At 35.0% G+C, this 144,179-nt stretch overlaps 1 pseudogene; it reads left to right on the top strand.

Moving 5' to 3' along the window:
- Nucleotides 1-60,865: 60,865 nt before the first annotated feature.
- On the top strand, nucleotides 60,866-121,299 carry LOC112611146 (annotated as a pseudogene).
- The last annotated feature ends 22,880 nt before the right edge of the window (nucleotides 121,300-144,179 follow it).

Here is a 144,179-nt window from a genome sequence, read left to right as displayed (position 1 = left end):
CAATTTTCTTCATATGTAAATCAGCAGGCCAAGAACAGAAATTTTAGTGACTTCATATTTCTAGAGGTTGTTTGAATGTCATATTAAAGATTGTATGACTTAGTCCTTTCAAATCTGCGTCACCTAATGTGACTATATAAGTAAATAACCCCTACAACAAGAACAATGCAATAAAAAAGAACAGCAAGTAATAATTTCAGTATAATCGGACTAGGCAAGGTTAGGTACAATCTAACATATCTACTTACAATTTATGTAATTGTTTTTAGTTTAGGCAATGAGATTTTGATCTCAAAATCAGTTTGAATTTAGTGGGAATTTCCTTTTTTTTTTTTTCTGAGACGGAGTCTAGCTCTGTCACCCAGGCTGGAGTGCAGTGGCGCGATCTCGGCTCACTGCAGCCACCGCCTCCCGGGTTCATGACCTTCTCCTACCTCAGCCTCACGAGTAGCCGGGACTACAGGCACCCATCATCACACCAGGCTAATTTTTTGTATTTTTAGTAGAGACGGGGTTTCACTGTGTTAGCCAGGATGGTCTTGATTTCCTGACCTCGTGATCCGCCCGCCTTGGCCTCCCAAAGTGCTGGGATTACAGGCATGAGCCACCGTGCCCAGCGTTTTGTGGGAATTTCTTCGGGAGCACATCACTTTTATAGATAGTATAGATATTCAAATATTGTATTCTCAAGAGTATTGTTGGTATCTTAAGCTATGCTTAAGCATTTTCTAAGGTAATAACTACCTATTCACTTATTTAACATAGATTTATTGAGTATCTCTTATGAGCAGGCACTGGTCATACATACATAAGAAGGTAAGAAAAGTTGATAGATTCTACCCTTTGACAGTTCAGTCTAGGGACAGAACACAAATACCCAAGTCAATTCAGAATTAGAAAATTCAAATAATTGTGATAAAAGTCCAAAATACTATTCATAACACATGAATTTTGACATAAATATTACATAACACATGAACCTCACTAATTTAGAAGCTAATGAAGGTTTTCTGCAAAAGCATATCCTTTAAGCTGTAAAAATGAAGAATTGTTAGAAGTTAAACAGACAAAGTTTAATGTTTGAGAAAGAAGTAGAGCTCTTCAGAGAACATTTCTAGCAAGATAACAATAGACGTGAAAGCCAACAACACAGGAAAGAGCGTTGAATGTTTGAGAAACCCACACCTGTCCGGTGAAGTTGGAGAATAGACAGCTGGGGACAAAAAGTATGAGATAAAGTAAAAAGATTTTACAAGGAATAGAAAGTACTGGATTTTTAGGCCAAGTTAAATGTTTGTGTTTTTGGTCTATGAATAATAAGATGTAAAATACATTTTACAAATTCAGTGATATTACTAGATTTACATTTTAAAAGGATAAGTTTGTTTGCAGTGTAAAAACCAATCAGATTTGAGGGACAGAGTAAGCTATGTAATGTATAAAGTGCAGCTTTTCCATCACCATGCAATAATCATAACACTATTATGGAGGGATTTTTTAATATAAAAATAAAAGTAATACCCACATAGAATAAGTATTTAAAAAAAAAAAACAAAAAAACCTTTTTTTGGAATCATTGTGGAAGTTTTCTATCTGAATACATGCATGTGCCCAATATCTGAAAAGAGAGCAATAAATTAAAATTGTTATGTGATTCAAAAATAAACGAGAGAACTAGAGGATGACGGGAAAATAAGATTCTTCAGAGTTCTTCCTGCTGCCGAAATGTCAATATGAACAGCTATCTACATTCAAAAGTACCTTCACAAGAGCTAAGGAAACCAGGTGAGAGAGCACGATGCCTGACCGCACCACAATAATAAGAAAAGACACATTGAAAAGGCATTGAAGAGGGTAGGAAAGACTATTTTACACTACCCGTATCAACCCTCCCCGCAGCCCCGAGCAGCACACCATGGAGAGAGATACTCTTTGCTTCAGGGAAAGAGAGGAGGGTGAGCACAGGACTTTTCCCTGGACCTCAAAATGTGATCCCCACAGTAAAACTCAGAAGCAGGCAGGCTCCCATGGCCTTCAAAACCAGGTTAGATTCTTAAGGATAAACCTCCAAACCCACCTTGGTAGGAGTGGGGAACTTGCAGTACAAAGCTTAAGGCCTGTGAGAAAAATTTAATCGCTAGTCCACACTATGGCCTGGTTTCAGTGGTTCCAGGACCCAGACAGCCTTCAGTGGCAGACAGGCTTTAGCAGTCCTGTGTTTCTACTCTGCCCCAGAACTTCAATGGTCACAGAAGACTGACTTCAGCAGACCCAAACATTGGGCATATCCAGTGCTTTGTCAACCACAATGGTCTCCAGGTTATGAAACATGCTGGACAGCCTGCCTAGAATCTCTGAATGGGCTGACTGTTGAAGAAATTTTCAGAAAATGCTAGTCTCTAATGACTGGAATGAATACCCACTTTTTCAAATGTGCTGACAATGCATGGCCATAAGGAATAAGAAAAGAAGGGAAGTATGACATCAGTAAAGGGACAAAACAAAGTGCTAGTTATCAACCATAAACAAAGGAAGATGTATAAAGTACTTGACAAAGAATTCAAAATAACTGCTTTAAGGGGCCTCAGAGAGCTTTAAAAACAAACACAGGGGAACAATTCAAAGAAATACAAGGGAGCAGAATTTAACAGAGATAGAAATGATTAAAACAAAACTGACACAAATTATTGAGCTGAAAAATATAATGAACAAAATGAAAATTATAATGCAGAGCATCAGTTGCAAAATTAATAGAATAAAGAATCTGTGAAATTGAAGGCAGGTTATTTGAAAATATACAGAAAAAAATAAGGAATGAATAAAGCTTATGAGACTTACAGGACAGCATCATAAAGGCAAATTACTGAGTTATAGAGGATAAAGTAGGAAAAAAAAAGGTCAAGGAGTAGAATGTTTATTTAAATAAATAATAGCAGAAAACTTTCCAAATCTGGTGAAAGATATAACTATCTAAGTACAGAAATGTCAAACATCTCCAGATTCAATTCAAATAAGATGACCTCAAGACATATTATAATCAAACTGTCCAAAATCAAAGACAAAAGAGAAGATCCTAAAAGCAGCAAGAGAAAAGAAGCAAGAAACAAAAGACAGTTTCAATAAGACTAGTAGAAGGTTTCTCAGCGCAGCCCTTATAGGCCAGGAGAGACTGAGATCAGTACCTGAAGAGAAAAAAAAAAAAAAAAAAAAAACAGAAAAAAACACTTTCAATAAAGAATACTGTTCTCAGCAAAGTTATCCTTTAGAAATGACGTAAAGAATTTTCCAGATAAATAAAGGCTGAGGCAGTATGCTTCATGAGACCCATCTTATACTTTAAGTTCCATCAATGATAGACTGTATAAAGAAAATTTGGCATATATACACCATGGAATACTATGCAGCCATAAAAAAGGATGAGTTCATGTCCTTTGCAGGGACATGGATGAAACTGGAAACCATCATTCTCAGAAAAGTAACACAAGAAGAAAAAAACAATCACTGCATGTTCTCTCTCATAAGTGGGAGGTGAACAATGAGAACACATGGACACAGGGAGGGGAGCATCACACACCAGGGATGGGGGACTGGGGGAGGGACAGCATTAGGAAAAATACCTAATGTAAATGACGAGTTGATGAGTACAGCAAACCAACATGGCACATGTATACCTACGTAACAAACTTGGCCCGTTGTGCACATGAGACCCATCTTATGAGAAATGATAAAGGAAGTCCTTCAAGCTCAAAGAAAAAAAGATACTAGTAAGTAACATAAAAACATATTAAAGTATAAAACTCACTGAAAATGTAAGTACATAGTTAAATTCAGAATACTCTATTACTGTAATGGTGATGTGTAATTCACTTATATCTGTAATATAAAGGTTAAAAGACAAAACTATTAAAAATATAATTGCTGTAATAATTTGTTAAGCAATATGAAATATAAAAAGATGTAAATCATCACATAAAAATGTAAAATATTATGGAAGGGGAGTAAAAGTATAGAGGCATTTTATGTGATCAAATTTAAGTTATTATTGGCTTAAATAAGCTGTTTAATGCATAATTTTTAAAGCTTCATGGTAACTATAGCAAAGACTTTAGTAGATATACACACACACACAAAAAAAATGAAATTCAAAAAATAAAAATATACCACTGGAGAAAATTACTTAACAATAAAGGAAGAGATAAAAGCAAAAGAAGAAGAAAGGGGAAAAGGATATACAAAACAAGTAGAAAAAAAATAGCAAATTATCAGTATAAAGTCAATATATGTCAATAATCACCTTTAAAATAAATGAATCAAATTCTCGAATAAAAACACGTTGAGTTAAAGAATGGATGAAAAATAAACACAACTCAACTGTATGCTGTCTGTAAGAGACTCACTTCAACTGTAAAGACACACATAGAGCAAAAATGAAGAAACGGAAAAACATTCTGTTCAAATAAAATCAAAAGAGATTAGAATTCCTGTATTAGATAAAATATGTTTAAATCAAAAACTGTAAAAAGAGACAAAGAAGATCATTATATAACAATAAAAGAGTCAATTCAAAAAATAATGACTAAAATGTGCAAATTAGTAAACACATCACACACACAAATAAAACCACAAATAATTGATATAACATATTGTATAGGGAAAGATATCTTCAAAATTGATGGGTGTTTTGTTTGTTTGTTTGTTTTTATGGAAGCAGTAGTTTGGAACACTTTTATACCTACCGTGGAATTGTAACTTTCACAAAACTCAGAAGACACATTTCTTACAAACCCAATAGTACATATTATGTTATATTTTATTATACTATGCTATAGTAGAGTATATCATATTACAGTATATGTTACGCTGCATTATATGTTACATAACATGATGTTATAAAGGTTTGATTTCCCTCTCTATACTAATATGAATATTTTTGTACTAAAGTAGTCAAATTTAATTGTGTAAACAATTGTAAAATTTAAGTCTAATTGGTACAAGTCAATAGAGGCCTATCCTATTACTCATATATTGTTAACAAGAAAACAAACATGTAAAAAAATACAATTCTTGTCTAATTTGTCAATGGTCATATGACTTCAGTAAACATCCAAAACATGCCATTTTAAGTTATTGCCTGTTAATAACTTGAGATAATTTTATTAAATATTAATAAAATGTAATGTATGACAAACATGTCATCAGGAACTACAAAAGGACTCTCATTATAAAGAAATGTTAAATATAAGTAAATAATGACATTCAAAAACCAAATTTTCATTCTCTGATAACCATAAAAGCAAAAATAATGAAGTCTCAGGGACCATCCTAAGATTTCTGTTCACATATTCTGGAAGGCCAGGAATGACCTCCAGATGAGGTCATAATTGTCCAATTTATAATTTCTTATAAAATGATCTTTCTCACACTCGACAGTCTCCATTAATACATTAAGTTATGGCAGGTATTAATTAATGATGGGCCCCCTTTTCTTGACATAGTGAATCTTAAAAATACTTTGTGTCTCCCTAAATTAGGGACTCCGAGAGAATGCTAAAATCAAGAATAGGAAATACTTAAAGATTTCATTAACCTCAAAGGTAATGTCTGATTTGTTATGAAGCTGTAATTCACAACAGTCACGTTAGAAACAAGTTCAAATCAGGTGACTTAATAGAGTGTTTATCGAGTGCACCATCCAGCATGAACATTCAGAAAGTAAATAAACCCAAGTATAAGCTATTACAGGACTTGAAGTCATATTCCTCTACAGAACAGGCACTTACAATTTTAAATTAATAATCATTACTAGATATTCTGTATGATTATTTCTATCAATATCAAACTGAGCCATTCAGATAAGTGAATGTTGTGCTTTAAAATTTTCTAAATCAATTTACATGAATTTAAAATATTCCTGTTCTTATTCTAAAAATATAGCACATATATTTAATATGTAAAATGTGCAACAAAAAAGGAAGATAGCATATACTGGTGTTTCATGATGGTGATTAAATATTATACTGAAGTATTGTGTCTCTCTTTTAATGATGAATGTTATAAGTATATTGATGGTTTTACCATTTTAACTAATCAAAGTATCATCGTCATCTACCAAAACTGTTCTTTTTGTTTGTTTGTTTGTTTTTTCCTCCAAGTGGCTGACTAGAAGCATTTCAAGCATTCCTCCTCCACTTGGCAGAACCAAAATAGTATGTGGACAATCACACTTTGAATACATTACTCAGGAAGGAACACAGGAGTTCAACAGAAAGTTGAAGGGAAGTCTTCAAATCTGGGAGGAAAAAAGAAAATGGGCAGCCTGAGTGGCCAAGATCAGCCAAGACCTGGGTGCAAATCCTCAATATGGAAAAGGGTGAGTGAATGTGCTTCCGTGGTCCACTTTCCTACTGTGGAATTGTGCGAGTTGAGGAACAAGGGGAGTACCTGACCCTCCCAATCTCTGAATCTAGCTTGAGAAGCAGCCAGAAGACTGTGAGAAGGAATTGCTTCAGGAGTGTTGCATGCCCTTTTATAGACCTGGGATGCCATTCTTGAGCCCAGCTCCAAGCCAACTGCATGGTCCTTGAGAGTAGCAGCATTGGTCCTGGCTGGTAGGGATGCTTAGAGGCAATTATGGAAATGGGACTTTACTGCAGGATGGGTTACCACAAGTAGTTCTGAGAATTGAGTGTGGAGTGAGATCTAGCCACTGGTGGAGCTGGGCACCCTGAGGATTGCCTTGTCCTGTCCTGACAAGCATGTTGCCTGTACCTACCACTAGGAGGCCTGGGTTCAAGGTTGCCTGGTTCAGCTCTGCCAAACTTCTCCCCACTCTCTGAGACAGTGTGGGATGCATGCTCATGGGTGTTCCACAAATCAATCCACCACGTGGGACACCCAAGTACTTCCCTCAGGGAACATAGGTCAGATTTATACATCCTGCCACTACTCCCACAGCTGTATTATTATTATTATTTTTTTACCTGTCAGTGCCACCTACTGGCCTAGAGGATAGCCCATGTATTTCATTACCATTATAACAACTGCTAGCACAAAAACACTCAGGAACTACAAAAGGATCTCATGACCACTGCTACTGCCATCACCCACAACACCCCAGGTTCCAAGGATGCCAAAAGCCCACTCACCTCCTTATTGCACCACTGCTACTACTGGCATCTGAGAAAGCCACTCAGAAGCCCAGGAACCAGCCTGCCGGGAACTGCCACCTCAGGTGCCAGCATACATGACCCCAGGTCACAATGATAAACATGCTGAGCCCACCACTACTATGAATGAAACCTGAAGAGCTTTTAGGCATTCTAGTCCTCAGCACAACTTCCCCACATCCCCCACCCATGGCTGCAGCCTAACTACTGAGCAACCCACAGATACCAAGGCTAGGTATAGCCAAAGAAATCTTTTTTATTATTATTATTATTATTACTATTATTATTATTATTATACTTTAAGTTCTAGGGTACATGTGCACAACGTGCAGGTTTGTTACATATGTATACTTGTGCCATGTTGGTGTGCTGCACCCATCAACTCGTCAGCACCCATCAACTCATCATTTACATCAGGTATAACTCCCAATGCAATCCCTCCCCCCTCCCCCCTCCCCATGATAGGCCCCGGTGTGTGATGTTCCCCTTCCTGAGTCCAAGTGATCTCATTGTTCAGTTCCCACCTATGAGTGAGAACATGCGGTGTTTGGTTTTCTGTTCTTGCGATAGTTTGCTCAGAATGATGGTTTCCAGCTTCATCCATGTCCCTACAAAGGACACAAACTCATCCTTTTTTATGGCTGCATAGTATTCCATGGTGTATATGTGCCACATTTTCTTAATCCAGTCTGTCACTGATGGACATTTGGGTTGATTCCAAGTCTTTGCTATTGTGAATAGTGCCGCAATAAACATACGTGTGCATGTGTAAACTAGCCAAGGAAATCTTACAGAGTCTTCATCACTGCAAAGAACCAGAGTCAAATGCCGTACCAAGTAAGTATCACAGTAATATGTTCAAGAAAAAAATCTCCTCCCATGAAAGTAATTTTAAATTAAAAAGAAGCAACTATTGCTCCAGAGCAAAAAACAAAGTAATATGACACCTTCAGAGAAACACAATAGTTCTCCAGAAGTAGGTGTTAACAAAAAAAGTCATTGAAATGTCATATAATAAATTCAAAATATTGATTTTAATGAAGTTCAATGAGATGCAAGATAAATTTAAAAACCAATACAAAGAAAAAAAAATTCGGGATATAAATGAGAACTTTACCAGGGAGATTGATATCTGAAAAAAGAAAAACAAAAAAACTCACACACACACACACACACACACACGTACATATATACAAAAATTCTAGACCTCAAAAGCCTCAACAATGATAAGATCAAGCAAAAAAAATGTACAACTTCAGAAAAGATCTTTTGAAATATTGCAGACAAAAATAAAGAAAAGAAATTAAAAAGAATGTGCATAGGCTTCAAGACATTTGAGACGACATCAGGCAATTGAACTTAAGAATCATATTCTCCAGGGGTAAATACAAATTAAAATATTTTGAAGACCTATTTAATAAAATAGTTAATGAAAATTTCCCATCTATCAAGAGATTTAATCATCCAGGTATAATAGGACCCATAATCCCTAGGAAATTTATTGCAAAAAGAGCTTTAACACAAATTGTAATCAGTCTAAAGTCAAAGTGAAAGAAAGAATTCTAAAATTAACAAGAGAAAAGCATCTAGTCGCTTATGAAGAAAGCCCATCAGACTAACAAGCAGACATCTCAGCAGAAATCATACAGGGCAGAAGAGAATGGGAAGGCATGTCAGAACTGCTGAAATAAATAAAACTTCTAGCCCAGAACTCTATATCCAGCAAAATTAAGGTTTATAAATAAAGGAGAAATAAAATCTTTCCCAGCCACACAAATGCTGAGGGAATTCATCACCACCAGACTAGTCCTACAAAAAATAATCAAGAGTCCTAACTAGAAATGAGAGAATAACATTCACCACTGTAACAACATATGAATGTATAAAACTCACCGGTAAAGCAATCACACACAAAAAAGAGAAATAAATCAAATAAGGGGCCAGGTGCAATGGCTCATGCCTGTAATCCCAGCACTTTGGGAGGCTGAGGTGGGCAGATCACTTGAGGTCAGGAGTTCAAGCTCAGCCTGGCCAACATTGTGAAAGTCTACCTCTACTAAAAATACAAAAATTAGTCGGGGGTGGTGGCGGGCACTTGTAGTCCCAGTTACTTGGGAGACTGAGGCAGAAGAATCGCTTGAACCCAGGAAGTGGATGTTGCAGTGAGCCAAGATTGTGCCACCACACTCAGTATCAAAAAAAAGAAATCAAATAATAATATTACAGAGTTCCACTGAATCAAAGATAAGTAGACACAGAAAAAAATAAAAAAAAACAATTAAGAATATAACAGGAACAAAAGCTCACATACCAGTATTAACCATAAATGTAAATGGGTTAAATGTTCCACTTAAGAGGTATAGATTGATGTAACTGATGTAAAAAGTAATGATCTAACAATATACTGCTTACAATAAATACACCTTACCTGTAATGACACAGAAAGACTGAAAGTAAAGGTGTGGAAAAAGATATTCCACACAAACAAAACACAAAATTAAGAATAACTATGTTAATAGTAGAGAAAACAGATTTTAAATTGAAACCACTTTTTAAAAAGGTCATTATATATGATAAAGCTCTCAATTCATCAAGAGAATATAATAATTTGAAATATATATGTACCCATTCATATATGTACCAGATTCATAAAACAAATGTTACTAGACCCAAAGAAAGAGACAGACAGCAATAAAATAATAGTGAGGATTTCAACATCCCACTCAAAGCCTAGACAGATCATCAAGACATAAAATCAACAACAAAAATTAACCCACTGGATTTAAATTGCACATTAGAACAAATAGACCTAATATGCATTTACAGAATATTCTACCCAACAACCACATAATACAGATAGTTCTCATCAGCACATGGAATATTCTTTTAGATAGGCTATATATATTGTAGCAGTTTTTAAAAATCTCCCAACAAAGAAAAGCCCAGGACCAGATGAATTACAAGCTGAATTATTCTACCAACATACAAAGAAGAACTAATAGAAATCCTCCTGAAATTGTCACCAAAAACAAGATACAAAGAGAAAATTATCCCTAACTTATTCTACAAGGCCAATATCTCTTTTATACCAAAATCAGGCAAGCACACAATGAAAGAAGAAAACTGCAGACCAATATTCCTGATTAACATAGATGTAAAACCCTCATCAAAATACTATCCAATCGAATCCAACAGTGTATCATAAAGATAATAAATGACAATCAAGTGGGTTTTATACCAGAAATGCAAGGATAATTCAACATATGCAAATCAATAAATATGAACATCATATAAACAAAAATAAGTACACAACTGATATGAGCATCTCAATAGATGTAAAAAAAACATTTGATAAAATCCTGTGTGTCTTCATGCTAAACACCCTCAACAACTTAGGCATAGAAGAAACATCCTTCAAGTGATAAAGGCCAGAAGATGGCTGACTAGAAGCAGCTAGTGTGTGCCACTCCCAGAGAGAGGAGATAGCGTGGTGAGTAAACACTATTTTTTTTAACTGAATTGTCAAGAACATTTTGTGATTCATTAAAGCAGCAACGGGACCCACGGAGTACAGAGAAGTGAGATAGGACAGCCACCAACCTGGGATTGGCATGGAGCCAAGTGAGGCTCCTTACCATAGGGAAATGGTGAGTGAGCAAGAGCCCCTGGCTCTTCTCACAGACACACTTCTGCCAGAGACCTTTGCAAACCTGCGCATAGGAGATCTCCCCTGATACTCTTCCCTTCCTGGGACCTCCAGAGTGACAGAGAATGTTGCATGGAGTATGGGCAGAGCCTTCACTAAGACACACAGAGTCCCAGGGGCCTCAGACCCCTGAGCACCTTGACACCAGTGGCTGTAGCTCTACCAACAAGGGAGGCCAGGCTCTTTCACACTCCCCAGGAAAGGGGCCTCATCCATGGTGCTGAGGAGTGAATGGTCTGCAGGCTTGGCCTCTGCTACACCTCATTAGACAAAGACAATTGGCCTAGGACCTTAGCACAGCCACCCCAAGCTGCCTGAGCTCTTAAGCCAGTGGCAGTTCTGCATTTCCCTGGGACAGAACTCCCAGAGGAAAAACACAGGTCTGACATTTTTGCTGCTGCTGCTGCTGCTACCCCCAACCCGACTGCCTTCAGGCTCGGTAGGGAGCAGAGAGATGAAGGACTATTGCAGGCCTCCAGCACAACACGGCTGCCTTCCAGAAAAGTGGCCAGGCTGTGTTGTATGTGAACCCCTGATCCTGTAACTCCTCAGTGGCCAGGATCTCTCAACCTGGCCCCCTAGCGTAGCTGCCCTGCCCTGCCCCTGCCAGGGCACAGCACATCAGTTGGTGGGGGCTCTGCATTTCTCTGAGGAGTAAATATCAGAGACATTCCCCCTCCCTTCTGCCACTGCCAATGCAGCAGTAATGCCCTTAGTGCCCTCTAACTGGGGAAGAAACAAGCAGCCTGCGTGCTTTACTCATACGTCCAGAATGCTACAGTCACCACAGGGAATTGAAATGAGTCTCTCTTCTCAGTGAGTCCCCAACCCCCTGCTCTTCACCAGGCAGGGACCCCTGGCTTGGGCCTGAAATGCAGCCACCATGCCCTGGGCTCATTGTTCCCATTGGCAGATGCTCTTTGTTGCTCTAGGGTGGAGCTCCAAGAGACAAGGAAAAGGTCTTCTCCCATTATCACTACCAAAGTCCTAGTCCCTGCTTCCCCCAAGCTTGAGAGGGAAAAAAGCCTGAGCTTGCCCCATGGCTGTGGTGCACTGCCCAAGAGTGCCAAGCTAAGATCTGTAGCCAGCACTCAAGTAAGAGAGGAGCTCACACTCTCAGAGCCCTGAGAGGGAGCATGGCTACAAACAGGAGGAAATACAGAGGAGCTGCCTGGCTGAGCAAAAGCCTACCTAAAGGGCATTATGCTTAAGCGTCATCTACTGGATCACAGCCCAAACTTCAACAACAAAAATACTTAGATGATAGTACTATATCCCCCTGTGAAACCAAGAACAAGAATTCAGCCAAAAATAAAGATGCTGCACAAAGCCTTGACCCTCTGAAAACATGAAGAAATGGAGCCAACTGACTGTGTTCAAATTACACACCAAGGTAAAGGGAACATTGATCCACAGAGATGAGAAAGAACCAGTGCAAGAATTCTGGCAACTCTAGAAGCCAGAGTGTCTTCTTACCTCCAAATACCACAGTAGCTCCCCAGCAATGGTTATTAGTCAGAAGGAAATAGCTGAAGTAAAAGACATAGAATCTGGAGTCTGGATAGCAATTAAGACCCTTGAGATTCAGAAGAATGTTGAAACAAATTCCAAGGATTCTACGGAATCCGGTTGTATCAGTCAGTTCTCACATTGCTGTAAAAAATACCTGAGACTGGCTAATTTATAAAGAAAAGAGGTTTAATTGGCTCATGATTCTGCAGGCTGTACAGGAAGCATGGCAGCAACTGCTCAGCTTCTTGAGAGGCTTCAGGAAATTTACAATCATGGCAGAAGGTGAAGGGGAAGCCAGCACTTCACATGGCCAGAGCAGCAGGAAGTGAGAGAGCAGGGGAGTTGCCAGACACTTTCAAATGACCATATCTCATGAGAATTCACTCTCTATCACAAGAACAGCACCAAGGGGGAATTCTGCTTCCATGATCCAATCGCCCACCAGACCCTGCCTCCAGTGGTGGGGATTAAAATTTGACATGAGATTTGGGCAAGGGCACAGGCCAAACCATATTATTTCCTCCCTTGGCCCCTCTCAAATCTCATGTCCTTCTCACAACAGTCCCCCAAAGTCTTAACTCAGTCCAGCATTAACTCAAAAATCCCAAAGTCCAAAGTCTCATCTCAGACGAGACTAGTCCCTTCTGTGCTGAGCCTGTAAAATAAAAAATTTGTTACTTACTTCCAAGATATAATGGCGGGGGTAAGGTATTGGGTAAATATTCCCATTCTAAATGGGAAAAATCAGCCAAAAAAGGGGCTAAAGGCCCCATGCAAATCTGAAACCCAGCAGGGAAGTCACTAAACTCTAAAGCTCCAAGATAATCTCATTTGAATTCATGCTTCACATCCAGGATACATTGGTGTGAGGGGTGGGCTCCCAAGGCCTTGGGCAGCTCTGCCCCTGTGGCTTTGCAGGGGTCAGTTCCCACAGCTGCTCTCATGGGCTGCTGTTGAATACTTTCAATTTTTCCAGGCACATGGTGCAAGCCCTCAGTGGCTCTACCATTACAGGGTCTGGAGAATAGTGGCCCTTTTCTTACAGCTCCACTAGGCAGTGCCCCAGCGGGTACTCTGTGTGGAGGCTCCAACCTCACGTTTCCCCTCCTACTGTCCTAGTATGGGTTCTCCATGATTTGATGAATCCATCCCTGCAGCAGGCTTCTGCCTGGAGATTCCGGATTTTCCATACATCCTCCAAAATATAGGCAGAGGATCCCAAGCCTCAACTCTTGCAGTCTGTGAACCCACAGGCTTACCACCACATGGAAACCACAAAGGCTTATGGCTTGCACCCTCTAAAGCAGTGGCCTGAGCTGTATGTGGGTCCCTTTAGCCACGGTTGGAGCTGGAGTGGCTGGGATGCAGGCAGTAGTGTCCTGATGCTGCACAGGGCAGCAACACCATGGGCCTGGCCCATGAAACTATTCTTTACTCCTAGGCCTCTGGGCCTGTGATGGGAGGGTCTGACATGAAGGTCTCTGAAATGCCTTCAAGGCAAAACAATTTGACATCACATTTGGGTGGGAACACAGACCCAATCCGAAGAACCAGTAAAATGTTTCAATGGAAGAAAGATAAAATAGCCATTTTAATGAGGAGCCAATCTGAGCTGATCAAACTGAGAAACTCACTACAAATATTTCATAACAAAATGTAAAGTTTTGACAGCATAGTAGACCAAGCTGAGGAAGGAATATCTGAGTTTGAATGCTGGTTCTTCAAATTAACTCAGTCAGAAAAAAAATTAGAAAAAATAATTTTAAAATGAGCAAAACTCCTGAGAAATATGGTATTATCTAAGGATAACAAATCTACAAATCATTTGCATTCTTGAGGGAGAGAGAGCAAGTAACCTGGAAATTCTCTTTGAGGATACTGCCCACAAAATTCCACCCCCCAGCCCTAGAGAGATTGACTTGCAAATTCAGGAAGTTCAAAGGACCCCCACAAGATACTAAATGAAAAGACCATCCCCAAGACACACAGTTATGAGATTCTTCAAGGTCAGAACAAAAGAAAAAATATGAAAGGCAGATAGAAAGAAGGGGCAGATTACCTACAAAGGGAACCTCATCAGGCCAACAGGAGATCTCAGCAGAAACCTTACAAGACAGAAGAGATTGGGGACCTATATTCAGGATCCTTAAGGAAAAGAGATTCCAACCAAGGATTTTATATCCAACCATACTAAGCTTTATGAGTGAAGGAGAAATAAAATTATTTTCAGACAAGCAAATTCTAAGCAAATTCATTACCAACAGGCCTGTATAACGAGGTCCTTAAGGGAGCATGCAACATGGAAATGAAAGGTCATTTCCAGCCATCACAAAAGCATACTCAAGTATATAGACCATCAATATTATAAAACAGATACCCAATCAAGATGTAAAAACAGCTAACATCATGATGACAATCAAATCTGTACATATCAATATTAGACTTAAGTATAAATAGGTTAAACAACCTACCTAAAATGTACAGAGTGACAAGTTGCATAAAGAAGCAAGACCCAACTCTAGGCTATCTTCAAGAGATCCATCTCACATGGAAGGACACCCACAGACTCAAAGTAAAAGGATGGAGAAAGATCTATCAAGCAATAGGAAATTTTTTAAAAGCAGGGCTTGCTATTTTTATTTTAGACAGAATCAACTTTAAACCAACAACAATCAAAAAAGACAAAGCAGAGCATTACACAATGATAAAAGATTCAGTTCAACAAGAAGACTTAACTGTCCTAAATATATATGCACCCAACGTTGGAGCACACAGATTCATAAAACAAAATCTTAGAGATTGGCAAAGAGACTCTCATTACCACTCAATAATAGTAAGAAACTTCAACACTCCAACAAATGTATTGGGCAGATCATCAGGGAAGAATACTAACAAAGATACTTGGGATCTAAACTAGTTACTAGACTAAATGGATCTAACAGACAACTACAGTGCAATCCATCTAACAAAATCAGAATGCACATTCTTTTCATTTGTAGATGGCACATACTCTAAAATGTATCTTATACTTGCCATAAAGCAATTTTCCACAAATAAAAAAAAAAATCATACCAACACTATGGGACCACAGTGCAATAGAAACAGAAATCAGTACTAAGAAAATCTCTCAAAACCGTACAATTACATGGGAGTTAAACAATTTGCTCCTGAATTTGGGGTAAATAATAAAATTAAGGCAGAAATCAATAAATTCTTCAAAACTAATGAAAACAAAGACACCACATATCAGAATCTCTGGGACACAGCTAAAGCATTGTTAAGGGAAAGGATAATAGTGCTAAACACTTACATTAAAAAGTTAGAGTTCAAACTAACAAGCTAATATCACACCTAGCCAAACTTGAAAAGCAAAAGCAAACTAACTCCAAAGCTAGCAGAAAAATAAATTAACCACAATCAGAACTAAACTGAATGAAATGGAAACAAGAAAACTCCATAGACTGTGCCCAAAGGCTGCTAGATATAATAATAATAATAATAATAATAATAATAATAAAAACTTCAACAATGTTTCAGGTTACAAAATCATGGACAAAAATTAGTCACATTTTTATACACCAGTAATCATCCAGCTGAGAATAAAATCAAGAAGGCAATCTCATTTACAATAGCTACCAAAAATTTAATACCTAAGAATGTAATTAATCAAACCGGTGTAAGATCTGTACAAGAAAACAAAAACACTGATGACAGAAACTGTAGATGACACAAACAAATGGAAAAACATCCATGCTCATGGATTGAAAACATTGATATTTTTGAATGAACATTTTGCTTCATGCAATCTATAGATGTAATGCAGTTTCTATCACATAACAATATTATTTTTCACAGAGAGAAAAAACAATCCTGAAGTTCCTATGAACCAAAAAAGAGCCTGGAATAACCAAGGCAATTCTAGACACAAAGAGTAAATCTGGAGGCATCACATTTCCTGACTTAACATTAATATAGTAACCACAAAATCATGTTACTGGCATGAAAATTGACTTATAGTTTAATGGAACAGAATACAGAACCCAGAAATAAAGACAATATGTACAGCAAACTTATATATGCCAAAGTTGCAAGTACATACATTGGGGAAAGGACACCCTTTTCAATAAACAGTGCTGGGAAAATTGGAGAACTTTATGCAGAAGAATGAAATAGTACCCCAATCTTTCACCATATAAAAAATCCAATGCAAGATCTATCAAAGAGTAAAATGTAAGACCTGAAACTATAAACATAGTAGAATAAAACCTAGGGAAAACTCTGGTGGACATTGGTCCAGGCAACAAATTAATATCTAAGATCTCAATATCACAGTCCGCAGAAACAAAAATCAACAAATAGGAGTAAATAAAACTATACAGCTTCTGCACAGCAAAAGAAATATTCAATAGAGTTGACAGCCAACTTGTAGAATAGGATAATATATTTACCACATGTGCATCCAACAAGGTTCTAATATCCAGAATATACAAGGATCTCAACAACCACCACCATCACCAAAAAAAAAAAGTAACCTCATTTAAACGTGGGCAAGGACCTGAATAGACACTTTTCAAAAGGAGACATACAAATGTCCATCATTAGGCAGACCATCATTAATAACAATTTCCTAAAAAAGATGTTGCTGAGAATGTGTAGACAAGGGTATGCTTATGCATTGTTGGTTAGAATGTAAATTAATGCAACATCTATAGAAAGCATTATTGATGTTTCTCAAAGAGCTAAAAATACAACTACCATTCAATTCAGCAATCCCACTGCTACTTATCTACCCAAAGGAAAAGAAATCATTATTTTAAAAAAAAAATGCGCTTTTATGTTGATCACAGAATTATTCACAATAGTGAACATATGGAATCAACCTAAGTGTTCATCAAACAATGACTGGATAAATAAAATGTGGTACATATACACAATGGAATACTACTCAGTTTTAAAAATAATGAAATCATGTATTTTGTACACCATGAATGGAACTGGCAGCCATTATTTTAGTGAATCAGGCAAGACACAGAAAAACCAATATTGCTTCTGTTCAATTACAATTTGGAGCTAAATAATGGGTGCACATGGATGTAGAGTGTGAAATGATAGACAATGGTGTCTTGGAAGGGTTAGGGTGTGGGAGGCAGGTGGAGGATGAAAAAGTACTTAATGGGTACAATGTACACAGTTTGGGTGATGGATACCCTAAATGCTCTGACTTTACCACTATGCAATCTATGCATTTAACAAAATTAAACTGTACCTCTTATATTTATATAAATTTAGAAAAAGGAATCCACCAGAAAAAAAGTATATATCATTATCAAAATATGTTTTGCAAATAATATTTTATTGCACTAAAGGATTTCACCGGAACAACTATTGTAGAAGGATAGTATATTCAAAATCATTATTTAGCCTTTTTCTAAAATATTCTTGTCATTTTGTCTTACCTATTATACAGTTCTCTCACTGGAGGATCACTAAGTTTATAGATGCTCTCCCTCTTGAAGCATTACTCCAAAACTAGCAGCAAAATTATTTTCTATTTGTAAGCATTTTTAAAAGTTAATTTTATTCTTATTTCAATAGTTTTGGGGTATGGGTGGTTTAGGGTTACATGAGTAAGTTCTTTAGTCATGATTTTTGAGATTTTGGTGCATCTGTCACCAGAGCAGTGTACACTGTATCTAATATGTAGTCTTTTATCCCTCACCTTGCTCCTAACATCCCCCACTCAGAGTTCCCAAAGTTCAGTATATGATTTGTTTGCCTTTGCATTTTCCTAACTGAGCTCCCACTTACAAGTGAGAACATAGAATATCTGATTTTCCATTCCTGAATTACTTCACATAGAATAGTGTCCTCCAGCTTCATTCAAGTTGTTTCATTCCATTTTATGACTGAGTAGTATTCCATGGTGTATATGTATCACATTTTTTTAATCCACTCATTGGTTGATGGACATTTAAGGTGATTCCATACCTCTGCAATTGCAAATTGTGCTATTATAAACATGCGTGTGCATGTGTCTTTTTCATATAATGCTTTATTTTCCTTTGGGTAGATCGCTGGATCGAATGGTAGTTCTACATTTAGTTCTTTAAGGAATCCCCATACTGTTTTCCATAATGGTTGTATTAGTTTACATTTCACCAGCGGTGTTAAAGTGTTCCCTTTTCTCCACATCCATGCCAACCTCTGTTGTTTTTTGACTTTTATATCATGCCCATTCTTCAGGAGTAGGGTGGTCTCTCGTTGTGGTTTTAATTTGCATCTCCCTAACAGTGATGTGGAGCAGTTTTTCATGGGTTTGTTTGCTTTTTATATAACTGCTTTTGAGAATTGTCTATTCATGTCCTTTGCCTATTTTTTTATGGGATTATTTGTTTTCTTCTTGCTAATTAGTTTGAGTTCTTTATGGATTCTGGGTATTAGTCCTTTGTCAGATGCATAGGTTGTAAATATTTTCTCTTACTCTGTGCGTTGTCTGTTTACTCTTCCTGATAATTCATTTTGCTGAGCAGAAGCTTTTTAGTTTAATTAGGTCCCATTTACTTCTTTTTGTTGCATTTTCTTTTGGGGTCTTAGACATAAATTATTTGCCTAAGCCAATGACTAAAAGAGTTTTACAATATTATCTTCAAGAATTTGTATGGTTTCAGATATTAGATTTAAGTCTTTGATTCAACTTGAGTTGATTTTTGTATAGGTGAGAGATGGAAATCCAGTTTCGTTCTGCTACATGTGGCTTGCCAGTTTTTCCAGCACCATTTATTGAATAAGATGTCCTTTCCCCAATTTGTTTTGTATGCTTTGTTGAACAGTTGGTTACGTAATCATTTTAAAAATGTGAAAATCATCACCCTAAGGGCATATATTAACTGTGACTTTGAATATATTTCTAGAACAATAAAACCGAATGTTTATTCCAATTTACATGCACAACAGTTGAAGACATATCTTTACAAATTAAATTAAATTATACATGTTTTCAACTAAGCCTCTGAAAATTATAATGCTCCTTAAGGCTTCACTTTTATTAATAGTTTATGAGAGAGAGCATATCTGTGATTAGTAACAAAGAAGATTTATGTAATCTGTTTTATTGCTAACTTTCCTCTTTGTAGAAGTTTATAGTTTGTATGTCTGCTCAATTTGTAGCTTTAAAAACTAAAATATATCCAAACTAGTCTATAACTTGAAAAGATGTTACTAGTTGGCAAATTCTAGTAATGAGACAAAAATTCCAAGCTCTTTGACTGGAAACCAAAACAAATCTAGCTTTGTATATTCTCTCTGAGACACATAGACTATAAACCATATTGACAGGTAATATTAGTCTGAATTCTTCATATTTTGGTGGAGTGGGCTTCCACTGGAAGTTGGAAGTTACAGCATTTCACCCTATCTCTGCTAAGAATAGTTGAGCAAATCACTGAACAGACCAAATCGTGAAGTTCCTATACATGTCTGTACAATTCTTATTTAGACTAGGACTCTATAGCTCTTTACAAGGTAGTATCTTATTATTTTAAGTTCCTATACATGTCTGTACGATTCTTATTTAGACTAGGACTCTATAGCTCTTTACAAGGTAATATCTTATTATTTTAACATTAACATTCCCAGAAGTAAATATATATATGTGTGTGTGTGTGTGTGTATATATATGTATATATATATTTTACTCAGATACATATTTACTATGTATGGGTTTATTGAATAATTTATACATAGTTAACTATATTTGGGTTTACCTGCCCGAGACTATGACCATGTGTGTCAAATAAGTGACATTTATAAAGCCTTTATACGTTAAGTGAACAGAACTTCAAAGCTTGACTTAAACTCAAAATATTCTATGTGATACAAATGCAGACTTTATTATTTCAAATTTAATTGATTTAGGAATTCATGCTGTATTTTTTTTTTTTTTTTTAACTAGTATAAGTTTGTAAGTATAAAGAGGCCACCACTAGTTCAGAAAATGTAATATTCGGATTTACATATCAAAACAATTAGATCATTATTGGTATAACATTTCAAATCATTTATGTTTTGGGGTGATTTTTACACTCATTATTTACCTCATAATTGTCTTAGGCTTGAGAGGCTAAGGAAAATCTAAATCATTCCTTTGATTACCAATCAGAACAAAAGAGAAATCTAAAATAAAAGTTAAAAAGTTTTCACGCCTGTAATCCTAGCACTTTGGGAGGCTGAGGCGGGCGGATCACGAGGTCAGGAGATCGAGACCATACTGGCTAACCCGGTGAAACCCCGTCTCTACTAAAAATACAAAAAAAATTAGCCGGGCGTGGCGGCGGGCACCTGTAGTCCCAGCTACTCGGGAGGCTGAGGCAGGAGAATGGCGTGAACCCAGGAGGCGGAGCTTGCAGTGAGCTGAGATCGCGCCACCGCACTCCAGCCTGGGCGACAGAGCGAGACTCCGTCTCAAAAAAAATAATTAATGAGACAAAAGAGTACCAAATGGTAACAAAGTGATAATAAAGAGATAAAGAAGGAGAAGGAAAGGAGGAAGAGAAGGACGAGGAAAGAGGAGGAAGAGGAAAAGAAGAAACGTGTGTAAAGAGAGTAATACTGACCAGCGATTTAGAGTTAATTTAAATATCCTCTGACACGCAGGGACCATGAAACAGCAAGACCTCTCTTATTGAAATACTCAGCAACGGTGATTATTTTTATATGGCATACAAGTTTCTTTTTACCTTAACTTTAATTCTATTTCCAGCTAACTAAATATTATCTAACTTCACAAGCTGACACGTGAAAATAAACTTTCATCAGTGAAGCATTTTTGACAGGCATTCATTCGTTCAACAAGATTTTCCAAGTACTGATTTTGTGCTGTGTTTTGGGTTATTTTCTCAACATGTGAAAAAGCATGTTTAAATACTGTCTTCACAGAGCAGTTCTTAAATTATAAGTTGCATGTGAATCACTAAGAATCTTGTTAAATTGTCCATGTTTGAGGCATAGCAAAGAGAATTTATTACTTTGTTAGAAAATGAACTCCAGGAATTGAAACCTTTAACCGTGATCTGTAAACCAGAAAGTGTCTGAGACAGATCTCAATCAATGTAGAAATTTTTTTTTATCAAGGTTAAAGACATGCCTGAAAAAAAAGGATCACAAATCCACAAGAACTATCTGTGGTCCATACCTTTTTCCAATGATGATTTTGAGGACTTAAATATTTAAAGGGAAAAAAGTGGACTCGACGGGAAAAAGGAAGGGTACAGTCACATTACTGAATCCACATGTTGCAAGAGAAAAGTAGCAGTAAAGAAAGAGTCAATTAGTTCAACTAGCACTCAGTAACTCAGAATGTTCCATGAGAAATGTGAGCATAGAGTAGCTACCTGTGGTGATATTTAACCTTTTATCTGTAACTATCCTCTTAGGAACAAAAGGAAAGGAAGTTTCATACATGATTCAGCTTTTTAGCTTAATTTATACTTTTGGCCATAATTGGGTTCCTCAGATTTTATTTTTCATTTCACATTCATCTCCCACCCCTCCTTAAAAAATTTTTTTCCTTTAGAGAAAGCATATTAGATGAAAATGAGTCTCTGGTTTCAGATTTTGTCCAATCTCTCATGGCTAAGATGGTTTGTTCCTAGATGGATAGTTCCCATATTGTGAGGAAAGTTCATTGTTAGCAAGTTGTGAAGTCTCCCATTTCATTAAAGAAAATTGGGGAAGGAAGAGAGAAAGAAAACAGAAGAACAAAAAAGAGAATTAACATATAGAAAGGTAAAACAATCCTGGAAAACGGATATAGGTCATATTACTCTGAAGTTCATACATCAGTAGGAAGTAATAAATGTATATCTATATATAATATATAATATAATATACATTTTATATATAATATATATTATATAATATATAATAAAATATTATATATAGGGATTGTCCTTTTCTTCCAGTGTTTAAGTTTTCTAGCTTCAGGTTACAGAGCTTTAAGAAAAGCACTATTTTAACTTTTTGTGATTTCAAATCATTGAAAATGGAGACAAAAAGAAAAAAGGGAAAAAAGTAAAAAACATGACTTTAGAGACTGTAGCCAGGAAAATGTTAGGATTTAGTTCAAATTTTAGAAAATAATAAAAAGTGAAAATTATTGGACAAACTTAGAATCTAGTAAGAAGTATCCTATAGATTATTTTGAAAAAATAATTTATGTCTCTAATTACCCAATTTTATTAAAGGCAAAATCACAGCAGGACCAATTTGTTTGTAAAATAAATTTTAGTTTTATTGTACTTGGCATGGTTATTTGCCTAGAATTGAACAAGGATAATCATTTGCCATATAAGTGTTTAAAAAAAAAAATCGGTCTTGCTGGAACCTTTCTAAAAGTCTTGATCCCAGCCAAAGATTTTTTCCGTACCTGTAGATACTGGTATGAATTCAATGAATTTCTCCTTTTTTGAGGTACCAAGTAAGCTTGGGGTTCCTGGGTCCGTCAGAAAGTAACATTCTTTACCTACCACAGGTCAGCACTGTCTTAAAGACAAAATATGAGACCTGTTTTTCCAAGGGGCTTTTAAAACTCTGTAGGTCAGCCCTATTTTCTCAAGGCCATCTGAAAATATGTCATCCTAGTCAAAGCCTTGATCAAATAACCATTGTCTCTAATCATGTCTTGTTATAAAAGAAAACAGATTCTTAGTGAACTCATACAAATAGCTATATAACCTACAAATTAAGAATAATCAAAAAGCTTCCAAATTTTGGAAACACATTGAAAAAAAAGAATTATGTTTTAAATTTTGCTCATAAGGGTTTATTTTATTCAGTTGTTAAAAGCTTAAATGGCATAAAAGAGGAAAAAGTTTTATTGACTCTGAAATATAAAAAGAACTGGCAATGTTTTAAACAAAGGTCGTAAAAGGTTATTTTCAGTCGTCTATTAGTTCACTCCATGCAGTGAACTTCTTTTCTGCTCCATATTTGATCAGCAATCCTCATGAATATATCACATCTCCATGAAAGTCCTGGAAGATTTTCTCTTCATTCCAGTGGCACAGTCTCTAAATTTATCAGAAACCTGTATTTTAGAGAACTCCTCAGAGCTCTGTAGCTGATTATAAATAACCCTTTCAAAAGGTTAAGCTATAACAATTGTGGATGAAATAAGTCTTAGAACAACCATGATAAAAAAAAAAAAAATGACAGGAAAATTTGGTTATTTCTGTGGCTTGCAACTGTTTAACATAATCATAATTACTACTAATATTATATACTAAGACATATCAGAGTCACAGAAATCTCTCATAATTTTGAAACTCATACTAATAATACACGTATATAAATATAATCAAAATATGTTAGACATTATTTCATAGTTGACAATGCTTTCTATGGTTTTATTATACCAATATAAGCAAATATATCTGTTTTGGATTTCAGATTTTAAATCTGAAAATATCTGTTTTGGATTTTATATTATAAACCTAATATTTAAAAAATGAAATCAAAAAGAATAAATTCAGCATTTGATTTTGGAAAGTTTGTGAAATAGCAAAGGTTTATATTTAAGATATAATCAAATGGGATAACAGATTATTGTAAAACAAGTCATTAATTTAGCCTACATAACTTGTTTTTTTGTTGTTGTTGTTTTTTAAAGTAAAAGCCTTTACTCTTTATTAGAGGAGAGTTACTTTCCCAAATAATAATCCCTAATAAAGACAGCATGATGCCAGTTAAAAATCTCTCAGATCTTATAAACAAATCTATTAAACTCTAATATCTTTACCATAAGATATGTTTGCAATTCTTTTTATAACCTTTTTGCCCCCTAAAATGAGGATTAAAGGTCTAAGAAAACCTGGGGCCCCAATGCTGGTCTTGCATCACTGTGCCTTTGATGTTAATGTTTAATTTATAGAGCGACTGAACTCATTGTTTCTCTCAAAATTGACTCCTACAATCTCACATACCTACCTTTTCTACATAGTTCCTGGGCCTAGAGGGGTTGAGTAGTCTTAATTTTCATCCCTGTGTCTCAAGAACACAGTTCATTTTTATAGTCATCTTCTCCTGAGTCTGACAATGAGGTTTTAAGTATGGTCAATGTTTAAGATTTAGTAGGAGTTAGGGTCCTTTTCACACCCAAGTGTCAAAGCCCTGTAACATACCAGAGCAAGGATTTTAAAAGCCTTACAGAAAGTAACATGCATGTAATAACATTAATTAATTTTTTTAAATCTCAGTTTTTTCTAAGCAAATGCAGATTTTTAAAAAACGTAGTAACATTGACATAGGAAACTTTTCAATAAAATTAAAATGTGTTTCTTAGACTAATTACAAAAAAGCAAAAAACTGATCTTGTACAGTGTGATTGCATTTCTTTATGGGGAGTTCATTTAGATAACCTGCAATTCCAAACTAATGAAAAGGATACTAAAATTTATTAGACATAGTAAGAGTGTACCCTTGGTCATCAGTGAAAGTTTTACATTTCATAGAGCCATTTAGACATACTAGGAGAAGCCAAGAATATAAAATTATTATATCAGGAAAATACATTTATTTTAGATCTTCAAAATAAATTATTGTTAGTATCAGACCACAATGACAGTTAGAACCTGAGAAAAAAGTTACATGAGGTGATAAAAAGCTTGAAGGAGAGAGTTATTGTATCAGGCCTCTTCAAATAGAAAAGAAAGCTGAAAACTAGATGCAACAGAAGTTGAATTTGAATTTTAGGGTGAGAAATAAAAATTTATTGTAATTTTATTAAAAGTAAATCAACACTTAAAAATTTTTATCACTCTAACCAATTCTTTAGTGTTGGTTAAACTGTATTAAGTTTCACTCTTAATACAGGCTGGAGTGCAGTAGCCCAGTCGTGGCTCACTGCAGCGTCAAACTCCCTGGCTCAATTGATACTCCCACCTCATCCTCTGGAGTAGCTGGTATGACAAACACATGCCTTCAGACTCTGCTAATTTTCGTATTTTTTAGTAGAGACAGAGTTTTGCCATGTTGCCCAGGCTAGTCTCAAACTCCTGGGCTCAAGCATTCTGTTCCCATCAGCCTCCCAAAATGTTGGGATTACAGGAGTGAGCCACCATGCCCAGCCTTCCTGATAACCTCTTTCATTACCCTAAGCAATCGTAAGCAACATAGCCTTAAATTTGCATAACAAAGGAAATTCTTAGGTGAAAATCAGCAAAATTTACATTGCAAAGTACAGAGAGAGAGAGAGTTAGGGTGTGTTGCAGGAGGATTAAAATGGATGCCAAGCCAAACACGAAATTATAGAAATCTACCATAGGATTTTACAAGGAGACCAATTTTATTTACATAGGTAGTTTTAAATTTATTCTGTATCTTTTCACTGGGCCACTGAGTTCTTCCAATGCAGCCCATATTGCAGAGGTTCCCACCCGCCAGGCTGTGGACCAGCACTAGCTTGTGGCCTGTTAGGAATTGGGTCACACAGCAGGAGGTAAGTGGCAGGTAGGCAAGTGTTGACACTTGAGCTTCACCTCCTGTCAGCTCAGTGGCAGCATTAGATTCTCATAGGAGCACAAAGACATAGATAGATAGATAGATAGATAGATAGATAGATAGATAGATAGATAGATAGATAGATAGATAGATAGAGGTATAGATATCTTTGATACCAGCTTTTAATTAAGCTGACTTTTAAATATAAAGCTTTAAAAATCCTTTCAAATCTCTTACTATTATATATTAGCAGAGATAATCAGCTGATATTCAAAAGGAGCATAACTATCAAACAAGAAAGGACTTGATTTAGGAAGCAAACCTAGGTTACAACAGTAAAAGGGGCAGAATCTTAGCCACTGAACTATATAGCTAATGGTAGCTGCCATTGCTCTTCTTAGAAGAAGAACTAGAGGCAGCTTTTTTAGTAAAAGGTACCCTTGTTTTGTGGCTGAAGTCCCCCTAGTAGAAAAACATTTTTTAATCCTTTTTTCTGGCTGTTTTTGTTTGTTTGTTTTTATTTTTGTTTTGTTTTTCCGTTTTGCAGCTGTAGGGGATTTCAGCCAATTCAGAGGACTTGGTCTGCATAAGTGGGAATTCTCATTCAGATTTGACCAAACCAGGTGGAGTTGGTGAAATCCAATGGAAACAGGAGTGAAAGGCCAAAACAAGAACAAGAAGAACAAGCAATACGATTACTGAGCACTCTAATGGTAAGGAGAAATCAAGGCCAGCTGCTTGTCAATCTTAAGTTTTAGTCATAACAAACCTGCATATTGTTCATATGTACCCTAGAACTTACAGTATAATCATAATTTAAAAAATTAAAAAAAAAAAAAAAAGGAAAGTGACAGACTGGGAATGGTGGTGCATGCCTGTAATGCCAGCTACTCAGGAGGCTGAGGCAGGAGAATCACTTGAACCCAGGTGGCAGAAGTTGAGGTGAGCCAAGATTGCACCATTGCACTCCAGCCCGGGCAAAAAGAGCAAAACTTGGTCTCAAAATAAATAAATAAATAAATAAATAAATAAATAAATAAATAAATAAATACAATAAAATAAAAATAGAAAGAAAAGAAAATGACTTAAGACATTTATTTCAAGGCAAAACCCCAGTTCAGCTACCTACCTAGGAATGCGGCCAAGGCTGAAAGCCGATCTCTACCATCTTAGAAGCAGGAAAAAGCTCAAACTTGCCTTACCTGTTGTGAGTGAGTAAAACCTCAGAAAAGGAGTCATACAGCTAAATCAACCTTAGATCTCAACCAAATTAGGGGAGATCAATATTCTCTGGAGGGTAAATAAAACCTTCAGTACCTCTGCAAATTGTCCTATTGGTTTGAGCAATAAAATCTTGGTACCAGCCTGGGTACCAAGGTTTGAGGTTTGGTACCCAGGCTGGTACCAAGCACCAACAGAAGATTTGTCAAAAGTTGGGGCCACCTCTGCTCAGAGTCCACTTTGTCACCAATTTGTAAACCAAAAAATATCTGAAGCAGGAGTCAATCACTTTAGAAGTTTATTGTGCCAAGGTTAAGGACTTGCTTGAAAAGAAAAATCACAAATCCACAGGAACAATCTGTGGTCCATACTTTCTCCAGAGATGATTTTGAAACCTTCAGTATTTAAAGGGAAAATGCGGGCTGGAGGGGAAAGAGAGACAGTATTGTGACATTGCTGAATCCACATCTTGTAATAGAAAAGGAGCAGGTAGGGGAATAGTCCATTAAGTTTTCAACTAACTCTCAGTAAATCGGTACTTTATATAACATAAGGTGAACAGAGTAGCTATCTATGGAGATACATAACCTTTATCTGTAGCTCTCTGCTTAGGAACAAAATGAAAGCAGGTTCTTGCATGACTCATCTTTCCGCTTCATTTTTTCTTTTTGGGATAGTGAATTGGGGTCCTGAGATTTTACTTTTTTTTCACAGACCCCAGGGAGTTATAGTTCCCCTAAATAAAAACAAAGGTTCAGAGTAAGAGAATATGTTAATTAACTACATAATAATATATAATAAGATTAACTGTTTTGTGCAAGCAAAATACATTATAGTATATGTGGACAACTGGAAAAATATAATTAAGACTGTGATGAGCATTGAGTGGCACTATGAGACCTGAAAGATGTATACTACTTAACCAGATGCAAATGTTAGGAGATGGGAGAGATGTCCAGAAAGAGGAAACAAACAAGGGTCGAGATCCCAATAACTAAACTACAGTTTACCATGGTTGTGTGCTAGGGAAGTATTTGTATGATTGAACACATAATGGAATGTCTGAAAAAAGGGCAATAAAGCCTCTTTACCCTGAGCCCCTCATGTACTCCCAGCCCTGCCTAGAAAACCTCCAGCCACCCAAGATCTGTCAACTAAGAGATAAGTGTCTGGCAGAGCAAAGGTCCTCCAGGTGGCATCTCATCTGGCAATTACATGCCTGTGTTTTACCAGTCTATAAATATTTTCAATATAATCACTGTATATGAGTAGAAAACTGGAAGGTTAATTGGGAAGTAATAATGAAGAACTTTGTGAACAATATTTCAGATTTTTGCCTGCATCCTAAGAGTAATTCTAAACCAAAGATGAAGTTTAAACAAATGAATTCCATGATTAGAAATATACCAGTATCAAAGCAGTGGTGATCAAGCGAGTGAAAAGACAGAGGTAGAATTATTCTTACCTTTCCTTCAGAGCAGAACAGAGGGAATGTAAGGAGGGCTATTACACCATGAATGTTGGATATTAATTCTCAGAAAATAAGAATCAAATTTAGAGTTCTCATCTGGTCCAAAAATATTGAAATACTGTCTAGACTTGCTGATTGGCATCTGAATGTCTGTTTCTCATTAAAGTGTAATGCTCTAGCTAAACAGTAGAGAGGAGAGTAGTTGAGTCTTCAAATGAGATTTTCTATTCAGAGTCAGTATAATTTGGTTCTCTTCTCACTGAAGTCTATTATCACTTCGTCAAATTATACTACTGTATAACATAAAATCTAGTTATAGAGACTTGAAATCTAGATTTGGCAGCATTTAACACATTTTTATCTTTCTCTAAAAATATCTTTTACCACTATAACTCAAGCTTTTCACCCTAGCACATCTAGGCAGGCAGTTGAATACACAATTACTGCATAGTTCAGGTAATAAACTTTGCACTATTTTTCACGGAGGCAATATGTATTATGATCATTCTCTCAATTATTTTCCTTTTGAAATGTTGTTCTCACTTCTGATTATAATATTAAAGTTTTTAGTCTTGCCATAAAAATCTGTAATGTGATTGTTTGCTTATATACTCTGCCCAATGAATAATGAAGTCTCCAAAATATTAAAATGTTCTTATAATTAGTAGTGTCTGCTGTATCCATTTAATGTTGGGTATGCTCCATTTTTTTAAATGCTTCTGGTAATTTACTCAAACAAACTATACTGTAAATGAAGTCAGTCATTATGTGTTGTATACTATAAACTAATGTATATCATTTAAAAGATGTGTTTAACTTCAGTGATTTAAGTTTTGTGTTATTCACTGAAAATCAGAAGTGGTATCTAAAATTACTACTGAATTGATCAACTTAATTTGATAATACAGTTCATCAATGTGACAAAGCATTAAAGCAGTTACTTTCTCTCTCTTTCTTTTTTTTTTTTGGTTTTATATTATCCTTTTAAATGTCTTCATTGTTGACCTGATTTCCAGAAAATTAATTCTTCACAGATTTTATTTGTTCTATCAGCATAGCAGAAACAAAAACATCCTGCCATAAATTGTGCTTGCAGTTAGAGCTTAATGATAAATACATTCTTGTTCTCTGCTACTTCAAATGATGAAGTGCTATTAGCACTGAATTCTCGCTTTACTACTCTAGACCCAGTGAATAACATTAATTGTTTTATAACCCTACACCAACTCATTTTCTCTGATTCATAAAACAGTTATGCACCATTAAGAAGTATTTCTCAGTAGGGTCCATTTTTCCCCTTAAAAAAGAGTTTGAATTCATTCATCTCCCATTCTTATTCTGAAAATGCAGCATGAACTTTGAATTATACACTAGATTTTATGCAATTCTCAGTCTCTAAATTAGCTGAGAAAGGGAAAATATCTTAAACTACGTTAGAATGCAGATTTAGCACAATAGAGTTGCAAGGAAAATATGCCAATTATTTTGAACAAATATGTGTGCTATTTGAAGTCTTAATGTATTTGCAAGAATGGTATTTGCTTTTTAAACTTCAGAGAACAAAAGCATTGCAAATGGACACCAAAACATCAAATACTATTCAGTCTGGTATTCAGAAATATGAGGGAATCATATACATCCTATATGTATATATTTATTAGAAGAATGGAAATAGCTGAATTTAATTATTGGCAAAAGCTCTGAATTCTCTAAATTATGTAACCCAGTAATCCAGAAAGGTAAACAAAGCAGGAAGTGAAATTAAATCAGCAATTAAAATTTTTTAATAAACTTCTATTCTCTAGAGAATATCCTAAAAAATATTATGTCACTATAGAAATACAGATAATTAAAGTTGAATATGTTTCAGTTTAGAATATACTCCTCTAAGTCAATGAAGTAGATTTTAATTTGTATGAACAATTCAGACCAAGAGGCAAAAGTTTTGATTTGTCTCATAAGTTTACCTTTGTTTTCCTCTGCAGAACAGAAAAAGCAAACCAATGATAATTTTTATTATAAAAATAAATCCTTATATCCCTGCTTTTAGCACATACTAAAACTTAAAAACCTAATGGAAAATAAGCCATCGAGAGAAATGAACCGGTATAAAACTATTCAAATTTCCAATGAGCAGGAATGGGACAAACTCTCTAACAGCACCATGTTTATTTACAGGGCCAAGCTACTGAAGTATAGTGCGGGCAGCTTGGTTTTTGGTTTTGTTTTTGTTTTCACTCAGATGACACCATTAGGAAAATCATAGCCTCTTTTTTGTTCCTGCATTATATAAATACAAAATATTGGGGCCAATTTCAATAATAGTGGTCCAAAATGAGTCGCTATATCACATTTGTTGTAAATAATGTGCTAGATATGAGAGAAATCGGTTTTTCCCTGACCTCTGAAACAGGGTACATTGCTTTCTTTCTTTCTTTCTTTTTCTGTTTTTTTTTTTGGTCTTTTTTTTTTTTTTTTTTTGCATAGCATCTATTTTTTTTTATTGTTTGGCATATTTGGTGAGGTTTTGAGAGGCAGCGCTGAAAGCATCAATGTTAGAAATACAAGTCAGTTGAGCTCTTGAATGAGAAATGATAGTCACTACATATGAATGAATTTGTCTAAAAGGAGTGCAATTCATACTTTGGAGATACCCCCTTTATTTAGCTACAATTAGCAGTTTGCTCATCATTCTGTGTTTTCTTCTTATAATATGTGTTTGGTATATTTTGACTTAATAGTTGATTTTAAAATATAATTTTCTTTGAAAATAACTTTTTCAGTAACCAAATCAATTTCCAATGAAAAGGAAACTGCATTTGCTACAATTGAAATGTTATGTGTACCCTAAATTTATTTCTTAAATTATTTTACTACAGTATGAACACTTAACATGAGATCTACCCTTCAATAAAATTTTAAGTGTCCAATACAATGTTGTTGACTGTAGGCCTAATGTTGTGCACCAGAGCTCCAGAACTGATTCATCTTACTGAATAAAAACTGTGTGCCCATTGATAGGTAACTGTCCATATCCCCCTCCTACCATAGTTGCCTTGACAACTACCATTCCAGTTTTTGATTCTATGAATTTATTTTAGATACCTCATATAAAAGGAATTATGCAGTATTTGTCTTTCTGTGACTGGGTTATTTCACCAAACATAATGTTATCCAGGCCCACTCGTATTATCTCATATTAAAGAACTTTGATTTTTAAGGGTGAATATTGTATTGTATGTATATACCACATTTTCTTTGTGCATTCATTCATTACTGGACATTTAGGTTGCTTCTACATCTTGGCTGATGTGAATAGTGCTGCAATAAACATTGGGAGTGTAGATACCTCTTTAAGATTTTGATTTCAATTATTTTGGTTATATATCCAGAAGTATGCTTACTGGCCCAAATGATAGTTTTCTTTTTATTTATTTATATTTTGAGGAACTTCCATACTGTTTTCCAAATACTATGAATTAACTGAACTGTACTGCATTTCCACTAAGAGTTTGCAAGTTTCCTAATTTCTCTGCATCCTCACCAACACTTGTCTTTTTTTTTTTTTTTTTTAATTGTTCACCTGTCAGAATGGCTATTATTAACAAAGGGCACATTGCTTTTTTGGGTGGTGACTGCTAAGAGTGCTCGAAGCAATGAGACCATGGTAGAGGATTGAAATAGACAGTCTTTAATTTTAGCCATATATTTAGCAGCCACGTAAAAGCTATGTACTTCTAGAATTATCTGAATTTATGAAAAGTGAAGAGTATTTTTAAATAGATTCTAAAGATTTTTATCTTTACCATTTGATAAGAAATTTTTTTTTATTTGGATTAAGCATATGCAGTGACAAAACTTGAAATCACTAAGATATCATCAGTCTTGATCTTCCATCAGGAATCTAAAGAGCAAGTTTATAAGGCAAAATAGCTGTCATAGTTGTAGATACCTAAATAGCTGATATAAAGGCAGATAAACACTGTATTTTAAAATAGATGTAAGCTCCTTATTGACTGATTGTTACAGATTCACAGAAACACACGCTAGCACATACACACACACACACACACACACTATATATATATATATAGATGTCTTCTGCAAAGTAGCTCATCTCTTCATTTAATTCTAAGTGAAGGAAAAAAAACTAGATAATTATGACTTCAACAATGATTAAAACCAGTGAGAGGTGCACATGTCTATAAAAACATAGAAGTGAAGTTCCTTGAAGTATGTGCATGTTTTTGCCTAGTAAAGTAATGAAGAAATGGCATAGAAAAAATGAGCACAGTTGCAAAGCATTATATTAAATTCTGTGTATTCTTCATGAATAACTCCACAGTGAAGATGTTGTTTGAATAAGAAAGAGTTTTCATCAAATTTTGCGGTATTATATTTGGCTTTAAATTATATTTCTGAATTGAAGGCAGGTAATTTAGTTGGTATTAGTTTCATGAACTAATAGTTGTATAAATTACGGTATGAGAAAATCAGAAAGTTGGCTTGGCTAGAAATGGCTTATGATGATTACAATAAAGTCAAATTATATTAATAAATAATGCAAAGCAATTCAAAGATTTTAATGGTGAATCTCAAATACTTTATAATAGGCTGAAAATTTCATCCCTTAGGAGGCATTTTTTTTCCATTTCCTGAAATACATGAGTTTATAATGCAATGCAAATTTCAACTCTCTTAAAATAACTTAATTCTAAATAATAAATTATCTATAAATGTCAAACTTACGTATATGCAGTTCTATATTTTCATTTCCTTGCATATTTAAGTAAAATATTTTCTTCTTGTCAGAATTATAAAAATTCAATAATAATAATGGCTACCATAATTGAGTGCTCATGATATACTAAACACTGTGCTAAATGCTTTGCAGGCATACCATCTTTAGAGTTCACAGAAAATGTATTTGATGAAGTGTTAGCATTTCTTATAGAGAAGAAAACTAATAGCATAGACAGGGGAAGATTATGCTTATAAGTTACATAAAACCAAAACATAAATTGAACTAAAATTTGTCTGATTATAAATTCATGCCTCAAATGCCCATGAAATCCTCATTCTCATAAGTGTTTTAATGTTGAAATCCTTAAAAGTTTAAAGCACTCTTTGGCCTTTTCTGCAGGCAATATTGTCTACTGGTTCCACCTCTGGCCTACCAGAGCAAGGACTTCTTTAATGGGGCAGAGATAAAATTTGGTAATATAAAAATGGAAGAGCACAGAGGAAAATAAAACTTTGTTTCTCTTTCCTTGAATACTAGAATATTTTAAATATTTTTATACTATTTTAAAACACAAACAGAAAGCTAATATAGTTTGGTGTTGAACTACGGCAATTACTCTATTTTTTCCTATACAAAAGAAATAATTATAACCTTGTAAGAAATGAGTGAAATGATTATCATTTTCTGCCATTTACTCCATCTGGAACCATTTGTAGTTTCATTGCAGTGTAATAATTCTGTAAGCAGAGTTTCAGTAATATATTGCAACTTTTGGCCTTTACAATTTGCATCAAGTTCCAGATACTGTGGCTCACCAGTAAAGGCTGTTCACTTCCTACTCTGACCTCAAGTTTAGAAGTGCCACAAACATGAGATGGGTGTGAATGATTCCAATACTAACCAAAGAAACTACAAGGAAAAACACAGAGTTCTAGAAATGAGTCAGGGAACTCTACGTTCTTAAATAATGGCAGCCTATGAAAGGAGAATGCCAAAACCAATTTATACGAAGTAAGCTGTCCACACTGTACTGGGCAGTTAGTGAGTAACTCAGTCAGCAGAGTGTAAAAGCTACAGTGCCTCATCTATACAGGTCAGAATATCAAAGAAGGCTGTAAAGCTGGGAAACCTATAATAGTGTGTGGGTAGATGCTGGCCTACTCTTTGCTTTAAGTCATGCACTGGGAAATTACAGAAAGCTCAGTGTGACAAACATGGTGGTATTGGGAAGTTCTGTGACAGTCAAGGTTACCTGAAAATATGGTGGCAGGGTAAGTGAGGAGTGGTTAACTCTTTGTCCTCTAAAGTCTTCTACCTGAGTTCAACATAGAATCCAACCCCAACAGGTTATGTGCCAAGGTAGTTGACAGATGTTCTGCAACATGAGCTAACATGGGGAAAGTAAAGAGACATTTAATGTGTGCAGGAATTTCATTCATTAGTTAATTCGTTATATAAAAGCTTACATTGCATTTAGTAGTTGGTAGCACTGTTCTAGACCATGCAGTTCTAGTGAGAAACAAAATAACAAAAATCCCAGTCTCCTCATAAGTCATTTTACATCTTACATCCTACAGCCTTATTGTAGGAGGTTGCCTATAATAAGTAAACTATATAAATTATACAGATTATACATTATATGATGACAAGTACTGATAAAAACATATGGCAGGGAAAGTTTGAATTATGGAGGGGATGGATAGAATGTCTATACCTAGAAAGTAAAGTTGAGTAAAGATTTGAAAGAATCTAGGGAGTAAAGTGGTGAGGAAGAATATTCCAAGTACGTATATATTATCCGTTCTTTACATTGGAATGGGGGAAGTGCCTGGTACTTCAGCCTAGTGGTGAAGAAGAAAAGACAGTGGGACCTGAGATTATCACAGGGACTTGGGAAGTAAGCTTATAAACTGTGGCTGTAATTCAGAGTATAACAGGAAGCCATGAGTATTTTAAGCAGAGAGTGATTTATATTTTAATAGGATCATTTGGAGTTCTGTGTTAAAAATAGCCTATAAGTGGCAAAGACAGAAACTAGGTGATGGATGAGGGAGCTGTGACAATTATTCAGGTAAGAAATAATGTTTGCATAAACTGATAGTTCCTAAGGTATTAAGAAGTGGCTTGTTTCTGGATTTATTTTGAAAACTGACTTAGCCATATTAGCTACAGTGGTAGCTGAGAAAAAGGAATTAAAGATGACACTAAATATTTTGGTTTGAACCAGTCTAAAAACAGATTTTTTTTCATGTGATAGGATGGGAGATACTGCAAGAAAAGCAAGAGATACAGAACAGAATGTCAGCAGCTAAGTTTTGTAATTGATAATTTTTAGGTGTTTATAAGATATTTGAGTAGAGGTGAAGAGTAGGCAGCTAAATATGAATGTGCCAAATTGGAAAGACTTGAAATTGATGGTATAAGTTTATTTAATTAGAACCATAGATAATTCCAATATAGCTGCTAGGGAGGAAAAGGAAGAAAGAAAATGAGAGGGAGAAGAGAGAGAAAAGAAAATGAGAGGGAGAAGAGAAACAGAGGGGAGAAAGAGGAAGAGAGAGGGAAAGCGGAACTGAGTGGGTAAACTGAGTGGGTAAACTGAGTGGGTAAGGGAGCAAGGGAGAGGGAAGGGGAGGAGGTAAGAAGAAAGAAGAGAAAGAGGGAAGGAAAGAAAAGGGAAGGAAGACAATGAAAGAAGAAAGCAAAAGAGACCAATAACTAGATCAAGCTCACTATGATATATTGAGCTAGAGATGTGAGGACCTTCACAGGAGACTGAGAAAAGCTGTCAGTGAGAACAAAGGAAAACCAAGAAAATGAGGTAAACTGTCAACCTAGCAAAGAAAATACTTCAGAGAGGGGGACTTATCACTTTTGCTTATAGGTCCAGTAAGGTAAGGTTAAAAACTGGCCATTAGATTTAGCAAAATTGAGGTAATTTTAGATCAGATAATTATCTCTCAAACTGACCATGTAATAGGCTACAAGGGAAATCTTAAGAAGCTTTCCTGCAAATGCACATGAAATTTTCCAACAATAACCCAAATATTAAAATATATTACAGAAATGTAAATTTAAAAAATATAGCTGAAGATCACATGATACACTACTATATAATCCTTGGTTTACAAGAAAATCATATGTAACATAGAACACACTGCATTATCAGTTAAGCCAAATATGTATTTAGAGAAATTTTATATATATGAACACTGCTTTTAAGAAAAATACTTAAGAAAATGTATCATTAAGAAAACACAACATTAACAAAAATACATCATTAAAAGATTGCTAAGGTACTAAATATACAAGTGTAAACTTAAGTTTTAATTTCTTTATTAAATTTAACTTAATTAAATTTCATTTTAATTCAGCTTACTAAGTTGAATTAAAATAAAAAATAAAAAGTATGATGAAATTATTGCAAAAATAATTTTTTCAAAGGGTGGCAAAGAGAAAGTGAAATAAATGTATAAAGTAATAAAATCGGTTGCAGAGCTTTTAAAGACCATAATAGATTCTACAAACTTTAAATGGCAAAATATAAATATTCTAACTGAAATTGCGACATTTTCTAGAATTTATAATAAGCAAACTTGGTTATAAAAACTACTTTGAATGCTACAATAAACATCTGATAGCATGCAATGGAAACCAATCACCCATCTCCCACCCTGTACACCCTGACAAAAGCCTCAGAACCAAGCAATTTATAGGCAAATTCCAACAAATTATTTAGAAGCAGATAATTTCTACCTCTCACAAATATATCTAGGAAGTAGAAAGTGTGAAAAATTTTGTTCAACTCAATTTATAAATTCAATCTACTTTTATGATAAAATGCTTCAAAGCATTACAGGAGAAAAATTATGAGCAAAATACCCTTAAGAACAGAGTTTGATAATCTTGGTATAATTAGCCAGTTTGTTATATAGTGTATTAAACATTACTGATTTTGCTTCAGTAGGTTTCATCCCTTCCGTGCGAGCTAATGGCATTGAAAATTTCTGTAAATAATTAATGGAGAAAATGATTGTCATAGAAAATCTTGATAAATATTATGAAGAAAATGCTAATATATTGAAAAAGATAATTTTTCAAAGTTCAAAAATTAAAAATGTAAATAAACTCTTAGGAAATAAGAAACAGGTAAGAGATTCTTATTTTGACATAGAATATAAACACACCCTGAGAAGGAATAAGGCGGAAGAAGGTGGGCATCAAAGTCAACGAAAAACCTTAAAAACATCTTCTTATTAAACATTAAAAGGACAAGAATGCCTGCTTTTACCACTAATGTTTAAAACTATTTTTAAGTAACTGAAAAGTTCAGTACATAAACTAAATAGGAAGCCTAAAGACTGTGTGGGAAAATTTTTTTATAGTAATTGTAGACTGCATGTGTAATGATTAATTTTGTGTGTCAATTTGGCAGGCTATGGTGCTCGGTTGTTTGGCCAAACACTAGTCTAGATATTGCTATAAAAGTGTTTTGTATGAGTGATTAACATCTAAAATCAGTTCACTTTAAGTAAAGCACATTATCATGGATGATGAGGGTGGACCTCATTCAATTAGTTGAAGGCCTTAACAGAAAAAACAAATTTCCCAGGAAAGAATAAATTCTGTCTCAAGACTTTAGCATAAAATTCCTTCCTGAAGTTCCAGCCTGCCCTATGGATTTCAGACTTCCCAGCATCCAATTATCTGAACTAATTCCTATATATAATACATATACACAGACAGACACATACATGTATACATATATAATACACAAATATTCACATATATGCATATACATACATACATGAAATAGGAAGATGTTTATAACACTATTAATCATCTATGTAATATAGTCTATCAAATTGTAATATGTTAATATAAAATATATATTTACATATAGCCATTTATCTATTTATAGAATCTATCTTTCCTATTGCCTCTGTTTCTCTGGAGAGGACTGACTGATACATCATGATCACCAACATGATAAATCAAAAATAATTTATAGATACATTTCAAGGAACTGTAAAGTGCTTTCAGCAATTTCGTGTGGTCAACATGGAAAATTCAATAGCTTTTCTATATATCAGGAATTACCAACTAGAAAATACAATAAAAATTAATATGCCTTTACACTAGCAACAAAAATATTCATAGGGAGATTTTTGAATTAATGTATCCCTAGATTTTCCGTTGAGGAAGACAATTTTTCAATTTACGTATGTCCTTAGATCTTCATAGGGAAATATGTGAATTAATGTATGTCAGTTCCCGTGTTAATACATACAAAGCTCATCAAATGGCAACAAGTTTATATTGGAAGCTGATTCTGAAAGTAAGTAACAATAAAAATGCAGGGAGAGCCAAGAAAATTTTGAAAGAGAAGAACACACAGGGAAGGCACTTCATGTAGATATAAGTAGATATAAGGATATAATTCAAAGTAGCAGTTATATAAACGGTACAAAATATGCGTGCAGAAGGAAAATATATCAGTAAAGCACAATAGAAATCTTATTCATACCTGGAGGCTGACATTATTATAGAGATGGCTTTAGGGTAGAGATTACTGCAGGATGGATGTATTATTTAAAAGCTAGTACTATAATTTTTTCTTTTTAATCTGGAAAAAATGTTGGTTGTTTTATATTGTGTCTTATGTGAAATGTATCTGATTCAAAAGATTAAGAGCTAAATAAGGGTGACCTAAAATATCAAGTCCATGGGAGAAAATTTTAAAAATATATATATAAATATTTTATATATCTATATCACTATGATATATACATATATAAATAAAAAATATATATACACACACACAAATCTGAATCTTTTCTATCCATCCAATCATAATCCTACCTTCCCCTTTTCCATAGTTTACATGGTCTATATTCACATATTTCTATCCCTGTCCCAATACATGTATTTTCAACATCTGGGCATCCAGATACTAAAATACTAAAACTACGAAAAAAAAAATTAACCAGGCGTGGTGGCATGCGCCTGTAGTCCCAGCTACTCCGGTGGCTGAGGCAGGAGAATCACTTGAACCCGGAGGGCAGAGGTTGCAGTGAGCTGAGATCGCGCCACTGCACTCCAGCCTGGGCGACAGAGCGAGACTCCTTCTCAAAAACAAACAAAAAAAAGAAGCAATGATTACTAATATATCAGACTCCATTATAATTCTAGATTTTCTTAAATTTTGTATCACCACTTTTACTTAAATATTTGTTCAATTTATACTGATATAGTTGATAGATATTCTATAACAGGTAAGCATGTATTAAGATGATGATATATCCCATTTATCATATTAATAAATGTACATGTGAGCAGTCCGTATTTGCATTATGATACAAAAATTTTGAAAAGTCTATGCAATTTAAAACACAACAGTGTGTTTTTAATACATCTTGTGATACAAACAATTAAGCAGTCTTCTGGAGGAACTCAGTAGTGTTTTGTCTGCTCTCTTAATCAGAAATACTGTTCTGCCTTTGCTTCCTAATATGTATAGGCTAAATTAGTCTGCTGGTCACAAATGAATGTTTGGGGATATTTTTAATCTATAGATTATTGTAAACAAAAGAGACATGAGTACAAAGTTATTGTAAATGTGTTTTGTTACTAGAGTGGAACAGCCAAAATGCCCTTTCTTTGATCAGTAAATCAGAAAAAATACTATTAATATAATTAATAAAATATATGAATGTATTACCTAAATGTATTAGTAATTCTTTAATTGTAAGAGTAAAATATTACATATGAGGATAAATTTTTCTCAGGCAGTCAAACCTCCCTCCAGATATACCCATTTTTTTTCCTCTATTTAAACCACTAAAAGTATTTTTGTCCCTTAGTTTCTGAGAAACAATTTGGTAATTTCAGCGGCTTGCACATACAACTTTTACTGTCAGCAAAGTTTCTTCTGGTTTTCCGAACACTCCGATTTGCCCCTGCTGTCGACATTCACTCACCATTGTGATTTGAAATGAACAGTCTTAGATGAACAGATTGTGTTATATCCAGAGTGAAATACTATTTTGCAATATATTTAAAACATGTATTTCCACATTCCGTTAATATGACATTCTAGAACAGGCAAAAATAAGGTATGGCAGTAGACATCGGAGCAGTGGTTTCATAAGATATTACGGAAAGAGCATAGGCTGGAAAGATATGAAAGGAAATTGTACGATTGGCCAGAATGTTCTATAACATGGTCAGATTGGTAGTTACTTATTGAACTGTTTACCTAATCATACTGTAGACAAATTATGACTCAGTAAGACAAGAAAATAAGCTTGCAAAACAATACAGGTCAATAAGGCAATAAGGGCTGGGCAGGGTGGCTCACTCCTGTAATCTCAGCACTTTTGGGGAAGCCAAAGCAGGCAAATTACTTGAGACTAGGAGTTCAAGATCAGTCTGTAATAGCAAGACTCCATCTCTACAATAAATAATAATAATAATAAAAAGATGGTGTGGTGGCCTACACCTGCAATCCTAGCTACTCGCAAGGCTGAGGCTGGAGTATCCCTTTACTTCTGTAAAGGCTTTAGTTTTCGTTTTATCACTTTAGTTTTAGCACGCTGCAGTGAGCTGTGATCACACCACTGTGCTCCAGCCTGGGCTACAGAGTGGTATAAGGAAACAAACATGTCGTTTCCCTGCTTTACCCCTGGTGATCTCAAGGTTGAAGTGTTACTCTTCCTCTTTGCATAATGTGTGGTGTACAGTGAGTACTTGGAAGATACCTAGTAACTTTACTTGAAGGAGTGCTCTTCTTCTCTAAGAGGTATTATTACATGAAATTTAAAACATTTTGTCATGATTTCTGGAAGGTGAGGGTGATGTAAATTTCAATTTTTCAAATGGTTGACCCTCAAAATAGATTGTCTATAAGAAAAAAATGAAACAAAAATAAAAATAAAAAGACTAGTCTCATGATGATTTGAACCTACTTTATTACAATACAGTCTCTTAAGAGCTGTCTGTATGTGCAATGTTCTTCCTATGAAAAGTCCTTACTAGCTTAATAATAAATAAAATCACATAAAAATATCATATAGCCAATTTTTCTTTTTAAGTCATAGCCATAACAACACTTCGTGTTTTGTCTAATATTTATCTAATATGAAAAGAACATGATACATTTTTTTCCTTTTCTTTCTAGACAAGTCTGTTTAAAAATGTATACTGTTACCAAAAAAAGGCCATCTAGTATTCCAGTACAGTATAATAAAAGATGAATAACATAATTTTCTTATACATAAATATAAGTAAAAAGTGAATCTTGTTATTGCTATAAGTTTCAATAACTACCCTAAATCACCTGTAGAAATAAATCATCTATTTCATTCACATTTGAATAATTCAAAAGATGATATACGTAGTTATTCTTTATAGAAATGCATTCTTTAGAAGATTTTGCTGCTTTGGACTAAATCCATGGATATTTGTAATAAGGTGAATTCATGCAGCCTGAGAATAGTATATTATATACAGCGATTTCATTGAAGTCATAATCTAAGTTTCAGTACAATTGAATGGCAAACATGCGATTAACTTATTAATAAGCAAATTAGTAAAAATCACGTATACAATTTTTTTCTGTAAAAAAAGCAACTTGAGCCCTTTCCCCCATGTTTATTCAGTCATTTAATAGGTATAATTAAAATGAATCAGAAACTGATACAAATCAGTTACTTTTCTCTCTCAAGGCTCCTAAGACAGAAGCAACTGTATATTTCTTCAATAAACCTTTAAATAATGTCCTGACCTGATTTTTAAAATGTATACATGTAACAAATGAAATACTTGTTCATATTCATACTTCTGCATTTTTCTTTACAGTAATAGGCAAGTCGTTGTGAATGGTCAAATTGCTTATGCTCTGGCATTCTGTTCATTTACAGAACCCCAAAAAGTTCCAGTTATATGTTTGTTGTCAGCATTATATACAAAGGGAAAACAAACTACAGTCATACATCACTTAAAGATGAGGATATGTTCTAAAAAATGCATAATTAGGCGATTTTGTCACGTGAGCATCATTAAGCATACGTACACAAACCTGTATCTATAGCCTACTACACACCTAGACTATATGGCATAGCATATTACTCCTAAGCTATAAACCTGTAAAACATGTTACTGTACTGATCACTGTAGACTATCCTAACACAATAATATTTGTATATCTAAACATAGAAAAGACACAGTAAAAATACAATATTAAAATCTATGTGACCACTGACATATATGCAGTCTATTAACCAAAACATCATTATGTATTGTATTGTATTGTTATTGATAGTATTGTTATTGATAGCTAACAATTTATGCCAACTACAAATTAAATAATGTACTTCAATGCTTTAAACTTTGATACATAGCACTTACTGTGTTCTAGCTATTTTGAAATATTATTTCAAGCCCTAATTCAGCAAAAGATATTCTAAATAATTATGTTAATTTGGTTAATTTATTGTTTAAATATGGGTGAATGTTAACAGTATTCAGTTGAATATGGCTTTTTTGTTTTTGATGTAATGTAACTTTATAGATGATGTAATTTGTAGAATAGATACTCTCTAAACCCTGCTACTATTCCTCTTAGTCATCAAAATATCATGTTAATCACTTTGAATTTTGCAAAATTTCAGCCTAGCAATATAATTCAGGCTATAATTAATTACAATTGCTTCACAAGTACATCTACTTTTTAAAGTGAATGCAAATTTGCTAGAAAATGGAATACCAGAAAGAATTAATTTCCCTCCCTTTGCTTGGCTACTGCTTACTGGGGACATGACTGAAGCTAAGCACTGTGAAAAACAGTACCCAATAAATATTAAATCAATCAATCTATTGATGAATCAGAAATGACAAGGGACATTGGCCTGTATTCATCTTCCTGGAAATTGGATTACAAAACTGATTTTAGAGCCAAAGCACAGTGTGTCACAACAGCCCTAGCAACCAATATTCTGAGAAAAGACCGTGACACTGACTCAACACAAATGTGTTAGCACCTATCAATGTAGGGTAAATCACATTATTAATTTTCCAAGTGCTACAAATATCTGGCATGATAAGGTTGATGACAATGTTCAAGGTCATACTAAAGACATCTGAGTATCAGAGATAAAGAAAATGTTTACCCATTGTTCTGCTTCAGACAGCACCCAGCTTGTTTAACTGCAAAATATATCAGAAGATTATATTAGAGGGAAATAATACCAGCAGAGTTAAAGGAGTGTTACTTTTTTGATCAATGTTTGATAATACTCCTTCAATATTGGACTGTATATCTCTAAAGAAATATAATGTTTGGTTCAGATAATACATGATGTATAACTCATAACATTTTACATATTTTGAACTAGAAGAGAGTTGACTTTTCTCTCCATAACTTGACTTCAGTTTAATCTAAAAGAAGAAAAAGGGGTTCTGGAAAGTTTGGTGTAATCTCAGCTAATTACCCAGATGTGGTAGCATAAAATATATCTATAATATCATCTACCAAAAAGTAGAATATTTAAAAATGCTAAAGAGATAGTATTGTAGTAATATTTAAGTAAGTCAGGTTTGCATGGTAGAGGCAACTTTGTATACATTCAGTTCTATTTGGAGGAGGAAAAAAAGTGTTGAGCCTGTGTGTTTGTATACATATAAACCAAAAGGGAAATAGACGTGCATATTTTTACAGTTGTGTGACACAAGTACTGAAGTGCACAGTTTCCGACTCAAATACACAGGCATGCCTAAAAAATGTTTATTTTCTTGCATCTGTTTTCTACATACTTGTGTAGCTTTCAGCGGCAATTCTTCCTTCTCCCCTGTAGGAACACATTTCTGATGTTGTTGTTGCTGTTTTTGAATTCCTCTCACACAATCTCTAAGAGTTTGATATGTTCATTGGTTTATTGCTTGAATTTTTAATCCTGTTTTTAGTATTTCTGGAACTGGCAAGTAGGCTCTGAAATCTTGGGTGTTGCATGGGCCTAAATGTTACATGAATTCATGTTATGATAAGTTGAATAAAAATTGTTTCTTTTCTATTGGCTTGAGAAAGAGCTAGAAGGGGCAAACTTACCCTATCATAACAGCACCAATCCCACCAGGAAAAGTAGAGCTGTCCTGTCCTAATAACCTCTTAAAAGTCTCACCTATTAATACTGTTACAGTGGCAATGAAATTTCAACATGAGTTCTGGATGGGAAAAAACATTCAAATCATAGCACTGTGATCTGGATGCCTCTCCATTCATCTCAAATGTGTCTGAATTGTTTCCTCTTTCTTTTTCCACCTAAGTACTTTAACACTCACTCCCTTGCAAAGCATAGATTAAGCTGCCAGGTGTACTTTCTCTGAATAACATACTTAAGAGAGAGAGAGATATATATATTTATATATATATTTATATGTATATCTGCTCTAAAATATATATAGAAATATATATATATTTCTGCTCTAAAATATTTGGAAATAATAAATTAATCATAATAATAATTGATCCTCACTTTTGGAATCCCTTTTTTTTTCCATAGATAATGTTTCTGTTAAGAATTCTTGCATAGTTATTTTATTCTTCAAGAAGTTAAATAAACAAAATTCAGTTTTATCATAAATAGCTCTCATATGACTTTTAAAATATATGTTTGAAGTCAAATTTTGTTGATATTCAGGTAGAATTTTTAATGCACTGTATATATTCTTAAAGATATTATATGTCTAAAAATTATATTAAGCCACAATGTACAAATATCAAAGATTTCTTTTATTAATTAAATAATGATAATACATTATATATATTCATGTCATAATGTAATTAGCATTTATCATATTCAACTACCCAGCACAGCAAAAAAATATACTAATGTCCAAGTAAAAAAAGTATTAGCTCATAAACCAATCTTATCTATTATAAAACAATGAATAGGACAATACACATGCCAAGTGAACACTTCTAATCCTCAATTTCTTAAGATACATTCAATAGCGTCTAAATGAAAAACAGCCAGAAAGCTTTGAGGCAGGATGAAAATCAGGACAAATGTAGAATGAAATGTAGTAGAAATTTGTAAAATTGATATATCTACTTTATGTAATAAAATCAAGAAAAATATATTAAACATGCTTAGAAAAGGTATTAACTATGTAAATATTAAACAATTGTGCAGAAGCACTTGAACACTTGAGTATATTAAATTTCTCTATGTAAGTAGTAGGAGGAGATACCCTTTATTCCTTTGTTATGCAAAGTAGAAGAAATAAGTTAAAAAGATGTACATCACTGATATACCATCAAGAGTTTAGTCATTGATTCTGTGGTCTCTCCAACTCAATCAAATGTAAGCAAATGCTTCCTTAAAAAAAGTTATATTTACAATTAAGTCTTTTAATCAGAGTTGAAATAAAAAGAATTAATGTTCATCTTGCCCAACGTAGTCATTTTGCAGATGATTAGTCTAAGACTATCGCAGTAGAGTGCCTTAAAAAAACAAAAAAGAAAAGAAAAAGAAAAAAGATTACCAAACAATGAGAAGATTTGAATTTACCCTATGTCTTCTGATTCCAAGGTCAATGTACTGTATAAATTGTCAGAATGTTTATTAATCATTGATTAAATGTTGGACACTATGGTAATTTTTGAGAAATAGCTGTGAAGCTGATGGCTTCTCACAGTGTTTTATTGAATTTACCTTATAATAGAAGTAAGCATGATCTTGGGATACTCTACAGTAAATTACAGAATTAATTAGAAAATAAAAACAACATGTTTTCAATTTAATTAAGAGTGACATCTGTTCTGGTCTCAAAGGTAGGAATGTGGAGTGTTTTAGGGAAGATTGATTGGACAAGATGAAATAAAGTGGAACTTCCAGGTTTGGAGTTAGCCAGGCAAAGCAAAGAGAACATACAGTTTTCACTTGTGGAATATCCTGGGGGTAAGAGAGATGACACAAAGTTTCAGGAATTGAAAGGAATTCTGTTTGATAACTCTTCTTTCCACACGTTTATTTTTAAGACAGGCTTTATAAACTCAAAGTTTGGATGGAATGTGAAGAGAGGAAGGGGGATAAGAGGCAAGAAAAGTAGCAGAAAATGTGTCACCTGACTGATGTAATAAACTTAGCAGCAGCCTCTGACTGGCAGATGCCCACATACTCTGATTCTTACGTGTGCATGTTGTGGGGGGCGGGGTGGGGACATTGTTCTTCCAAATACTTTAACATTCAGACTTCTGGAATAGACGAATGTTCCTAGTTGGCTGCTCACACTTCTCTCTCAGAACTTGACTTCTGCTAGGTTCCATCCCCTTGATTTGCCAATCTTCACCTATTTTGTGTGCGAGAGGTACCTAATCCTGAGCATACCACGTTAAAAGACATTTACCAAGATTTCCATGAGTTTTTCCAGACGACATTCTCGCTTGGAGAAAGAAAACTTTCTTGTTTGCAGCAGGAGTAAAAAATGCACCAAAGAAATTCTCGCTATTGACTTTTCCATCATAATGAATTTTATTTATACACTCTCATACATGTTCAAATTCAATAATAAGAAATGCTTTTAAAAATTAGTTTTTGGCAGTTTGGCAGTTCCTCAAAATGTTAAACATAAAATTGTTCGATAGATTAGAAATGCAATTCGTATTGATATACCCAGTAGGTATGAAAACATGTCTATCTGTAAAACCTATGTACATGGATGTTCACAGAAGCATACTTGATCATAGTCAAAAGGTGGAAACAACCGAAATGTCCATCAGTGATGAACAGATAAATTGTGGTATGTCCATAAATGGGAAAGTATTCAGCAATAAAAAAGAAAGAATTGCTGATACATGCTACAACATAGATAAACCTTGAAAACATCATGCTAATTGAAAAAGCCAGGTTCACAATTATATATATATTGGTTGATTCATGAATTCATATGAAATGTCAAAAATGGATAAATTTATAGAGACAAAGAGATTATTTGTTTAACCTGGAAGGCAGTAGATAGGGACTCGTTGCAAATGGGATTGGTGTGTCTTTTTGGGTGATGCAAATTTTTCTAAAATTAGATTCTAGTGCTATTTAGACAACATTATAAACATAATAAAACCATTTTATCATATACTTTGAGGAGGAACGTTGTGGTAGGTACCTTATATTTTAGTAATTTTTTAAAAATATTGTTTGACCACACTCCTTGTAAGACCCCCACAGATCATTTTGTACCTTGTTTTAGATCAGCAAGTGGGATTACTTTGCCCCTATTGTTTTCACCGTTGAAACTCCAACTATAAGATAAAATTACTTCTATTTACGTATATATTTCTTTATATATGTTACTACTTTATATATGTGTGTGTGTATATTTGTGTGTATATATGTGTGTGTTTGGGTATGTATATATCATTTTATCTTGGATCTATTGACAACTAGAGATGCTTTATAAGAAAACCTACAATGCAAAATGAATACAATAAGTTTTTGCTAGAAAATGACCTAATAAAAAATTTGAAAAGCAGTGGATCAGAAAAAAGAATAATTTTCAAGAATGCAAGCCATAGACTAAAGTTTTTATAAATATGTCAAAATGAAAGAGTGTTCTAAGCATCGTAGCTACCAAAACAAATATGACTATTTGAAAAATTCTTAAATTTCTAAAGACTGAAAAATCCAGAATTCGAGATTTACAGGTTTGTTGTTTTTTTCCAAAAGAGCAAACCAATAAATTCAAAGGACCTGATAAGAGTATTCTGCAAGCTACAGACTAATGCAGACTCAATGTCATCAAAATAATAAACATAATTTTAAAACTCTAAATTGTTTTTGTTTTATCATAATAGCCCCTAAGGCTGAATTAAGGTGTAACTCTGGGGTCTGTTACAAGAAATAAACCCGGTAAAGGAATTAAAACATCCTAGTTTCAGTATTTTGTTCTCTGATGATGTGGTTTAGTCTATAGCTTGAGGTTTAAACTGTTTGAAGTATAAATAGAAGCAGCACATCCAGGTTCATTAAATTCATGTGCTATTTTATTTATCTTAACTGGGCTTTTTATTGTAGAGCTAAAAAAAATACAAATTGGGTGTTCAAAAAAAAGAAGTATTTTGTGCTTTCATAGACCCCTTGAATTGGTTATTAACAAACTACAGTAAGATAATATCTTCTTATACATGTAAGAAACCCTAAATATATAATTCAGTGTCCCAACAGAAGACCAATTACAGACTCACTTTGGGAAATTTTTGAAAGTTTAATAAAGAACCATTTATAAAGTCATGGGATTAGAGGGAAACCATGGGATTAATTCAATATTCAGGGAGCTAGAAAGTGTAGGGTTTTTACCAACCCCAATTCTGAGGAGACAAAGATAGGTATGAGAACTCAGACTGAGAAACTATGAAAAGGGTTGCTTTGCAAAAGCTGTCACCTTGGCCAAGGGAAACCACCACTTTAGACAACCCCAGAATGAGATTGTCAAGGGAGTAACAACCCTGACCTTATTCTTCCCTCTTGCATAGATCTTCTGATCTATTGATTGTAACTAATCAGAAGCTAGAAGACAAGAAACCCCATTGATATATCAGAGTTCCTACAGATCAACCTTCAGGGTCTCAGATCAGGACGCAAAATGATTGCCAATGGATTAGGTGGGGTGACACTAGCCTAAGTATGCATCTAAATGGATGGCCAACTAACTCACAATAGAAAGGTGACCCCTGTTATCAGCTTAAAACTTGGGCTCATTTTTATTAATCTATTTTTGTGACTTACTGGTTTGCATTCTTCGTGGTATTGAGAAATTATTTTGTATTGAGAAAATATTCAGTTTTTTGTACCAAAGGATAGTCCTTGAGTAATCATTGTTAGTATAGATATTTGCTAGTAGATTAGAAGTTTCAAAATCTAAGGTGATCATTGTCAACAATTGGGCAACATTGTTGCCAGAAAATGCAGTGGGTAGGCTCTAAGAGAAAAACATGATGGAATGAGATTCTTAAATGGCAACAGTAATTGTAAAGTCACTTCAGCATTGTACCACAAATAATCTCATACCTGCCTCCCTAATCTCCTGTTTTAAGGATATTACCCTGGGTAAGATACGGGGAGTCAGATGCAGATCAGGAGAACCTGAAGTTATACAATTTTGTTACTCAGGATTTCCTTGGGACAACACAATACTTTACCTAGAGCCACTGAGGGAAGCACTGGGGTCAGTCACAAGGCAGAGGGAAAGAGTGGAAGTCCAGGCAAGTGCCTTTACTGTAGTTTCCTAGGGAAGTAATGGGCCAGGGAGCTAAATAGGTTTATGACTGGCTAGTTAGCATAACTTCAGTGGGCTTTGAGGTATAATGGCTGCCCCACATTGTCTGGTACCTGGCCTTGGAGAAATTACAGGGCTGTTTGGATAGAAGAGCCCAATAAGGGAGGAGATAGGGAAAGTCGACTTAATCTTCTGCTCAAGAAGGAAAATTGAACTGCCTTCTTGCCAAGACTTTAAAACTGAGTCAAACAGGATGCCTGAGGCTGAAACGTCATAAAAGGATACATGGACATTCACTGCTTAACTTTGTAAAGGCTTTTAAAAAATTCTTTGGTTCAAGGCTGTAGCAAAACTGTTCTTCAGTGGGTCAGGATTTTCACTATACTCCCATGCATGCATATATATATATATATACACACACACACAATTTTGCATCCTGATCTGAGACCCTGAAGGTTGATATATATATATATGTGTGTGTGTGTGTGTGTATATATATGTATATATCTGTGTGTGTGTGTGTCTTCTGTTGGGACCCTATATATATATGTGTGTGTGTGTGTCTTCTGTTGGGACCCTGAATGATATATGTAGGGTTTCTTACATGTATAAGAAGGTATTCTCTTACTGTAGTTTGTTAATAACCAATTCAAGGGGTCCATGAAAGCATAAAATACTTCTTTTTTCAGAACACACAAATTGTATTTTTTTAGCACGCTCTTTCTCTATATGTCTACCACTTAAATATAATTAAAAGTAATAAACATATTTAAAAGTAATAATAGCAACAATAAGGAGGAAGAGAAGAAAATTTATAGCTTCTACAGTAAGACAATCATATTATAATGTTTTTCTACAATATAAACACATTCACAGATTTTATTATAATCAGTTTTTACATTTCACAGAATGTATTATTCGATCACCAAAATAGGTCGCTTTTATTGGCACACAAAATTATCTCTCCAATCTCTTGTTCCTCATATTATCCTACTTTCAGAATGGAGCCAATGATTTCAATAAGATATGATATTATTATTATTATTATTATTATTATTATTTTGAATCAGGGTCCCAGGCTGGAGAGCTGTGCTTTCTTATCTTACTTCTTATATCAAAAACATTTGAGATGGGTATGATAATCTCCATTTTATAGATTAGAAATCTAGGACATTAAATATTATGCTTCACAAAGTCATTTAATTATTAGGAGAAGTGAAACTTGTATTAGATCCTTTGCCTTCAGTATGCATGCACATAACTTCTATTAATATTATGAGAGTATACTTCTTTATAATCCCTAGTTACACATATATTTGCCTGTTTTTGAGCTTAATATGATTACAGGAAACAATGAGGATGCAGTTATTACATTAGTTATGACTAATTATGTAGATTTTTAGAAGGCATTTTATGGATATGTTGAATCAAAAGAACATTGCAAGAAACAATGGTTACTTCTATTAGAAAATAATCTGCTTCCTGGCTGGGCACCGTGGCTCACACCTGTAATCCCAGCAATTTGGGAGGCCAAGGCAGGTGGATCACCTGAGGTCGGGTTCAAGACCAGTCTGGCCAACATGGTGAAACCTCTTGTCTACTAAAAATACAAAAAATTAGCTGGACGTGGAGCTGTGTGCCTGTAATCCCAGCTACTTGGGAGGCAGAGGTAGGAAAATCACTTGTACCTCAGAGGCGGAAGTTGCAGGCAGCTGAGATTGCACCATTGCACTCCAGCCTGGGGAACAGAGTAACACTCCATCTCAAAAGAAAGAGAGAGAGAGAGAGAGAGAGAGAAAATGATCTGCTTCCTAATTAGTTCGTGAAGGCTTAAGCAAAACAGAGACCACTCTCAAGAACTTTGAAGCATTCTAACATTTTAGTTAAATAATAATATACCATTCATATTTTTATATCGCATGTGACTTTTTAAGGAAATAATGGCAATTAAAATACCAAAAGGAAAAAAAATATAAATACACACACACACACACACATATATGCTCTTCTCTAAAATGACAGTTTAGTGAAGTTGAACAATACGTAAGAAGATTTATGTAAAAGTAGTTCCCTATCAGTCTCCATATTTTCCATTATTTCTATTTTTTATTGATCTTTCCACTCTATTGTAATAAATATTTTTATAATGGATATGGAATTTTTTAAGCATTATGTATTTGCATGTTCCTTGGGAAGATCAAACTCATTATTTTATTCTTTGTTCATGACTCCATGCAGTAAATCTTACCTTGTGGAACTAAAATTTTTTTAAAGCATCTATAAGTATGTAATTTACAACCCAGGGCTTGCACAAAAATTGCACAAATATAGTACAATAAGTCTGGCATCGATTGGGCTTTGGAATACAATGGATGCTCCTGCAAATGCTACAGTAGATGCTAAGATAATTTTTAGGAAGTGAGTCATGACAAATCATACTTTCCTACCATCTCTTGTTTCTCTGGTGCTATTATCTAATGTGATGTAGAGATGCATTCAGCTTCTGTCCTGCTTCTAACTGTTCCCTATTCTGATTAATGGCACATTTGGAAAAGCTACTGACACAGGAACGTGGGAGGAAATGCCACTACGTATAAACTATGTAATCCTTTTTGCACAAGTAAGAACATTTTACTATCCTCACCATGGGTTTTAAGAATATGAATACTGAAGACATTTTCATAATATATGTGTTTCTGAAAAGCATCTATCTCCAGACATAGTGAAAAATTTTTCTTCACTGACTGGAGGAGATTAGTTTATGAGTGATGTGAATGATTTTTTGCACAAACCCAAGAAAGACTGTGATGAGGTGACTAGCAGCTGGTAAAAGAAAGTGAAGCAGCTAGGAGGGGAAATTAGTGATGCATGTGAGGATGATAACGTTCCTCATCTTTTGACAAATATATCAAAGCGTTGCTGTCTGCATTCTATATTAGTGCCTGTCTAATAGGATTTAAAATATTTAACAATTTCATAACTATTTTACATTAATTTATAAGGCATTTCTGCTTAATTTATCACAATTGATCCTTTTAACTATCCTGGGAACTCCTATATTTTTAAAAATAAAGTCAAGTCTCTGGGTGAATGCCCACAAAATATGTCCCATCATTCATACACTGGAATGAATGTTTCCCATCCTGCCCTATCCTCACTTTAAAACACTCAGTGGAATAAACTATAAGTAGATATGAATCATAGTAGCAAGTCTTGAATATCATAACCTTTCAAAAATATCTCTTCCATTTGTGACATATCAGAATTAATGAGCGTGAAAACAAAATGCCTGAGGCTCAGACCTCATAAGAGGATACATGGCCCTTCGCTGCCTGACTTTGTAAAGACTTTTTTATTCTTTGGTTCAGTACTATAGCAGAACTGTTCTTCAGTGGGTCAGTGAAGTTTGTGTGTGTGGAGGCGGTAGGTGAAGTTAAAAATTACACACTCTATTTGTTCGAGAACTCAGTCCGTGTTTTAACGTTTGTGTGGTATTCTCTAGCAGAGAAACTGGCTTCTTTGCAAAGGATAAAGGCACATTTGCTGAATGGTACTGTTGGAAGTAAATAATGATTTCTCTGAGTGCAGACATATGGTAAAAAGAAAACTAATTCTGGGCTTTGATATTTTTAAGAAATTTTTGAAACATAATTCCAGATTTCTAATTGCTGTCTCTATTTAGATATTTACCATTAAATTTGTATTTCATTATTTATTTAATGCTTTTAAAAGAAATTTTCAGTTTTTCTTCTAAAGTTTGGGAGAATGTTCTATATTTTTATTGTATTCCTAGAACATTCTCATGTTCCATATCTCTAATTACATGAGATACACCATGTAGTATATAGCGCATCTTTCATAATTTATAATATACACATTCAGAATTTATAATATATACTTATCTCTAGACTTCTTTCGAGTCTTTTAAATTTCTTTTTTTTCTTATTATTACACTTTAAGTTCTAGGGTACATGTGCACAACGTGCAGGTTTGTTACATACGTATACATGTGCCATGTTGGTGTGTTGCACTCATTGACTCGTCATTTACATTAGGTATATCTCCTAATGCTGTCCCTCCCCACTGCCCCCACCCCACGACAGGACCCAGTGTGTGATGTTCCCCTTCCTGTGTCCAAGTGTTATCATTGTTCAATTTCCACCTATGAGTGAGAACATGTGGTATTTGGTTGTTTTTTCCTTGTGATAGTTTGCTGAGAATGATGGTTTCCAGCTTAAACCATGTCCCTACAAAGGATGTAAACTCATCCTTTTTATGGTTGCATAGTATTCCATGGTGTATATGTGCCATGTTTTCTTAATCCAGTCTATCATTGATGGACATTTGGGTTGGTTCCAAGTCTTTGCTATTGTGAATAGTGCCACAATAAACATACATGTGCATGCGTCTTTATAGCAGCATGATTTATAATCCTTTGGGTATATACTCAGTAATGCGATGGCTGGGTCGAATGGTATTTCTAGTTCTAGATCCTTCAGGAATCGCCACACTGTCTTCCACAATGGTTGAACTAGTTTACAGTCCCACCAACAGTGTAAAAGTGTTCCTAATTCTCCAAATACTCTCCAGCACCTGTTGTTTCCTGACTTTTTAATGATCGCCATTCTAACTGGTGTGAGATGGTATCTCATTGTCGTTTTGATTTGCATTTCTTTGATGGCCAGTGATGATGAGCATTTTTTCATGTCTGTTGGCAGCATAAATGTCTTCTTTTGAGAAGTGTCTGTTCATATCCTTTGCCCACTTTTTGATGGGGTTGTTTGTTTTTTTCTTGTAAGTTTATTTGAGTTCCTTGTAGATTCTGGATATTAGCCCTTTGTCAGATGAGTAGATGGCAAAAATTTTCTCCCATTCTGTAGGTTGCCTGTTCACTCTGATGGTAGTTTCTTTTGCTGTGCAGAAACTCTTTAGTTTAATTAGATCCCATTTGTCCATTTTGGCTTTTGTGGCCATTGTTTTTGGTGTTTTAGATATAAAGTCATTGCCCATGCCTATATCCTGAATGATATTGCCTAGATTTTCTTCTAGGGTTTTTATGTTTTCAGGTCTAATATGTAAGTCTTTAATCCATCTTGAATTAATTTTTGTATAAGGTGAAAGGAAGGGATCCAGTTTCAGCTTTCTACATATAGCTAGCCAGTTTTCCCAGCACCATGTGTTAAATAGGGAATCCTTTCCACATTTCTTGTTTTTGTCATGTTTGTCAAAGATCAAATGGTTGTAGATGTGTGGTATTAGTTTTGAGGGCTCTGTTCTGTTTCATTGGTCTATATCTCTATTTTGATAACAGTACCATGCTGTTTTGGTTACTGAAGCCTTGTAGTATAGTTTGAAGTCAGGTAGCATGATGCCTCCAGCTTTGTTCTTTTGGCTTAGGATTGATTTTGCAATGAGGGCTCTTTTTTTGGTTCCATATGAACTTTAAAGTAGTTTTTTCCAATTCTGTGAAGAAAGTTATTGGTAGCTGGATAGGGATGGCATGGAATCTATAAATTACCTTGGGCAATATGGCCATTTTCACAATATTGATTCTTCCTATCCATGAGCATGGAATGTTCTTCCATTTGTTTGTATCCTCTTTTATTTCATTGAGCAGTGGTTTGTAGTTCTCCTTCAAGAGATCCTTCACATGCCTTGTAAGTTGGATTCCTAGGTATTTTATTCTCTTTGAAGCAATTGTGAATGGGAGTTCACTCATGATTTGGCTCTCTGTTTGTCTATCATTTGTGTATAAGAATACTTGTGATTTTTGCACATTGATTTTGTATCCTGAGACTTTGCTGAAGTTGCTTATCAGCTTAAGGAGATTTTGAGCTGAGATGATGGGGTGTTCTAAATATACAATCATGTCATCTGCAAACAGGGACAATTTGACTTCCTCTTTTCCTAATTGAATACCCTGTATTTCTTTCTCCTGCCTGATTGCCCTGGCCAGAATTTCCAGCACTATGTTGAATAGGAGTGGGGGGAGAGTGCATCTGTCTTGTGCCAGTATTCAAAGGGAATGCTTCCAGTTTTTGCCCATTCAGTATGATATTGGCTGTAGGTTTGTCATAAATAGCTCTTATTATTTTGAGATACGTCCCATCAATACCTAATTTATTGAGAGTTTTTATCATGAAGGGCTGTTGAATTTTGTCAAAGGCCTTTTCTGCATCTATTGAGATAGTCATGTGGTTTTTGTCTTTGATTCGTTTATATGCTGAATTACGTTTATTGATTTGTGTATTTTGAACCAGCCTTTCTTCCCAGGGATGAAGCCCACTTGATCATGGTGGATAATCTTTTCGATGTGCCGCTGGATTCGGTTTACCAGTATTTTATTGAGGATTTTTGCATCGATGTTCATCCAGGATATTGGTCTAAAATTGTCTTTTTTTCTTTGGTCGTGTCTCTGCCAAGCTTCAGTATCAGGATAATGCTGGCCTCATAAAATGAGTTAGGGAGGATTCCTTCTTTTTCTATTCATTGCAATAGTTTCAGAAGGAATGGTACCAGATCCTCCTTGTACCTCTGGTAGAATTCAGCTGTGAATCCATCTGGTCCTGGACTTTGTTTGCTTGGTAGACTCTTAATCATTGCCTCAATTTCAGAGCCTGTTATTGGTCTATTGATAGATGCAACTTCTTCCTCGTTTAATCTTGGAAAGGTGTTAGGTCTCCAGGAATTCATCCATTTCTTCTAGATTTTCTAATTTATTTCTATAGATGTGTTTATAGTATTCCCTGATGGTAGTGTGTATTTCTGTGGGATCTGTGGTGATATCCCCTTTATCATTTTTTTATTGCGTCTATTTGATTCTTACCTCTTTTCTTCTTTATTAGTCTTGCTAGTGTTCTATCAATTTTGTTGATCTTTTCAAAAAACCAGCTCTGGGATTCATTGAGTTTTTGAAGGGGTTTTGGGTCTCTATCTCCTTCAGTTCTGCTCTGATCTTGGTTATTTCTTGCCTGCTGCTAGCTTTCGAATGTGTTTGCTCTTGCTTCTCTAGTTCTTTTAATTGTGATGTTAGGATGTTAATTTTAGATCTTTCCTGCTTTCCCTTGTGGGCATTTAGGACTATACATTTCCCTGTACACACTGCTTTAAATGTGTCCCAGAAATTCTGGTATGTTGTGTCTTTGTTCTCATTGGTTTCAAAGAACATCTTTATTTCTGCCTTCATTTCGTTATGTGCCCAGTTGTCCTTCAGGAGCAGGTTGTTCAGTTTCCATGTAGTTGAGTGGTTTTGAGTGAGTTTCTTAATCCTGAGTTCTAGTTTGATTGCACTGTAGTCTGAGAGACAGTGTGTTATAATTTCTGTTCTTTTACATTTGTTGAGGAGGGCTTTACTTCCAACTATGTGGTCAATTTTGGAATAAGTGTGGTGTGGTGCTGAGAAGAATGTATTTTATATTGATTTGGGGTGGAGAGTTCTGTAGACGTTTATTAGGTCCACTTGGTACAGAGCTGAGTTCAATTCCAGGATACGCTTTTTAACTTTCTGTCTCGTTGATCTATCTAATTTTGACAGTGGAGTGTTAAAGTCTCCTATTATTATTGTATGGGAGTCTAAGTCTCTTTGTAGGTCTCTAAGGACTTGGTTTATGAATCTGGGTGCTCCTGTATTGGGTGCATATATATTTAGGATAGTTAGCTCTTCTTGTTGAATTGATACCTTTACCATTATGTAATGGCTTCCTTTGTCTCTTTTGATCTTTGTTGGTTTAAAGTCTGTTTTATCGCAGACTGGGATTGCAACCCCTTCCTTTTTTTGCTTTCCATTTCCTTGGTAGATCTTCCTCCATCCCTTTATTTTGAGCCTATGTGTGTCTCTACATGTGAGATGGATCTCCTGAATACAGCACACTGAGGTGTCTTGACTCTTTATCCAATTTGCCAGTCTGTGTATTTTAATTGGAGCATTTTGCCCATTTACATTTAAGGCTAATATTGTGATGTGTGAATTTGATCCTGTCATTATGATGTTAGGTGGTTATTTTGCTCGTTAGTTGATGCAGTTTCTTCCTAGCGTCGATGGTCTTTACAATTTGGCATGTTTTTGCAGTGGCTGGTACCATTTGTTCCTTTTCATGTTTAGTGCTTCCTTCAGGAGCTCTTGTAGGGAAGGCCTGTTGGTGACAAAATCTTACATTTTGTAAGAGATTTGTAAGCATTTGCTTGTCTGTAAAGGATTTTATTTCTCCTTCACTTATGAAGCTTAGTTTGGCTGGATATGAAATTCTGGGTTGAAATTCTTTTCTTTAAGAATGTTGAATATTGGCCCCCACTCTCTTCTGACTTGTAGAGTTTCTGCTGCGAGATCCTCTGTTAGTTTGATGGATTTCCCTTTGTGGGTAGCAAGATCTTTGTCTCTGGCTGCCCTTAACTTTTTTTCCTTCATTTCAGCTGTGGTGTTTCTGACAATTATGTGTCTTGGAGTTGCTCTTCTCAAGGAGTATCTTTGTGGCATTCTCTGTATTTCCTGAATTTGAATGTTGGCCTGCCTTGCTAGGTTGGGAAGTTCTCCTGAATAATATCCTGCAGAGTGTTTTCCAACTTGGTTCCATTCTCCCCGTCACTTTCAGGTACACCAATCAGACATAGATTTGGTCTTTTCACATAGTCCCATATTTCTTGGAGGCTTTGTTCCTTTCTTATTACTCTTTTTCTCTAAACTTCTCTTGTTACTTCATTTCATTCATTTGATGTTCAGTCACTGATACCCTTTCTTCCAGTTAATCCAACTGGCTACTGAAGCCTGTGCATTCATTGCTTAGTTGTTGTGCCATGGTTTTCCGCTCCATCAGGTCATTTAAGGTCTTCTCTACACTGTTTATTGTCATTAGCAATTCATCTAATCTTTTTTCAAGGTTTTTAGCTTCTTTGCAATGGGTTCAAACTTCCTCCTTTAGCTTGTTGAAATTTGATCGTCTGAAGCCTTCTTCTCTCAACTTGTCAAAGTAATTCTCCATCCAGCTTTGTTCCATTGCTGGTGAGGAGCTGCATTCCTTTGGAGGGGGAGAGGCGCTCTGATTTTTAGAATTTTCAGCTTTTCTGCTGTGTTTTTTCCCCATCTTTGTGGTTTTATCTACCTTTGGTGTTTGATGATGGTGACGTACAGATGGGGTTTTGGTGTGGATGTCCTTTCTGTTTGTTAGTTTTCCTTTTAACAGTCAGGACCCTCAGCTGCAGGTCTGCTGGAGTTTGCTGGAGGTCCACTCGAGACCCTGTTTACCTGGGTATCAGCAGCAGAGGCTGCAGAACAGTGGATATTGCTGAACAGCAAATGTTGCTGCCTGATCGTTCCTCTGGAAGCTTCGTCTCAGAGGGGTACTGAGCAGTGTGGGTTGTCAGTCTGCCCCTACTGGAGGGTGCCTCCCAGTGAGACTACTCAGGGGTCAGGGACCCACTTGAGGAGGCAGTCGGTGTGCTGGCATAACCACTACTCCTTTAAAAGTTGTCAGACAGGGACATTTAAGTCTGCAGAGGTTTCTGCTGCCTTTTGTTCAGCTATGCCCTTCCCCCAGAGGTGGAATCTACACAGGTAGTCACGCTTCCTTGAGCTGCAGTGGGCTCCACCCAGTTCAAGCTTCCCGGCCACTTTGTTTACCTACTCAAGTCTCAGCAATGGCAGGCACACTTTCCCCAGCCTCACTGCTGCCTTGCAGTTGGATCTCAGACTGCAGCACTAGCAATGAGTGAGGCTCCATGGGCGTAGGACCCTCTGAGCCAGGCGCAGGATATAATCTCCTGGTGTGCCCTTTGCTGAGACCGTTGGCAGTATTAGGGCGGGAGTGACCCAATTTTCCAGGTGCCATCTGTCACGGCTTCCCTTGGCTAGGAAAGGGAATTCCCTGACCCCTTGCACTTTCCGGGTGAGGTGATGCCTCACCCTGCTTTGTTTCACACTCAGTGGGCTGCACCCACTGTCCTGCACCCACTGTCCAACAAGCCCCAGTGAGATGATCCCAGTACCTCAATTGGAAATGCAGAAATCACCTATCTTCTGTGTCACTCACGCTGCGAGCTGTAGACTGTAGCTGTTCCTATTCAGCCATCTTCTTAAATTTCTTAAATGTCATCAATGAATTGTGTCAATCTCTTGACAAAAATGACATATTCAAATGAGTAAGTAACTAAGTGCACAGACACATACACACAGACTGATAGCCAAATAGATAGATAAATTTATCTAGATTTTTGAAATCAACATTTTATAAAATTTATATTCTCCCTTATGTTAACTATTACCTCATGAATAGAATTTTCACTTCATTTATTTATTAAAGTTTAAGGATCTAACCTCATGCATTTGTTTTGTTTTAATAAACACTAAACTTTTTTGCATAAAACATTATCTAGTTTTATTTCTTCCTTTTAGATCAAAACCCACAGTATTTCTGAGTCAAGTGATAAAAAAATGTGACATATTTGATCCATCTAGTCTCCAAATACATTGACATGTTTGGGCAAATATATATGAATTCATTCTTCTCTATAAACATCAGACTGACTTTGAATTTAACTTAACCCCTTGGTAGTACTAAGCAGCATCATCTTAAAGGTTATTCCAATTTGATAATCAACATACGTATTTAAATTTTAATTTCATTCTTATTTCACAATTTGCTGGTGAAGTTGAACATTGCACAATATTTTAAAATAGTCCTGTAGGAAGTCTCACATAAATCGAAATGTTCAACAAATGTACTTTTTAAGTATTTATTTAATTTATAGCATTTTTAAGGTAAGTCATAAATTTAAAGTAAGTCATATTCAATTATGCTAAAGAGAAAAATTCAATGAATTCACAATATTTATATTTGTTTTATATGAGTCTATGCTAGACATAAAATATATTCATTTTACTCACACAGTTTTTTAATACATATCGTTATTCCAAGCAAGAAACTAATTACAGTTACCTAGCATCTTAAATAATTTACAGTGATTTCCAACACTTTTCTAATGGAAAGTGTCAGTGATAGAGACACTCTTAATTTATCTGAGATGATACTTTTAAAATGAGAATGACTGCCAGTAATAAATTTTTGCATCTTATGTTTTACAAATAGTTTCAATACCAATATTTTATCTGTCCTACTCATTTTGTGAATTACCATAGGTTTTCAAAAATTATTTATAGACCCTTTTGTAATAATCTACTTGCTACATGACTTGGAAGCTTGAAAGAAACACTGCTGTGACCACTCAATCTCCTTCACAAGTTTTTTAGGACCAGCAGTCCCGTAGATTCTCAATGTTTGGTGAGAGACATGCTTAGATTGTGCTGTTCCTACAATGCGAAGCCAGATAACACTTTGACCAACTTCAGAAAAACTGGTAAGTACATTGAGAAACATATGTATATTAGTTTTTATGTGTTTGGTACACAAAACATTTCTCTGAAAATGTAGTAACTCTTTAGTCTTCAATATTTATAAATGTTAAGGATGTATTTTATAATATTGTCCTAGGTTGCCTCTTTAACTTAGATTTTAATGGTTCTAGCAAGTAAAGAAGCAAAAATAATAAATCATAATATTTTAGAAATCATATTGGAATTCTATAGCATATAAGACATAATCATTTAAGTTCCCCTAAAGAAAAGACATTAAATATTGTCATATGACAGTAACATTAATAATAGTCATAGTGTGAAATTCATATTTTGAGGATGTTTTTTGTTCAAAAATACCTATACCTATTATGTTATGCTTTTTAAAATGTGTTTTATGTTATGTATGTGTACGTTTTTAAAAACTTGTCATTAAGGTAAGTGGATCTCTAATCACACAGTGTGAGATCTTTGTAAATAGCTGCCTTTTAAAGACAATCAAGAAACTTGTGTGGTATCATAAGTGTTAATCAGTAATCAACTTTTGACACAGAGCACTGATTATTTGTTTTATAAAAGAAATAGACACATAATTAATAATTTTAATAATTAAGATAATAATTAGCTGTGGAACGCTTGCTGATACAATGATAATCTGAATTATGTGTTCTCAAATTCTGATATTCCTAACTAAATAGGTTATAGGCCAGGTGTGGTAGCTCACGCCTGTAAGCCCAACACTTTGGTTGGCCAAGGAGAAAGGATCACTTGAGCCTAGGAGTTCGAAACCAGCCTGGGCAACATAGTGAGACCCCATCTCTACAATAAATAAAAAATTTAGCCAGGCATTGTGATATGTTTCTGTAGTCCCAGCCACTTGGGAGGCTGAAGTGGGAAGACTGCTTGAGCCCGAGATGTCAAGGCTGTAGTGAGCCTTGATTGCTCTACTGTACTTTAGTTTGGGTAGAGAAAAACACTTTCAAAGCAAACAAAACAAACAAACAAAAACAATAGAATTATAGAGGTTTTATATAATTTTATTTTTCATAGAATTGGAAATATTTGATCTTTGATCAATAATGAGGTATTTAAGTTGCCCATTGCAGCAGACTCTTATTTCTAGAGAACATCACTATATCTTTCTTCTTACATGTTCTGCAACGTGAACTTGTCTCTTTCCTATCAAGAGATAGAGTCTATTTCTTGACTTACTTTAATGTGAACCAATAAAGTATTTGAGAAGAGAAGCTGGACCAGTATCACTTTAAATGGCCTGGAGGCCGTATTTGCTAGGAGCCCTACGGTAAGTATAATTACCCTGAGACAAACAGACCATAGAAAAAAGCCCAAGTCTCATGCATCCCTTAGAAAATGAGATGAAATACAGAGAAAGGAAGAAAAAAGGCCCTTAGACTAGATGTTTAAGTGAGGAAACCATGTGGAAATGAATCCCCAGTGGCACACACTCCATCTCCTGTCACATGAATCAGATATGCACCACCGGCTGGGCCCTTCCACAAAAACATAAGCAAATGAAAATTTACATTTTAAACCACTAAATTTTGACTGGTTAGTTATGCAGCAATTGACTTGTAAGACAGTTATGCTCACATGGAAGAAATATAAAAACAAAAATATAGTTGATCAAATTCTATTAATAATATAGGAATAATAGATCAACAATTGAAACTAGACTGTGCAATGCACTTTTATTATTTCCTGACACTTTAATACTTCTTTTTCAGAATCTGCCATTTCCCTCATCTGATGTTGTCAATGCTATCATTGCCCTGCATTCATTTTTGTAGGTGAATGACCCAGCATAGCCAGTAATATGCCACTCCTCCTAGATATACTGATCACATTAACAATTACACAAACATAGATAGTAAGGATCCTTTTTATGGTTTTATTACTGCTTCTAGGAAGGAAGGAGTCTCTGTTTTTGAGCTGGATGTAACTGATAACCCATTGATACTTGGATTGCTGATGTCTATAGTAAGGGCAACATGTGAAAAACCCCTGCCTGAGAACTAAGTGAAAAAAAATATATAATATGGATCAAAGTGAACAAGAAAGATACAGACAACAGATGACATCTTTTGAACTCCTGGACCCACTTATGCCTAAAGCAAGAGCTTTCCCTTTGATTTCAAAGTTATGCGAGCTGCAAAATATTTTTTTTTTCTTGAACTGGTTTAACTGCCTTTTTACTATTGAAAACTAAAGTCCTGACTAACCAAATGACATGGACCCTATGTGATCTGCGAATGTGAAGGAGTAACAGAGATCTTGCCTATCATGAATGTACTATGAAGTTCAATATAGGTTGAAGATTGTACCAATATTTATTTCAAAACAACTATTGGGCATCTAATATGTGCAAAAATTTTCACTAGACATATAGAGGTATGTGTATGTGTATATATATGTATATGTATGCATATGTGTGTGTATATACATATACACATACGCATATATATATGCCTATATTATATATGTTCTCAATGATTGACCATCTGTTGGGAATTTTTATGTTATTATATACTATAAAAGCTATTGGTTCCAAAAGTATGAGAATTTTGAGAGAAAAGTGTCATTACAAAGCATTTCCATGGGAACATATAATTAGTAGACACTAGGAAGCTAAAACTTCCACTTAGTATGAGCTCTTTATGTTCTTAATTATCAATGTGGAACTCTACAACAAATTAGAAGAGTGGTCTTTTCCTTTCTTTCCATATACCCAAAGCAATTAGTATTTTTATTTTCACTAGCTGACCTCATGGGGTGTATGTCTAAAGGCTATAGTGTCTGCCTTTCACAAAGATTTTCTAAATTCCTTTATTTCAATTGCAGTAAAGTTTTCAATTTCATAACAGGTTATCTCCCTCCTACCACACATATCATATCCTTGTACGGTCTACAGATTTTTCTGCAAAAAAAGAAATTTTTGAAAGAACTTCTATTTCTGATGAATAAATTAGAATTTTCTTTTGAAAATATATAATTTACAAATAAAGCAATATATATACATATATACTAAAAAAGTAATGAAATATACATAATTGTAGACACATCCTTTATTTTTTCTCTAGTAACTTATTCTAGTAATTTCATAAATGAATCTGGATTTCCATGAAAACAGACTGCTAACCATTTTTAAATAAAATTTTAATTATATTATAAACTCTAAACATTAATTAGCAGCCGTCAACAGTGACCTAAATCTTTTCTTTTCCCCAAGCAACTTCACTTCTTATTCATATAATTCTATATTTTATTTATAAAGAGCAATCTGAAACAAATACATAAAAGTACTATTTCTGGGTAACTTAATAAAATTATTCTATTAAATGTTTATTGAAAGTTACAAAAATTAATAATGTTCATTGATTTCCATTAAAGGTTACGTGGAAAAAACTGTAGATGTACATATACAGGTAGGTGCTTCCCAATTAACTCTAGTTTAGCAGAATATAGAGTATATATATAATCTATGTCAATGTTAATTGAAATACATAATGACTTTCATATCCTTCTGCATCTGATGTTTTCAAGAATAATAGCAAATTGGAAATATTTACATAATAAGAATTTTTACACCATTATTTCTTTCAAATTTATTCTTTTTTTTTTTTTTTTTTTAGAGTTTCGCTTTTTTCGCCCAGGCTTGAGTGCAATGGCGTGATCTCGACTCACAGCAACCTCTGCCTCCCGGATTCAAGCGATTCTTCTGCCTCAGCCTTCGTAGTAGCTGGGATTACAGGCGCCCGCCACCACACCCAGTATTTTTGGTAGACACTGAGTTTCACCATGTTGGCCAGGCTGTTCTCGAACTCCTGACCTCAGGTGATCTACCCACCTCGGCCTCCCAAAGTGGTGGGATTACAGATGTGAGCCACCACGTCAGGCCAAGATGGTGAAACCCTGTCTCTACTAAAAATACAAAAATTAACCAGGCTTGGTGACAGGCGCCTGTAAGTCTAGCTACTCTGGAGGCTGAGGCCGGAGAATCGTTTGAACGTGGGAGGCGGAGGTTGCCGTGAGCAGAGATCACACCATTGCTCTCCAGCCTGGGCAACAAAAGTGAAACTCCGCCTGAAAAAAAAAGAAAAAGAGAAAAAAAGAAAAGTAAACAAATGTTAGAAGCATACTGTTGAAAGTTATAGAATATTAGTAACATATGGCTCAACTATTTGTTAGGGTTAAAAATGCAAAAGTGTTGCAGAATTATAAAATATTCTCTTTTTTTTATTACTACCTTGATTATAGGTTTGATTTTACATTTACTGAATGTCCGTGCTAAAGTATTAGGTTAACAGATTGTACATGTTATTGTGTTTCTGAACTAGTTATTTAATAAATCTTGTATTAATGATGCCAGAATTTATTCTATAAAGAGTGAACTGGCCCTCTGCAGCATTAAGACTGAACGGGCTTTCTGTTACACAGGGTGAACAGACCCTCTGGCCCTCCGTTTATCTCCAAAAGAGATGCACCTTGATAAGGACTTTATTCTAGTTGAAGTTAAGTAATGAGATGGGAGAAAATTAATTTTATAGTTAAGCAACAGCTCTCAATGCATATTTAAGAAGAAATTATCATCCCTATATTATTTAAGAGGTTTACTCTGGCTTACATTGTTTTAGAAAAACTTCGAATGAATTAGGCCTATATGCTTACACTTATTGTATGTATCTTCAAATATATTTAATGCTAGTTGTATGTTTACTTTTGATCTTTCTTGCCTTTTCAATGTGGATCAATGTCAAAATTGTTTATCTGCTTATACTTTATAAACTTCAAAGTATCTAGTACACAGATAAGTCTAACAGATAATTTTCACTACAAATTTGACTTGTTGACTTTTTTTAGCAGTAGGAAGTAAAGAAAAAAGTTTCTTCCAGATTTCCTTATCTGTAGGCTAAACTATTATCTACTGCTGCCATAATTACTGAAGTTCTTTGAACTGAATTTGTTTTTCCCCTTTCTGTCCCTTATCTCCACCCCAAAGCCATTTTATTAAAATTACAAGTCTTAACAAAACTTCTTTTTGAGTAATTCCAACATACTTATATAAGTTTCTTTGGGGTTTTGTTCAATTAAAAATATCATATGAGATATATCAAATTAGGAGCTAATACCTAGAACATTTATACATAATTATTTAAAAAGTTATAAATAAGGCATATTTGTGCTTAGGACCAACCTAAGTCTAAATTTTTAAAAGAAAGTTATATGAAATATTGTAGGCATTTATAAAAGATCACATAGAACAATTAAAATTGGTTTTTCAGATTTACTTAAAAGCTATTTAGCTTTCGGAGGAATGAGCTAGAGTTGAGCTGCATGAATAAACAATGCATCAAGGAATACAAACTGATGTGGGAAATAATTATTAATAGGATAGCTTGAACAATATCTCATTAAAATAACTTTGAAGTCAACCGAAGTTAAAAAGTAACTTCTCAGAAGTCTGATAAGTTAAAATTCACTTTAAGAAGATAAATATATAAAACTTTAAAAAATTAACTGAGAATGAATTACAGGAGCATTTTTTTCCCTTAAGTTAGGGGTAGAAATGTATGACCATAATGTCTTTATAAAATCTGTTCTAGTGTCACTCTGAGGACTCCAGAAAATGATTAGTTATGGTCTTTTCCTCTTAATTGAGATTTAGTTTGATTTTATTTGAATAAATTAGCCTATGCTGTGTGTTATTGTAAATGCTCCAGTGAACACACACATTTTCAAATTGCAACTGAATTCAACTGATGCATTGCCATGAAGGTACCTTGATGATGCAGTCTAACATTATATAGAAGCTCAATTTAGTTTCTCATTAAAGAAAATTTCATGCAAGAAAAAAATTTACCTATCATGCTAGTGGATTAATATCCTTTTGGAATATTTACTCTATTTATATTTCTAACTTGGAGTGTTGTATCCTGAAATGTATAAGGGACTTTTAATGGAAATTAAAGGAAAAAACTGTATTAGTTCATAAATAACTAACTTTAAAAATTATAGTCACTGTAAATATGGGCACCACAGGTGATGTGAACAAAGAAAGGTCTGCCAGGAATTCAGTAAACTGGAGACAGTGAAATGGTGTTGGTACTAGCAGCTTTTAAAAATTGAAGATGTTTTGAATTTAAATTTAAAAAATAAACATTGGCTTATAATTTTGGATTGCATAGGCAAAGCAAAGAAGCTTTGATCTACCAGTAGATACCCAGGTAAGCATATTGAAAGACATTCTTAAAATATGTAGTGGGCCACAGGAGACTTAACAGCATGATGAGGTTATCATTCTGTTGATGATGTCCAGGTTGGATTACAGCAGCGGCAGTCCTCAAATGAGTTCATTCTAGGACCATTTATACTTTTAAAAATTATTGAAGACCTAGGAGTGGCTTTGTTTATGTGAATTATATTTCTTTAGATTCACAAATTGGAAATTAAAATGGAGAGATAATTGAAATCATTATTTATTTACTAATTAAAAAATAACAAAAATTAACTACATGTTAATTGGCATATTTTTATGAAATGTAACTATATTTTTCAAACAAAAGAAAATTTACTGAAGTGAGTGATATTGTTTTACATTTTTGAACTCTCTCAAATAAACAGCTTAATACAAGATCATTACATGCTCTTATTTCCTCTGCATTAAATGTGTTGCTATATAATATTTTGAGTGAAGTGTACCAGGAAAATTTGGACTCTACACAGATACTTCATGGAAACAGAGAACACAGGTACCTCCAGAGATCCTCAGATCACATATTAAGAACCACTGAATTAGAGGAAAGATGGGCGCCAACTAAATATAAGACTATGATAACACTTGGGCTGTTAGGTAAAAAAGTGCAAACCATTTCGTCCAACTGCTTAATGAAGAAATATGTATTTTTTAATTAGCCCAGGCTTAATTTCAAAGTAAAGACATTTTAAAGTCTCTTATGTGAACCCTGGGTTATAACTGAATATAAATTAAATAAGTTTCATGTCACTACAAGTAACGGAATTATTGTCATTTAAAGAAAATTCTGGAAAAGTAGTATTAAGAACATGCTTAATGTCGTTAGGTTTCTTCCTTTGTAATAAGCCAGAGACAACATAAGAAGAAATATTCACCTTACCCCTATTAGTGTCTTTACACCTCTCATGGAAGTGAATACTCAGTTGTAGCCTAGCATTTTCATAGTGACATAGTATATAAATATGTGTTTTATATTAAAGTGATTTATTACTTTACATCTTCTGTATCTCCAATCTGCCTCATCTTTCTCCAACATCTGTCTCATCACTGTATTCATCAAATTATTCTCCCTAGTAGTATTGTTGATTATTTACTTAATTATGTCTCATTACCACCTAATTATTTGTGTCGTGTCAGCTAAAGGCTCTACTTCTTAAGCAAAGATGAGCATAGTCTGCTGATTTAGCATTTCTCTTGTGCGATTCAACCAGTCCATCAGATTGTAATCAGAGTGTAATACTGATTTCTCTTCGATAAATTTTAGTCAATGTAAATATGGACACCAGAGGAATAGACTCTGTAGGAATATAGAATATATTGATTCTATTATAGATTATATAGGAGTATAGAATCTATAATTCTTGTAGATTTCACGACTATCCATATTAACTACACCTGCTTATAAGTCAAGCTTTCTACTTATACTTTTTAGATTTCAGACTGGTGTAACGGTATGCACTTTACAGAAGACACAGAACACTTATACATGTGCAAAGTATCTGTATAAATAATCAAATAAATAATAAGGAAAAAGAGTAATGGGAATAAGGCTTCATAAAAAGAAAAATAATCACTTTTCTCTCAAAGTACATAGCTGTATATGATTTCAATTTGAGTTGCTGTCTTGGGAAATCTATACTCTTTGTTCATATGTGTCTTATTAGCTACATCTTTTATCAGCTTTCTCCTGTGCCCTTACAGAACTCTGTATTGAACTATTGTGCTGCTTCATTGCTTTAACCATTGATTTTGGGCAGAGGGTCCCCAATGTATATTTGTATTTCTTTACCCTAAATCTAACTGGGAACATAACCGAGATTTTCACCTTTTCTCACCTCTTTCTAGATCTAAATGTTCTTTGTATTCCTATCAGTAGAATTTGGATCATGTATTCTACTTGCTGTGCATCAAGTATGTCAACAGTGTTCAGACCATTATTTTTGTTACCACGCTAAAAAGTGCTCAACTCATTCAAACACCTGTCATTTTATCTCCTGTAAAGCAGAGGTGGCTTTGGCCATTCTGTTTAAAACTATTGATACAGCTGATAGATTAACATTCAGATCCATGAATGCTAAAAAGTTTGAGAATCTTTATTCTTTTATGCCCCTCTGCTTTTCTTTTTTAAGAATTCCATAGCCAAATAGAAAGAATCGTGTTAAAGCAGTTTAGGGTTAAGTCAGCCAGCACAATAATTGTCACAGCCTATGGCAGAGCAAGGAGAGATGGTGAGGATCGGCTGTTATGCAGATAACTTTGAAGTTAAAGGAAAGTGACCCTTGAAAGTTGGTAGTGGGGAAAGGAAAATGGGAAACAGTTTAATTCCATACAAAGATGTAAGTAGGGTAGCTGCTTCAGTCACTGTCAGGACAAAAACATAGCTAGAAATTTTCAGGGGCTTCAGCAGACAAACCAAATGAACTGACCAGGTGATTAAAAACAAATGAATAAAAAAGGATTCCAACTAATGCATGCAAACCTGTGCACTGTGCCCTCAGTGTCTGATTCATTCAGCCTCGTGGGATATCGAAACACCCCTTTCAGTGCTTTAATTTGACATGATGCAAATTAAATGTATTTCACATTGACGGAGTACATAAAATGGTCAGGTAATGAAGGTGGGCAGACTGTCACCTGAATAGAAAGTATAAGTGGTTTTCAAAAAGTGGCCACGTGGGTTCATAATTCCTAATCAAATGCTACAGAATCAGAAAGCTCTGGAGATTGAAAGAATTTGCAACTCGGTTGACAGCAAAACCTGACCCCACATAAAACCATTGGATAGAACTGATGTAACTTGATGTTTGACCGTTGTTTACCTAATCTTATATAGATATTTTTGTCCAACTGTAAAAACTAAGCATTTGACCAAACTAAGGTTTGGTCAAGGACTGCTACACAACATACTACATATATGTATGATACTACGTTACTGAAATCTGAAAAATTGCAAATATGAAATATATGTCACCACAAGATGTTTGGATCAATCATAGTAGGTATATAGGCCTGTATAGCTGTGATTGTTATAGAAGAGGACTCCATGACCCTCTAGAATCAATGAAAGAGGGAGATCTCTCCTTTAGCCTCACTGCCCATGGCAATGAGTTGTTTTTATTGGAAAACTATAATCAGTCCCAAGTGAATGTGTTTCGTAGGAAAGAGTATCTTCTCTAAAATTACATGTTTCCATTCTAGAATCCAAGAGGAAAAATAGTGGATATATGTGTATGTCTCATATATATATATATATATGCATTTTTTACAGTAAATGATCAAATTAAAAACCATTAAGTTCTATCTGTTCTCCTTATGATCAAGAAAACATTCTGATGTTTCAGGTTTCACATCCAGGTATGACAGATTTTGCTGTTACTGATGTTTGTCTTTAAAATTTCCCAGGGCAAAATACATTATACATATAATGAGTCAGAAATGATCGTTATTCATTTACAGGCCCTCCAGTTAGAGTGAAATACTGTCATTTTTAGGTCATTGTATAATGATGTTTCTGGAATACGTGGTTTGAATAAAGTAACTTTCAGTGCCAAGGTTAATGTATCAACTTCAGGTAGTTGCTTTGTTGAATTTTGTTAAATATTCTTGAGCTTCTCTAACCCTCTGAGACAGACCAAAATGAAAAGGAATTTAATTAGAATGTGCTGGGAATGTAATGTGATATATTAAGTTTTTATTAAGAAAACTGCTGCTGAACCACAATGTTATTGGTTATGAAATTATCCTCCTAGATAAACAGAATACACATATGTGCAGATAAGCAGGGTGAATGTAAAGGGAACTTATCAAAAATACTAATTCAATGAAAGTTTACATCAAAAAGTGATTTTAAAAGAGGAAAGCTTTCCCATGCCATGCGAAGTTCAAAATTAAAACTCCTGTTTCATTTTAAAATCACTGTACAAGAGTGGTTATGCTGTGCCAGTTTTAGTCATTGGAATTCGGTACTCCTGTGATTAATTTCAAAGGCACATTGGTTCAGGGTTATTATTAGGTTAGTCTGTTAATGCAAAATCTGTCAAGAAGGCCTTGAAGTGGAAATCAAGCAGATGCATACAAAGTTCTGGTTTAAAATACCTTTAACCCAAGGATTTTACTATTTTGGTTTCATTTGTTAAAGGGAGCTCAAAATTAAGTAATTAATTCAGTTGAGCTGTTTTGTAGCAGCATGTCATACTTTTTTTAAGAATAAAACTCTAATACTTCTTAGAAAAAGCTCCATTTCATAAGTCTATGAATGTTAAAGAGTTAACATGTATTCGATTATTTTATTTATTTTATTAACAACAAATTAATCAAAATGCATGTAAATAACAGCATTCTGTATTAGGCCATTCTTGTGTTGCTATAATGAAATACCTGAGGCTGGATAATTTATCAAGGGAACAGTTTTAATTTATTCATGGTTCTATAGGCTTTACGAAAAGCATGATGCTGGCACCTGCCTCTGGTGAGACCTGTGGACGCTTACAATCGTGGCAGGAGGTGATAGGGAGTTGCATGCCACGTGGCAAGAGCAGGATCAAGAGAGTCAGGAGGTGTCACATTAAAAAAATGTTTAAGTTCTAGGATGCATATGCAGAACATGGAGTTTTGTTACATATATATACACATGTGGTTTGCTGCACCCATCAACCGGTCATCTACATTAGATATTTCTCCTAATGCTATCCCTCCTGCAACCTGCTTCCCTCAGCAGGCCCCGGTGTGTGATGTTCCCCTCCCTGTGACCATGTGTTCTAATTGTTCAGTTTCCACTTATGAATGAGAACATGTGGTGTTTGCTTTTCTGTTCTTGTGTTAGTTTATTGAGAATGATAGTTTCCAGCTTCATCCATGTCCCTGCAGAGGATATAAACTCATCCTTTTTTATGGCTTCATAGTATTCCCTGGTGTATATGTGCCACATTTTCTTTATCCAGTCTATCATTGATGGGCATTTGGGTTGGTTCCAAGTGTTTGATTTGTGAACAATGCTGTAATAAATACACACGTGCATGTGTCTTTATAGTAGAGTGGGCGAAGGATATGAACAGGGAGTGCCACACTTTTTTAAACAACCAGATCCTGTGTGCACTGAGCACGAGAACTCACTCATTATCATGAGGAAAGCACCAAGGCATTTAAGGGATCCACCCCCAAGAGCCAAACCCCTCCCACCAGGTCCCACCTCCAACACTGGGGATTACATTTCAACTTGAGATTTGTGGGGGACAGACACCCAAAACACATCACATACAAAAAGATAGAGATAAAACTCCTATACCACTAAGTTTTTTCTTTTCCAGAAATTTAAACTCTGATTTTTTTTTCTCTGTGTATGTGTGTGTTTTTTTTTTTTTTTCCCCTACCTCATCAGCTTCACTGACATTATCTACATGAATTTCATTTAAAATAGTCGTGGGTGGTTATCTCTTAAATAACGAATCAATTTCAATAAAGCTGAAAGTCAGATAATTCAACACTACAGTATTTTATGTGATTTTAGATTAATATAATTCATTATTGAAATTACTGGAGTAATTATTTAATTTTACTTTTAGCTTAGTTCTATGTAAATATGGGTAATGCCATAAGATAATCAACCATGATACTTTATTATCACTTTGACTGTATCAGTCATCCACTATTTTAAATCAATCACCTAACTAGAGAATTTTTATAGCGCTTTTTAAACTTTTATAATTGTTAATTTAATATAGAATAGTTTATCTTTTTGACTGGAACTCTGTTAAAAGTATTAAAACTTCATTTGATTTTCTTATAATTACTAAGTTACTTTTCTTAAAGTAACTGGTTCATCTTAAGTTTTCTTTAAAAATGTCAACTATATTTTCTCAAAAGTAAACGTATACTAGACCATATTTAGTATAAACCTGTACAAATTTTAAACCATTTCCCCTCAAGAACTATGGCCTCTTTGATAAATTGGTGTGACTTTCAGTGCCTGTGTTTAAGAACGCTTAGTACATCTATTAAACTACACTCTTAATTTTAAATGTAATGAAAAAAATGAAGATATCTACCATATATGAAATCGTTATTTTCCTTATGCTTGCATAAATAGTGTTTTTTCAGTTTTCTTTTCTCAAAACTCCTATTACTGTTGATGTAGGTATACATTAAGTGACAAGCACATTATTTTAAGAATACATCAAAAATAATATGTTATTATATTAATCCAGCACAATGTTTTTATCAATTCAAAATTTTACCTTTTCTAATGGTAAGACACCACAGTATCTTCCTTAAATTATCTCAAAATTTAATAATTCACAGTCAAAAATTAAAAACCAGGTAAGAATGCAAAGCACCATGAGCGAGAGCCAGAGAAAAAACAAAACAACAACAACAAAAAGAACAAAAATAGGAGCAGAAACCACCAGGCAGAATCAGAAGATATTGGACTAATGAGGTAATGGACAGAAAATAATTATATTTTACATGAGGGGAAGATATTAAAAATTTGTTGGAGAGATTAGCATAATTAAAATTTGAAGTGGTATATTTATAAGTAGTAGTTTTGTCTTTATTATTAATTAAAACATATTTTGACTTTAGAGGATGTGCTTTGAACTTTCAAAGACAAAAAAGGATGAAAACTGATTCTTTATGAATTCTTTTTTTTCCTATGAAAGACTGTTATTTTCAAAGTCTTGTATTTTGGTAACACTCATTGACAGTGTCTGATTAGAAGTAATGCCAGCAGATTATCAAATCACTGCCCTTTCCTACTTTCTTGGAGTCATTTTCAACAATTCATTTTAACATCTGTATATTTTGTTTCATGTTAGTATTTGCTAGCCAAAAAATTGATAACAAGAGAAGATATAATTCAATGTAGTTAATTTATTTATGAATACAAATGTTATTGTTGATAATCCACTTTTATCAAATATAGTAGAAATGTTTGTATTTCCCTGTGTTTGTATGTATTTGTCTTTGCACTTGTCATTCACCTAATTCAGATGAAAATATAAATTATAATAAGGTATACAAATAAGTAGTTTAAACAATATCTGAGGAATTTATTAAAATACTAATTTTATATTATTTAAAATGCATAATCATAGATACTGTATTTATCCTACTTAAAGTCTGTAAAATGCTGCTATATATATATATACACACGTATGTACATATCTGTAAATATTTTAAATGCATGATTGCAAAAGAGTAAAGACTGAGCAGAGAAAAAATAGTACATGAGATTATTGAGATGTAGACTAGTACTAAAACTACATTTTATCTGAAGGGTACACATCCACAATGGGTGAGCCTGAGCTTAGTTTTGAAAAATACATGATGAGAGGTAATAAGAAATAAGTTAGAAGTTTAAGAAAAGACTCCAATTCAAAACTAGCACACCAAAAGTAAAGCAGTATAAAGGAGAAAAATAAATAAAACAGTTTTCTTATTTTCTTAGATTTGGTGGTAAGTGGGTGGGGGAAATAAGGTCCTTGATAAATTGTAATAACAAGTTGATTTTCTTCACAGAGTTTACAGTTGGATCTTCTCTATGTATTTGAAAAATAAAATAAGTGGAGAATTTAAAGTGATGCCCTCATGGTAAAAACTTGGGAGATGACAGAGAAAAAAGGCACGTTCTGACTGGAGAACTGAAATTCTAGCAAGTTCAAATAAATTCTCTCAAAACTTTAATAATTCACAGTCAAAAATTAAAAAGCAGGTAAGAATGCAAAGCACCATGAGCGAAAGCCAGAGAAAAACAAAACAAAACAAAACAACGACGACAACAAAAAAGAACAAAAATAGGAGCAAAAATCTCCAGGCAAAATTAGAAGATATTGGACAAATGAGATAATGGACAGAAATTAATTATATTTTATATGCTTAAAGAAATAATGTGCCTAAAAATAAAAAAGAATGTACACAGTTTTTGAAAAATCAATTTTCAAAATGAACCAATTAGAATTTTCAGAACTCAGTAAGTTATGAGGATATGTAGACAGTATAAAAAGACTTAAAAATTCAGAATAATTCAGAGAAAGAAAATGAACTACATACAAATACTTTTTAGACTTATAATTTCCTTATAAATAAAAATGCATGTCAAAGGTCAATAAAATGCTGCCTTCCATGTGCTGAGTAAAAATAACTTTCAGTCTGGAAATATAAATGAGCAAAAAATATTTCAGGATTAGTAGCAACACAAACACATTTTTGAATTGTAAGAAGTAGAATGAAGGAAAACTGTACAACTCACATTAATGGAAATGTTAAAAGGTATTCTTAAATAAAAAATGAAAATAAAACCAAATGAAACTTCTGAGTTTATAAATATGTGGGGAATTCTAAATAAAGATTATGGAAAAGACATAGTGAATTTTAGTTTTTGAGTAAAAGTAAGAAAACAGAAACAGTGTATAACTTAAGAGTGGAAAGGAAGGACACAGGAGAAAAGATTCTACTGATGATTGGGAAGAAGGATAATTTCTTTTTCACTGTAAATGCCATTTATTTTTTTCCAGCCAACTAGTCTTTCTATTCCAGCTCAATGTCGACTAAAATAATAATAGCAGATATCTTCCCCTTTCCCTAGTATCAACCTGTTTGTTGTTAACTAACTTGTATTTTAAATTGTCACATAATAAGAAAAATGAACATTTTAAAAATATTTTTACTTTAATTTTTCATATGCTTAATCTTTTAAATTTGGGGGCATAATAAACCAAATATATGTTTCTTCCTTCAATTTTAAAATCAAATAATTTTATAAATAATTCATTATTTGGTAAGCATATGAAAGTACACACCAAGTTTTTTCCCTTACTTTCCCAATATGATGTGCAAAAACCAACCAGTTAATAATTGCTATGCCTTCATGCATGAGTGCATGCTTACATTTTCCATCCTACTGAGAATCGTTGAAATCACCTGTGTTATAAGCATAGAATCTGTATTGCTCATCATTAAGCAGTCCTGCTTAAATTCCAACATTAAAGGCATTGTCAGGAAAAAATGGCCAAAGTCATGTTTTTCCTAAAAATTAATAACTATTCAAAATAATATATGATCTAAATCCTGAACCCTAGACAAGTCTCTTTTCTGTTTAGAGTACTGGAAATATACAATGTAGGAAATAAATAATGAGACTTTAATTTCATGTTTTTTATTAGTCACAATGTTAGCAGCTGTGTTCCTTCTTTACTAGAAGATCCTAGAAATAAATGCAGGTGTTCCTGAAGACAAATGCAAATGATATCAACGTCTTCATTTTTTAATCCACTGAATGTTTAATTATGGAATGCTGTCTTTAGATTTTATTTATGTTAATAGTAATGCCTTACAAAATAGATTCAGAGCAAGAGTTAAACTTCAGAGAAGTTCATGAATTATTCTTATCATCAATCTTGTCACTGTTGACAAATGCTCCATATGTTCACAAATTCCTATGCTTTGCTTGATTTTTAATGTACATTCAATATCAACACTTGAATAAAATCACATGCAAAATTTAAAAAGAGGATAGTAGGCCACTATGCAATTTGGAATGTTAAATGTTATTTTACCTTTATTATTATTTGTTGCAAAATATTTATTTCTACATTTTGCTATATCTACTTACATATGTGTCTTATGTAATCTACTAAAGTGCAATCACTTCAAGGCCAAGGTTCATGTTGTATACAGTTTTATATGTTTAACAACAGTTGTAGGGCAATATTTTAATAGATGTTGCGAGGTGGTGCACAAAAAAACTTACAAATAAGAGATATACATAAAATATTTTGTATGACTGCCTCTGTCCTTCACTGTGTAATAAAGATTTTAAGTATGGATACTTTGCATACTTTGATACAAAGTGACTTTAGGGAATATTTAGTTCATCTGTGCCTCAGTTCTCTTATCTATAATAGGAATGTAAAGGGTACTGGCTATATTTGAATGTGTCCTCTGCAAAATTTATATGTTGCCAATTTGATAGTATTAAGAGGTAAGACCTTCAAGAGGAGATTAGGCCATGAGAGTTTCTTCTTCATGACTGGGATTAGGTGTCCTTATATTAGGTGTCCTTATAAAGGGGTTTCACAAGGGACTTTGTTCTCTCCTGCCTTTTTGTCATGTGAGGACATGAGAAAGTCCTCTCCAGATGCCTTGATCTTGGACTTCCCAGCCTCTAGAACTGTAGAGAATACATTTCTGTCCTTTGTAGGTTACTGAGATTTAGATGTTCTGGTAAAGCAGCACAGATGGATTAAGACAATACCTATCTCATTTTTATCATGAGGATTACAGATTTTGTAAACAGCAAAATATAGTGCCATATATAGAAATGCCATATAAATATCAGCTGTTACTATATATTAATTACTTAGGAAGATTTACAGCATAATTTTCATTAATCACTAACAGAAATGTATTATTTCTTACCATTATGAATATGGGCAACAAGTCACTGTAGCCTTATCTTTGTTAGCAATAGAATTCAAAAGTAATTTTATATAATACTGCAGGTTTTGCAGATATCTCAAATCATTACTTCTACTCATCACTACTTCAAAAGTATAGTTGTTTTTAAATGTGTTGGTATATCTTAATTTATCATATGAATAAGGAAACATACACTACATATACTATTCCAATTTTGTGGGTTGGTTATTCTTACAAGTACATTTTAATATAATTTATTTTATTTTCAAACTTACATCTTATATTTTATATACTACAAAATTATTTTAAAAAGTGGTCTGTAGTCTTCACCACATTGTCACAGGGACTCATGTACAGAGAAAATGAAAAATCTTTGTGTTAGGGTGTGTGGTACTTGAAAAATGAATTTTAACAACTAATCCCAAACATTGGATGACTTTTTCAGAAGAAAATAGCATATGGATTTCTTCTATTTCATAGGGTATAAAGAAAAACATATACTATTTATAAAATGAAAGTTTCAAATATTTAATTAATGAGATTAAAACATTAATACAGGGCTAGCATTGTAAAGTGGACTGAAAGATCTCAAGATACCAAATAAAGCATATATTAGGTTTTTTTTTTTTTTTTTTGAGAATGTATTCATTAAATATTTACTATCATGGTTTTCAGGTCAAAGGACAGGTGAACTTTGGAGAATATCCAGTCATTGTAGTCATCATGATATTTTAAATTCCGTACAAGTATAACAGAGATATAACATACAGGCAACAGATAATAATACATAAAAGGAAAACAACAATAATGCAATGGAATGGGAATAAGAATGAGATGTCAATTTTCCTTTATGAAAAAAATAGAAATTTCATGGTACATATAATGTTTCTTCACCAACTTGAATAATTTTTTTTTTTTTTAAGGCTATCATAGATCCTCAAGAAAGAAGACATCACTTGCTAAAGGAAAACTTGGTGATAAAAAATTCAGTTTCCATCCTATTCAATCTTGAGAATCTCACTGTCTACAAAACTGCTTGTCAGGAAGCAGGACAGTTTCAGAATTAGATAATAGAGAAATTCAGTGAAGTGTAATGTGCATTAAGAAGTAGAGAATTTCAGTGCTACCTTCGGGGAAAATGTCCTTTGGTTCCACTATGATACACTGTCATTGACCTGCATTAAACATAAAATGTAATATTGATTTTTAAATGCATTTTGAAATGTATTCTACACATACTACTTAGATGAGAAATCTTTTATATTTTAGGTAAAGATTGTGGTATTTGTACATGATAACTCCATCTGATTTTAAATTAATTCTTCAGCAAGCCACAATAATTTAATAATTTATCTAACTACATGAAACTAATTAAATCTAACATTTATAATTGTTACAGATTCATGCTTTTTATGTCAACTCCGGCTACTTGTCCCTAATTTGACTTTTTAACACTAGCACCCCCCAAAAAAAAATCTTATTCAAGGAGACATGCCATGTGTGAAATTGCAAAGAAAGTCTGATAGAATAACAAAAATGTTTTTGAGAAAAAAATCTTGTTTTACTACTTTTTTGGTTGTTTAGAATTTGATTGTTTATTACAACATTTTTTAACACCTGCTATGTTATGGGGTGACATTCTACTGGAGTAATCAAAAAGGAAATATAATTTTTTGCCAACTAGTTCCTCAGATCTAATAAGGAAAGGGATAATAAATAAGCCATTAAACTATGTCACAATATGTCGCACACAAAGGTGCATTGTGTTTGAATACAAAATATCTGGTTTTGAAAACTAAATATGTACAATAAACGTCATACTATTTAGCACCAAACAGACAAAGAAAAAAGATAGTTGTTTCACTATTATACATTTCATTTTTGTACTATTATGATGTAAGTGATCAAGTGAGAGGCCCAAAATTACAGTATTCTCAGGAAAGATCAGGAGAGCTGTCTATTAAGCTCATGCACTTGGACACGGGAAGGGGAACATCACACACCGGAGTCTATTGTGGGGAGCGGGGAGCGGGGAGGGATAGCATTAGGAGATACACCTAATGTAAATGACGAGTTAATGGGTGCAGCACACCAACATGGCACATGTATACATATGTAACAAACCTGCACGTTGTGCACATATACCCTAGAACTTAAAATTTAATTAAAAAAAAGAAATTATGTAGTTGATTTTTAAAGAGAAAGTAGAATAGTATAGAAAAAAGAAAATGCAGCAATGACTGAGATGAATTCTGCTGCGCAGTATAAAATCTACTGCTAAAATTGGAAGGACATAGAAGAAGGTGGTATAGGTTCTGCCTTCAAGTAACTCCAAAACTAGATACACTCTGTATATAACTATAGTAGAGAAAAAAGACTTATGGGGTAACTGAGTATGCACTGAACTTTTCTGACTGTTAAAAATATGACTAATGATTCTAAAACTACATTCTCAGCTGTAGAAATATTACAGATAATGAAGGTTTGGTTGGTGAAAGCATTAACAAGTAGCTAAAAGGGTGTTCAAACAGCCAGATACTCCTTGACATACATATTTTTAAATATGTCAGGAAACTAAAGGAAGGGATGAAAGGCAGGAGAGGGAAAAATAATTATCGGTATGGGAAGGAAATATTTGAGAGATACTGGAGAGGTAGATCTCAAAAACATTCATCATCAGCTGTAGAAAACTAACAGATGAAGGAGGAGACTAGTTTAGTCTTCCATCAGCTGTCCGTGGTAAAAGGTTTCTGACCAATATCTCTGCAATATATAATAGAAATACTAGGAAACAATATCTAAAAACTCATAGATATGTAATTTAATTTTTTATTACTAGATTCAACAGACATAAAATTACATTTTAGCAAAAATATAACAAATGCATAAGGAAAAAGAAAAATCTTACATAAGGGAACACATTAATTATTGGAAGTGTGTATACCAGTGAGTAGTTGAATTTTAACTAAACTATAATTGAATAATTTAATAATAAATTAGTCTTTTAGTTACTTTAATAATAAACTGAGCAATTGATTATATTTCGTGGTCCTAAAATTTTATCTAATAAAAACATGGGATAAAAAGTAGTAACTCCAGGCTGGGCGCGGTGGCTCAAGCCTGTAATCCCAGCACTTTGGGAGGCTGAGATGGGCGGATCACGAGGTCGGGAGATCGAGACCATCCTGGCTAACACGGTGAAACCCCATCTCTACTGAAAAAACTAGCCAGGTGAGGTGGCGGGCGCCTGTAGTCCCAGATACTAGGGAGGCTGAGGCAGGAGAATGGCGTGAACCCCAGAGCTTGCAGTGAGCTGAGATCCGGCCACTGCACTCCAGCCTGGGTGACGGAGACTCCGTCTCAAAAAAAAAAAAAAAAAAAAAAAATTGTAACTCCATATTAGTAGATGCCTCTGTACACAATTTCAAATAACAATAATTTACCGATTTTTACACATTTTATTATGACAACTGAGACTGTTCCTTCTTTTTTAACATAACTAGACTGGATTGATGATGATGCTACACTAAGGGAATCATGCTGAAATTACTGGTATTTTTTTTCTAATTTTTAATTGTAGTAAACATAAAATTTATCATCTTAACATTTTCTAAGTATAAAATTATGTTAAAGAAATTCATATTGTTTGCAACCATCACTACCATCTATCTGCAGAACACTTTTCATCTTGCAAAACTGAAATTCTGTACTCATTAAACAGTAACTCTCCTTCCCCTTCTACCCTAGCCACTGGCAACCACCATTCTAACTTCTGTCTCTTTGGTTTTGACTATTCAGGGTACCTCATATATGTGAAATCACTCTGTATTTTTTTTTTATTGGCTCATTTCACCTAGCATATCTTAAGTTCCATTAATGTGCAGAATTTTCTTCTTTTTGAAGGTTGAATAATATTCCACTTTATGTATGTATTCCACTTTATGTATATACAACATTTTATTTATTCACCTGTCAATGCACACTTGGCTTGCTTCCATGTTTAAGCTGTTGTAAACTATTCTGCTATAAATATGGGTGTACAAATAACCCTTCAAGATCCTGCTTTCAATTCCTGTACTTATTTACCCCAAAACAGAATTGCTGATCATATGGTAATTCTATTCTCAATGTACTGAGGAGCCACCATACAGTTTTCCAGTGGCTGAATCATTTTACATTCTCAGCAACAGTGCACATGTGTTCTAATTTCTCCACATTCTCAGCAACCCTTGTTATTTCCTGTTATTTTATTGTGGTTGTTTTGATAACAGTCATTCTAATGGATGTGAGTTGGTGGGCCTGATTGTGGTTTTAATTTGCATTTCTCTAATGATTAATGATGTTGAGCATCTTTTCATGTGCTTATTGGCTATGTGTATATCTTTTTTTTTTTTTTTTTTTTTGAGAAATGTCTATTCAAATCCTTTGCTCATTTTTGAATTGGGTTGTTTGTTTTTATGATTGTTGAGTTGTGGGAGTGTTGAATATATTCTGGTTACCAATACCTTATTAGAAATATGATTTGCAATTATTTTCTCTGATATGGTTTGACTGTGTCCCCACCCAAAATCTCATCTGAAATTGTAGTGCCCAGAACCCCCATAATCCTCACATGTCTAAGCAGGAGCAGATGGAGGTAATGGATTAGGGGGGCAGTTTCCCCCATGCTGTTTTCATGATACTGAGTGTGTCTCATAAGATCTGATGGGTTTATAAGCCTCTGGCATCCCTGTTTGTACACATTCTGCCCTGCCGCCCTGTGAAGAAGGTGTCTGCCTCTCCTTTGCCTTCCGCCATGATTCTGAGTTTGCTGAGGCTTCCCCAGCAATTTGGAACTGTGAGTCAATTAAACCTCTTTCCTTTATACATTACCCAGTCTGGGGTATTTCTTCATGGCAGTGTGAGAATGGACTAATGCATTTTCCGATGCTATAGGTTGCCTTTACATTATGTTGAAAGTGTTGTTTGATGCAAAGCAGTTTTTAAATTTTCATAAAGTTCAATTTACTTTTTTCTTTTGTTGTTTAGCCTTCGGTATGATATCCAAATTATCATTGCCAAATCTGATGCCGTAAAGCTTTTGTCCTATATTTCCTTCTCAGGGTTATACTTTATTTATGATGTTGTCTTATTTGATTTTAAGTTTTTGTATATGGCATTAGGTAAGGGTTCGACTTTATTATTTTACATGTGGATATAAAGTTTTGCTACCATCATTTGTTGAAAAGACTGTCCTTTTCTCATTTAATAGTTTTGGAACCACTGACAAAAATCATTTGACTATATATACGAGGATTTTTTCTGGGCACTTTATTCTATTCCATTGATCTATATGTCTGTCTTTATACCAGAAAGACACTGCTTTGATTACTGTAGTTCTGAAGTAAGTTGTGAAATTAGGAAGCATTTGTTCTCCAACTTTGTTCTTTTTCAAGATTGTTTGGCTACTCAATGTCCCTTAACATTCCATACGAATTTTAGTATGGATATTTCTATTTCTGCAGAAAACATAACTGGATTGTGATAGGGATTGCAATAAATCTGTGGATCATTTAGGGTGATATTAACATGTTAATAATATTAGATCTTCCAATCTCATTAATATGGAATATCTTTCCATTTATTTATGACACCTTTCATTGCTTTCAGCGACATTGTGTAGTTTTTATTATACATGTCTTTTACCTTCTTGGTTAAGTTAGTTTCTAAATATTTTAATCTTTTTGATGATATTGTAATTGGAGTTATTTTGTTAATTTATTTTTAGATTATTCACTATTAATGCTCAGAAATGCAGCTGAAATTGTTTTTGTATCGACTTTGTATATGGCTACTTGTTTGGATTTGTTTACTAGTTCTGATAGTTTCCCGTTTCGTAGAATATTTAGAGTTTTCTAAATATGAAATTATGTCATCTACAGGCAGAAATGAGAGGATTTATTCTTTCTCTATTTGAATGCCTTATATTTCCTTTTTGCAAAGATAAGAAAATTATTTTACAATAATTTCAAGAACTATGACATACAGGTATTGGATATATTTGAAGGAAACATAATGCTTATTAAATGAAAGCAAAACAACATCTAAGCACGTGAGTAATTATAACCTGCTAGTAGATTGAAAGAAAATTTCGGCCGGGCGCGGTGGCTCAAGCCTGTAATCCCAGCACTTTGGGAGGCCGAGACGGGCGGATCACAAGGTCAGGAGATCGAGACCATCCTGGCTAACCCGGTGAAACCCCGTCTCTACTAAAAAATACAAAAAACTAGCCGGGCGAGGTGGCGGGCGCCTGTAGCCCCAGCTACTCGGGAGGCTGAGGCAGGAGAATGGCGTGAACCCGGGAGGCGGAGCTTGCAGTGAGCCGAGATCCCGCCACTGCACTCCAGCCTGGGCGACAGAGCGAGACTCTGTCTCAAAAAAAAAAAAAAAAAAAAAAAAAAGAAAGAAAATTTCATAGAAATGATAATTCTTTCAATATGTAAATGTAATGCTATTCTACTTAGAACCCAGATAGGGATTTCTTTTCTACTGAATATTCACAAGTTATCACTGTATAATTAATTGGGCATAATGTGATACTCTGCTTCACTTATAAAATGTAAAATGATTGAGTCAAGCTAATTAACATATATGTCATCTCAAGTACTTACCATTTGTTCCTTTTAAATGAAACATTTTAACGTTTGACCAACTTGCCCCATCTTCTCTCCCTCGACCTCTGGAAGTCATCATTCTGCACTCTGTTACAGACCACATTTTCTTTTATTTATTTATCAAGTATTTTTAATTTTTAAATATTTTATTTTAATTTTATGGGCACGTAGTAGATGTATATATTTATGGGTTACATGAGATATTTTGATACAGCCATACCATGCATAACAGTCACATCAGGGGAATGGGGTAGCCATCGTCTCAAGCATTTATCATTTATTTGTGAAAAATTAATTCTGATTATAGTCTTTTAGAATACCACCAGTGCAGTGCCTCACGCCTGTAATCTCAGCACTTTGGGAGGCTGAAGAAGGTGGATTGCTTGAGGTCAGGAGTTTGAGACCAGCCTTTCCAACATGGTCTTTACCAAAAATACAAATATTAGCCAGGCATGGTGGCTTGAGCCCAGTTACTAGGGAGGCTGAGACAGGAGGATTGCTTGTACCTGGGAGGCAAAGGTTTCAGTGAGCTGAGATCATGCCACTGCACTCCAGCGTGGGTGATAAAGTGAAACTCCATCCCAATAAATTTTTTAAAAATAAAATAAAATATATAATACATTATGTTGACTGTAGTCTCCCTGCTGTCCTATCGAATCCTAGATTTTATCCTATCTAATTATATTTTTATGCCCATTAACCACCCCCAATTCTTAAGCCCTGTTACCCTTCCCAGCCTCTGGTAGCCATCTTGATACTCTCTATCTGCATCACATTTTCTTTTTTTTCTTTCACTTTTTTTTATTTCCAATTTTTGTTTTAAGTTCAGGGATACATGTGCAGGATGTGGAGGTTTGTTATACAGATAAATGTGTGACATGGTGGTTTGCTGCACAGATTGTCTCATCACCTAGGTATTAAATCCAGCATCCGTTATCTGTTCTTCCTGATGCTCTCCCTCTTCCCACCCCACACCCTCCGACAGACCCCAGTGTGTGTTGTTCCCCTCAGTGTGTCCACATGTTCTAATCCTTCAGCTTTCACTTACAAGTGAGAACATGAGGTATGTGATTTTCTGTTCCTACATTAGTTTGAAAGTTTGCTGAGGATAATGGCATGCATACATTCATTGCAGAACTATTCACAACAGCAAAGACAAGGAATCAGCCATCACATTTTCTTCATCCTTTCATCCATTGCTGGACACTCAGGTTCATTCCACAACTTGGCTGTTATGATTAACTCCAAAATGAACACAGGAATGCAGATATCTCTTTGGCATAGTGATTTGAAATCCTTTGAACATGCATATACTACTTTCATTGCCTCAATGTCTAGCTTCTTGAAACCCATTGCTTTATATGTTTTATGAAACAAGGTGAATAATCTGTTCCTTCTACTACATCTTGAGAAGAATTTAAAATTCTTTATGATATTTTCACATACAGAAATACAGAACTTATCATACACAGTACAGTCTTGCGAAGGTAACTGGATGGGGATGGAAGACAAAACATTTTTTTAAAAATCTCAGTGAAAGATGTAAAAAAAAAAAGACAATTATATTTTTAAAAATTAATTTTAACCCTTTGCCAAGCACATTTCATATATATTTATCGAATACATATTATTCTGTAAATCTGTTAAAATTATATATAGATAATTATAATTTATTTTTAGTTTAATGTATTCTATATCCATATATTATCTGTATGAAGATATTTATTTGATATAATTAACATTTTAAACTTCTGTTGTATTTCTTTCTTTTGATGAGAACTTTAGCAGATACTATGTATCAAGATAACCCTTAACTCCATTGTTAAAATAGTGTTAACTTATGGGGCATGTCATAAGTTGCTACAGAAATTATCCTTTGTTTTTTTTGCCATGCAGAAACATGTTGCCTGCCTTCCTTTGATGAAATTTCAAAAAAAAAAAAAAGGTAAGTCTTACTATCCAATTAGCATCTTTTAAAATTGAGACCAAATGGTTTTTAGTCTTGTAGACATCCTGTTTATTCCATAATTCAAATATTCTTGACAATTTTCTCATGATAAAATTCTATTTTAGTCTGCATTGTCAATTATTTACACTCAACTTTCATATTTTCATAAAAAACAGAATAATATTGAATAATATATATGATATTATATATAAAACATTAGCCTTTTTATTATTAACAATTTTACTGTGGTTGTAAGCACAGTTTATTTTCAGCTGATATTTTTTCCATAGAAATACTTTCTCAATGAAGGAAACATTCTGTTGATTTATATTCTGGCATAGGCTCCTTTATGTGGATAGCTATTCTATTATGTTTCTGTAATTGTAGCTGTGTCATCAGATTCTATTTCAAAACAAATCTTTAACTCCAAATTATGTATGTTGACAATGTAAACCTTCATAGTTTGGTTCAGTACTAATGTTTGTCAGCAATCAAGCTGAAAACAGAAATCTTCTCTTTATATCACCATTATATTCAAATTGCACGTATGCTATAAGAATATCTATGTTAGAAATATTTGCACATTCATCACATTGTAATGAAATGTACATTACTGAGTGTATTTGTCATATAACTTAGCTAAACGGTGTTCTCTGACGTTATTGGAAAGCGATACTTATGTTAACTTCTTTGCACATACTTACTCAACTTATATGAGCACACTCTTTGAGCCATGCTATGATTAATGTCTTAACAGTCATACATATGTATTTGTTTTAATCTTAGTCTTAGGATAATCACCAAATATTATGTCTGATATGTAAAATATTGTACATTTGCTTCTACTAGCTTTTAAATATGGTTACACTTTTTTCAAAGAAATTCGGAGTGTTTATGATGTATGTTGTCATGCTTTTTATCTTAATGCCACTTATATAAGATTGTCATGAAAGTTTCTCTTTGTTTTCACTCAAGTTGTGCACTCATATCATGAATTTGTAACAGTTTATAGAACACTACTCATTTCTGCAGTAGAATTGCTGTAGTGTGACTCCAGCTGTTCAAACGTTGGTGAGGTAATCAATGATGTCAATATAACCAATGAAAGAAAATACGGGAGGATAACATATATGTGGAGAGTCAGGGTGGACATTTTTGTTTTTATTTTGCCTGTGAACATAGAAAGTTTCATATACTTATGAGCATCTCTGTATAAATAAATGACAATTGAGATAAAAATTGGCCAGTTCCAGTTTTTAATTCAGAAAAGGAACCAGAAGACAATGTCTCTATGGGGATATTTTGAATGAAAAGCACCTAGAGAACATATACACTGAAATGTCCAGTGGCATTTAGAATTATAATCCTGAGGTTCAGTGAATTCAGAGTTAAAGTGAAAATGTAAATATCCACAGAGAAATGCACAAGTATAGACATACTAGTTAATATAAAATTAAATAATATTATAAATGTTGCATAACTTATACACTTGCTATGATGAAAAGATGAATGTTATTAGGAGAATTTCTTTACTAAGAAGCACACAGAATAGTAGTCAGAAGAAAACATGGAAAGTAGATTTGGAAATTAAGAGGTACTCAGAGTTACAAGTCTCAAATATTGCTAAAAGATTTATAAAAGCTCATACTACATGATTTAAAAATTTGTAGATTCCTGGTGTGTCAAGTGGCCCTGAGGCCACACTTAGGCTCAATAATTTGCTAGGAAGATGCACGGGTTTCAGAAAAGTTGTTGTACTCATGTTTGGAGCTTATTACTTTGAAAGGATACAGACTAACATCAACAATGGAAAAATGCTCATAGGACAAAACCTGGAAGAAAGCAGGGGCGAGCTGCCAGGTGTCCAGTCCCAGTGTAGTCCCCCAGGGATGCACATAATTCAAACGGCAGTGACAAGTGAGAACACATTCCAAGTATCTCTGATAAGGAAGATTACCATAGCCTTTCCATTGGAGTTTTTTGTTGGATGTCTGTCATGTTAGAACGCAGCTCCCAGGGCACTGCCCTCAGTTACAGTTCTGCCTCCCCTCCTTGAAGCAATGGCAGGTATTCACCATTCATCACATGGTTAGGACATTTAAAAATGAGTGAGAGAGAGATTGGTTGCATTGGAATAAGTGAATGAATTTCAAAGACTCGAAAATGAGAGAATCCACGCTAAGGAGGCAAAGTCAAAAAGAAGTAATAAGTTTGAAAGAAAGTGTGTTTTATCTTCTCTTTCTATTCTCCTTTTTTCCTTTTCCCCCGCTCACATTTTCTTTTGTTACATTTCTGAATAAAAGGTGGATCTGAGAAAGATGTATTTTGTATGGGAGCCAGCAATGGGAGATTAGTTACATACAATAAGAGTGATCAAATAAGTCATAATCAATTAACTGTAGACAATAAGAGCTAAATTTCTATCAACTAAATGAATAACAAATATGGAAAGGGAGGGCATACACACACACGCACACACAGATACATATTGTATTTGTCAGAGTTCTTTAGAGGGACATAATTAATCAGATAGATGCATATTTAAAGGGGAGTTTATTAAAGAATACTGACTCACGCGATCACAAGGCGAGGTCCCACAATAGGCCGTCTGCAAGCTGAGGAGCAAAGAAGCCAGTTTGAGTCCCAAAGCTGAAGAACTTTGAGTCTGATGTTTGAAATCAGGAAGCATCCAGTACAGAAGAAAGATGTAGGCCAGGAGACTAAACCAGTTCAGTCTCTTCACATTCTTCTGCCTGCTTTTATTCTGGCCATGCTGGCAACTGATTAGATGGTGCCCACCTGGGTTGAGGGTGGGTCTGCCTTTCCCAGTCCACTGACTCAAATGTTAATTACCTTTGGCAACACCCTCACAGACACACCTGGAAGAAAGCAGGAACAATACTTTGCATCCTTCAAATCCAGTCAAGTTGATACTCACTATTAACCATCACCCACACATATCATAGCCCTGTCCACTGAGAGGTCCCGGGAGAAGTTTCATACCAATAGCAGTGAGCAAAATAGGCACCAAGATCCTGGTTTTTAAATTCCATTTTTTATTAAAAGAAACCATCATCTCTTGGAGAAATGGTGGATTCCAGGACAGAGAATGGAAAATATAAGATGAGTTGCAGGCATCTTTTTGTGCCAGAAAGTAAGAAAATTGTTATTTCCAAAGGACAGGGGGCCACCATTGAATCTGGACCCAGGTTTTGTTGCTCACTACTTGAAAGCTAAACATGAGAGGCAAGGGTTGGTGGGAAGAAAAGCAGGTTTAATTAGAAAGCCAGCAAACTGAGAAGATAGTGAATTAGTGCTCTAAAATACCATCTTAAAATTTAAATTTTACCATAGGGTTTTAAAAGGAAAACTAGATATGAAAAACCTACAGGAGTGGTGCAGAGTGCGCGGTCTGTGAGGTTTGTTCCACATAATTAACTTCAGCCCAATGGTGGCAGACTAATTGCTCGTGACTCCCTCTAAGTGGGAGGACTCTGCGATCTAGGTCTATGCCTGATTTGTTCCAAGATTAGCCTCTGGAATTTCTGAAGCAAGAACATAATTAGATAAGCGTTCGGTGACACAGGGGAGTGCCCAGAGAGGGAAGGAAAGAACAAGTGAGAGGGGAGGGAAAGAAAAAAAATAAAGTGGGTGACAAAATGTACTTTTTATAACTGAGGTCCCTGGTAATAGTATGAGGGGCTTCCACTGGCCAAACCTGGAATAAGTGTATCATCAAATAATTAATATTAATATATTTTAATCCATACAGCAATATAGGAATCCTTAAATACATACTGATATAAATAAAATAAAGGAAAATCTGATGAAAAACAGAAAATGTACGAAGATTCAGTCTTTACAGAAAACACTTATAAATTAAAAAGAGAAAATGAGTAACTTTACATTGGAAATGACTAGCAGGCGCCAGCTTAATCAAATAATCAATTTTAACAACATCAGTATTGGACAATAGAACAAAGTCATGTGCCACTTGATAAAATGGAATGAAAAGATCATGGCATTGCTGATGATATTCCTGCCAAAAATGCATAAACTGAGTCTCTTCATAAGGAAATATCAATCAAATCCAAACTGACAGGCATTCACCAAAGTAACTGGCATATAATCTTTAAAATTGTCAAAGATGTGAAATCAAGGAAAGACTCAGGATTTTCTCCAGATTAAGGGAAATTAAAAAGACATGAAAATTAAATATGACATAATGTACTAGATGAGTTTGCTCTAAATGATATTATTGGGACAACTTTCAAACTATGAATGAAGTATGAAAATTAGATGTTAGCAATGTATTGATTATAGTTTCCTGATTTTTATGGTTTTATTGTGACTCTGTAGGAGAATGTTCTTGCTATATATGTACACACCTATAGAAAGCTTAAAATGATACCTAATAAGGGAAAGAAAAATGAAATGGCAGTAACTTGAAAAATCATGAAGTTCTGAGAAAAGTGTTATTAAGATTGAGTTTATAAGCCTAACACATCGTCTGATAAAGAGAAAAAATGAAGATACAAAAATAATGAATATCTAATTGAAACAGCAAGATGCCTGATGGTATCAAATGGTGTCTATAACTGCATGAGAAAGAGCAGAAGCCAAGATGTCCTCAGAGTCACAGGGAAAAGTGAAGAACAAAAGGTGAAGGTAAAGAAGTATCTTCCCTTATGGGTAGGATAAAAGCATCCACATCTAATGACCTGTATATCTGCAGCGAATAGGAGACAATGACAGAACATAAAATACTTGGAATTCTAAATAAATGTTTATTGAAATGAATTGATTAACAGACTTCAGTCCACAGAGGAGTGGGGAAAACATGTATAACAAAGTCAACTGTAGTTGAAAAGGAATGAAATAAAAGTTGCACTAAAGGTTTATGTGTGTTTAGAAATCATTCATTTCTATCAAAATACTACTTTATGTGATTCTGACTACTCTCAGCTGCTTTAGTGGGGGATTGAACAATAATACTACCTTATGTTTGCATTGTGTTTCACATTTACAATTATGTTATTTACTCTTATGGCAATTCTGTAAGTTTCCAGTATGTGGACTTGAAGCTTGACAGATACGTAGTTATTATGTGATTTTCTGAGGACTCAAGATTAGCAAATGGCTGACATGTCAACTGACTCCAAAATTCTGTGACCTGTGGTCCTCATGTGTGACACTTAATGTTAATATACTAATCTAAAAAGTGAAGGGATTGATATTGGTAAGAATGCATTTGAAATATTTGCTCGATCTGGTCTGCATTGAACTATTCACACAATACAAGGCAATCCAGATGAAGATTAACGGAAAATGAGAATCAATCAAGGGCTTGTAAGTACGGTAAAGGGAAAGAGCAGGTTTGGTGAAAAGAAAGAGTTGTGAGAATCATGAAGACTAAGACAATTGTACAAAGAAAATATTTGTGAATTTTACCATTTGATAACCTGTATGATCTTCTAATTTCATGATCTTTATCCATTAAACAAAAGAGTTGATCATATGCTTTATATTTCAATTGTGAAGTTATTTACTTTAATGAAGGAGAAAATGCCTCCACACAAATCTAAGTAGAGTAAAACAACAGCCAAAATCCTCAGAGATATTTACATGCATAGGAGTTACAGCCTGCTTTTCATCTCTCTGACTTGAAGGCTTAAACTCTTCAATGGTTTTACTGCCCAGGAGTGATGGGCTCCAGCAGGGTTAGCTTATCACTGCAAGCCACACTTGGTTACCAGACCTAACTCAAAGAAAATGTAAAATGACTTCAGGCCTTTTGATATTTCAATGCAGATTATGTAATATGTATGGAAGAATAGGAAATGCTCAACATCACACTGAATTGTAGGCTTAAGTCCACAATTCATGAGTTACGTTTGATAACTCATGAATGTCTCTAGTACAATGTGAGCATAGAAATAATAAGAACTAACAATTTGGCTTGTGGAATAACAAAGCAGGTTTAGACAGAATTCAGAATACATAATTTCTACAAACAATGGCAATGTATTGCTTTAAATATTATTTCATTTTAGTTTTACAAATATTTTCCATCCTGATATTGCTGCCTCAATGCTAGGTAAGAGTACAGGGTGAAAGCACATTGAAATCCTCTGTAAGGGTAATGATGATAAGTCAAAGCTCAGTTTGGAGATGTGTTTCTTTTTGTCAACTAGGAAAGTGTTTCAGCCACACAGGGCTGCTGATCTACAGGTGGAATTGCTTTAGGTAGACACAAATCCGAGGAGATTCTTTTTGGAACTTAAGAACACAGCAGACACTATTTGATTGGATTTGAAGTAACCTCAATTCATCCATGCCCAAATAGAAAATTGTACTTTCTTCTTATACAAGATTATTATAATGGATGCAAAAACATGTGAAAAAAGTATTAGATGATTTCAAATAAATTCTGCTTAAATAATAAGATGCAAAGTAAATTTTAATACTAAAAGTAGCGCATCATGAAGAATGGGGTATCCACTGCCTCAGTCATTTATCCTTTGGTTTATGAACAATCCAATTACACCCTGTAAGTTATTTTAAAATTTGAAATTAAGTTATTATTGTCTACAGTCACCCTATTGTGCTATCAAATAGTAGGTCTTATTCATTTTGTTTTTTTGTGTGTACCCATTAACTATCCCTACATTCATCCAGTCCTCCACTACCCTTCCCAGTCTCTGGTAACCATCCTTCTACTCTCTTTGTCCATATGTTCAATTGTTTTGATTTTTAGACCCTGCAAATATAGTGAGAACATGCCATGATTGTCTTTATGTGCCTGGCTTATTTCACTTAACATAATGATCTCCAGTTCTATCCATGTTGTTGCAAATGACTGGATCTCATTGTTTTTCTAAAAATATTCACATTGTATGCCAGTTTCAAAACATCTCATGTACTCGATAAATATGTACACCTACTATGTATCCACAAAAATTAACAAAAATCCATTAAAAATAATAAATAATAAAAGCAGCACAACATTTGGGATCAACAATTAATTATGAATGATATGATTATATTGTCCCTAAAATAATTTTATTCATATAATGTGTAGCAGTGGTCATATTTTTATTTTGGATAAAGTGTTAAGAAAAAACGGTGTCTGTCATTATCTGGTCATGCTTTTAGTGCAGCTAAGGGAGCAAAGTGAAATTAAAATATGTGTCATCTAGTGGCCAAATAACTTACTGCCCTTTAATTATATTTGGACAATGAGAGGGGGCAAATATATGTTTAACATTCCTATTGCCTTTTCCAAATGAGATGAAGGAATACAGATACTGCCGAAGAAAATTTTTACAAGGAGGGGTTAAACATACAAGGGAGGCTTTATTCAAGACTATGGCAAATAGAGGTGAAGACAATTTCAAAAGGAGATTGAGACTGAACTCAACGCTGTTGAAATAAAAAGTGGAAAATTTTTAAGAACTGGCATAAGAGAGTGGAAAAGTACTGAAGGAACTTAAAGGGAGGTCAGTCAATGTGATTACCAAAATTTTTGGCAAATTGGCATGTATAAAAATTAGGCTACCCTTCCAGCAGACTGGAAGAGAGGGGCACTACATTCTGTGACCTGGGACAGCCCACAGTCCATGAGAAAGGCATCCTTGAGTTATAAAAATGTCAAGAGGCCAGGAGAAGATTTATGTCTCAAACGGAAAGTGGAAGAATTTATAATTGCACGTTTTCTAAAGTAAATGTTCTTTCTTTTTCTTTTTTTTTTTTTTTTTTTTTGGTTTGTTTTCTTGAGACAGAGTCTCACTCTGTCACCCAGGCTGGAGTTCAGTGGCGAGATGTTGACTGACTGCAACCTCCTCCTCCTGGGTTCAAGTGATTCTCCTGCCTCAGCCTCCCTAGTATCTGGGACTACAGGCATGCACCACAACGCCCAGCTTATTTTTTCTTCTTTTTTTTTTTTTTTTTTTTTTTTTTTTAAATGGAGACAGGTTTTCACCATGTTGGCCAGGCTGGTCTTGAACTCCTGACCTCAAGTGATTCGTCCACCTCGGCCTCCCAAAGTGCTGGGATTACAGACATGAGCCAATGCACCTGGCCTGTTTTCTTTTTTTAAAAAAAGAAAGAAAATCAGAGGACTATATTCGGAAAGAAACCTCTCTAAAGATTAGCCCAGCTGCTGGTAATATTAAGGTGTTCGTGGTCAACACACACACATACACACACACACACACTCAATTTTTCCTCCTCCACACTGTTTCATGCCAACGTGGTGTGTTCGTCCTTTCTCACATTGCTGTCAGGGAATACCCGAGACTGGGTAATTTATAAAGAGGTTTAATTGACTCACAGTTTCACATGGCTGGGGAGGCCTCAGGAAACTTACAATCATGGCGGAGGGCATCACTTCACAGGATGGCAGGAGAGAGAATGAATGCCAGCAGGGGAAATATCAGATGCTCATAGAACCATCAGATCTTGTGAGAGCTCACTCACTATCACGAGAACAGCAAAGGGAGACCCACTACCATGATTCAGTTACCTCCCACAGGGTCCTACCCATGACATGTAGGGATTACGGGAATTACAATTCAAGATGAGATTTGGGTGGGAAACAGCCAAACCATATTACGTGGTAAATGGTTATGACGATGACTTTAGTTTTAATAACGTATTTGCTAAGGCAAATTTCCAGTGAGGCTTAGTTTTGTAACTATATACTTACTTTCTATTTATTGCAATTAATTGATCATCAGTCAAGTAAGAAAAATAATCATAAAATATGTAAATGGAAAAGTTTTTGGAAGCCAAGGTATGTATGAGAAACCAAACTATGCATTTAGGAATAATAGAAACACAGTTGAGGTTTCTTTTTTTCCATAAATTCTGTGGTCTCAGTTAGTACCTACCCACAATTTGTGACAACCGTACCATATAATACTAATATTTTGCCCATAATTTATCCTCCTGACTGTCTTGGGGTTATCACAAGAGTCAGTGAATCAAATAATGATTTGGAAATTCTGAATCTGAGAATTTAATTTACTTGTTGGATTGTAACCTTGTTGATTCCACTTTTGTATTTTTGTAGCTTTTTGATGTGATATTGAGATGTTTGATACTGATAAATAAACTTAACCACAAAATTATCATAAATATGAATAATAAAATAATTGGAATGCAAATAATTACTTGATGACAAATCATTAATAATTTTAAAACAGTTAATTTAAAAGTGATTTATTTATTTATTTTCTTTGATCATTATCCTTAGTCTTGGAGGAAATTAATTATTTTAATTCCAAATAGTATAGAACCTGTCATATGGCTGCTTATACAAGCTGTAGTAAAGTTCTCTCTAACGCCATTGATTTTCAAAGCATTAGTGTTTTATTGATACTGTTAGAAATATGTTACTATTCATAGCATGGAATAGCAAGGTTAAAGAATGCACACATTTTCTATTTCATTCTTTTAAAAAGGAAACCATAATTTCTTGGAGTAGAATAAGGGAAAAATCTCTACATATAGGATGCCACTTTTAATTTGATCAGTTATCAAAATTCTGCAAGATATTCATTTTTGCAGATATTTTAGTGTAAAGTCTATAGATTTGAATTAATTTCTTATCTGTTAAAATGGTTTTTAACCATTTGTAAATGGTTTATCAAGTATTGTGAGAGTTATTCCAAAAAGAGTACATTGGGAGGAGGGGGACTTATACAGGTTCATTTGAAATTTTCAGTCATTTCCAATATGACTTTTTTGTACAATTAGAATTTACATTCTACACTACACTCTGGATACTTACTATATTGGGCCCTGGAACACTTTGCCACCTTAGTGACTTGGTTGAGTGTAGTGAAATATTGAAATGTATCTGAAATAAAATATTTCTACTTTTTCTTCTTACTCTCTTTATTTAACTATCCTAAGATTTTCAATTAGGTAAAATTTTAAAAATATGTTTTACTCTTTTGAGAAAACTGTGTTTCCTCACTCACACCGGCATTAAGGAAAACATAAGATTCATTAATTTTTTTTTCCCCACAATGGCAGGATCTCGGTTCACTGCAACGTCCACCTCAAGGGTTTAAGTGATTCTCCTGCCTCAGCCTCCCGAGTAGCTGGGATTACAGATGCCTGACACCATGCTCGGCTAATTTTTGTGTTTTTAGTGGAGATGGGCTTTCACCAGGTTGGCCAGGCTGGTCTCGAATTCCTGACCTCAGGCAACCTACCTGCCTCAGACTCCCAAAGTGCTGAGATTAATTTTATTTAAAGTTTTCTACAACTTCCCAGGTGAGAACAGAACAAGAACTTTAAATAGGAGAGTGAGCATTTAATTTTCTTTTTTTTTATCTAAGAAACACAGAAAATAAACACAAATGAAAATACTACATGTTACAAATAATGTGGATAAAACAAATACAACCATATTTCATAGTTTCTTATTATATATTCTCATCTGGGGTATGTGTACCGCACAGTTGACATTTGTCCTTCTGTGATGCAAGGAGCAGCCACAACACCATTTTATCCTGTTCAGGAAAGATGACATTCTTGCAAACATCTTGTCAGATGCTCCTGGAATATCTCTCATGCTCATAAAAGTTATTTCACGGCACCTGCATGTTGAGACCTTTACCAAACCCCTAATTAAAAGGATCACTCGCTATGGTTAGGTGACAGCCCCTACTATAATACCTATGAATTTATAAATTCTTTTCTCAAATTTATGGGAGTTTCTAGAAGTGAAAAACTCTTTTGCGTATCCTCTCATTCTCAGGATTAAACCAAGAGCACTGGTAAAAGTAATTACATAATTACAATGAACACCACTAAAGACTTTTTTTCTCTTAATTGGTTTAAAAAGCAATATTTAGCAATGAAAATAATGTATTATTAATATATGTTACAAAACATAGAACTCTTAAATACATTATGCTCAGCAAAAGAAACCAGTCACAAAAGACCGTATTAATCAGTCCATTGATATGAAAAGTCTAGCATAGGGAAATTTATAGACAGAGAATACAGATTTGTGTTTGCTTAAGACTGCAGCGGGGAGACGATACAGAAGTGATGGCTAAAAGGAATAGGACAGGGAGATTTTTTTGAGGTGAAAGAATGTTCTAGAAGTGACTGTGGTGATGGTTGCATACGTCAGTATACTAAAACAATTTTAATGTATACTTTAAATGAGTGAATTTTACAGTATGTGAATTAAATCTCAATAAAGCTATTAAAACAATTCATGGATGAATATACTGATTGGCCACCAAAGGATATAGACCTTGAATTTTTGTTTCATATATTTTAAGAGTCAACAAAAGCAAAACCTGTTTTGTGTGTCTGTGAAAACAAAATGATACACATAGTGGAAAAGTCTTTTTATGTTTTCATTTATTATATGAAATCTTGATAAGACTGCTAGTTATAGCATGATTTTTTAAATATTTTTAAGGTTTCTGTGATGAAAGAATGTGATTGTGCAATTTCCTTTTGTTTTTATTGTCTTACCCTCAGAAGCCATTTTACATTTCCTCTGATAAAATATTTTAGGGAATAGATGAGGAAATCTGTATCTTTATTTGAATTTTTCAATGGAGGAAAAAATTAAAAATTAAAAACTATTTAAAATGGAAAATATTAATTTATTATTAGATTTAAAATGTATAAATGCAATATACAGAAAATTAAGGATTTATTTGATAACTAGTAAACATTAGCAATGTAGAATCGTTAAGAAAAACATCCCAATTGCACTCAAATTTGTGCAAGATTTCCTTTCCATTTACAGATTGTAGATTTTATTATGTTTCTTTCTTTATAGAAAGAGTCACTGGAAACAATTTTTAAGAAGATGCTTAGTATACAAGAAGATTTTTAGGGGCTGCTATCTGGGACAAAAGTCATTAAAGGATAAAAAAAAGCAAGATTGGGCAGAGGAAGAAGTTAAGCTGAAGTAGAGTGGACGCGGAGTGTCAGCCCATCCCTTGGGTAGCACTGAAGCTGACCCTCAAAGCTGTCTCACATTGAAGCAATGGGTCTAGGACTTTTGCTCCCTCAACACCCACTCAGTGGTCCCAGGGAGTGAAACCTTTCCTTGAATGAGGCAGCTCCCTTTTGTCAAGGGAAACCCAGGGAGGGCACTGTGCTTTGAACCCTCATAGTGGCCCTCCCAGAAATTGAGAAAAACAGGTGCCTCCACCCTCTCAGCAACCGAGAAGCAGGTGCCTTCACCCCCAAGGGTGCATTGGGGGCTGCATTCAGTACAATTTTTAAAAATAAAATGGATAAACTGAGGGAAAATATTTGCTACATATATACTTAATATAACTACACAAAGACACGGTGGAAGAAATATGAAACAATATAAAGTGTAAAGACAAAGAAAATTTAAAATATAAAATTTTATTGAATAGAATAATAAAATATATCTTTTATTTTCATGTATCTTACATAACCGTTGAAAAATTAATTCATAGGCAAGGTTAGCACACATGTTGTACGTTCAGTAATTGTGATAAAATTAAACACTATCTCTAGAAATAAGCATGCAGAATATTTTGTTTTCTCCACATTAGATTGCCATAGATTTCTTTTGACTTTTGACCAAAATTTGAAAAACAAATCACTTTTCATGACTTAAAGTGATGCAACTTTCTTTAATTCTATGTATCTTTAATGAATGTATAAGGTCTGTATTCAGTAAAATTCTGTGCTATATTTATTTCCCTGTCACTGTATATTTTGTTAGCTGTGTCTTCTCAACTCTGCTGTAAGACTCTTGAGGGTAAGATCATATCATCTCTCTTTATAATTTAGAATAACAAGAATGGCACTCTGGTTCTAGATGCTAAATACATGCTGGGTGCTCAATTATCCCATCATGTTTTTGAAACCAGAGATGTTCTCTTATTCCCCTCGTAGGGCTTGTGACAGGGGTGTGGCTCGCTCCTTCAGTGCCTTGCTGCCCAAACCCCTTGGGGGAGCATGCAGAAGGGCAGGTCATGGGGAGTACTTTTTGTGCTCTGACTCCACCGCCTTGACTAGGGTTGAGTTTTTACAGCTTCTGAAGCCCCAGTGGGTGTGTGTTATGTGAGCTCTTTCGAATTTGCCTTCTCCAGGCAGCAGGCAGCTTGTGTTAAGCAGCTCAGTTAGACCCTCTGCTTTATACACAAGACAGGGGGCTTTCTGTGTCCTGGGTTCTCGCTCTAGTGTACCAGAAAAATCGGATCACATGTGGACTTGGAGAATGAATGTAAGGTTGTATTGAGTGGTGGAAGTAGCTCAGTGAGATGGATGGGGAGCCAGAAAGGGTATGGAAGGGGATGGTGGTCCTCCCCCAGAGTTGGACCGCCCAGCCTCCGGACTCTCCTCCCATGGCCCCTGCTGAATTCCACGTCCTTCGGCCGTCCATGGTCTGCTGGTGTCTGCTGGTGTCTGTCCATGTGTTCTTCTGCTCGTCTGCTTCTCTCAATGTTCAGCTGTTTGTTTCTGTGCCCACTAGGGGATCTTGGGTTTTTATGGACACGGAATGGGGGTGTATGGCATGCCAAAAGGCAACTTTTGGGGCATGAAAACAGAAATGCCTCTCTTCATTTAGGTTTGTGTGTCCCTCTACAGGGACCCGGCCCTTCTCTATCCAGCACTTCCCTGCATCCCTCCTCCATCATTTTTAGAAACTTGTTTTTGAGAAACTTAAAAAATATGGTAGAGCAAGAGGGTATAAAAAAAAAATAAATCACTTTTATCCTCGTACCAGAATTGATAACTGTCACTATTTTCTAATTTTTAAGAAAATTATGACCTCTTTTTTTTGTTAAATTGCCTATACGTACCTAAAGCAGCCATTCAAAATCTTTCAGTAAAATAATTGGAGTGCATTTCATGAATTATTATTAATTTGTTTATCTTCCTTATTATCACATTTCTTTGTGGAATTGAGGGTTTGGGTTTGCCCACACATTTTAATTAAGCCAAGCATTCATATTCATTTGTATTTTTCTTATCTCCACCTTTCTTTGTGCATTCTCCTTAAATTTGTGATGTAATAAGTACCTTCACTAAATCTTGTGTAGCCCTCATCTAGAAACAGTTCTAGATTTATCAGTATAGTGATGATGAGAAAATAATAAATAAATAAAATAAAGTGCAGTCCTGACAGCTGACATCTTGTATCTATTCTAGTTCCCATCAGTGAGGCTGTTAAGTTGCCGTGCTGAAAAAAAAAAAATGTTGACAGAATACCAACCGACATGGTCTATCTGTGATCATGATGGAACAAGACAACAACACGAATATTCTGTAATCAAGAACCCTGAAAACAAATATGTAATGCAACCGAATAAGTGATCAAGCATCCCTCTCACCCAACTACCCTGAATGATTACTGCATCTTCACCAGTTTGCTGACAGCATTGACTCCAAACAGACTCCCATTTCTGTGCACTCTCTTCCAATTCACTTAATGCTCCTCTCATCTTCTAACAAGTACTTCCTGACATCTCCTTCTGAGACACACCATGGTTCCAATGGTTTGCAATTCCTTGTATCACATCAAGTACTCAGCATCGCTTCTTTTGAATACAAGTGTGTCCCAAGTAATCTGACTTTTTGTTTTGTTTTGTTTTGCATCAACAGGACTAAGGAATATCTTGGCTCTATTCTTGGTCTTAAGGTTCTGTCTGTGTTGTTCTTCTCTGTGCCCAAGTATTTAGCTCCAAGATGAATTTATCTCCAGTATTTTTTTCATCATCTTTTTGTAAATTGAAGAACCATATTCCTGGTCTCTGACTTCCCACAAAAAAAGTTGGATCCCATCTTAAAAGAAATATTTTAAACACATTTATTATACTACTTTGGATTAAAAAAACTTAGCAAGCCTACCTCTTTAGTCTGTTCACCACTCTGGTGTATATTTTTATGGCCTGCAGATATGTGTGTCTTATCTGTAACTCTCATTAAAACTTTCTGGTTTCCTCTTTATCTATTAGTGTTATGTGTTTTGGGCAGGGAAACATTTAAACATAAGCACACTGAGCCATCTTGACCAGTGAAAAAGCTTGTCTTTAGTGTCTTATTTCCTTCGATGTTTTTTATGGTTTTATTTTTAAATTTATTTATATATATTTTTTTGAGACAGCGTCTTGCTCTGTCGCCCAGGCTGGAGTGCAGTGGTGTGATCTTGGCTCATTGCAACCTCTGCCTCCTGGGTTCTAGTGATTCTCCTGCCTCAGCCTCCCAAGTAGCTGGGACTACAGGCGCCTACCACCATGTGTGGCTAATTTTTGTATTTTTAGTAGATACGAGGTTTTGCCATGTTGGCCGGGCTGGTCTCGAACTCCTGACCTCAGGTGAACCACCCACCTCAGCCTCCCAAAATGCTGGAATTACAGGTGTGAGCCACAGTGCCCAGACCCCTCGATGTTTCTAAACAAAATAAATATAACATTGTTCATAAAATCAGCATCTCTTTTGACAAACAGCACAAACCTATGCCTTTATTCTATCTCCAAAGAAATTTTTCTCTTGAGTATATTATTCTTGTCTATATTTTTCTTCTTTTCCACACTACATATACAGTTATGTACAATATATTATTATTTGTGTTTTAAAATTACATAAATGGCTTCATTGTCTTTGTGTCATTCTGCAACATTATTTTTTCATTTGACATGATTTCAAATCTATCTACGCGTCCACATTTTTAAGTGTTTTCTTTTAACTGCTGCATGGTACCCTTCTTCTTTAAGGACATCGCCAGAAAATAAATGCAATATTATCATTCATATCTATCTATCTATCTATCTATCTATCTATCTATCTATCTATGCAGTAAAAAACCATATCCATTTGGAAATATTCAAAACATCCCTTTAGAGCATGGTTGTTCCTCAGATTTATTATAAATACAGATTTTTCATAAATTTCCCACAATTATAAGGTGTCTAAAATGTCCTTATGGAGTCTATATTCTATTTTGCATACCCTACAAAGCCAGTTTTCAAAATTTTGCAAAGCTGGGTTACTTAAATCTTTTCTTTCCTATCTTGCTGATTTTAATCATTTTTCTTCATCAGAGATGGAAATGGGTAAATAAGTTGACATATCTAATAATCTAGGAACTGAACATCTAACAAAATTCTAAATTTTACAGAAAATGTCTGTCTTTCTAAAATACAGTTCTTTCAGCTTGACTCTTAGATCTGAAATTTATATTCAACTTCTATAGATCTACCGTTCACCCTGTGATCTAGCAATTTTATAATGTGATGGTTCTTTCCTGAGAAAACAGGAATAATAAAGTATAGTTAATTTAGAAGTTCACAAAAAGGAGCGGAAGGACATAAAAAAAACTATACACGTGTTACGCTCAAGCAAGAAAGACACAAGGGGCAAGTTTCAGAAGACACAGAGTTTGAGTGATATCTTGGATTTAGAATTGTATTTCTGAATATCAACATACAGATTAAAGAAGCTGACTACTTAATATTTAGTAGTCTCTTTTTTTTTTTCTTGAGTTTCTCTTTAATACACTAATTGTTGGTTTTGACATGTAAAAATGTTGCCTAAAATGATCATTCTTATTTAAAATGAAAATTTTGTCATTTGTAAAAAATGGAGCCAGATGCCGTGGCTCATGTCTGCAATCCCAGTACTTTGGGAGACTGAGGCAGGCAGATCACTTGAGGCCAGGAGTTTGAGACCATCCTGGCCAACATGTTGAAACCCCATCTCTACTAAAAACACAAAAATTAGCTGGGTGTGGTGGCATGGACCTGTAATCCCAGATACTTGGGAGGCTGAGGCAGGAGAACCGCTTGAACTAGGGAGGCAGAGGTTGCAGTGAGCTGAGATTGCGCCATTGCGCTCCAGCCTGGGTGGCAGGGTGAGACTCCATTTCAAAAAATAATGAAATAAAATAAAAAATGGCACAAATGTATAATTTATATATGAGTAAAGTAATTCCAAAAGGAAACTACAGATTTAACATAGACATCTCCTAATGAAAAGAGAGGCCATCATAGTGAACAGTAATTTGCAGTGTCTTGGTTTTTTTCAACCAAACAGAGGCTAGAAAGTAGCCATATGGACAACAACCTGACAATCATTGACTTAAAAATATGGAATAAACACAGGACCAGAAACGAGGCCCCTGGAAGTTTTGTAGGAGACTCAAGGCAAAGTTTGACAATTCCTGTCTTCTCATATAGCTCACCAGTCTAACGATATTCCAACAGCTAGTTTTCAGTGCCAACTTTCACTTTCAACCAAGTTATTGTATTGGCTAACTCAGTAATTAATTATAAAGAACATCAACCTGAATTTTAAAAAACTCAACCTGAGAGTCTCTGATTTTAAATTACAGTATATAGTTGTTTATTTCTATTAATTTGATAACTGATGAATGTAGATTTATTTTTATCTTTTTGGTTATATGTTTTCTTTACTTTTGTTCTTTTCAGATTTTGATAGATTTATCTAGTGTTTTTATTTCTATCATTTCACAACGTTTTGGAAGAGTATCCATTCTAATTTTACTTTTTTAATGATTGTCGTGTTATTATTAACATATGTCTTAACTTTAGATTTCCTAACAACTTTAACTTCCTACTGAATCACAATTCCCCAACTTCTGTTTGAGCTTTAGTATTTTATTTACATAATATTTAATAATAATATTTTATTATAATCTCATAATTATTACCTAGATTTATGTAACTGTTGAAATAATTTCTGTGCCTATTCTTGAGTTTTGCACCTTTCTTTCCCAATCTTAGTCCCTCTGTTGTTTTTATTGGTTTATGTACTTTAATAACAGTGGATCTATAAACAGTAAACTTTTTTTGCAATTTAAGACTAAAATGTTTTTATTGCAGTCTCACTTATGAAGAAAAATATAGCTTATCATAGAATTACTGGTTTGACTTTTTAGTATATTAAAGACATTACTTCTGTATATTTTGCTCAGATAAGAAAACTAAGTTAATCTCATTGCCCTTCTGTTGTGGCTGATCTCACTCTTCACTCTAATGTCTTTTCTCTTTGCTCTCTCTGTTTCCTGGACTCAGTGTGTACAAGCTTAAAAATGCATCTTTCTCAGGATACATCCAGTTTTCAGATATGAGGATTTATATCTTTCTCTAACTTCAAATTGTTTTCTGACACTTAACCTGCTCAGTGAGTCACTGTTCACTGTTTCGTGATCTCCCCTGATGCTGCTTTGCTTTGTAAGCTCCTGATCTCTTACATCTTGCAACTAGTTCATTCTTTTGATCCCTTTACCTTACTGGATTCATTTTGAAACATTTCTTCAATTATATTGTCTACTTGGCGAATTCTAACTTCAACTGTGGGCAGTTTTAAGAGTTCTTATAATTTTTTCCAATGACTATAGTTTTATTTTTTTAAATGGCCATGTTTTCTATATGCCTGTACTTATTTCATCTGTATTATCTTTCTTCCCTGCTTGAACTATGGATATTTAAAAGATACCTTTACATAATTTTTCTGGGATGCGCTACTAATCTAATTTAATCAAGCATAAATTTGTTCTTTTGTTGAAACTGTTACTAATCATATCAACCTTAACTCAAGCATGGCACTGGGCTTCCTGCATCTTAAAATATTTTGTGAACTCATTTTGATTTTTTTTTTCCCCCCGAACAGATCAGCTCTAAGGATTGTATAAGCTCTCCGTTTTGTATCTATGACTTCACTCCTTTGGGTCTCTCCAGCTGCACCCAGATGTAATACTGCTTATAAGGTGAAAATCACAGTTTCTTGTCAGGCAGATGTTCTGTGTCTACCCCCACTTCTACTTCTTTCACTAATGAGTAAACTCTGAAATCTTTCCAGTTGTAAGCTTGGAACAGAAACAGTGGGAGTAGCTACTTGGTCCTAACCCATAGTTTCAGAAACCAATACCCACCCAGCTTAATGTACAGATCCTGGTTTTATTTATAGGATATGTTGAGCTTTCAATCCAAAGCAGGCATTAAAGCATTGATTCTTACTTTCCATAGGTTCTCACTTTTTATTCAGCCCTCTATAGACCCTCAACTTAAGGTTATTGATGTCCTCTTTATGAAGTCCATCATGATCGCTTCTGCTTAGTAGTATCACTATTAAGTCTGTAAATTCCTAACACATACCCTTTATGTTTATCTATATTTGGGTCAAAGAAAGGATGTTTTCATTGCACCAAATATCAAATGGTAATTTTTCATTTACCTAAGTGTTTCTTTGTCTGTAAAACTCAATTCTTATACAAAAGATCAAGTCACTATCCTACAATTCTTATTATCTCTAAATTTAGAACAGGATTTATACCTGATGTAAATGACGAGTTGATGGGTGCAGCACACCAACATGGCACAAGTATACATATGTAACAAACCTGCACGTTATGCACATGTACCCTAGAACTTAAAGTATAATAATAATAATAAATAGTAGAAGAGTATTACAGATGAACTACTAAGTATATTTCTTATAAATTATGGTGCTAAAGAAAATTCTGATAAATATGTGAATAAGCAAGAAGAGAGGGGTGAGGAGCAATAAGAAGAAAAGAAGAAAAAGAGAAGAAAATGTTCTTTTTAAAAAATGCAAAAGGAGATCTTTTTTTCCTTCTAACACAAACCTACATATTTTCCTCTAAGGTGAAAATGATGTCACTTTTGTCCATACGTTAACAGTACGAAGAGTCTGACATATCAAAACCTGTGTATTTCATTGTTTTGCTTATCATTAAATTGCTGGAGGAATTTGTGGCACTGTAGCTAAATATTCAAAAACCGTTCAGGGTTCCAGTCAATAAAAAACATTTATATAACATAACGGTCTCTTGCCCATATTTCTTCAAGTTATATATGTCTAGAAACCATGAGAAAATCTAGTGTTCTTTCTTCTAGAGATTATTACAAATATTTATTTCCATGTCAATACGTGTCAATTGGTGTAGCTGTGAATAATGCTATTTAGAAAGATTTGGACCTTGCTTTCAGACTAAGTGAAGACAATTACTTATTATGGAGCACACAGTTAATACCCCAGTTATAGGATACCAGTAAAAATATGTGTGCACCTATCCCTCCTTATGTTCCTAATGACACAGTTTCAGGTTATAATGAGAAACTCTGATTGTAAACAGCTCTTTGAATTAGCTATCCGAGATCATTTATCTTTCTATTTCTCACAGTCTTAAGGACAATGACTTTCGCAATGTAAATACTATAAGTATTCGATATTTATCTTTCTCATAGCATTTACTCTCATTCCATCTCTCTTTTGAATCCAATGATAATGAATTTCAACCCAATTTGGAATTGCAACAAACAAGAAAATCAGATCCAGTTGTCATCATCATGCCCACGGTAAAATGCTCACTACGTTGTCAGTTTAAATTAGTTCTTTTATCTCAAATCCCAATAGTACTACCTTTAAGCTCTTTTCATCCTGCATTTTTATCATTATCCAGTTCTGAGTAAACTTCATGAAATCTACTGGGACAACATTTGAGAAACCATCGTTCCAAAAAGTAGGTCAGTGCTCTTTTGTCTATGAGATGTTCTTATCATTTTTATACAGAGTTTAATTAATGGAATCAAATTATAAGTGCACATAAAAATCTGTGTTGGTCATAAAAATAATAGTAAAGATTGCCTATGACATTTTTTTCTATAGAAAACAATTCTGCTTAAGATAATTCTTCCTTGTACTGTCTTAAAAGTTTAGTTACTGACAAAGCAAAATGAACCTAATTATAAAATTATCTCACAGTTCATTGTTCCTTATGCCAGCATTAGAGTAAAACTTGAGCTTAATGTGATTCAGAAAGTATCAGATGGCCTAAATATTATTCATCAACTTATTTTTTTTAGTAAATTTACTGTGTACACAAGCAAGAAGTGGAAAAACATCAGGTTATTGTACTCTGTTCTGCAAATAATTTTTTGTCAAAATACAGATTATCAGCAAATGCAAATAGGATGATATGCAAAAACTAATACATGATTATTAATAAATTAGCAAATAATAAATGCAATGTATATTGACTACATAGTGCTGTGATGTAAATATCCGTACCCCACAAATTCATATGTTAAAATTGTAACTCCACGGGTGATGGCATGGGGGAGGTTGGAGGTGGAGCCTTTGGCAGATGATTGGTTCACAAAAGCAGAGACCTCACAAAGGGATTAGTGCCTTTAGAAAAGAGAGCAAGTTAGTCCCTTTCACTATATAAGGGCACAGCTAGAAGGCAGCACTTACAAATCAGAGAATGGGCTCTCACCAGACACTGAATTTGCCAGTACCTTGATCTTAGACTTTCCAACCTCCTGAACTGTGAGAAATAATCTTTGTGTTTATAAGCCACCCCGTGCATAATATTTTGATATAGCAGCCCAAAAGGACTAAGACACACGTTTCTAATGTTCAGTATTTTTCAATGATAAGTCTCACTCCCTTATATGAAAGTACAAAATAATTCAGAAATCTCCTAGTGCTACCAAACTGTGGTGGTGTTGTTTTTCAGTTTAATCTGCATGGGTTAATTTTTCCATTCAGTGTAGGAACTTATTGACTCAGCCAGGAATCTAAAAATTGTGTTTGTTAGCAAAAAAATGAAAGCAATTGGCAGACATTCATAATCCAGTTATTGTTTGACTTAAACACTCTAGCTGCCAACTGCGAGAGAAAGTGGAAAAAAAGGAACAGGAATGGGCTTAAATTTTATTTGTTGATTTGGTGGAAAGACACAAAATAGTCTCACTACATTAATTGCTTTTCATGTTTTCTTGCATTATACATTTTTTTACTCTTGAGGATTTTGAAATGATGGCTTGGTACAAAGTCACAATTTAAATAATGTAGCCATTTGCTGTTTTCATTTAAGAGAAACAAATTCCCTACGGATACAGAAGGGAAACAGAAGTGCTTGCAGCATCTCATTTATTTACCAGTGAGAGGAAGCAAGTGGGTGACTCTACCGGAAAATCCAGAGATATTTGGGATCTAGTGGGGAGAGAGGACGATCAAATAATCTGAGAATTAAAACATCTTCTAATAAACATTCTTTTGCTATAAAACTCTGGAACGGAGGCAACAGGTATGCATTTCCAAGAAGTCTAAACTTATGACTACACTTTAATTTTGGAATTGTACACAGAACAGAATACAGAAAGTCCAATCATCTCATACTGTCAATGCTATTTCTTCCTATTCTTGAAGGGCAGTGATTGGACCTCCCACTGATTCTATGTGGTAACCGTAAGCAAGGTCCTTAAAAAGTGATTTTATTTTGTAATTTTTTGGGGGAAGAAAACTATAGGATATATTGATCCAATGTGAGTAAAACCAACCTTTCTTTTGCAAAAGATCCAATTGATCCCAGTGTATTAAAAAAAGAGAAAAAAACAACTTAAAAACTATCTTAATGTCTCATTCTAATGTGGCCTCATTATACAAAATCTGTTCTAAGAGTCAGATTTTTAATGGTTTTTTTAGACCTTTAATGTAACCCCAGGATCAGAGTCTGAAAATATCTGTGTTTTTATTATCAGTACATTTCCTAATGTGTTTTGTGTAGCACTTGATTAAGAATCAAAGTGCTTGTAAAAGTGGGAATATCATCTCCTACCAGTTGAATCAGAGCTGAGCTGATAAGTGTAAAATTTGGTTTTAAAATCAAAGGGTCAGGGCCCAGTGGCTCACACCTGTAATCCTCAGGCTTTGAGAGTCCGAGGTGGGAAGATCGCTTGAGGTCAGGAGCTCAGCACCAGGCTGGGCATTATAGTGAGACCCTGTCTCTACAAAAAAAATAAAATTAGTCGGGAGTGGTGGTGTGCCCTTGTAGTCCCAGCTAATCAGGAGGCTGACACGGGATGATCGCTTGAGCATGGGAATTTGAGGCTGTGGTGAGGTATGACTGCACTCTATACTACAACAACAGAACATGACACTGTCTCTAAAAATAAATAAATAAAATCAAAGGGACTAGAAATTTGATTTTGAAAATCCACCCAAGCGAATTTTATGCCTACTAAAGTTTAAACACTGATTTTTATAAACTTAATGAGATATGTACTTTCTTTACCTGTCTACTCATCAGATATCTATGATCAACCAAATACATTACCAAACTCAAAGATAAACTTCAAAATAACAATGAAATTGTTTAAGAATTTGTACTGGCTCCGAGGTCACATGGGCTCAGCTCTCATTTTCAAGTCCTCCCTGTAACTCCAGGCAAGTTACTTTACCTCTTTAAGTATCAGTATAAGATAGCTGTAAAAATTTCATAGAGAACCTGTACAGAGCACTTGGCACCAGTCAATGTCAAATCAGACAATAAAAAGACTAATAACATTTATTGCATACTTAATATATGCCAGGCTCTCTCCTAAGTGTTTTATACATCTTAACTCATTTAAACCTTACAGCAAAATGGTAATATGGGTGAAGTTGTACCTACATTTTACGGATGAGCAAACAAGGGCAATATGAGATAATTTCTTCATCCAAAATTACAGTTTGGAAGTGGAAGGGCCTAAAATTAAAGTTTCAGTACACGCAATTTACTTAAGAAATGCAGGTAATCTTAGAGGTAGAGTAAGAAAGTGACAGAAAAAAGCAAATTCACTTAGTAAAGCATTCACCATAAGATGCCTAACTTTGTGGGCCACTGAAATTTAATATCATGGGGAAAATCTGAGAATTGTGAATGCCACACCTAGGAATTATCATAGGGGGAGAAAAGGACGTTGAATTAATTTTAGAGCAATGACCAAGTCAATAGTTGAGGCAATCTTTTGTGAATTTTAATTCCTGGGCCAATCACATGTGGGGAGTATTACCTTTCATACAAGAAGAAGAGTGGGCAAAAAGAGCCATCAGGTATACACATGCAGATCCTGCCAGCTGGATGCAAACCAAAGCAGACAGCAAGTTCCCAGGGATGTGAGTTGGGCATAAAGTGCCTCTGCTGCAGAGGCCCAGCTGGAATTGTCTTTAACTCCAAAGCATAAACTCATATCTATTATGGTTGATTGCTTTTCTAGATTTATCACTGCACAAACATAGCTCTAACAGTTTCAAGATATTTCTTAACTGCTTTGCTATTGTCAGCCATTTTTTGTAGTCAACAGGGCAAAGTTGCTTATTGATTTATTTATTTTTGGTCCTAAATGAATCAAAATGCCTAATAAATGGGTTCTCATCTCAAGAAGACCTTTTTATAAAAAACATAAGACAAGTTTTCAGATTGGCATGAAGACATAATTGAGCTGTTAAAGAATTTTATATAGAATTAGAAAACTACACATTCTTTCTATCCTTTTGTACTCTTTAGTTGTAGTTTTAAATCAGAATTTAATGCATTCAACCTACATATATATTGAATGCATTCTAAGCCATAATCTGTTCTAGGCATTAGGTTTAAACGAAAAGCTATGTGATAAGACTCATATTGCATAGTGAGAAATAGAAATAAGAACATTCACAAACAAAGATGATTTCATAGAAAGTTAAGTGAGATGACAAATATAAATAAAGACTAAGTAAAAGGAGAATCATTGTATACGAATGGCTAATTTAGCTTTGCTGATTAAGAAAAGCCTCCAGAACTATTAACTGAAGAGAAGAACAACGATATAGGTAAGCCTTGCAAAACTCGAGGGAAATCTGGAGCTCGAGAGGATGATCAAGATAGAATTATAGAGCAATGGAAATCTAAATTTAAGTCAGGAAAGAAAGGAATTTTTAAAAAGCTTCAATTTATTGAGAAACTATTATGTGTCTGAAAACTGACATTTTGCTTGTTAATTTTCTAGCAATTTTGCGTATTATATGTGCTTTCTAAATTGGAAAAATGAGTGATAAATTAAAATTGGATTAAGATCATGCACAAATGCTGCTGGGTAAAATCCGAGTCCAGATCTAACTTGAATGTACTTTACTTTTTCAGTGGTCTTTAACAATGAATGAACAGAGGATTCATTTGGAGATACATTAGCTTAACTCTGGAAGATTCGGAATTAATTGCTGTGGGTCTGTTTTAGGCATTTAGAATTACTGCAGGAAGCATTATCTCCCAGTAATTTTAATTTGCAGCTGGGCAGTAGCCCATTGTCCTGCATCTTATTTTGAACAAAATAAAAGAGAATGGAGATTCGTATTCTGGTAGGCATGTTGTGTATGTCATCTCATTTAATTCTCAAGTTAATTCTGCAAAGCATTACTAAAGTCACTTTAAAAAGAACATACAAAGTCAGGCTTAGAAAATTTAAGCGTACAGCTTACTTAATAAAAGTCATATTTATGAAACTATTGATATTAATCTAATATAGTGAATACATTAGTGACTGTGCACTAATAGAACTTTATAGAAACAGCAGCATGCCAGATTTGCCTTTTGCTCTAGGTAGAAGGAAATGTAGTTTGCCAACTTCCAATCTAGGCGAATGAAAGTGGATTTCGTGCCCCACTAAAGGTTTGGAAGGGGGAGATTAACTCATCAATACCTTGAATTTAGGTTGAAACATTTAAAAGTACAGTATAAGAGAAAAGAAGGAAATAGTATGACTCTCACAGATCTGAAAACCAGCTAAAAATTATTTCAGTTCTGAATAATCTTGCTAAATTGTCAGTGATATTGCTAAAATCCAAAACCCCAGTTTTCTAGATGACATAACTATAAATATTCTTGGTAGGAAGGTTTAAATATCCAAAGTTTTAAATTACATATGTATCATATATACATACGTATGTGATGTCTGACAAGAAATGAAAAATACCCAGGTACATTGAAGACAAATTTTGATAATCAAAAACAGGATAGTGAATTTATAGAATAGAGTTGCTGGAAGCAGACTGTTAATTACACTTAATATGTTCAAGAAAGAAAAGGCAGGTTTGGTAATTTTAGGAGATAACCAGAAAATTTAAAGACAAAAAGAATTTTTCATAATTGAAAACGAGTAAAATTCAATGGCTTTGCTTAACAGCAGATTAGATCTAGCTGTATAAAGAAAAATGAAATAGAGTATAGCTCAGGAGAAAATATTGCCCAAAGATCAAAAAGATCAAGAACATGGAAAAGAACGCTAGAAACATAGAGACTAATGTGAGAAAATGTAATTAGAGTCCCAAAAGAGGAACACAGAGAGAATGGAGTACAATATATTAAGATATATTTGACAAAATAAGGGCTAAGAATTGAACAAAATTGAAAAAAAACACAAAGTTTGAATTTCAGAATCTTGGCAAACGTTCAGCAAAACTGCAAAGTAAAAGCACACTTAGGCACATCATAGGCAAAATACCAAGCCAAATACAAAAGGACATCTTAAAAGTAGTCAAAGATGGTGGGGGTGGGATGGGAATGGCATATTCCTCTCAAAAGGTAACATATGAGACAGGCAGCTTGTATGTCCAAACAAACACTGAATTCCAGAAGGCAAATGAATAGTATTTTCAACATGCTGAAGTTAAAAAAAACAGACAACAACAACAACAACAACAACAACAACAAAAAACCCTGCCAGTTTTAAAGTCTATATACAGGAAAATAACCTTTCACAAAAATGATGTAAAGTTACTTTTTAGCAAACAAAAATTAGCAAAAATCTATTACCCCAGAGCTACACCTAACCATCCCGCCAAATATAAAATAAATTTCTGAATGGTGTTTTTCAGGAAAAAGGCAAAGAATCTCATTATGAAAATTCACAAATGCAGAAATAATATAAATAGCACTTACCTAAGACATTAGAATACACTTTTTCCCCAAATATTCATGGAACATTTATAGCAACTGACCAAATGTTGAATTTTAAAATAGGTCTCACCAAATTTCCAAAAAGTTAAATGGTACATTATTTTCTTTTATGTGAAATTAAATTTGAGTCAAATATAAAAAGATAATTAGAAATTATCCAAATGTCTGGAAATTAAGAAATGTACTTCTAATTGAAATAATAATGAAAATACTGAATATTTAAATTTACAATATACAGCTAAACTGTGTTTACAAGGAAAGCATAACTTTCTCTTATTTTAGCTTGTAAGTTCAAGGGTACATGTGCAGGTTTGTTCTATAGATAAATTCGTGTCACCGAGGTTTGTTGTACAGATTGTGTTATCATCTGATTATTAAGCCTAGTACTTACCAGTTATTTTTCCCGATCGTCTCCCTCTTTCTACTCTCCACTTTCAGGTAGGTCCCAGTGTCTGTTGTTCCCCTCTCTGTGACTATGTGTTCTCATCATTCAGCTCTCACTTGTAAGTGAGAACATGCAGTATTTGGTTTCCTGTTCCTGCGTTAGTTTGCTAAGATTAATGGCTTCTAGCTCCATCCATATTCCTGCAAGGGAGATGATCTCATTCTTTTTTATGGCTGCATAATATTCCATGGTGTATAATCACCACATTTTCTTTATTTAATCCATCATTCATGGGCATTTGAGTTGATTCCATGTCTTTGCTATTGTGGATAGTGCTGCAGCAAGTGTACACATGTGTGCGTCTTTTTGATAGGATGATTTATATTATTTTGGGTATATACCCAGAAATGGGATTGCTGGGTTGAATGATAGATCTGTTTTTAGTTCCTTAAGGAATCACCACACTGCTTTCCACAGTGGTTGAACTAATTTACATTCCTACCAACAGCACAAAAATATTCCTTTTTCTCCACAATCTCGCCAGCATCTGCTATTTTTTGACTCTTTAATAATAGCCATCCTGACTAGTGTGAGATGGTATCTCACCGTGGTTTAGATTGAAAACCTAACTTTCAAGACAAATTTAGAAAGTAAAAGATACACAAATTAATTATCTACATATTCATTATAGAAATTTAGAATTTAGAAAAAGAGAATATTGTACAAAATATAGAATACTGTTTTTTATTTTTTATTTATTTATTTATTTTTTTTTTTTGAGACGGAGTCTCGCTCTGCCGCCCAGGCTGGAGTACAGTGACCGGATCTCAGCTCACTGCAAGCTCCGCCTCCCGGGTTCACGCCATTCTCCTGCCTCAGCCTCCCGAGTAGCTGGGACTACAGGCGCCCGCCACCGCGCCCGGCTAGTTTTTTGTATTTTTTAGTAGAGACGGGGTTTCACCGTGTTAGCCAGGATGGTCTCGATCTCCTGACCTCGTGATCCGCCCGTCTCGGCCTCCCAAAGTGCTGGGATTACAGGCTTGAGCCACCGCGCCCGGCCAATACTGTTTTTTAAAAAGTGGAAAAAATGTGAAATAGAAAACAAATAGTAAAAATTAGCAAAGCCAACAGTTGATTGTATGAAGAAATTAACACAGTATATGAACCCTGGACAATGTCAAGCACATAAGGAAGAGAGAAGGCACTAAAATGCAGTATCAGTACAAAAAGAGCATCCTTGCAACATTCATAGACAAAAATGTGGCATCAGTAAAAAGATGATAAGAATATTAGTTTTAAAATCATCCTAGTAAGTTAAAAAAGTCTACGTGTTTTATGTATATAATTGCCAAAGGTGAACTAGGAAGAAACAGAGAATTGAAAAATTTTATAATCATTACATAAATAAATCATATTTAAAATTTCCAGCAAAGAAAACCTCAGGCTCATATCCAAACTCATTGATAAATTCTATCAAATATTAAAGGAAGAAATCGGATCTATCTTAGCAAAAATCTTTTAAATAATAGTAAAGTGGAAACATTTCACAACATAGTTTGCAAGGGCAGCATAATATCTGACCAGGACATTATACAAAATCAAAATCAAAGATCAATGTTTCTCATGAACATAGGTACAAAAATTTAATCAAAATATTACAACAAATTTAGTGTTATATAAAAAAGGAATGGGTTTCACAAATAATTTTCATTGATCCCACAATTACAAGGTTATTCTAGCATTTTAAAATATATCAACATATTAAACAATATCAAAACTACAAAAAAGTGACCCAGCTTCTGGGAAAGGCAGAGGATGGCAGTGGGAGCAGGGTCAGGATAGGCACATTGGAGATTATTTTCTATAAAAACTTTTGAGCTAGGAGATTTCATGAGTTTTGGGGTGGCTGAACTCTTGGAGCTGCTGGGAAGGTAGTGTGCCCAGACAGGGCATGGGAACTCTGTGACACCTCCCTCCACAACCATGCCCTTAGCGTGTTCTCTTTGGGTGATCATCTGTGTCCCTCATAATGCACTGTTGAGCACCAAAACCTTGTGTGAATGAGCTCAAGAACACTGCATCCAGATTATCCTCAAAAGTTAGACTTTCTAAAGGACAAAGGACTATTTCCTGTGCCTTTTATTTATTTATTTTTTCTACTCTGTAGCTATGTCTGGATCCTGCCACACAAGGCTTCCAGGTTAGGAAGAAAGATGCAAACAAAAAGAAAAACAGAAAACTACTGAAGGCATCCAAGACAGGCAATGAAAATGTGGCATCAGTCAAGGCTTTAAGTCCTGGAAAATTAAAGCAATTAATTCAAGAAAGAGATGCTAAGAAAAAGAAAAGAACCTAAACCATCCATGCCAGTCAGAAGCTTTCTGACAAGAGCTGGAACAGCACACATGAATTTGGATAGGACTGAGGTTTCTTTTCAGAACCCAGGGTTCTTAACCTGCAGTGGGCTCACAATGACTCTAAGAAGAACCTTTCCTAGCAGATGACTCTCCCAACCCCCACTGGGCATAGCCAATTTCAAGAAAGTTCCACCTTCTAAGGGTGTAGAAAAGCTACATGATTGTGATTATAAGATACTCACTGACTTGGGAGTACAGAGCTCAGAAAATGATTCGGTCCCAATGCAGGACACTCACATCCTTCCTGATACAGAGGCTCTATCTGGTGTACAAAATCCCTCTTTCATTAAAGATAAGAGCCAAGAGAAAACTCAGTCCTGGTATGAAAGGGTTGAAGATTCCAAAATCAATATCCCTACCCTCAGTGGCCCTTCAGCTGAGATCCTTTCTGGTCCGTTGGAAAGGACATCCTGTGGTAAAGGACAATTCTCTGAAGAAACATTGAATGATACTAGCGGTTCCCCAAGACTGTTTGCTCAGAGCACTGTGTGTGCTCCTTTGCCACAAAGAACAAGTGCAAAAGTTATCTCTCAAGGAAACCTCAGAATTCAAATAGAAGAGTTGGGTTAATGAGTAGAATCCCTTAAGTTATCTGATTCTTACATGGATCCCATGAAAAGTGAATATGATTGCTATCCCACCTCCAGTTTTAATAAGGTTATCTCTGAATTGAACCTTAGAAACTGGTTGGCTTTTGGTAGGTCTATATCCTCTACATGTCTAATAAAATTCCTTTTGGCAGGCTAAGAACAAGCAATCCTTGGTGCTAAACCAGATCATCAAGATGCCCTCAAAGCTACTACAAATCAACAGGACGTTGCTAATACCACCTCTGTCCTAGGACAGATCTTCAGTGCTATCCCACATCAATGGGAACTTCATGGTAATGCCTTGGGTAAGACCCCAGATCCACCAAAGATTCCTGGTGCTTTTCCAGTCCAAGAAGAGCTCTTTGGTGCTATCTTAGACCAAAAAGAAACCCTTGGTATGAGTGGGGGCATTGTCCCATACTTGCCTCTCTTCCTTCCTGTTCCTCCAAATCTAATTGCTACCTGTAATGCTCCTCCCAGATGGCCTGAGCCCTACGGCACTGTCTCATATGGGCTTGCAGTCCAGAGTGCTATATAGATTTTACCTCTGGACTCAGGACGCACTCCTCAATCATCATCAACCCCAGAGAAGAAAATCATTACCTCCAGTAATGGCTATAAGCAATGTAGAAAATGAAAAGCAAGTTCATATAAGCTTTCTGCCAGATAACACTCGGGGTTTCATAATAGCCCCTGAGAAAAGACTCTTCCATGCTTCACTGGGTATTGCCCAACTCTCCCAGGCTGGTCCCAGCGATTCAGAAAGAGGGAGTTCCCAGATCAGCGTAACCAGCATGGTTCATGTTGTCAACACCACAGTGGTGACTATGCCAGTTCGACTGGTAAGTATCTCTGCTTCTTACACCACTTTATTACCCACTTTGAAAAAAAAAAAAAAAAAGGAAATGAAAGCAATATGAGGTCTGTGAATCCTACCAGCAGAAGTCCAACTTTGGTAAATGCACTAATTGCAAGAACAGAAAGAACAGCCATCAGATCTGTAAAAAGAGGAAATGTTAAGAGCTGGAAAAGATACTGTCTGCCATTGTGCCTTTGGAGGTTGTAAAGGAAATCAAGAGGCCCCAGAGGGAAAAGAAGCCCAAAGTTTTAAAGGCAGATTTTGACAACAAACCAGTAAATGTCCCCAAGTCAGAATCCATGGACTACAGTAGATGGGGAAGAACAGGGATTGGAATTGAATCCACATCCCCTTGAAATGATAATTAAAATTGAAGACAGCGTGATAGCCATTGAGGTGGAGATGTCCAACAAGAAATTACCTTTAACTGATCATGTCAAAGGAGATTTCAGTGCTAATGTCCCAGAAGCTGAAAAATCGAAAAACTCTGAAGTTGACAAGAGACAAACCTCCAAAACTGTACAGACTGTAAGAAATGGCACTAAACATGTACACTATTTATCAACTGAAACAAGAGTGTCATTTAAAAACTCTGATATTGAAGAATTTGTCAAGATATTTGAAAACAATCTTATAAATTCCTGAAAGAACCCGCAGACCATAATGATGCCATGAGCTCCGTTGCTACTAATGCAAATTGTTATCATCTCAAAGGGAGAAGTAATGTTTTAGTCTTCCAGCAGTCTGGCTTTAATTGCAATTCCATTCCACATCCTTCACACTCCAACATAAACTGGCCTGGTAGTACACACAATGAAGTTGATAAATCACAAACTCCTGAGGTTATACCAAGTAAAGAACTAAAAGATGGATCTCAACCAAGTCTCTTACCCTTTATAAGATAAGAGATTAACACTGGAGCAAGTGGTAGGCATAGAGGTCTTGACTCAGCTTTCAGAAGCCCTATCAGGTAATTCCTCCCCATCAAAGTCAGAGAATGATGAAGAATCAGAGCAGAGAACATCCAGTTATCTCTTTTTATACCAGAATTAAATTCACCCCAAGAGTGATGCCAATAAAAGTATTGCTCAAAGTATAATTACTGTTGACAGTTGTTGCAAGAACTTGCATCAGTTGTCACCAAAAAATAATAAGTCAGGGTATTGTAACCAGTTACTGGACAGCGGCAAACATTTGGTTTAGATGACCTATCATGTCAGGATGTAGCCCATACTCCAATTGAAGAAGATGTTGCAACACAGTTGACACAACTTACTTCAATAATTAAATTCAATATAAAATTTATAAATTATATAAAACCAGAGGACAAAAAAGTTGAAAGTACACTGACAACCCTTGTTGCATATAACGTGCAGCAAAAATACAGTCAGGGGAAGGGCGTGATACAACAGAAACCACCTTCAAGTATACAAAATAATCATAGTTCATCATTAACAAAGCAAAAAAACACAACCCAGAAAAAGACAAAATCCACCTCATCAGGAGATTGATGGAAAAAGAAGCCCACTGTTGCTGTTCAAGAGCAACTCATGCATCCAAGACTGATAACATTACCTTGTATCTCTTATGAGACACCTTTACTGAAGTCAGTACCAACTCTTAAGAATGTAAATATTACATGTTCTGGTGGAATTACGACGGTTTCTACCAAAAGTGAAGAGGAAGTATGTTCATCCAGTGTTGAAACATCAGAGTTTTCCACAGCAGAGCATGCACAGAGAAATTTTAGTGATTATGCCATGAACTTCTTTACTATCTATCTCTACAAAAAACCTGATGTCTATAACTAAAGATTCTGAACTGCCCACCTGCAACTGTCTTGATCGAGTTACATGAAAAGCCAAAGGCTCATATTATATACATCTGGGGAAGGACCAGGTGTTGCTGCTGTCAGGGAAATCATGATGAATAGGTATGGTCAAAAAGGAAACATAATAAGGATAGAAACAGTAGTGTATACTGGTAATGAAGGGAAAATCTGTAATAGGTGTCCAATCATTAAGTGGGTTTTAAGAAGAAGTAATGATACAGAAAAGGCCCTCTGGTCTAGCAGTGTATAGGCCACCACGGTCCAACTGCTGTGATAGTGATGCTCATCATGGTGTGAGATGGCATTCGTTTCCCCATGGCTGACTAGCTGTACACAGAGCCCACCAAGAATCTAAGGTCATACAATATTCATCCTACCAACCGAAGATGCACCCTCCATTAAAATTGTACCTGTACATGTCAAGGAATTGATCCAGAGATGTGTGGAGTTTCATGCTTCATTCTCCTTTGGCTGTTCATGGAGCATGTACTTTAATGGCTGTAAGTTTGGGAGAGGTCCAAGCTCCAGAAAATTTAGAATTGGTTCAAGCTCTCTCAGATACCTACTATGAAAGAATTACTAAAGGACATAATCCAGAAAGACAATGCATAAAACTAGAACAAATTTGTGTGGAACACGAGGCCATGGAAAAAAACTTGAAGATAACTTACAGAGTTTGGCTACACAATTAGCTCCAATTTATAAGCAAGATGCTCCATTAGCTTACCAAAATCAGGTGGAACATGAAAATGTTGCACAAGAATGTTAGCTTGGCAGCAAGGATAGTTGTTCCTTCTCTGGCATCATTGACTGCCTGGACTTCTCTGCCCAGCGCCACAGAGACATTCACAACATGAATAATGGAAGCACTGTGGTTTGTACTTTCATTCAAGAAGATAACTGCTCTTTGGGTGTTATTCCTCAAGATAAACAGCTCCATGTGCTACTTCTGTATAAACTTTCAGATGAGTTTGGCTTAAGGGAGGGAATGGAAGCCAAAATCAAATCTGGGGCCATCGAGGTCCTGGCACCTTGATGCAAAAAATAAAAATAAAAAAAGAGTATGTTTCACTCAGCCTGTTCCCAAGTTCTGGGAAGAAGGGAAGAAGAGGGTTGTGATGATGATGGAGGTTCTCGCACATAAGATAAGGGCAGTGGAGCCAAAAATCATTCCCCAAATCAAGTGGAAGAATAACTCAGCAACAATAAACATCAGTAAGGCTTCACTGCTACCAGTTTTCTCAATTAAAACAGACACCGTGCAACCTAAAATAAAAAGTAAAGTTGAAGCCTATTTTATCCTAAAAGATTTGCGAGGCCACAACACTAAAACCTTTTCTCTGATGCCATCCATTCATCACCCAGTGAAAAAGGCCACTGCATCTCCAGGCTTCTGCTGGTCCCCGAAGACTGCTTCAGCCATTCAGCTCTATTGAAGAAGGATGCAACAGTCCCCTACAGGTTTTCAGAAAAAAGTAGCATTCCCCACTGCTCACTGCACGATGCCTTCTGGAAGGCTCAGTGATGCCAATGCAGCTGCGGCGGAATGCTCTAGAATTGCACAGCCTGGTCAAGTGGCTTCTCTCCCCACTCTGTCTCCTCCTGTGACAGAGCCCTTGGTTTCTTCTGAGCCTCCCACTGGTCTAACTGAGCCACTAACTTCTCATCAGCCAAGCGAGCAGCACCCCTCCCTCACCTCTTCTCAAGACCTCGCCTCTTTGATGGAAGAAGATGAGAAGCATTCTGAAGCAGATGAGCCTCTATCAGACGAGTTGCTGTCTGACGATCCCCTGTCACCTGCTGAAGAGAAATTGTCCCACCTAGGTGAGTGTTGGTCAGAGAGTGAGCACATCTTTTTGGCTGCAAATATTGGTTGGGTGGTCACGGCACAGCTCAGTTTTGATTCAGTGTGCCCTGTGAGAGCTTCACAAAGCTCCTGTGAGCACCTAAACCCTAGTCAATCAACTAACCTCTTCCTTGTCTTTCACCAGCACAAAAACCTGAATAAGCCCCAACATGGTCCTGAACTAAACAAGATTAACTTTCAGACTGAAGAAGCTAAGAATAAGAAAATGAAGGTCTCAAAGTAAAAAGACCAGGAAGCTGTTGAAGGTCCTGAAATTATTTGAACCAAGTTCCTTCTCATAAAGCATTAACATTAACCCATGACAATGTTGTCACCATGATTCCTTATGCTCTCACATACATACACCCTATAACCATTGGGTCTGAAGGCATTTCTCCCCCTCTTAATGCCCTTGCTGGTGCAGTGTACTTTTTCAAGGTGCTATTAAAAGAAAATCATGTATAGCTTACTATATCTTCTTCTCACACATTTTAAGTCTGAGATTAAAAAAAATAAGGTGAGTATTCTTAACTGAGATTATATTTTGACAATTGGTAGAAGCTGCACATTTTAAGCAAAAATAAAAGTTGTATTGTTTTAAATACAAAAAAAGGAAAATTATGCTCAATTCAACAGATCTAGAAAAAGTAGTTCAAAAATTCAATTTGCTTATGATTTTAAAATATAATTGGTATTCTTAGTAGACTAGCACTAACATTGAACCTCCTTAATCTGGAAAGACACATTTGTAAAACTATATGTACATGATAATCATGACACATTAACTGTACTATTAAGCTAATATAAGATTTTAAATGTCTACATTGTCATTTCTCTTTCCTCAGAATATTTCAACACCTAGCCAACTGTGAAAAAAAGAGTTAAGATTAGCCAAAAAAAAAGCAAGTAAAACAAACAAAAGACAACAATGTACCTTACCTTTCATTCAATTGCAAACAATTTGGAGCTGTTTATATTTCACATTTTTCAAGTACAGTAGTCATTACTAGTATAATTTTTAGCTAACTCTTTGGTCAAATTTTGTAGAAACACTCTGATGAATAGTAAACATTCTAAGAAAACTGAAGAGCCCTTTCAGCTGAAAACATTCAGCTTTGAAGGGTTAGACAAAGCTTTCAGAAAGGTTTGCTCTAGCTCTTATCTGTATTTGCTTCTACAATAAATGAATCTCAGTCATTGTATAGTTTTCTTGATTTGCTGTCATTATGAAGGGTTTATATAAGGCAAGTATTTGCTCGAGGAATATTATTACTTCAGTTTATAGATAATTGATTCCTAACAACTCTGGTTCATTGAATCAAATATTTTGTCACAGAGGTTCAAGTTTAGCAGCTTTCAAACATGGTCATTTCTGCTTCCTTGTCTTGAATGAGGGTTTGAAAGTAGTGTTTTTAGTCCTCTTTGCTTTGTATTCTTTCCCTTTTTTTTCATTAATCAACTTTTTTTCCTTTTATTTTTAGTTGACACATGATAATTGTACATATTTATGGGATACAAAGCCTAATGATTAAATCAGGATAGTTAGCCTGTCCATCTCCTGGAATATTTATCATTTCTTTGTGTGGGCAGTTTTTGCAGGTGGCTGCTTGTTTCAAAACCATTAACCCTTACCTGACTTTATTTTATTATTATGCTATATTTCAAAACCAAATCTAGATTTTGGTCCATTTTTTTTTATTAGTCTTTCAGCTGCAATACACAAAATTACAAAGGAAAATGCCATTAGATTTAAAAGATGTTCAAAATTATGTGCCTAGTTCCTGGTACAGTACACCTTGTGATGCTTAATGAGCAGGCAGATTAGGCATCAATCAATCAGTTAAGTAATTTTGAAACCAGTCCTCTATAATACACAAAAGCAATCATCTATTGATATTTCTATATCGGTTTTGGTGGCAATTGGTAAAAACAGAAGCATCGGTAACTAGAAAGCATCTATTTTCCTAATTTTTTTTTCTTAGTTACTCATCTGTTTTGATTATTTTTCCACATTTTGCTTTACCCATCTCCACTGCAATGTTCTTTTCTATTCCTTCCATTCAGCAGGTAGTGGAAACAGAAAGAAATGAAGCTTAGAGTTGGTAATTTGAGACTCTACAGCATCACCCATTAGCCACAATTCATTGAATAAATTGCACACTTTCATAGATTACTTAAGTAAATAAATAAAAGTTTCTTTGGCTTGCTTGTAGTGTCTCTACGTTTTATTAGCATTCATGATACATTACATTAAATAATCTTCCTAACAGCATATATTTTAATTTAGAAAGAATATTCTAGGATTTTTCCAAATGCCAGACTTTATTAAAAATGGAGTTCTTATGATAATTTAGCAGAGAAGATAATTACAATATGATTTATAAGGAAAAATAACTACAAGCATGCCGTGTCCCCTCCAAATCTCATCTTTACACTTACTTCCAGGCCAGGCGGGGTAACACATGCCTGTAATCCCAGAACTTTGGGAGGCCAGAGTGGGTGGATCGCTTGAACCCATGAGTTTGAGAACAGCCTGGACAACATGGCGAAACTCCATCTCTACAAAAAATACAAACGCTTCGCTGAGTGTAGTGGTGCACACCTGTGGTCCCAGCTACCTGGGAGACTGAAGCAGAAGGATGACCTGAGCCCTGGAAGCAGAGGCTGCAGTGAACTTAATGGTACCACTGCACTTCAGCCTGGGCGACAAAGTGAGAACTTGTCTCAAAAAAAAAAAAAAGAAAGAAAAAATAGAAAAAGAAACAAAAGAAGCTTAATTTCCAGTGTGACTGTAATGAGAGGTGGAGCCTTTAAGAAGTGATTGCTATATGAGAGCTTTGCCTCCTGAATGGATTAATCCATGGATTAATGGGTAATCATGGAAGGAGAACTGGTGGCTTTATAAGCAGAGAAAGAAAGACCTGAGCTAGCATGTTAGCAAGCTCAACTCCCTTGCCACGCAATGATCTGCACTGACTCAGGGCTCTGCCGAGAGCCTCACCAGCAACAAGACCCTCCCCAGATGCGACTCCTGGATTATGGTCTTCTCAAACATGGAGTCTCTGGACCTTGGACTTAGTCCCCAAAACTATAAGAAATACAATCTCTTTCTTTATAAATTACCCAGTTTCAAGTGTTCTGTTTGAAACTCAGTTATCTTGCCTCCTGTGAGGTCAAATGCTAAGATATAATTTATATCCCAGAGCTTCACTCCATGGTCAGGTTGAAGCTGGACTTGGCCAGAACTTGCACCCTTGCCTGGGCTATCCTAGTCTTTACCAGTTTATCTGAAAACATTTCTATAGTAAACCACTTGCACACAAATCCTGGTCTCATGTTCTGCTGCTGCAGAACTTGACTTAAGATAGGTGATAAAGACGGCCAGTAGCCAGTAGTCATAGCCGTATAAATCCCAACAGATTAAGTGAATTTTCCAAAATCATGCCACCAGTGGATGGTGGGTCCTGGCCTTCTCTTTTAAATGCAGAATACTGTAAAGCAAACAAACTATAGGTTACATATCATATGATCACATCTGGAATATAATGTCATATCTTCAAAGTGTCTTCAGAATCAATGTTTTCATCCAAAATTAGAGGTAAGGTCAGAGGTGATGATGATTTGAGCTGATATGTGCTATTACAGGGGAAATAAAGAAGAGAAAAACAAAGGAAGATTATGAACACAGAGTATTTTAATAAATAGGGACATAAAGCTAAGCCTTTTGCAGAGGTGAGATTTGAGCAAATGTTTGAAAGAGGAGAGGTGTTAGGTAATACCAGGGCAAAGAGTGTCTCAAAGAAGGAAAAGTCAGTGAAAAATTTCAATGCCTGATGTGATGTAAGACTGGCAAGCTGTCTAGTGTGGCTGTAGCAGAATTAGTGATGAGGAAAGAAGGTCAGAAAGAGAAGGTCATCTCAGATCATGTAGGACATATCCAACCACTGCTAAAATAAATTTTTACTGATTCTTGACATGCATGTGCATAATACATTTTCCACTGCATATTCCTAAGCCTGAAATTTGTGAGAGATTGCAAAATAGAATTCAGTTTGAGACACAGATGAAAGAACAAGAACAACTGCTTCACAACAAATTGAGTAACATTAGCCTGACAGTAAACTTCTGACTTTTGCTCTCTGTGATACAACTCCACCATGGAGACTCAAAATAATGGACTTGATGGGTAATCATGGTTCCTAGAAATCCCAAACTACACTGGAGTAGCACAGAGCTCCAAAACAAACCAATCCTGAAATGGCAAGGAAAGGATTAGTTTCAAGTCATCTATTACTTTTCCTCTTCCTCTTTCCTTCTTTCACTGTGGCTTTTGCCATTTGAAGTTCTACTCTTAGCCTGTGCGACACAGTGAGTCGCTGTCTCTAAAAAAAGTTAAAAAAAAAAAAGTTTGACTTGCCTTTGGTTAAGGAGATGGTCTTCCTTATATATGCCACTATAAGAGTAAATCTTCAACGCATTGAACTGATTGTAAGTTATGTTCACAGTTAATCTGAAGGCTCTGACCCACAGAGACTAATTCCTCTGCATTGGATCAAATTTCTTCTGTCTTTCATGGTAGAAATACTGTTTAATATAAGCAATGCCATAGATTTTTTTTATTTTTATTTTTTACATTTTATTTTACCCTAGTTGGAAAGATTTGTCTTTTAGTAGGAGACAAAAATCACTGAAAATGATTAAGTGTAACAGTAAAATGATTTTGTCTTTGGTTCAAAACTATTCTGGCTGTTATGTAAAAATAGACATAACAGGCAAAAATAGACACAGTGAGACAGGTTAGGTTATAGAGGTAAACAAAGCACAGTGTATGCTGTTGGCAGTGCTGAGATTCTGCTCATTCACAGAGTTTATTGGCTGCTGATGACTCATCTGAATACCCTCTCCAGGAACTGACTTTAGCTGACAGCTACTGCTCAGTCCCAGATGATTTGCCTTTCTTAGGAGCAAGGCATACCTACTCACTGATGGATGGTGCTGTGTGGGGAGGGGATCTCTGAAGAGCAATTCCAGCTCCAAAGCTCTGTGAAATTGACTGAGGCCAACATTGCAAATACATTCCAGTTCATCTCCTCCCTTGCCCAATTCTGCTTCCCGAGATTTCCCTCCATAAATTTGCTCCCAGGAACATTTCTCTCAAAATCTCCTGAAGATAATCGCAGTATCTGAATATGTTTCCTGTAGAATGCCACCTAAAAGGACTTGCAAATAGGGTGCAAAGTATAGAGAAAGACACGGTTCAAAAACTCAAGTTTCAGCCAAAAGAAAATTGAACTGAAGTCATCCCAAATGAGGTAAGTTGGAGGTAGAATAGGTTTGAGAAAAAGACCAGAGGTTAAATTTAGGACATAAAGTATTTGAGATAGTATCTATTAAATAGATAGATATCTATTAAATACTCAAGTGAATATGCCAAGTAGGCAATGAGTTATATAAATCTGGATTTAAAATAGAATAGGATAGAGAAGGAAATGAGGCAACTGTCAGCATACTGAATATTAAAAAATTTTTTTTTTTTTGCATGGGAGAGAATATAGTCTGTTTGATTTTAAATCATAGAAGGATACAGTCTCTATCAGCTTTTAGATTTTACTGACCATTTAAATCAAATAGATGTGTGCATTTTGGGGATGTAGTTAAAAATTCTATTTTCTGTTAGATGTAGAGTTCTACACATAGAATGCAAATTTATTAATTGTATCATTTATGATGTATGTCTATATAAATACACAGATATTGATATGGTTTGTCCATGTCCTCACGCAAATCTAATCTTGAAGTTCCCATAATCCCCACGTGTTTTGGGAGGGACACAGTGGGAGGTAATTGAATAATAGGGGAGGTTACTCCCATGCTGTTCTCACGACAGTAAGTGAATTCTCGGGAGATCTGATGGTTTTATGAGGTGCTTTCCCCCTTTGCACAGCACTTCTTTCTCCTGTCCCCTTGTGAAGAAGGATGTGTTTGCTTCCCCTTCTGCCATGATTGTAAGTTTCCTGAGGCCTTCCCAGCTATATGGAACTGTGAGCAAACAAACCTCTTTTCTTTATAAATCACCCAATCTTGGGTATTTCTCCACAGCAATGTGAGAATGGACTAATGTAGATCCATGCATATGTTCATACATTGTGTACACATGCATGCATAATTAATACAATTTTTATACACAGCATCTCTGTGCATTATTTTAATTAACAGTATTTAGTCATTAAGAATTTTGCTTATTTTTAAATCTTGATTTATTTCTTTTTGAGAGAGCTTTGTTAAATACCATTATGACTTTCTCTGTTTCTCTCTACAGCTCTCTCAATTGTACTTATATATGTTTTGCAAATGAGTTGTTAGAAGAATACATTTTAAGATGAGTAAAAGAAAAATAAACATTTTACCAGTGCACAGTATTTTGTTTCTTTCAATGTTTGCTTTAAATTTTATTTTGTCAAAAATAGGACACAACTGAGTTTTAATTGATATTTGCCTAATCTGTTTTTCCCCCTTCTGTTTCAAAATTTCCATTCTTTTTGTTAAGTGTGTCTTCTGAAAATGATACTATAATTGAATCCTGTTTTTCTAAAACTTAATTTGAAACCCTGTGAATTTTGATACTGTAGTATAGGTAGTTTTCATTTGAGTATTGCTAAAATTTAAAACTGATTTCAGGTGTTTAAAAATATTTTATTTGTAGTATTTTTTCTTCTTTTCTGAATTTTAATATTAAGATTCTTTTTATTTAAGGGCCATATATGTTATATAGTCCATTTTTGTTCTTATATTTGTTCCCTGTTTATATTTATTAATTAAAAAAATAAGAGTTGCACCTTTCCCTAATAAAATTCATATACCACATCATGGATACATACTCCTTTGATCTCTCCCCTGCTTTGATCATTGGTCTATCATCATGATGATATGTCTAACATTTTAGTTCTGGGATGATTTTTTTCATCCTCTTCTTCTGCATCTTTCTTCGCCTTATCCTCCTCCTTTATTTTCCTCACTATGAAGATTTCACTAGACAACATTAAACTTTACCTTACGTATCTATTGCAGTATGTTCTTGGGCTGATTTCTTTTCTTACTGAATATCTCTTACTAAAGTGTTTAACTGGCCGGTTGTGGTGGCTCACAACTGTAATCCCAGCTACTTTGGGAGGCTGAGGCAGGCGGATCACTTGGTATCAGTCAGGAGATAAAGACCATCCTGGCTAACACAGTGAAATCCCGTCTCTACTAAAAATACGAAAAAAAAAAAAAAAAAAAAAAATAGCCGGGCGTGGTGGCGCATGCCTGTAATCCCAGCTACCCGGGAGGCTGAGGCAGGAAAACGGCGTGAACCCAGAGGCGGAGCTGGCAGTGAGTTAAGATCACGCCACTGCATTCCAGTCTGGGCAACTGAGGGAGACTCAGTCCAAAAAAAAAAAAAAAAATTAACTGGGTGTGGTAGTGGGCACCTGTAATCCTAGCTGCTAGTGATGCTGAGGCAGGAGAATAGCTTGAACCTGGGAGGCAGATGTTGCAGTGAGCCGAGATCGCACCCTTGCACTCAAGCCTGGGCGACAGAGGGAAAATCCGGCTCAAAAAAAAAAAAAAAAAAAAAAAGTGTTTAACTGTGGATCTTCATCTGACAGATAAACCCTTTGGTACCATAGAGTCCTGGGAATATTTTTTTTTTTTTTTTTGAGACGGAGTCTCGCTCTGTCGCCCAGGCTGGAGTGCTGTGGCACGATCTCGGCTCACTGCAAGCTCCGCCTCCCGGGTTCCCGCCATTCTCCTGCCTCAGCCTCCCGAGTAGCTGGGACTACAGGCGCCGCCACCTCACCCGGCTAGTTTTTTTTGTATTTTTTAGTAGAGACGGGGTTTCACTGTGTTAGCCAGGATGGTCTCGATCTGCTGACCTCGTGATCCGCCCGTCTCGGCCTCCCAAAGTGCTGGGATTACAGGCTTGAGCCACCGCGCCCGGCCCTGGGAATATTTTTATTACACCCCTACCTTTGAACAACAATTTGGTTAGAAATAAATCTAAGTACAAAGTTATTTTTCTTTGAAACTTGTAACTATTATTCCCTTTCCAATATTGAAAATGAGAAGTCTGATATCAATCTCCTTCTTAAATCTTTATAAATCAAAGTTCTTTAAACTTTGCTTTCTGTGTGCTTTTAGCATTTTCTCTTAAGTTTTAATATTTTTCATTTCATTATTATATATTTAAGTGTGGATTTTTTTCTATATTTAATATTTAAAATTTGGTTTTTATTTTACATTAAAATTTATTTTACCTTATTATTATTTTATCTCATCATATACTGTTTAAATGTTTGTATATAAAGTCTTTGTCCATTTGTTCTAAGAATTCTGCTTCAGTTGGTGTCAGATGAATAGTTAACATTTCTTTGGAGTGTTTTCTGTTTCTTAGATGGCTGGTTTTTTGGCACATGAGTACAAGGTTCCCTGACAGTAATTGCTACTTAATCTGGTAATCTTTTCTGGAAATGGGCTAAAGGCTAGCCCTGAAGCCAGAATCTCAGGGAAAGGAACCAAAAAAATCACAGAAACATTGTGTACCATTCACATTTGTGGTTCCTTACCGCAATTACTTGCCACTTTTTCTCCCATTTAACTATTGGGAAAAATTATTATTGCAAAAAAAAGAAAAAACCTGCTTCCTCAGCTTTGAATGGGAACTTTGAATGGGAGAAATTGAGGAACAAATGCTCAAGGGCAGATCAACTGGTTCACAACCACCATTTTTCATAGATTCCTTAACCCAATGGGCATTTATGCTGTATTGGGTTCATCCCTCCCCACTATTAGAACATGAACTGTTGCAGAAAATTTCTATACGAAACACTAACGTGAAGGATAGGAATAAGGTGAAGTTAAATGATTCCTTTCATCCTATCATCTTAGTGACACCTTCACCTTTATCCTCATCCTTGTCAACAGTTCAAGACAGTACTGAGTCTACTCAATAATTTCACAAAGGTTTTTGTTTGTTTGTTTCTGGCTTATTCCTGAAAAATTTGTTTCCCTTTCCTATATTTGCTCTTGGACTAGTTTTAGGGGAAGCTAGCATGATGACAGTTTGCCATCAGTACAGGACAGATATTAGAAGCATTTTATTCTTTACTTGATTCCTTAACCTCTACCCATCTCTTCTTTTGAAAATTTCATCTTCCTTAGTACAATTTCAACTTTCTCTCATGAACTCATATATAACATTGCCTTTGCATTTGTAATATTTTAAATATCTTAAACAATTTAAAAATAGAAATCAGAATTAAATATTCTGAAAAATAAAAATGTTATAATGATAATAAGCATTCCTTTTATTCAGTAACCCACATAATATTATTTTGTCCTATTATAATGCACTTAGCATTGTGAATAATTGACACAAATTGTAAAGTAGAAACATGAGACACTGTTTGCCATTGAGAAATATACAATGTTGACCGGGCGTGGTGGCTCACGCCTGTAATCCCAGCACTTTGGGAGGCTGAGGCGGGCGGATCACGAGGTCAGGAGATTGAAACCATCCTGGCAAACATGGTGAAACCCCGTGTCTACTTAAAATACAAAAAAAAAAAAAAGAAAAATTAGCCGGGCCTGGTGGCGGGCGCCTGTAGTCACAGCTTCTCGGGAGGCTGAGGCAGGAGAATTGCGTGAACGCGGGAGGTGGGGGAGCTTGCAGTGAGCTGAGATCCGGCCACTGCACTCCAGCCTGGGCGACAGAGTGAGACTCCGTCTCAAAAAAAAAAAAAATACATATATACAATGTGTATTATAGAACAAATGTAATATGTAAAAGAATTATAACACATGATTATATAATTAATAATATCCCTCCTATCTTTGGTCTATTATAACACAAATATCATAGACTGGGTAATTTAAATAACTTTTATTTCTCACAGTTCTGAAGTCTGGGAAGTCCAAGATCAAGGAACTGGCAGTGTCTGGTGAGGACGCTCTTCCTGGTTTGCAGAGTTGTCTTCTCCTTGTATCCTGACATTTTAGAGGGGCAGTAAGAGAGGGGAAGCACTGTCCTATAGTGTTTCTTCTTATAAAGGCACACATCATGAGGGATCCATCTTCATGACCTAATCACCTCCCAAATGCCCCATCTTTAAATACTATCACACTTGCTATTAGTCTTTCAATATATGAATTTTGGGCGAACACAAACATGCAGTCCATATCACTTTCTATAAAATATTGCAATTCATCTATACACATGCTGATATGGTTTGACCATGACCCCGCCCAAATCTCATCTTGAATTGTAGCTCCCATAATTCCCACATGTCTTGGGAAGGACCCAGTGGGAGGCTATTGAATCACGGGGTTGGGTCTTTCCCCTGCTGTTCTCATGATAGTGAATCAGTCTCATGAGATCTTATGGTTTCATACATGGGAGTTCCTCTGCACAAGCTATCTTGCCTGCCACCATGTATGTGTCCCCTTGCTCTCCTTTTGTCTTCTGCCATGATTGTGAGGCCTCCCCAGCCATGTGGAACTGTGAGTCCATTAAACCTCCTTCCTTTATAAATTACCCAGTCTTGGGTATGTCTTTATTTGCAGTGTAAGAACAGACTAATACATGTGCCTACTATTTTCTGCCAGACTAGTGCAAGACAGGCACATGCAAGTATTATATCTTAGTTTTTAAAATAAAAATTTCTTAAATAAGAGTTGTTAAATAAGTGTTCACTACAGGAATGAAATTTCAGGATTTAAATTAAAGAAAATATTAGCTTAGACTGCGGTAAAGAAAGAAGATCATGAAAATGTCAGCTGGGGTTGTTCTTGAAAAGTTTGACGGTTTACTCAGGCAAAAAGGTTGACAAAGGTTAATTAATACATAATAATGAACATTTGACATAATGGATTCATGACAATTAGTAGGAAAAGGACAGTGGCAAGAGTAAACCAGTGCAATTTTGAAGGAGTGATGGGAAATAAGGTTTAATTAAAAAGTTCATGTCATGCTATAGGGACTTTAGAAGATGTCTAATAACATGAGGCACCTATTTCTCAGACAATGTGCTAAATAATTTTCTAAAATATTCTTTGCAATTCAGTCTAAGACTCACTAACTTCATGCTTCAGATGAAGAAACCGAGGCTCAGAAAAAAAAAAGAGAAAGGAAAGAATAAAAGAGATAAAATTAAAGTAAACCTGGACTTCATATATCAGAGGAAGAAACTGTGAATGACAGAGAATCAGGATCTTAAGATCATACAAGAACATTCTGTAGAACTGTAAGAGGCTTTTTTGTTCCATGAATATCCTATTTCTCTGTTGGAAAGTAAGTTGGAGAACTTTGGACTAGATCCGATAAAAAATAATGATTCATTGTTTTTTGTTAATGGAAACAATGGAAGCATAATTATGATAGTGACTGAAAAGCATTAACAAAATAATGACATTTAAGATAATGAAAGTACTTACTACCTTGCCAGGCCCTGAGCTAAGCATATTGTATGCATTGTCAAAAAATACTTTGAGCAAACCATTATTATACCAGTGTTACAGGTAAAGGCAAGTATTTATGGAGATTGTGTAAATTGTTGAAAGCCATATCTAGTAGGTAGTGAAAAAATGCAGGCCTATCTTAAAGTGCATGCTTTGCCACCAAAAGTTTAAAAAAAGTAACCTATTAACACTACTTAATAAAATTGCTATGGAGTTTGGGTTTCTCTGAAGAAATACTCTGAAGGACTTTCAGGCTTAATATTGGAGATTAATGAGAGAGATGAGTCACTTGGAACTAAAACTATTCTGAACCTAATCTAGTCTTTCTTTAATGATTCAGAATGCATTTTTGGAGCTTCATTATCAACACAAATTATCATTATACTGGTGATTCAAGATGCTGGATGGTAAGAATACTCAACAAGATCATATAACATGGGAATTATTCATGAAATGAATAGCTAACTTTAGTAGATTATATAGTAACATCCAATTCAAAATGTCCTTTATGGAGTAAAAAAATAACAATTTTTAACCCTACTTTAAAAGAAGACTAGAATAGATTAAAAATCTTGCCCAAAGTAGTGTTAAAAAGTTACAAAACCAAAGCTAAAATCAGTAAAACTGTTTTCAGTATTATTCATTAATTACCAAAATATGTTGACCAGAATAATTGTCCTCCAGGGTGATGGTGATTATACAGTTCAAACAGGTGGGAATTTGTTGCCCAGAGTGGTGGGGGCAGAGGGGATCTTTTATGTGTAAATTAGTTTCAATTTTGCCTGTGTAAAAGGTGCCCAGATCATAATTGAGTATAATATTCAGGTTTACATCCAATGCAGAATTTCACTAAGACTTCTGATGGCCATTTAGTTTTGCAAAACTTTCCACATAATATGTACACACATAGATGCTTTGAATTTCCATAAATTTTGAAAACACCATCTTGTAATCAGTGTATTATATCTATCGTCCTGCAATTATTGCAATTATTCTATTTTCAATTGCTAAGATCATTGACAATGACCGGCAATTTATCTCCCTCATCGTCTTCTCAATTTCTGTTGGATTGTCTGTAACCTCAGTGAATGAGGGTATTTATTTGCATCAGTAGAATATTGGCTCCATGGCGTTCCCATGTTCTTACTGTTCAAATATGAATTATTTGTATCTCCAGTGCCAAAACAGATGTATTAATAATCTTAAAGAAAATCCTGTAGCATTCCCCTTCACTGTTTTGAAACTCTTTATGAATTTGTGCTACTTAAATTATTCACAAAATTGAAAAGTTAAATGACTAACTTATTTTTTAAGGAATAGAACATATTAATAATAAAAATCTTGAAATAAAAGTTTATCTTTTCTGGTAATACGTTGCACTAGAAACTAAGAGAACTCTTGCAGTAGCAACTACCAAAAAATGTTGAGTAAACTAAATTAAACAAATGTTTGCAGCTGAGCTCCCAATTAGGTACAGGATTAACCATAGGATACAAATGAAGAGGAAACTGAAAATGAGATTGTGCATGGTCCAAACAGTTTAGTGGTTGAGGCTGAGACAGAAGGGAGCTACTGCGCTTAGAATTCAGGGTTTAAGTGTCACTCTTGCGCATAAGAAAAAGCTTTCACTTTAAACAAAGCAGAGCTGAGAAACAGTAAAATTAATGTCTCAAGAAGGTACCATAATCATAATGAAAGAGTATACAGGCCGGGCGCGGTGGCTCAAGCCTGTAATCCCAGCACTTTGGGAGGCCGAGACGGGTGGATTACCAGGTCAGGAGTTTGAGACCAGCCTGGCTAACACGGTGAAACCCCGTCTCTACTAAAAAATACAAAAAAACTAGCCAGACGAGGTGGCGGGCGCCTGTAGTCCCAGCTACTTGGGAGGCTGAGGCAGGAGAATGGCGTGAACCCGGGAGGCGGAGCTTGCAGTGAGCTGAGATCCGGCCACTGCACTCCAGCCTGGGCGACAGAGCGAGACACCGTCTCAAAAAAAACAAAAAAAAAAAAAAAAAAAACAAAACAAAACAAAACAAAACAAAACAAAAAAAGAGTATACATACAAAAAATTCTAGACAGCAAGGAAAATAACCTGAAATGGATGTTTTCTATCTTCATCTGGATTCTGGATAAAATAAAAGAACAATAATTACACTGTACAATCTTTGATCAAAGAATTGACCTAAGATTTGTAGTTAGGATTTAGTCTTTCTTCCTGGAACACCCAATCTAATACAAACTTTCACCAGGTAATGGCTTTCAGAAGAATAAGATTCAAATGATTTTTATGGTAAAAGCTTTTGCAAGATCAGTATGAAAAGAAAATAATTAAGATATTAAGGTGATACTAAATAAAGTGACAGAATTTAACATGGCTATGAATAAAAAGCATCTATTAACACAGTGTAAAGATGTAAATCCTCTTCAAATTAAGCTAAAAAACACATGTAATAAGTTGCAATCAAAATAGTTTTCATGGTAGTTTTTGATGGTTTTCAAATAGAAACGAAAGAACACAAGATTAAATACAGCCAAAAGTTCTTGAAGAAGGAGATGAGAAGCTTTTCTCTATGACATATTCATTCTTGTAATCACAGTCCTCACAGTGGTGCCAGTGAAGATAAATCTATTAGTAAAATAGAGTGTATAGTAGAGAAGCAGAGTTATGTCTGTATGGAAATTAGATGTAATGAGGAGCTGTCTTCACAATTTTCTATTTTCTTTTCTAAGAGACAGTGTTTCATTCTGTCACCAAGGCTGGAGTGCAGTGACATTCCCTTGACTCACTGCAACCTCTGCCTCCCAGGCTTAAGTGATCCTCCCACTTCAGCCTCCCAAGTAGCTGGGACCACAGGCCACCTAGCCTGACCAATTTTTGTATTTTTTTTGGTACAGACAGGGTCTCACTATGTTTCCCAGGCTGGTTGCGGCCTCCCATAGTACTGGTATTACAAGCGTGAGAACCCTGCCTGGACCTATAAATTTTGGAAGAAAGCAATGATTCCTCGAATAATGTGATGAAAAGAAACCTAGTTATGAATAGGAGAAAGAGAATAGGTTTCTACAATATACTAAATTCAAAAATAGATTCCTTATGCATTAAAGACTAAATGTAGAAGAAAATGTATGTGATTATATGCCATTGATAACAGAAATAATTTTTATATAAAGCAAAAAATAGAAAAAAAATATTTCTAAAATTTGCATTAATAATATTCTTCTGTGCATCCAAATATTTTATACCTATATTAAAATGCAAACTACAGACTATAAGATGTTTATAATGCCTATAGTTGAGAAATATTCATCGTTAAAATATATAAAGTTTTTTTAAATTTATATTTTAAAAATTATTTATTTATATTGCAGATTCAGGGGTACTTGTGCAGATTTGTTACATAGGTATATCGAATAATGCAATGTTTTGGGTTTCTAGTGAACCCACCACACAAATAGTGAACATAGTACTCAGTAATAAGTAATTTTTAAGTCATCACCCCCACTCCACCATCCCCACTTTTGGAGTCCCCAGCGTCTATTGTTTTCATCTTTCTGTCCATGTGTACCCATTCATTAGCTCCCTCTTGTAAGTGAGAACAATCTGTATTTGATTTTCTGATTCTGAGTTATTTCACTTAGGATATTGGCCTTCGGATGCATCCATGTTGCTGCAAAGAACATGATTTTATTGCAATATATATAAAGACTTTTAAAAATTAAAAATATAAGAATAATCGGCTTTTTAAAAAATGATGAAAGATATGGGCATGCAATTTAGAGAGGAGGAGATCTGAATGGCCAATAAAGATAAGAAAAGTGCTAAGCTCAATAGAAACTGGAGAAATTAAGGCCACAGTGAGATATATTTTCAAACATATTATACTGGCAAATTTTAAATAGTCTGACAATACCAAGTGTTGGTGATGATGTAGACCAGAGAGAACCCTCATAATTCTGTTGTTAGGAGTAAAAGCTGATACAAGCACTTAAAGAGAAATTCTGCAATATGTAATATAATACATTTTCACATTTATGAGAAGCAAATCTGGAGGGTGCTGGAGGCTGGATTAATTCCCCCTTTTGATAGTTCAGTGGAGGGCCCGTTCAATGGGAAATGGCTAACCTGCACAGAGACAGGAAGGCTTTGGATAATGCCAGCATTCCTGGCAGGTGAACCTTTTCATCCTGGTTCTCTGAATGTTTATACTCTATAGTGTAGTTCCTGCACCTGGGTATCTCTTGACATTCCCTTGTTACTCAGAGAAAATAGATTTTTACTCCTTTGACATTCCCTTGTTACTCTGGGAAAATAGTTTCTTATTCCTTTTAGGCAAATCTAATTGCCTCACTGATGTGGCAGAAACCTGAATCTTCAGAGCGTTTTCCTTCTAATCACTTGCCCACACATTTCTCCACAAGACATCTAGAGAACCTGCCATTTCCTGCTTACCAGGTCTAATTAACTTGATAGTATCAATATATTAGACCAGCATAAGGCTTTCTGGAATGTCTGAACAATCAAGGCCTTAACGCAATATGTAAATTGTAGTAGAGAACAGGAGAGTTAAGGCGTTTGTACTGATGCTCTGATGGGAAATAAAAAGAATGCAGTCATCATATGGATAACCACAAATCAGGTGTCAGAGTTTGTATTAATCTCTTTCAAAAAACATATAGAAGTTTTCCACAGCAGATATGATTGAGGTTTCCACTAGGTTAAGGTTATGCTAATTTATATCATCTGCCGTTATCCATCCAGAGTTTGTGGGGGCACATAAAGCAGCAATTCTGCGAGTATTAAGTCTTTGGATATGTTATAACTCTTTACTATTCTATTTAGGGTATGGCTATTGCTTCTGATTAACTTGGGCAGGCGAAGTGGCCAATGGTTTGAAAGTACTCTTACTTGGTCTTTGTTATGAAAGTTTTCGTTCTGTAGAGTGGGAAGCCAATATAAGGTTTCTGCAGCTGATATGTACAGTCATGCATCAGTTAACAAATGGGAATACGTTCTGAGAAATGCATCATTAGGTGATTTTGTTATGCGAACATCATGGAGTATACTTACACAAACCTAAGTGGTGCAGCTAGGCTACATGGTATAGCACGTTGCTGCTAGGCTGAAAACCTGAATTTTAACACAATGGAAAATATGCGTGTATCTAAGCATAGAAACAGTACAGTAAAAATATAATTTTATAGCTTTATAGGAACACCATCCAATGTTGACTGAAATGTCATTATGACTGTATATTCACCCTGAGTATTCAGCTTAAAGCATGGAGAAAGGACAACACAGTGATACCCCAAATTCATTTGTAATGAGATGGGCTTGGACCAGGACTTCATTTATTACCTTGCCTCCATATGACCTCACTCTGAAAGGGTACTATGATGACATTTGGGATCCCTAGTATCAGTGCCAGGTAAGATCCTCTAATCAACATTCTTTCAAATATCTATCAGTTACATTTCTCCTGGCACATAATTACTTTGGTAAATTGCCATAGGTTCCATTGGAAAAGGTTCAGAAATATCTGTTATAAAAACAATGTTGGCACTGCAGGATCTTTCCTCAAGAAGATCCAGTCTCCTTTTTAATGGATGATCTTATTGTCTAGGAATTATCCTAGGTATAGAAACTGGGAAAGGAATCATGATTTTCTCTTATAGCTGCCATCATTATTCTTCTCTTGAACAATTCTTTATCTATTTAACATGTATAATCCAAGCCAATATCTTTATTGGCTGTCTATCTGGCCCCTAGAAATACCATAGTTTATTAGCCACTGCTACAGATCCCTATAGGTAAGGTCCTTGATTGCTGTTTCAGACTTGCTACACATACTGGAATTAAACCCAACTTGTTTCTGACAAGGTGAGATGCTACCATTTGTCCTCTGCTTTACCAGAATATTATCATTCACATTTACACCAGTAAGCATGGGTTCCTAGCTTTATCTGTCATAATACAGTCTGGGCTATGGTGGACTGTCACCACCAACCTTTTTGAAGTTCCAGTACTCACTAGCATATTCCTCGTTTCCTTAGTGAAGGGAGTTTTCTGGGCCTTTTCTCTGGCCTCACATACTAAATCTATTCTATCATGCCTATATCTCTGTGTCTCTGACCTCTGTCTAAATACGGTGCCAAGGCTGTTCTAGCAGGTCCACTCATTTACTGTAAGCCATTTGATCTTCAGGATTCAAATTTCCATTTTGGCATCCTTACCAGGAAATTAAATCCTGAGTCATAAAAGAGTCTCTTTCCATATAAATTCACTCTCCCTAATGCGGCCTTTTATTTGCATATCCCTGCTCTAATGTTTTTAAGAAGCACTCACTTACATATCCTCCTGGTTACTTCTGGTAAATATTAGCAAAGTTCTGCAGATCCTTTGGGTTATGATCCATTTCCTTTCATTTCTTCATTTGAGCCATGTCGAGTCAATCTTAATTATTGATCCAGAAACAATGAGAACAGGAGACAGGTAAAACTTGAAGATGCAAAACATCAACATATATGGCATCCTCCTCAGGGGTGGTCTTTGCATCATCTCCAGACTTTTGAGGATACTCTAGTCAAGAAAAGTGAAGGGATTGCTTCTATTAGCCTAAGCATTTACATGAACATGTGGATTCAAGGTTTATTAGTACATCCAACCAAAAGTCCCCATATATTCTCTCAGACTCACACTATTTTCTCATCTTTCTTATCAGGGTACTGATTTTGCTAATATTATGGTAAAATATTGAGCCTATTTTCAGCAGATGCAGGAGAATATGGCTCTTTTAAACAATGTGATTCAAGGTTTGGCTTTCATGGCAAAGTCTGAATTAATAATTGGATGACCTAAAACTATCTTCTTCTTTCTCAAGACTTCTATGAGGGTAAGCAAAACCCAGCCAACTTCAGTCTTTCTAATTACCATTGCCCTGTATATTTCAACTCTTAGACATGTTGCACAAGCTAGTACTTCCATTTCAGTTATGTCCAATCTAATTAACTACAGGTGAGATTCTTAGTAATTATGAAGTTATAGTGTATCAAGAGCTATCACATTTATTTTATACAATAATGAAATCTTCATTCCCACCTGGGAGGCGAGCAATCATTCTAGAAACCTATCTTGAAAACTTTCACTCTAGAACCACTTCTGGTAACAAATTTGGACATAAGTATTTCAATCAGGAAACAATCAGAAGTACTATGGAGGGAAATTCATATGGTTTGGCTCTGTGTCCCCACCCAAATCTCACCTTGAATTGTAACTCCCATAACCCCCATGTGTTGAGGAGGGGACCTGGTAGGAGGTGATTGGATCATGGGGTCAGATTCCTCCTGCTGTTCTCATGATAGTGAGTAAGTTCTCATGAGAGCTGATGGTTTTATAAGTATTTGACATTTCCTCCTTCACAGGCTCTCTCTGTCTAACATGGGAAGAAGGTGCCTGCTTCCCCTTCTGTCACGATTGTAAGTTTCCTGAGGCCTCTCCATTCACGTGGAACTGTGAGTCAATTAAACCTCTTCCCTTTATAAATTACCCACTCTTGGGTATGTCTTTATAGCAGTGCGAAAACAAACATACAGAAATGTTACATGAAATGGACAGAGAAGGAACCAAAGCCAATATTCCTGTGACTGGCTAACCACTGTGGGAAACTGGTTTCAATTCCTCTAGAGACCCTTTAAAAAGCTGTATAGAATATACCCCAGCATTACTAATGCTCCACTTGGCTTTGGAGGGGAAGGAAAAGATGCTGCTGCTTCCAACGGATGTTCTTACACAGAAAGAACTGTCAATAGATGGCCACCCAGGGAAGATCAAGAATATGGGCAGAATGCCAGTAGTCTCTCCAGTTTCTGTTCAATAATGCAGTTCCTAGAGGAGACTATTGGAGGCCCCAACTGCTGATTCAAATGAAAAAGTCAAATAGAAGAAATATTTATTCTGTAATTTAAAAAAAAGTTGCATAGATTAAAACTTCAAAATAGTTACTGAACTGAAAAAGCTTATACAGTAAACACAAATTAGATCACCAGGAACCTTAAAGATACAGAGGAATTATGGTGTTTTTGTCAAGCAATGTATACTTTGACATTATGTTTCCTATTAGGTTTGCAAGATATCTAAAACTGGTTGATTCTGATAGTAATTATGAAAGTTTTCTCCAGTAAGTATCAGATTCCCATGCTCCATATATTTAATCAAACTATGTATTCATTTGTTAAAACTTGACATCGTCACAGATATTTTGTCCTTATTCTAATAATTTAACATAGAAAAATTAATATTTATCTGACTGATTACACCATATATTTTATGTTCTTGTTATGTAATTGTTAATAATATAACAGTACACCAATTAATTATGTTTTGATAAAACAACTAAAGAGTAAATAATTTAGGAATGCCCGTTATGTAAAAATTTTAGTATTAAATACAAAAAAAAATTCAGACAAGAAATATATATTCTATATTTGTGAATGATCTTGAGGAGCTAAGTTTTTAAAAAGTAACAGAATGTAAATCAAAATTTAAAAATCACATGAACAGTTTTGACATGAAGTAATCCTTTTACCACTTGTCAATATTAAAAACATAAAATGAATTATACCGTTTTTAATAACAATTTAATTACTCAGATATACTTATATTAGAAATTTTAAACAATTTTCTTATAAATTATCTAATTTGAACACTCTAGAATTCCATTCAAAATATGAAATCATATAAAAAATTAGTAAGGTATTTATTGAATGCTCCCCATATGGTTAGCATACCTCTACTGGAGCTTACTATTGACAACACTTTTAAATACCTTAATTTTTTTTGTTCTCATTTTAAATGTTCTAAATCATGTTGTACATTTTACCTTTTATATACACATTACATGCAATTTTTCTTTACATAATATATTATTGATTCAGTGACACATCGTCGAATAATCTGCATTAAAATTCAGAATTAGAACTAGAATTAGAATTAGAACTTATATATAGATATATTTATATTATATAAAATATATGCCGGGCGAGGTGGCTCACGCCTGTAATCCCTGCACTTTGGGAAGCCGAGGTGGGCGGATCACGAGGTCAGGAAATTGAGACCATCCTGGCTAACACGGTGAAACCCTGTCTCCACTAAAAGTACAAAAAGAAAAACTAGCCGGGCGTGGTGGCGGGCACCTGTAGTCGTAGCTACTCGGGAGGCTGAGGCAGGAGAATGCCGTGAACCTGGGAGGCGGAGCTTGCAGTGAGCCGAGATCGTGCCACTGCACTCCAGCTTGGGCGACAGAGTGAGACTCCGCCTCAAAAAAAAAAAAAAAAAAAACAAAAAACATATATATATATAAATATGTATTATACTATGTATCTATTATGTTATATATCTCTTATAATAACTAGAATTAGAACTAGAACTTTTAGCTCTTTCAAATGTTTGGTAATATCCATTTTAAGTTTTAAATATAGACAGTGCCTCAAATTAAATACAGTTATGTACCACATAATGACATTTTGGTCAATATCAGACCATATGTAAGATACTGGTCCCATAGATTTTAATGCTGTATTTTTACTGTACCTTTTCTATGTTTAGATATGCTTAGATACACACATACTTATCAATGTGTTACAATTGCCTGCATTATTCAGTGCAGTCACATGTGTTACAGGTTTGATGCTTAAGAGCAATAGGCTATACCACACAGCCTAAGTGTGTAGTAGGTTATATACCATCTAGGTTTGTGTAAGTACACTTTATGATGTTCCCACAATGACAAAAATTGCCTAAAGCTGAATTTCTCAGAAAGTATCCCCACAGTTAATCAACGTATAACTGTATATATAAACTGGTGTGTGTGTGTGTTTGTGTATACTTGTATACTTTGTGTTTCTAGGTTTAGGAAAGATTTTGGCCTATTGTGGTTTTTATTCTACAAATTAAAATATTTTACTTAACCTTTTAACATATAATTTTATAATGTGGTACAAATATAATTCAAATAGTGATTGAGTTGTGAGGAAGATGTATTTATCAGGTTCTTATACTTTGCAAAGAGGCAATATATAATTTATTCATGAAAGATTTCCTCCCCTCATAAAAGCTGATAAGAAAATTTTTTCATATATGGAGAAAATTTTAACATCCGGATGTATTTGTTTCTCATTAAATTCTGATTAGCTGAATAGTTTATAAGAGACAATGGTTAATTCAACTAACATCTTACAGACACGATTTTTGAAAAGTTAGTTTGTGAACGACTTATATTTCATGTCTCCAGATAGCATAGTAATAGGTATTTTAAAATTAACTTTAATATATGTGTATAATAAATAGATATTTTCAATTTTTATTATTAAAGTCATTTTTTGAAAACAAATTGAAGTCTTTGTTTCTTCTTAATGAATTACCAAAGCAAAGCATACACATTATAAGCTAGCTACCCACATTTTCTTTATGGTAAACATTCTTCAAGTGTAAAGATTAGCATATCAGTGCCCTCCTTACGCCATTAATCTTATCCCTGCCTTGTAAAGATCTCATTCTATAGGGATTTGACTAATGAAGTTTTGGTGCTGAGACAATAATGGCTTCCTCAGAGCAGAGACTGCCAATTCAACCATATTGTGCTGAACTGTAGAGAACTGTGCCAAATTGTGTGTGTCTACTTCAGAAACAAGCTGTTCATTAAAACGAAAAAGAAAAACAAAAGGTAAGCAGCAAAACAACATCTTAAATAGCAGCTACGAAGTCCTGGCATGCCTTAAAGACTTGATTTCTTTTCCCACAGTATCAGAACAGTAAATGTAACCATTTCTTTTTGAGTATAAATAAGATTAATAAGCAAAATATATTTTCAATTTTATTATCAACCTACATGTAGAGAAATCAACATTTTTATTTTTATTTTTTTTTTTTTTTTTTGGGACGGAGTTTCACTCTTGTTGCCCAGGCTGGAATGCAATGGCACCATCTCAGCTCACCACAACCTCTGCCTCCCAGGTTCAAGCAATTCTCCTGCCTCAGCCTCTGTGGTAGCTGGGATTATAGCCACGTGCCACCATGCCTGGCTAATTTTGTACTTTTTGTAGAGACGGGGTTTCTTCATGTTGGTCAGGCTGGTCTCGAACTCCCGACCTCAGGTGATCCACCCACCTCGGCCTCCCAAAGTGCTGGGATTACAGGCGTGAGCCACCGCGCCGGGCAAGAAATCAACATTTTTAAAAGCATCTTGCAATTTACAGTAGTGCCTTCAGGTTCAAATATCTTCATTTGTTTTAAAATAAAATATTTATTCCACTGCAACTTTATGCCAGGCACCATGCTAGTCTCTGTGTATACTCTTACTTTCTCATTGTGTTTAAAAATATGTGTTGACATTTTAGATGAGATTTTCCCACATCAATTCAAACATAAATCAGAGTACTGTAATGTCTTGTGTTAAGACAATGTGTAATCTTGGAGACATTTCAGCCCTTGCTCTGACAAAGATTCTCTCCTTGACCACACTCTAGCCAGGCTCCTCATCCTCTTCTGGATGAGGCCTCCACCTGGGCCAAATTCTCAACAGGAATTATTTTGTCCATCCCATCCTCCAACATTACAAGACTTAAGCAAGCACTGACATCACTTCTAACAGCTGAAGACTATATTCCTGGAATGAACTTAGCCTCTCTTAAGTTCATAAGAAAGCTCTAGACTGCCAAAGGAATTTACCATTTCTTCTGGCCAATACCTGAAGATAGACTCCTGACAACACTTCTTAAA

The sequence above is a fragment of the Theropithecus gelada genome, chromosome 17 (assembly GCF_003255815.1).
Source record: "Theropithecus gelada isolate Dixy chromosome 17, Tgel_1.0, whole genome shotgun sequence".
Classification (NCBI taxonomy): Eukaryota; Metazoa; Chordata; class Mammalia; order Primates; family Cercopithecidae; genus Theropithecus; species Theropithecus gelada.
This window is presented reverse-complemented; position numbering and strand designations above follow the sequence as displayed.